At 39.6% G+C, this 144,179-nt stretch overlaps 1 protein-coding gene across 2 annotated transcripts; it reads left to right on the top strand.

Moving 5' to 3' along the window:
* Window positions 1-28,329: 28,329 nt before the first annotated feature.
* On the top strand, window positions 28,330-132,805 carry USP6NL (USP6 N-terminal like). 2 transcript variants are annotated; one of them, XM_065872250.1, is made up of 14 exons: window positions 28,330-28,402; window positions 72,376-72,443; window positions 75,088-75,170; window positions 83,590-83,629; window positions 93,773-93,853; window positions 101,791-101,898; window positions 110,862-110,971; window positions 113,114-113,162; window positions 114,783-114,903; window positions 118,044-118,138; window positions 118,795-118,860; window positions 118,953-119,052; window positions 121,541-121,693; window positions 131,388-132,805. In XM_065872250.1, exons 1-14 carry the CDS (start codon window positions 28,330-28,332, stop codon window positions 132,803-132,805), a joined length of 2,565 nt encoding a protein of 854 aa, XP_065728322.1. The 2 variants fall into 2 exon arrangements, with proteins under 2 accessions (XP_065728322.1, XP_065728323.1); XM_065872251.1 differs by lacking the exon at window positions 28,330-28,402 and adding an exon at window positions 67,486-67,540.
* Window positions 132,806-144,179: the final 11,374 nt, after the last annotated feature.

The following is a 144,179-nucleotide window of genomic DNA, read 5'->3' as shown; positions in this document are numbered from 1 at the left end:
AAATTCTACCTGTAGAGGGGGAAATCAGACCTGGTTCTTATCTGATGCTTCATTAACATACACGTGTAAACAAGCCTAGGAAACCGAAGGATTTCTCATTTTGCCCATCTCCTTCTCTGATCTTATTAGCAGGAAGTACTTTGTTGATTGAGTGAATGGGGTAAATAAACCTTCTACTCTAGCTGTGATAGAAGATTTGCTTTACTTCTCTTGAGCAGGGAAAATGCTGAAAGCCGTGGGAATTCAGCACTGTGTTTCAGGGGGTGTAAACTGCAGAAAGAACATTCTTTATAGAAAGCTCAAGAATTGTGAAAGTACAGTGGTGAGACCATCCATGTCAATGAATAATGACTTTAAATATTAACTAAAGTTTTCTTTATCTGGCATGAGAAGACATTACCCTGGAATCTGCCCTGACATATTTATTTGAACTAATGAACTGTGCATCTGAATTAAGAAGGGAAGGTACTAGAATTGCTAGGATGTGAGTTCCACGAGGATGGGGTATTTGTTTTGTTCGTGGCTGTGTATGCAGAGCCTAGAACACTGTCTGGCTCGTAATAGCTGCTCAGTAAATATTTATTGAATGAATAGTAAATTTTTATATTATCTGTTCATTTTAAATTTAAAAATTGAACATTAATCACTTTAAGTATTGGTTTATAAGCCTTTGGGGAAATACATTTAAGTTGGTTGAGGCATCATTTCTGATACTTCTTGCTGATTGTGAGAAAGTGGCACAAAGCACATTGGGGAGCATTCATTCACTCACTGTCATTAAATTTCTTTGCGATGTTTTTTAAATGGATGCATGAGACTCCATTACATATAAATTAACAATTCATTTAGTCAGTCCCTTATTATTGCACATTTAAGTTGTTTATACTTTTTTTTTCTGTTACAAATAATGCTTCAATTAAGACAATTTTCTTAAGCTTTTTCTTGGGATGGTAGTTCAATGCATGGCAATTCAGCAAAACAGGATCTAGGAATTTCTACTAGAAAATGAACTTGTATTATACAGCTGTGAAGGTGAGATCAGAATCTTCATTGATCAGATAGCTGAGAGCAGATGCACAAATGACACAGCTCTTTGGGAAGGCTAGCTGCTTCTACGTTTGGATAATGTATAATCATCAGTCTTTTCATGTAAATTCCCTCTTGCATTTTATAGTGGACCTGGCTATCACTTGTATTTGTCTCTTTCTCTTAAAGAATAAGTGAGTCAGGGCTTCCCTGGTGACACAGTGTTAAGAATCCGCCTGCCAAGGCAGGGGACACGGATTTGAGCCCTGGTCCGGGAAGTTCCCACATGGCCGCGGAGCAACTAAGCCCGTGTGCTGTAACTACTGAGCCTGCGCTCTAGAGCCTGCGAGCCACAACTACCGAAGCCCACGTGCCACAACTACTGAAGCCCACGCACCTAGATCCCGTGCTCCGCAACAAGAGAAGCCACTGCAATGAGAAGCCCACACACCGCAACGAAGAGTAGCGCCCACTCGCCATAACTAGAGAAAGGCCATGCGCAGCAATGAAGACCCAATGTAGCCAAAAATAAATAAAATAAAAAATAAATTAATTAATTAAAAAAAACGAATGTGAGTCACTACAACTCTTTCCGCCTCTTAATTATGGCTTAAAGATTATAAATGCATTTAACTCTTTTATACATGTGATTACTTAACATATGTTGTCATTTTTATTTATAATCATTTCATTTCTGAATTTTGTTGGAAAAGTTTTGCTTTTTCATATTAAAATATATATTCATACAAAGGACTATATGTAATGTTATGTAAGGTCTAATAGAATGATATTTGTACTGTCCCCTCCCTCAGGTTAAGTGGTAGAATGCTAGCACTACCCTCTTGGCTCACACCTCCCTACAACTCCTCTTCTATCTTACTCCTGTCCCCAGAAACTCTGGGATCCAGCATTCTCTTGCTTTTCTTCTTCTTTTTTTTTTTTTTTTTTTTTTTTTTGCGGTACGTGGGCCTCTCACTGCTGTGGCCTCTCCCGTTGCGGAGCACAGGCTCCGGATGCGCAGGCTCAGCGGCCATGGCTCACGAGCAGCCCAGCTGCTCTGCGGCATGTGGGATCTTCCCGGACCGGGGCATGAACCCGTGTCCCCTGCATCGGCAGGCAGACTCTCAACCACTGCGCCACCAGGGAAGCCCCACCCTCTTTTTTTAAAAAATCGTGAATTATATACTTATTTCTGTTGTAGCTTGCTTATTATCCTTAGTTTTACAATTTGAACTTGTTTTTATGGTAACTTTATCTGTGGAAATTCTTACGAGACCTGGGTTAAGAGTGCTTTCTCCCAGAGAAGAATCGCAACTGAGGACACTGTCAACCCAGGGCCACTTAATTTCTAGGCTTGAGATTTTCACAATGTACAAATAGTATGGATTTGAACTTGATACCCGTGTGAAGGTTGGTTTTGGTTGCAAACTTCCAGGGAATATTCCCCTTCTCCCAAAACACCAGTAAGCCTAGACGCAGGGGAGAATTTTTCTCTAGTCTCCGTTTGCGGTAGATTGTTTTTTCATAGTTTATTCTTTTTTATTGAAGATTTAGTTCTTCAGGGACCAGGCTTTAAGTGCTTATCTTTAGTCTGACTTCCCATATTGTGTAGTATGAAGCTTTTGCTTTGTCCCATGCATGACTGTTAACACTGAAAGCTCTTCAGCATTATCCAATAGAATTTTCCATGATAATGGAAATATTATATATCTGTGCTAATATGATAGCCAGTAGTCACCTTTGAAATGTGGCTAGTGTGACAAAGGAACTGAATTTTAAATTTTAGATGCTTTAAATTAATTTAAAATTAAAAAGCTACATGTGGCTAGTGGCTCAGTATTGGACAGTATAGCTTGGTTATGGGGGATTGTCAGTGCCTCTAGAGCAGTTGCTGGCATCATTGCCCACCTTCCACTCTCTATTTGTGCTCCTGTTTACTTTTTTGGTCTCTGAGGACATCCCTTGTGAGCTTTGCTATGCATTCAAAAGGATAATTCTTACATTTTTATCAAGCATTTTTAGGTGTCATGTAGCAAAAGGGTTCTCAAGCCGTTTGGACACAAGAATTGCAGAAAGGGAAGTCTCTTACAGCTTTATTTTATTAGTTAGTGAAGTACTTACCTTTTTTTTTTTTTTAAAGAAGATGTTGGGGGTAGGAGTTAATTAATTAATTTATTTTTTCTGTGTTGGGTCTTCATTTCTGTGCGAGGGCTTTCTCTAGTTGTGGCAAGCGGGGACCACTCTTCATCGCGGTGTGCCGGCCTCTCACTATTGCGGCCTCTCCTGCTGCGGAGCAGAGGCTCCAGACGCGCAGGCTCAGTAGTTGTGGCTCACGAGCCTAGCCGCTCCGCGGCACGCAGAATCCTCCCAGACCAGGACTCGAACCCATGTCCCCTGCATTAGCAGGCAGACTCTGAACCACTGCGCCACCAGGGAAGCCCTGAAGTACTTATCTTGAATGATAAACATTGGAAAGTTCATAGCAGAGTGGTGGGAATTCTTTAAATAGAAACTGACCATGAAATTAAAAATTATGAGAAAGAATTAATTAAATAATTACTTTGTCCTTATTCTACAAAATTTTTAAAGATGCTAAAAGATAAAAATAGAACTGTGGGTAAAGTTTTTAAAGTCTTACACATAATCTTCAGCTTCTTGGTGTCAGTAAGTGTTTTATGTATACAAGAGTGCATGAATGAAAAAGTATACACGTATTTAGAAGGAAAAATATTTTGAAAATGGATGGAAATACACCAAATGAGTTTAAGAGATCATAGTGAATGGCGGTATTGGGGGAACAGCTAAATCCTCCTGGATTTAGCAGGAGTGTGTGTTAGTAATTTAGTTGTAGGGATTTAAAAAAAAATCTAAATAATGAGTCCTAGCTATTTCTCACGTAGACACTTCTTTTTCTCTTATAGCCAATTAGAAACATGCAGTTGGTTTTTAATATTTATGAATTAAAAAGTCTAAATTCTTTGTAATTTCTGTTACTTCAGGATTTGCTTACCCTTTCGAAACCATAGGTAACTGATTCTTTTTTTCCGTTTGTATTTCTTATTGTAGTAAAATACACATAAGATTTACCATTTTAACTATTTTAAAGTGTACAGTTCAGGTACATTAAGTACATTCACATTAATGTACAGCCATCACCATTCATCTCCAGAACTTTTTTCATCTTCCCAAAATGAAACTCTTCACCCATTAAACAGTAACTCCCCATTTTCCATTCCTCCAGCCCCTGGCAACCACCATTCTACTTTCTGTCTGTGTGAATTTGACTTCTCTAGGTCCCTCATACATGTGAAATCATAGAGTACTTGTCCTATTATGACTGGCTTATTTCACTTAGCATAATATCTTCAAGATTAAATTTGATTTTTTAAAATTATATTTTGTGATGAGATTAAAAATGGAGATTACATTAGCTTTTAGTAGAGATTGGGAATCTTTGTGTATTTTCTTTGTAGAAGTTATTGTACAATGAAATAAATTAATGTTAATTTGATCTCCAGACAGAATATTATTAGAAACAATAGAATGTGCTACTGTATGTTGTGGTTTATAATTCTATTAAATTTAAGTTTTAAAATAATTTAAAAGTGGGACTGTTGAGCTAGTTTTAGAATAGATGATCTGGTGTTATAAAACCAGAAATCCTTTTAAATACTTCCATAGTTTTTAACTGACTAAAAGTGACAGGAGGGACTTCTCTGGTGGCACAGTGGATAAGACTCTGCACTCCCAATGCAGGGGGCCCGGGTTTGATTCCTGGTCGGGGAACTAGATCCCACATGCGTGGCCACGTGCTGCAACTAAGGAGCCGGCAAGCTGCAACTAAGGAGCCTGTGAGTCACAACTAAGGAGCATGCCTGCTGCAATCAAGACCCAGCGCAACCAAATAAATAAAATAAACTAAATAAAAATAAATATTAAAAAAGTGGGCTTCCCTGGTGGCGCAGTGGTTGAGAGTCTGCCTGCCGATGCAGGGAACGAGGGTTCATGCCCTGGTCCGGGAGGATCCCACATGCCACGGAGTGGCTGGGCCCGTGGGCCATGGCCGCTGAGCCTGCGCGTCTGGGGCCTGTGTGCTCCGCAGTGGGAGAGGCCACAGCAGTGAGAGGCCCGCGTACTGCAAAAAAAAGAAACCCAAAAAACAAAAACAAAACAAAACAAAAAGTGACAGGAATTATTTTTAGGTCATGTTTAGTGCCTGCAGTAAAGAAAAGGATATGGTGGAGTTTCTTTCCTTTAGCTGGTCCTTGAGTTCCCTGCCAGGATGGGTGTCAGCAGGCCTAAGGAGGCCTGCTGTAGCCTTACCACTTGTGCATATCAAGTGTTATCACAAAAGTTGGAGGAGCCACTTGAAAGAACCCATAGTAGGTTAGCATGAGGATAAATTCTTTGCTGAAAATAAACAGCAGTGGCTCAAGTTCCTGGAAAGTGCGTTGAAAGGCCAGATTTTGCAGAAATATCCCAATAATGCCTTTTATGTGAAACTCTGGATTTAAGACAGACTCTTTCCCTCTTAGACGGTGTGAAAAACAACAAGTAAGATTTTTCTTCTTTCTTCTTCGTATGTCCAGGTTGGTAGCATTTTGAGGAGGAGAAAGGGAATCTGAAAGTTTTATCATTTGTGCTTCTGAACTGCCTCATTGCTGAAAAGAATTGGTAACCACCTACTTGGGGATGGAGGGTCTGCATTTCAAAGCTGTGATTAGCATAAAGAATCTTGAACATAGGACTTCAGTTATAAGTAATTTAAAAATACGTTTTCTAAGAACTACTCCATGACATTAATTCCAACTCATGCATTGTTGCATATTTGTCAAGTACATTTACCACCTCAGATAGTAAGTAAGGTTATAAATCCAGTGTTTATAAGTTTTATTATCCTGGTTTTTTGAGGTTACCATTTTTGGTGCTGAGAAAACTAATATCTGAGGAACTTCAATCCTTGAATAAGTTTTTATTTGGCAGTTTATAACTGTGGGTAGGAGGGGTGCATGACTTAGTACAAAGTGCTTTGATGTTGCCATGTAGGAATTTTAAATTAAGATTAAAAACTTGATATAAGCATGAACAAAGAGAGAAGTCCCTGGGCAGAGAGAGAACCTGTGAGCGAGCTGTGCGTGAGCTCCCGGGGCCCCTGTGAGCGGGTAGTCTCCTCTGTGTCTCTGTGACACAGGGCCCTCGTCCTCGGCCACCTGTCAGTTCGCTCCGTGGGGCAGCGTGCGCCAGCCACCTCCTAGTCTCCTGGCCGGGAAACAAGTCTAATAGACTCGGCGAAGCACCAGGAAGAAAGTGTATTCATTGTGAGGACCTTTCGTCACATGGATTACGTGTTGTTTTAGAATTTTCCCTACAGCTTCTCATTTTCTTTGGGATAATTGGGTTATCTGGAAATGGAAATCATTTAATAGTAGCCACTGCAAGACGAAGAGGAGGGCGTGTGGGGTGGGGGCCAGGTGATTATGGGTAACCCATCGGAGATAGGCCACTACTAATTACAGCGTGTGGACCCTGCTGGGCGTCCAGAATTTCCATTCGGTGAATTTATCCTTCTTTTGTATATTACACAGTATGAGTAGAGATGTTTTATACATGGGGCAAGCATTATTTCTTCAAAAAATGGTTCCTGAACTGAAATCTGTTTCAGAAGCAGAGGTCCTTAGTATTATGCTGTTTTCTTAATTGATCTAGAAAGTAATCACCGCTTCTGGTGATTACGAGAAGTAGCTTATCAGTTTATGAAGGCAGCTACACATGACTTAGCACAAATGTAAATTTTGTATCAAATCTGATGTTACCTTGTTTGTGGAATGTCATGTATTAGGTTTGGGGAGGCATTTGTGCATCCGTGGTTATGTTTAAATGTAGCATTAGTATTACTTTATGCCTCATTTTCTTTAATATATTATCAAGAGAAGAAGATTTATAATGGAAATCTTCGCAAAGCGTTAAGTTTGTATTTATAATAATGCAGGGTGATGCTTTACGTTATACTCAAAAGAACCAAATACAAAATTTTGTATGTAGTATTTATAAAGTGTATTTTTAAAATATGTACAGAAAGTTTCTGGAAAGGAGATATGCCCCACGTGATTGGGTAGATGTAGTGGCATTGTACTGTGAGAGAATTTTTTTCTTTCTACTTTGCTGCTGTTTCCAGCTTTTTAAACCAATGAAACCATATTACTTTTATAGTGAGGAAACTGCCCATTATAAGGGAAAGTCCATAGCAATCACTTTGGTAATCTTTATTTGATGGTGTATATAAATCACCTGTGTGCAGTCAGAGTACATTTAGCTGGTGTGATATGCTTAATTTACCCCCAATGGAGTGCTTTCTTCCTGTGACTTATTTATGTGGGGGTGGGATGGGGAGGGACTGAAGACAAAGGGCACCTGTTAATAAGTTTCTGTGTGGTAACTCCTTTAGACATACTGTTTGCTTTTGAGGTAATGGCTTTACTGAAAAAGGAAAATAGGAGCAGAATCATGATATTCCAAAGATTGGTAATTTTTTATATTTAGATGACGTCATGGGGTTCTTTTAGAAATAGAAAAGTTTTATAAGTAAATTATTTTTATTTCCTTTTAGAAAACTTTAAACACTGACCTTTAGAAAATATGATTTCTTTCTCTTTGTTTTCTGACCAGGACATGTATTCCTCTGAGAAACGTTGGACAGCAGATTTGGGTGTAGTGCCTGATCGGGACCACGTACAAAGACATCTCCAGTCATGGGTAAGTGCCCTTCCTCCTGTGTATCATTTCAGTCCTCTCAGGAGCATCTGCGGTGTTGTACTTAAAGAAAAAAATTGTTACTGAGCAGATTGGAATTATGTCACTTCATCAGAGATTGGATAATCTGGTTCAGCCCAATACTGTGCACTTGCCTGTATTTAAACGATGAGATTGATGTTTGATTTATTCTAAGAAGTTAGGTGTGGTGAGGATATCTGCGTCATTAGCTGCTTGGCTGGTTTAGTTCTACTATCTAAACTTTTCTGTTGACTAGCCATTGGAAAATGACTTTTTGGAAATATGAAGAGGGAAATATTGCAGTTGATCATAATTAGCAGAGGTTTTATTGTGTGAAATTTAATCATTGAGTAACATAGGTTAATATTATATTTAAGCAAAAAAAAGAAAGAAATCTCTTTATCAATGTCTTTGATGGATCAAGGAACCAAGTCTATCCTATAGACCTATGTTGATATAGATTTTATCTTCTCAGTTGTGAGGGGATGGTATAGTAATATTTTCTGTCATTCCTTTCCACTTCTGTTTGTGAACAGAACTGGATTTTACTATTTTGTGTTGTTTACTTTTAGAGAGTGAGGAAAGAATTAAGATTTAATCCTGACTGGGATCCTATGACAGTTCTGATATACTTTTAGAGTACAGTTTTTTGATTATGGAAACTTTGGGATGAAGTGAGCATTTTCTTATTGGAATATAATATTAGAGAGTATAAAATTTTTCACATGTTATTTATATTGATTGTATTTACCTTAATAGGAATAGAGTCGCTTTTCTCATCAGTTTGAATAATCAGGCAGTTGATAAGTGAAAATGAAGCTGTTATTGTGAAATCTTTGAGCGCTTTCTACTAGAAGTAATATTGCAAGTAGTGGTCTTTGGTTTTGAAGACTTTACAGTGGGTTACTTTTTCGGTGGTGTGCTTTGAATAAACAAGGAATAGTTGCCAGATGAGTTCAAATACAGATTCGGAAAGAAGCATCTTTGGTTATGTCAGCTCCATTCATATGAAGTTTTGTGAGAATGTTTACCTATCATAGAATGCCAACTCTAGTAAAGATGGTAATATGACTTCATGAACACTAAGAGCATTTTAGTTTAAAAAATGCTTACCTTTTTTGGAAATTTAACTAAATTTTGTTCTGCGTTGTAACCTTAGTGGTCTGGTAGATCACTGTTACAGCTGGCAAGTTCTTTGAGGACAAATACAGGGTGTCTTTGATTTTTGAATCTTGGTGTCTAACACGACTGCCCCCTAAAACTCAGAGCCCTGTGAGCGTGAAAGCAGAGGGAGGGATGGCTTACTAGGCAGCCAAGATACGTATCGGAACCACCACCAATTTATCTATAAATTACAGTGGTTATACTTCATTTGCAAGATTTTTAATTTTTTTATATCTACTAGTTCATTTCTCATCTCTGCTCGTTTGTATTTAACATTTTTTTGGTTCTTTTGTTATTTATCTCTTCGAAGATCTCTTACATGCTTATTTTAAAGTCCTTTTCAGATCATTTGATGATTTTTGTCTTGTCTGCAGTGAGTTTATGTGTGGTTGTTGATATTGTTCGTGTTTTCATCATGTTCTGTAATTCTGCAGGCAAGTTCTGATGGGAGTTTCTTTTTTCTTTTTCCTGTGTGTGTGTGTGCGCGCGTGTGTGTGTCTCTCTGTCTCTTTGTGATTTCCCCTGCTGGTCTAGCATATTTGCCGTTGTCTCTGCCTGGCTTTGGAGTTCCCAGATCAGAATCAGGTCTGTGTTAGTGGACCAGAGCCCCGGTCCCATGGTGACGTTGGGGATATCACAGATTCAGTCACTGAGGCAGCTGGCATTAGGTCAGCCGCTTCCTAAGCTGTAGCCTGAGTGCAGTTAGCAGAAGTCTTTTTCAGTCTAGTTTCCTATCAAGGAAGAGTGCCAGCCAGTCCCTGGTTTTGAGCAAAGAGCCTGGCTACTGACCCTCGTAGCCCTTGTGGAGCCCTTGTTACACCACACGATCAACCCATAGTTAATCCCCGAGGATCAGCTGCCTGCTGCCTTTTCCTGCTTTGGGGCCCAGAGCTCAGCAGACCTCCTGGCTTCAGTGAGGCTCACACTTTGTGTTTCTGTTAGATTTCTGATCTGTGGAGATGTTTAACATGTTTGGGGGCATAGGTATGTCCTTTTGGTCATTTGTCTTCATATTTTATCTGTAATTTCTCTGTGTTTGTTGTGAAGAGAGGGAGCTGCAAAGCGTGAACAATGCCATTGGGCGTTTAACCACTGGGATTACAGTGAAGTCCCAAATCCTTACTTCACATTTAAGATTTAAAAATAAATCAGTTTCTGCTTAGTTCCCTGGTTCCTAGAGTTCCTCCCCGTCGTCCATCACCACTTCACTCGCTAGGTGAGCCCTGTGGTGCTGTGCCTCCAGAGCATGCTTGCTTGCCTCGCTCTAGGAGCTGTCGTCCTCCAGTAAAATCAGCGGCCTGTTTACTCTGATCTTCGTCTATTCTGTAAACTCTTTGAGGGCAAAGACTTATTCCTAGTGGTAAGTTCCTGGCACTCAGTAGATGCTCAGTAAGTAGTGCATGGATTTGACGGTTCCTAAGTGACATCCTTACTATGTGGTAACTGTAGCTGTTCCATGTGTTATTATTCTTAGGTTGAAATTCGAGCTGCTCCCATGAAAAGAGTGTGTGTGTAGGATAAAGCGTTCCAAGTAGGGGAGCACTGTGAGAAAGGCATGAAGGTTTGACCATACAAGGATGTTACTGAGTAGTTGAACATTCTGGAATATAGGGCTGGGGAGGAGATGAAATCAGGGTCCGGGGTCGTGTACATTTCTGGAGGTTTGGACTTCGTATCTCAGGGCTTAGGAACTATTGAGGGACTTCAGTTAGGGGAACAACTTAAGATTTTATTCTGGAAAAATTACTCTGACAAAGAGACATTTGTTAGACGTAAATTAAAAAGATGGGTTACAGGCAGTATTTGCTTTGCCTAGTTTTGTTCTTAGTTTTCAGCCCTTTCCTTGCTCCCTTTGAAATAAACTTGGAGTTTCTTTCTTGCCAACTTGATTTTCTGTAGTGATGGAAATCATTCTCGAGCAGAGAACTGGAACCATAGATTAGGGAGTATTGTCATGGTCTGTGCCGTGTTGCAGTTTCTATGGGGTTGTAAGTTTTCATAAAGGTGGGAGGGAACTGAGTATATCAGAGTTCCTGTTTTTGTAAAAATTACTGGAGAAGCACGGTACAGGTTAAAAAATAGGAAGACATGTCATTAAAGATAGAATTTCCAAACCTAGATTTGGGTGAGATTGATAACTAAAATTTTTTTCAGTATTTCTCTAGAGATTACAAGAAAGGTTGGATACTTGTATGTCTGGATGCGTTTAGCTCTGCAGGATTTCCTAACCCTTCCCATGTCATGAACCATGCAGGACATGGTAGTAGTTGTACAGCATGTGAGATAAACTAATGGAGATGTTTGGGGCTTGGAGGCTACCAGCTCTGACACCTCAGGCCGGGCTGAGGGATCAGTTTCTCTGCACATCCTGACACACGAATTGGGATGCTCCAACTGTAAGACCTAGAGAATTTGTTAGGTGCTTTAAGATGTTTTTCAGCTTTTAGTCTCAATTTTTATGTATTCTATTAAGTTCTGAGGCCGAATATTGGTCTTGTGGAATATGTGTTATATGATGCTGCTATGCTGTGCATTTCATTGTGAATTGTTCACTTTATTACAATTTGCAAAAAGCCTTTTTCAGTACTTAAATTGGTCTTAATTTTCTATAATGCATACTTAGCAATGTTTAGCATTTATCAGATTTGTTAAAGATTTTGTTTTATCAGATGCCAAAGATGCAATAAGGTTATATTTAAAGTCTGGCTGTCATTTAAAATGGATTTTTTAGATCTTTAATGGAGATTATAAAAGCAAGAGTAGTTTGTGTAAAGAGCAGTGCTTGGGACTTCCCTGGTGGCGCAGTGGTTGAGAATCTGCCTGCTAATGCAGGGGACACAGGTTCGAGCCCTGGTCTGGGAGGATCCCACATGCCACGGAGCAACTAGGCCTGTGAGCCACAACTACTGAGCCTGCGCCTCTGGAGCCTGTGCTCCGCAACAAGAGAGGCCGCAATAGTGAGAGGCCTGCGCACCGCGATGAAGAGTGGCCCTCGCTTGCCACAACTAGAGAAAGCCCTCGCACAGAAACGAAGACTCAACACAGCAAAAATAAATAAATAAATTACTAAACTCCTACCCCCAACATCTTCTTAAAAAAAAAAGACTCCACCTGCCAATGCAGGGGACACGGGTTCCAGCCTTCGTCCAGGAAGATCCCACATGCCGCGGACCAACTAAGGCTGTGCGCCACAACTACTGAAGCCCACGTGCCTAGAGCCTGTGCTCCGCAACAAGAGAAGCCACCTCAGTGAGAAGCCCGCATACCACAAGGAAGAGTAGCCCCCTCTCGCCGCAACCGCGTGCAGCAACAAAGACCCAACACAGCCAAAAATAAATAAATAAACAAATTTATTAAAAAAAGAAGAGCAGTGCTTAACAATTTCTAGATGATTATTTTGATGGAATATGTTTTTAAAAAAAAAAGCCAAAACACCAAAAACCAAAAGTGATAATTTAGGGTACTAATTATTTTTCTTTTCCCAAGTTTTAAGTTAAAAAAAATAAAGCTTATCTAATCTATTAAAATTTTTAATCTTTACTTCTGTATTTATTTCACTTTCTTTGGAAAAGTTTTGCTCTGTAAGTAATTATATGAAATGTTTCCTAAGAGAGTCTTTTTGGATGTTGACTGGGCAATCCAGGAGTGAATCTGTTGTGTGGGAGAGTTTGATCCTGCCCTTTGGCCTAAATAGTGGAGTGAGTTTTTTGAGGTTACTTCAGGATATGAAATATTTCTCTTTTATCTGAGGAAAAAGTAATGGCAGCGAATAATTTGGGATGTGGTGTATTTGTGACTTTCTAATAAGAGTAGGAGTAAATATCATCATTCGTTGGAGCGGTAGACTAAGAGATGATGCTGGAGTGAAGAACACTTTAACATTTGTTAGAGCAGATAATGTTACAAATAATTGAGGCGATTACTGAATCCCTGAGTGGTGGGATAAGGATTCTTCTGAGTCTTAAATAGAAAAAATCATGCAACAAGTAAGATAGGACTTTCCCTAAGTACTGGCTACATCTTCTCTCTATAACAATAGCCTATCTAGATGTATATCCTGTTTTGTGGAATAGCTGTGTACCTCAGAAGTTGGGCAGAAGTTAAAGAAAATTTAAGTTGAATTGCATTTTAAATACTGGCATGTCTGCATTTAATGAAATCGAGAGAAATCCCCTTGAAAAGGACATTAATTTCAGAAATTTGAGTTTTACAATTTTTTCTTGAATTCATTTTATTATAACTGATGTACTGGTTTGAAAATTTTCCTATCTCTTTAACAAAAACTTCTCTAAAAACAAAAACTTCTCTAATATATTCTATATGAAAATATTATAGGTATGACTTTTAGTATTTCTCATTCATCAAAAGACATATAATGGAAAACAACTTGTAAGTGATATTTGTTATATGGTCTACAACTAGTTTATCTACATATAATTAACATCAGTTTGTTTTTTTAAAATAGTGTCTGGACAGCTGTATATTATCACTTTTTGCATTTAGTCAAATAGACATTTTCTATTAAGAAAATTTGAGCCTGTCGGATATCATTGTATAGTTGTCTTCTCATTTCCCAGATATGTGAAATTGATGTTAAAAATTTCCTAGCCTGGATATTTCTCCCTTAAAACTGATCTAAAATGATATTTTGGTGTTACTTTTTTTTTTCTTCTTTGGAGATAGACAAGTGATTATGTAATAATTCTTTCTAGCCTGTCTTTAAAGCCTTGGGCTGAAAGGATGAAGAATATAGCGAGAACGTCTTCCCAGTTTCCCTTACCCCAGTCTCCCACTCCCACTTCCAGCACTGAGCCATAGTTAGTTATTTTTTTTTTAAAAAGGAAATGTTGTATAGGTTTCTATCATGATTGTGGTCCAGAAGTTAGGAGGGCAAATGCAACTGAAAACTTTTTATGAGTTATCTCTTATTTAGCTTCAAAGATGGTGGTCATTGTATAGGCAGATGGTAGTGGAGTGCTATTTTCCCCCCTAAATTCAGAAGCTGACTTCTGCTGGCATTACCTAGGTACCCCTGGAATTGCAACAGTTTTCTTTCTGCTTACACATTTGGAGCATTCAGGTGTTAAACTTTAAACAGTGGGATGTAAAAAGATTATGGTCAGATACTAACATACACTCATATACATCTTATATTAAATTGTGGGGCATGTGGAATTGCAATGTCTTTTTAAAAGTACAGTTGCCTGTTTCAGATTCTAGAAGAATGGAACAGAACTGGAATTTATTGGATGCACTGATAAAAGCTTTCGACACTATATAGTAAAGTACTGTGATCTCCTCACTGGTTAAACCTTGTTATATTCTAATAAATGCAAAGTAAGGCAAAATATGTTTGCTTGACTATAACTTAAATGAAATTTGAAATTAAGTTTTTATGTAAACCTACAGTAGTTGGTCTTTTGTATTTTCCTTAGGTAATAACTTTCTGTTCTTCTGTGATACGTAGATATAGATCAAGTAAGTGTATGTACCAGGAAAGGAGGAACTAGGTATTACCAGTGTTGGAAGAATATTACAAACTTGTTTCCTTGTGACAATTATGGCACAGCAAAATTTGAATTTGATTTTTCAACCTGCTTGAATTTATTGTTTTAACTGCAGTAATACAAGGTTATATGCCAAATGATTGATTCAGACTGTTAGAATATGATTGCCAAGATATATCAATATTTCATTGGCATGCTTTATTATAAAAAATGTTGTTTCTGGTGGTAGAAGTAACCTAGAAGCTATATGAAACGGGGTTTCCTTACTGCTAACTAAAGAGAAAGCTTCTTTTTTGTACTCTCTTTTGGGTTAGGAAAGATCCTTCTCTGTTGCCATGAAGAATGCACATGGTCTTGACACATTACCACACATGGAGGCCATGGGGCCATTGTGATTAAAAAAAAAAAGTCAGCCGTAGACCTTTCATGGAACTTTGTACCTATATGTACCTATGGGTATATGTACCTATATGTACAGGGAACTTTGCCCAGGACCGGAGAAAAACCCCACCCCAACTTTTTAGGTACCCAAACTGACTTTGTTAAAAGGAACTTGGATCTCAAATGATTACTTAGTAGAAGTAACTCTCCACTTAAGAAAGGTATACTTAAAAATGTTGACTTGTGTTTTAAAAGTGGAGTCATTATTCTCTTTTCCCCTAAAATGTGATGTAAAAAATTTTTAGCAAAAAAAAAAAAAAAAAAAATTTTTAGCTATCAGGTTTTAGTCTAACCTTAAAGCTATGCTTTCCTAGCTCAGCGCTGAGCTGCATTCTGATGGACAATAATAACTTCTAGGTCTGCAGAATTTTCCTTCTTATTTTTTTCTGTTTAGTGCATATCTGTTCTCAGCAGGTGAAATTCTACCTCTGATATCGTGAAATTCTATCCTTCCTTCCCACCCAGTCCAACTTTATTTTTTCCATGGGATCAATTCTTTATTTTATTTTTAAATATCTGAATGTGTATTTAAAAAATACACATTACTTATTTTTGGAACCATTTGAGAATAGGTTGCATATATCGTGTATTTCGGTGTGTAGTTCTGAAGAATAAGGATACTCTCTTACATGACTGCAGTAAAACTATCAAAAAGATAAATTATGTTTATCTGGCAGTAAAACTATCAAAAAGATAAATTATGTTTATCTGGTCTACAATCCTTATTTCATTGCTGACAGTTTCCCCAATGATGTCCTTTATGACAATTCTGTCCTTCCAGTGCCGGGTCCAGCTGAGTATCATTCACGCCTTGCGTTTAGTGTGAAGTCTCTTTAGCCTCCTCTAATCTGGAAGGTTCCTCAGATGTTCTTTTTTTTTTTTTTCTTTTGCGGTCCGTGGGCCTCTCACTGTTGTGGCCTCTCCCGTTGCGGAGCACAGGCTCCGGACGCGCAGGCTCAGCGGCCATGGCTCACGGGCCCAGCCGCTCCACCGCATGTGGGATCCTCCTGGACCAGGGCACAAACCCGTGTCCCCTGCATCGGCAGGCGGACTCTCAACCACTGTGCCACCAGGGAAGCCCTCTCCAAAGATGTTCTTTATCTCACATGATGTGGTGTTGTAGAAGAATACAGACCAATTCTTTCATGAGTGTCCCTGAGGTTAGGAACTGTCTGAGGCTCCTCTCCCGGGATCCGTCCTGGCATGTGTGACTGGTCTGGGGGCATTCCTTCAGGAATGTCTGGAAGGGACAGGAGGACTGCGTGGTGATTTCTCCATTTCCTTCCGATTTGATTCTTTCACAGAAAAATTTCCCATTTCTTCTTTAATTGAAATAGGATTCAAATCTCTTATATAAGGACAGGATTTATTATTCTACTTTACTGGTTTCTGTTTTGCTTTTATTGCAAAGGCTTGAGAAAAATGGTAATGAAATATTTTCTAGAATGTGAGATGACCTTGAAAGGAGACATTTGGCTTTTATCAAGAGAAATTCCTTTCCGTATGATTCCTGTTTTGAATTACATTGACGAAAATCTCAAGATGCTCTTGAATAAGTACTATGAAGGTGTAAGGTATAGCACTATTGAATTTAGTTTTTTTTTTTAATAACAATAAAGCAGCTGCAGCTCTTCATATATAAATTGAATTTGCTTCACTAAAGATTAGCCCTTCCCATAACCCGGTGCTTCTTTGTCTTTGTCCTAATAAATTTTCTTTAGCTAAAAATAGAATAGATGAGCGTATCAAGACTTTGATTCTCATTGGGTTTTTAGGGGTTATATTAAATTTAATGTGAAATGTCAGGATACTTACTATCTATAGTTATAACTCTTAAAAGTTTAATAATTGAAAGGTATATTGGAAGCTAGAAAATTGACAGAATATTGCAAAGTATGAGAGATTCAAAACTTGTTTTTAGACAACATTGATACAGGTGATGCTATAAATTAATTTCTTAAAATGTTGTAAGAGTTGTGTATGAGTCTGATTTTAAAACAAATTTTAAGGAAGAGAATGTATGATTTAGAATAAATATTAATAATGTTTTCTTTTTAGTACTAATATATTTAGTGAGCACCTCCCCGTGCACTGCTGCTATGTTGGTCTTTGGGGATATAGACAAGGGCAAGACTAACATGGCCCTGGGCCTCATGGAGCACAGAACTAGTGGGGAGGACAGATACCGCAGCGCTTTTAATGCAAAAAGGGAAGCTGGTGTCTGCAGGAGCCAGGGAACCTCCTTCTGGGAGGGCAGGAAGACTACCCTTAGGAAATCATATTCCAGATGAGGCCTGGCTAAGTGAAGAGGAAGGGGGAGAGGGTTCTAAACAGAAGGAACATGTGTGAAGATCTGGAGTTAAGAGGTTGAGATTAAGATTAAGAAATTAAGGAAAATTTAACATTGGTAGAAGTAGGTGTTTGGAGGGGATTAAGTTGGTAACTTCAGTTTAGATAAACACCCTACTGTTGCCTCCATTTTATACTTAATTTTACCTAATCTCATCTAAACTAATCTGCTCTCTTCATTTTCTCTAATCCCCTTTTGTTGTTTTAAAGTATAACTGTAACATTAAAATAAATACATTTGGAAATGGGGGGAAGTCATTGGTAACCCCACTTGTTTGCTTTTTTGCATATGGTCCTCTGGTATTGTCCAGATAGTATATATTTTGATATAATTGGGCTCTTGGTGTATATGCAATTTTATATTTGGATTTCTAACATTGAATTGTGTTTAGATAGTTATCCTATTTCCATAATGGTTTTTATACTTAGAATTCATAATTATATTCCTTAAAGGTAATGATGCATAGTAACTTATTTAACTACGTTCCTATTATTTTTTTTATTTATGATGGTTCATTTTTTTAAAATGTTTGTAAAATGAATATCATTGATGACTTTGCCCTATTTCTTAAAAAAAATTCTTTAGGCTAGATTTATAGTTTTGAAATGTTTTCGTAGATTTGTAGTATTGAAATGTTCTTCCTGTCTTTCTTAAAAGACTACATCAATTTACAGTGACTCTGGTAATTGGTGTACAAGGATACCAGTTTCACCATGACTAGCTCAGTAGGCTCAAAATGACATTATACTGTTGCTTTCAGTTGCATATTTGATTTTTAGACAGGATAACTTTCCAAAAAATTTGTGGTAAATGTCCATAAAGTAAAATTTACCATCTTAACCACTTTTAAGTGTACAGTTCAGTAGTGTTAAGTATATTCACATTGCTGTGCAGCCAGTCTGCGGAACTCTTTTTACCCTGCAAAACCGAAACAACGCATTCATTAAACAGCTTCATGTTCCCCTCCCCACATCCTTTGGCAACCACCACTCTACTTTCTGTCTCTGTGAATGTGACTACTCTGGGTACCTCATGTAAGGGGGAGCATACAGTATTTGTCTTTTTGTGACTGGCTTATTTCATTTAGCATAATGTCCTCAAAGTTCAGACATGTTGTAGCATATATCAGAATTCCCTTACCTTTTAAGGCTGAATGATATTCTACTATATGGATTACATTTTGTTTATTCATCTGTTGACGGACACTTGGTTTGCATCCACCTTTTTTGGCTATTGTGAATAATGCTGCTATGAACCTAGGTGTACAAATATCTCTTTGAGATTCTGCTTTCTGTTCTTTTGAGTATATACTCAGAAATGGAACTGCTGGATCATATGGCAATTCTATGTTTAATTTTTTGAGGAACTGCCATACTGCTTTTCACAGTGGCCATGCCATTTTGCATTGTACTAGAGTTCCAATTTCTCCACATCCTTGTCAACACTTGTTATTTTCTATTTTTGGATACCAGCCATCCTAATGGGTGTTCAGGAGGTATAGCATTGTTAGGATATCTTTTTCATGTGCTCACTATTTACATTTTCTGTTGCATCATATCCTTCTAAAATAGTCTTTTCTTCCAAAATGCTTATTGAAAAATCACAGATTTTTAACCTTGGATGATGCTTTTCTGTCTCTCCAAAAATTTATTATGAGACAATATAGTTGTTTTTTTTTGTTTTTTTTTTTTTTTTGCAGTACACGGTCCTCTCACTGTTGTGGCCTCTCCCGTTGCGGAGCACAGGCTCCGGACGCGCAGGCTCAGCGGCCATGGCTCACAGGCCCAGCCGCTCCGTGGCATGTGGGATCTTCCCGGACCCGGGCACGAACCCGTGTCCCCTGCATTGGCAGGCGGACTCTCAACCGCTGCGCCACTAGGGAAGCCCAACAATATAGTTTTTATATGTTTTTTGGAACATAGGTAATTTTGTGATGGTCAGAGGAGAGAGAATGCGCAGTATACAGAAAAGGCAGAGATGGAAAAAGGTTTCAGAAAGGGAGGAAGAGCAGAGAATGATAGGTACCATGGATCAGTTTTGCTCAATGTATTGTTCTGTCAAGGACTCTCTTAATGGTCTTCCTTCCGTATTGTGGTTAATGTGTTATGGTGATTACAGATTTTATATTGAGGAAACGTTGGAAAGATCTTTCTGAATGTTGAAGAGACTGCTGTGTTTATGTACACAAGTACTTCTATGAACTCTATAGAAATCCCTATGTCTTTATGTTTGTATGTTATGTGTGTGTGTATATATATCTCCCCACATAGGACTCTTTGATCTTAAATGTGATGTTATAATGAATTATGATTTATTCCAAATTGAGTTATGATTTATTTTGAGATAAACATATACTTAAATGATTTTTAATATGTGTGTTTTTTTTTAATAGAGCATTAAATTTCAGTTGTATCCTGATGTTTTTTCTTTTTTTTAAAACATCTTTATTGGAGTATAATTGCTTTATAATGGTGTGTTGGTTTCTCCTTTATAACAAAGTGAATCAGTTATACATATGTTCCCATATCTCTTCCCTCTTGTGTCTCCCTCCCTCCCACCCTCCCTATCCCACCCCTCCAGGCAGTCACAAAGCAATGAGCTGATCTCCCTGTGCTATGCAGCTGCTTCCCACTAGCTATCTACCTTACGTTTGGTAGTGTATATATGACCATGCCACCCTCTTGCTTTGTCACAGTTTACCCTTCCCCCTCCCCATATCCTCAAGTCCATTCTCTAGTAGGTCTGTGTCTTTATTCCCGTCTTGCCCCTAGGTTCTTCATGACCACATATTTTTAATATGTGTTTTTTAATAGTAATGAATTTTTTAAAACTAATTATGTTATTTCATAGCTTTGTTAAAATCTGGAGTAGGTCAGATTGCCTGGATACTGTGTTTTCTTTGAATTCTTGATTTTGAAAATAGTCATATTTAAATTTCCTTATTATGACTAGAAAGTCTCTTTTCCTTCCATATCTGTGCATTCATCTGCATGTAGCTTGGGAAAGTCAAAAGAGAGGTCATTTCTGCACAAAGGAAAGCTTACTTTAAAAATTAAAAATGTGGTAATTCAGAAATTGGAATATGTTCAGTTATAATGTACTATGTATGGCCTTTAATTCACACTGTTTTTCCACTTAAGGGCACATGCTCCAGTCATCCAGTGCTTACTCGCAGTAGTCATCCCAGTTGTAATTCAGTAATGAATTGTTGTAATTATGTGTTTAATGCCAGTTTCTCTTGGAAGAATGAAAGGAGGTTGATCACACACCTGTAATAACCAGCAACTGGCATTGTATCTACTAGGTACCTGCTAGGTATTGTACATACATATTAGATGCGTAATATATTTTGTATGGATGAACAAGATTTTATTGCCTTTAACATGCACTTCGGTGTACAATCAGTACATTAAGAATTTGTGAAGATGTATTGGGATAACATGTTTGTATTTCCCTTGCTTGTAAAGCACATTTTGTACACATTTATGACAGTTTCCACTGAGCTACACAGTTAAGCAGTTTCTTGGTTGCTTTTTATAAGTAAAATGAATTGCCCTTTGGTAAAATATTTTTAAAAACTGGTTTTAGGGCTTCCCTGGTGACACAGTGGTTGAGAGTCCGCCTGCCGATGCAGGGGACACGGGTTCGTGCCCTGGTCCGGGAAGATCCCACATGCCGGGAAGATCCCACATGCCGCGGAGAGGCTAGGCCCGTGAGCCATGGCCGCTGAGCCTGCGCGTCCAGAGCCTGTGCTCCGCAATGGGAGAGGCCGCAGCAGTGAGAGGCCCGCGTACCGCAAAAAAAACAAAAAACAAAAAACAAAACTGGTTTTGAAAGAATTGCTAACTTAATTACATTAATACAGATACTTTGTTCATAAACAGTTACTGTATCTAATACACTTGGAGATTATGTAAAAGAAGGATAATATTAACATCCATAAACATATTCTGTGGCTCTTTCCACATCCTACAATTTCAGGACATTTACCTTCATATCTTCTTTGTTTTGTTTTACTTTTTTTCTATGAAAATCTCTGAAGATAGTTGATGAGCTTTTGATAATGTTAATTTTTAAATACCCAGTGTGAATTATTAGGAACACTATTTGGACAGAAAACAGTATAGATTTTTAGGTATAGAAAAAATGTAAAACTTTTATTTTTTATAAACAGTATATGTTGTATTTTCTATTGATGAGTTTGAGTTTGTAGAGATTGATTTTCAGAATTCTAGAACAAAGTGACTATGTTTCAGCCTTACAATTAAAGTAGAATGACAAAGAAGTGAAGTGTATTAACTGGTTTATTAAACCAAGAGGAAACCAGTTGGAAGTGGTTTATAGCTTAATATTCAATAGTGCTTTTCTGTCTGCAGGCCGACTGAATATTTACAGATTATTTTTGTCACAAGAAGTGTGACCTCTCACATTTTTTCTTCTCATTTATCTACATGTTCTGAAAAAAGAATGACAGTAGTTTAATTCTGAAATATATTTCCAGGAAAACCAAAGAAGTTTTCTGAAAATTGGGTAGAAAAAAATCTAAATCATTGCCAAGAATGAAAAGATGCTGGGTGGTTATTCATTTGATCAAAAAATTTTGTGGACAGAGCACAGTGCAAATATCCTGGTCTGTGTTTATTTTATGAAAGAAATGATGAAATATTCAGAAGTGTGAAAACACATATCAATTCTAAAAGAGTATGTGTACTGTTGTCTCATTTTTGTAAAATCAGCAAGCAAAAAGTACATGAAAAGTCTGAAAGGTTGTTGGTAGTGCTTATCTCTGTATAATGGGCCTAAGAGAGATTTTTATTTTCTTTTGGCTTATTTTTGGATATTTTTTTCATACAGTGAACATGCATTCTTTTTGTAAAGAGAAAAACTATTAAAGATATAAATTGAAAAAAAGAAGCAAGCAGAAACCTTGTTAAATTAATTTGCAGTTCTTTAAGATTCTAAGGAGTTGGTTTGAAGTATCTATAACACTATTTTTATGGATAGTAATATAATTCTGCTTTAGAATATATGGATTCTCTTGTACTTGTTTTCACTTAGGGCCAAGAAAGATGCTCCAGTGAACTTGTTCATGGTTTTATTAAATGAATGAGGGAAAGAATACAAATGAGATCAAATTCAATCTTGTTCTTTCTCTCTTCCTGTTTCTTTTCTTTCTTTCTTTCTTTTTTTCGGTGAGCGAGGAATGGTGGGAAAAGATTTCTTTCCTCTGCTGAGCTGTTTTATCTTTATATCATTTGTCATACAGTTCCTGTTCTTGATCCCTTTTCATCTGAAAGAAGTTGATTTTTGCCTTGTATTCTCCTCTGGAGAAAGGAAAATGGCACAAATTGAAATATCCAAATAGGAGTAGAAAGTGCTGTATTTCTCTCTTTGTCATGTCTTTCTTGTTCTCTCACGGGTTTTCTCCCTTGTGTCTGCTCTGGGAATGCTGGATTTGGAAGTGATGGGAAGGAAAAGTAAATCAGTGGTTTTGGGGCTTAGCCAAAAGTTAGTGGTTTTGGGGGTGGCTATGTATAACAAAAATACAAATGTAGGAAACAAGATTGAGGTAAGAATTTTTCTGTTAAAAAAAGAAGTAGCTCACAACTGTTTGCAGGCAGCCCATTGCAAGGGCAACTATAATAATATTCCTTGTCCTCCAGGCCACATGGATCTCTCATGTATGTAGGCAATTAGGATTTTTGTTTTAAGCACGCTCTCTCTTGTTAAACTCTGTACTTTTTGGATTTATCTTTGTATTAAAGTCTGAAGAGTGGGATGTAGATTATATATATATATTAAATATAGATTTCCTTTGTAATTTTTTATAAAGACTGTTATTTTCAGAACAGTTTTAGGTTTACAGAAAAATTGAGTGGAAAGTACCAAGAGTTCCCTCATACCCCTGTTATTAACATCTTACACCAGTGTGGTACATTTACTGCAATTGATGAGCCAATATTGAAGCATTATTGTTAACTAAAGTCCATATTTTACATTAGGGTTCATTCATTGAGTCATATGTTATATGAGTTTTGCCAAATGTATAATGACATGTATCTGTCATTACGATACCATACAGAGTAGTTTTCAATGTCCTAAAAAATCCACATATTCATTCTTCTCTCCTTCTTCCCAAATTCCTGACAACTACTGATCATTTTATTGTCTCCATAGTTTTGCCTTTTCCAGAATGTCATGTGGTTGGAATCATATACTATGCAGCTTATTTCAGATTGACTTCTTTCACTTAGCAATATGCATTTAAGATTCCTCCATGTATTTTTGTGTTTGATAGCTCATTTCCTTTTATTGCTGAATAGTATTCCATTGCCTGGATGTAGCACAGTTTGTTTATCAAGAATTCACCTACTGAAGAACGTCTTGGTTGCTTCCAAGTTTTGGCAATTATAAAGGTTTTTGTGTGGACATAAGTTTTCAGCTCATTTGGGTAAATACCAGGGAGCACAATTGGTAGATCATGTTAGTATATTATATTAGTATATTTAGTTTTGTAAGAAACCAGCAAATTGTATTCCAAAGTGGCTGCACCATTTTGCATTCCCGTCAGCAATAGATGAGAGTTCCTGTTGCTGCACATCCTTGCCAGCATTTGATGTTGTCAGTGTATTGGATTTTAGCCATGCAGAGAGATGTGCAGTGGTATCTGATTGTCTTAGTTTGAAATTCCCTAATGACATAGGATATTGAGCCTCTGTTTGTATACTTATTTGTTTTCTATATATATCTTTTTTGGTGACGTGATATAGATTTTTAAAAAAACCAAAATGTAATTCCCTTTAAAAAAAAAAGTACTGATAGTATAATGTGTTCTCTGTAGAAAAGTATAGCAAAAGGAGACAGTAAATATTTATAATGCCACCATTCAGAGGAAAAATCATTGGTAACATTTTGATAGTTTCCTTCATACACCCATCTCTCTCTTTCCCCTCATGTATGTATAAATAAATGGCAATAAGGCATTCATTAACATTTTGTACTTTTCATGTTTACTTATCCACATAAAGTTAGCTTTTCCTGTGTCATTCTTCTAGAATAGTGGTTCTTAACCTTGGCTGAATATCAGGATCATTTGGGGGAGCTTTTAAAATTTATGGTGTTCAGGCTGCACTGTAGGACAGGGAAGTCAAAATCTCTGTGGATGGACCCAGGCATCATACTTTAAAATATTTCCCAGGTAATTTCAGTGTGTGTTGAAGATTGAGAACCACTGGTCTAGAATGTAATAGAATTACTTTTAAGAAAAAATATAATTCCCCAAACATCACATAAAATATGATGCCCTTTTTATAAAGTTCAGAACAACCAAACAGCAACACAAGGATTGTGTGTGTGTGTTTAATAAAATATAGATAGACATAAAGGAAATCAATGGAATGATAACTACTGGATTCAGGATGATTCTTACTTTGGGGTGAAAGCAGGGAGCTGAGTTGGTGTTTGGGGGCACCATAGGTTAAATGTAGATTATTGTTAACGTCCTAGTTTTTGTCTGGGTGGTTGCTTTGTGGCATTTATTAAATTATTGAAAATGATTAAATAATTAAGTGGATAAGTAAAACTGGGCCATGCATGGACCAATGATAAGAGCTAAGGGCTATGATTAAACCAATTCTTTGTGCCAGAGGCCCAATGAAGAAAAGTATTAAGTAGATGAAAACTTACATCCCTCTTGTAAGCGTATACAGTAGGGTTTAAATATCTCAGTGGTTTGATACCCAGTGTCATCCATCTAAAAAAAGGAACAGGCTATTCCTTAGTAGCTAGAGATTTTACATACTTTCCTTTTTTTCTGAAAGTATACATTAATTCCACTTTCCTCCCAGAGTTTCATCCTAATGCAGTTGGTCAAAAACAACAAACGTGATAAATTTTGATATTCACTATAAACAAATACTTTATTAGAAACTCATGTATCTTAATCAGTTGCATGGGCTGATGTTACTTCTTGTGCCTTGATCAAAGGAGCTGCTGAATTTTCTGTGTCCCCCACCTGCCATGTTTTTACCCTTTGGAGCTCTGCACCATAGTAAGATGGGTGAGGGTTGGCCTTTTTCTCGTAAAATGGGAGAAGGGAGATTGTGTAAAGGGGTAGGAGTGGAGGACCACTGCTTCAGGCATCTCCTCCAGCAGATCAGTTTTAGTGGCAAAATTAATTCTTTTAAGTCTAACCATGCCAGAGTAAGCCCGAACTTGCCTTACAGGAGGGTTCAGAATGGTCTCTGGGGTGAAGGAAGCAAGTATGAGAATGCACGTGCAAGTTAGGTCAATGTGTACATACATACATAGAGTTAACTGAAACACAGCCTATATACAAATGTGTAATTCTTCTTATATTGTTTATCTCCTCATCATTTTAAATTACTGTTTTGTATGATTTAAACATATATAAATATAAACACACACATATCTTTTTAGACAATAAAATAATGCATATATTGGGATATGTAGTCAGAATTTAACTTATTTTAAAATAGTTTCAGACTTAGGAAAATGTTGCAAGAGTAACATAAACAATTCTCATCTTCTCTTACCTGGATTTCCCAAATGTTAACATTTTACCACAATTGCTTTCTCATTCTAATAAATATTATTTTTGCCCCATCAGAGAGTAAATTAATGTATTGATATTTACCCTTAAGTACTTCAGGGTGTATTTCCTAACATCCAGGATATTCTGTTACATAACTGCCATGGAATGGTCATAGTCAGGAAATTAATATTGATGATCTATAGATTGTATTCAAATTTTGCCAGTTGTCTCAAAATGTCATATATTTTCCTTTATCCCTTTCTGGTCCAGTATCTAATCCGGAATTGTGTGTTCCATTTAGTTATCCCGACTCTTTACTCTCCTCTAGTCTGTAACTGTTCCTCAGTCTGTCTTTGTATTTTGTGATCTTGACATTTTAGAGTACAGCTCAGTTCCATATATTAGAATATATGCTCAGATATTTTTACCGATGTAATGTGTGATAAAAACATGAGAAGCGAATGAGAGAAACAAGAAAAAACTATTGGTAGGTTAGCAGAAGTTAAGGAGTAAAAGTGGTGAACCAGTGTGTTCAAACTGATCATTATATGATTTTCATTTTCAAAACCAATACTGGTATCAGTGAGAATAGGGAGTTATGATACTTGAAATTTATGGAAACATGAATACAGATATTCTTCTCTTCACTGATCAGATATGGAAGATACAGTTGACTGAGAGGATGGTGTCCTGTATATCCCCTTCCTTGCATGGAAAGAGAAAAATTATGAGAGAAAGCAAAGCTACCAGAAAGTACTTTTCACAAACATCATTTCTTTCCCAGAAAAGTGGAAGTAATTTCTCAGGAGCTAGACATGCAAAGAACTGGAAAATAAAGCCAGTAGATACTTAATACCTGTTTCATGTTCAGAACTGCCCTAGGAAATGGGGCAAGGGCTAGAAAGAATTAGGGGAACTTGATTTGAAGGGTTTGACTTAAATGTTGATTTGTCTATTTCAGGTCTTCAAAGGGATTCATTGAAAAACAGTTTTGATTTGAGGTTTAAAACTTGGTCTTTGACCCATCTGAACTCTTGATTTGGTTTGCAAGTACAAACTCTTTAAAGATAATAGGTAGTTAGGATAATTGCTGTGTTTTGTCTTCCATTTGCAAATATTTTCTCACCATCATGGATTTGTAGCACTTATGTCTTCAGTTAACACCCATATGGAGAATACATTATGGGCAGATATATATGCGCATGTTATAGCACCTCTTCTTTGAAGAGCTGACAACTTTACCCTGAATTTCAAAACTGTACATTTTTACAGAAGAGACTTGGTGTCATAGAAGGCAGAAGCCTTTGGGTTTTGGATCCTGTGTTTTACTTCCAACCATAGTTGATTCACCATGTACCTCAGTTGTCCAACTGAAAAATGGGAAAATAACAAGCAAGCCTTTAACTGTGTGGAGGCAAAGGAACTGCCTTTAATTTGCTCTGGGATCTATTATTTTATGATACATTAAGAATATCAGTAAATGGGAAGGAAAGAAAACTAGGAAAGTCAGCAGTACAGTAAGAGGAACAATTTGCTGGTGAAGAATCACTTTAGTAAATGTAACATTTGACAATGTGAACCTGAAGCTCATTTTTCTTTTAATTAACTCTGTAGGTTTACTTTGAAAAGGGCTGCTATGTGCTAACTAGAACACATGACAAAAGTATTAAATATTAATTGAGCATGGTTGCAGCTTGGCTGTTAAAAATCATATGGTTATACTTGACTTGAAAGTCTCTGGCCCACGCCTCTGATGGTGAGACCAATGCACTTACCAATGCACTTACAGCCCTTCTGGGGATTTCCAGTGTGCGGCAGGACCGAGACCTCTCTTCAGGGGCTAGAACCTCAGGGGCATGTGTGAGGAGGAGGGCAGGGAATCCTTAGGATAATTTTTGAGGTACCATTTCTTCTGTGCAGATCTGGGAGCTTGGAGTTAGCAAGATAAAGTTGTATTTTTATCCACATTTTATTTTCTGTATTTCAAATATGAGATTTTTGGGAAATTGGAAAAAAGTATCAGGGCTTTGACAGTGCAGGGTATTTTGGTTGACTGCTTCCGAGCGTGTTTTTAAAAACTTGCACACAGCATCTGCAACCCACTATATGAGAATTTATAGCGTAGCACTTTATTTTTCCTGTCGTGACTTTGTCAGAAAATGTTTTCGCTGTGCTTAGTGCTTTAACAGATGATTACTCGTGTTTTGTTTTGCTTTGTTTATAACTTGTTAATGCTCTGCAAAGTCATACATTTTGGACTTTGAGGATGGTGGTTTTCACATGTGCAAAAATCACTTTGAATCCATCATTTCAAGAAGATGCAGCCCATCCTTTTGTTGTTTCTTATTAACTGCTTCAGAGCCTTCAGGGAGAGCTAAGCAGAGCATGTACTTCTCTGGAGTTGAACCGTGCTTGTGCCTGAGCTTCCTGAAAGCAGAGATGCAGTGAGCTCGCGGTGATGAAACCTGTTGGATTCCTGGAGGAAGCAGCTGGAGCCTTTGGCTTGTTAACTAGCAATGATTCACGTCTTGCAGATTGTAAAGGAGCTGGTGACACCATCCAGGCAAAAAGCAGCCAGAGTGAAGGAAGGTAGGAACAGCATCAGGATGAACAATCAGAGCACTTTAAGGCACTTAGAGGTTTTTACGAGTATCGACCTAAAGAGCAGCTATAAAAAAGGAGTTTGAGTTATCCTGTGTGCTTTTGCTCTTCTGATATATTACGGTATCAGAGGAGGATCAGGTAATGACATAATTGTGAACATGCCTCATTATTACTGTTTTTAAACCACAAATTAGAAGCATTTCATTTTATTACAAGGTACGAAGAGTGAGGAGAGGTTATGACATATCTGCTGCGGCAGTACTTTTCATGCTGTAAGGATCCTCTCGCATTATTTATTTTGGCGGTAGAAGAATAATCTGTATAATCCTATTCTCTTTTAACTTTAAAATATACATTTTCATGGCAGAAATCAGAAGAGAACAAGCTAGGATTCTGCCTATAGCAGAGCAAAAGAATTAGATGGTTCTTATTTATGTGCGTAAGTGATAAATAATAGTAATAAATATGAATTTAGTCAAAGAAGGTAGACTCTATTGCCTTCTTCAGTGAATAATTGCTTTTATCTGTCCATGATATATGCTTAATCAGCACTGTTTATATTTAAAATAGTCCTATATTTGTAGCCTGTGACAGTTTGGGATATGCTGGAATACATTTTCAAAATCTTTTTAATTGCATGCCTGACTTACAGATCTTAAAACGAACTAATGCAGATACATCTTTGAAGAAATACTTGTATATTTTCTTTTTAAGCATTTGAAATAGTAAATCTCCAAAATAACAGGAATTAATTTAAGAAATGTAGGCCATCAGCTAAGTTTATAATACTGACAATTTCACTAATTTAATCTAGGGTTTAAAATCAGTCAGTTGATAAATTTATATACCAGCCTTTTCATATGAAAGATATAGCATTCTGTCTTTATATGATTAACGTAAGCATACCTCAGATGATATAAAATATAGAGTACTTTGGATTTTTTAAAAAACTTGATATGGTCTGTGTTTAAGGTGAAGCTTATGAGATTCCTCAAGTCCTATGTAAAATGATTTAGGGTAATGGTATTAGATAATATTGTAACATGTATACGGAATATTACAGCTGAAAGAAACCTTAGAAATCTTGTCTGTTCTGATTTTATGGAAGAACATGGTATTTAAATGGACAAAAATGCATCTCACAAAGCAAAGAAACTATTGTCATTTACCTTTGAAAATGTGTTAGTCTTATTTAGGATATTTTACAATTATTTACCTCCTGTTTTCTCCTTCACTTTCTTCTGAAGCAAAAGATTGTTTCTATCTCTGAATAGCAGGATTCTAACAATTAGGCATTTTTTAAAAAGCTTTTTGCTTTTACTATTTCAAGAGAATATAAATCAGTTAATTTAATCCCAATCTGTTTGAAAATGTCAGATTCATACAGTTTGACCTTTACAGACAGTCAGAATTTTTTTTTTTATTGGAATGTTTCTTCTAGTTTATATGTTTTCAGTCATAATCATAGTTACTTGGAATATACCTGGGGAAAGAATAATAATATTCTTCTTGCCTTTCATAATGCTTGCACACACACACGTAAATAATGTAATCATATTGACAGGAAATGCCATATGAATATAGGAAAAATAGTACTAAAAGATACTAACTAACGTAGTAGAATGGTTTTTGCTCTTAGATTTTTTTCCCCTATATTTCAGGCAGAATTTTCCATGACCAGGGAAAACAGAGGCAGCTTATGCACAGACATTTTTCTTAGAAGCTTGTTTTTCTCAAACCCATTCTCATGGTGTTTTTAATCATTTAGCAAACATATTTACTATTAGTTTTGTCTTCTTGCAAAATAATGTTATATTTTACCAATTTTTAACATTGATAAACTGCTTGGGAAAGGTAAAGTCCTATAGACAAGTATAAAACAATGGCCCATAGGAAGAGAGTTTTTAACTCAATTATTTAAAATATAGTATGAATTTGGATGGCTGCAGAGAGAGCAACATTTCAAAGTATTGTATTCACATTAGTATTAGTAAATAGTATGGAAAAATTGATTTGTGAGGGGAAGTATCAAAATTGAGGATGAAATAATTACGATAAATGGTTTGAGAAGTTTTCATCAGTTTTCCTTGGTATGAGATAGTAAACAAACTTAATATATTTTAAGTAAGATCCAAGGGTATGACTAAGAATTATTTTGGAGAAAGAGAGAAATTATGGAATACTCATGAATATTTTCTCCAAAATTTTCAAAATATTTGCCAAATCATTGCTTTCTCACTTAGTAGAAACATTAATCAAGTATCCCAACCTTCCAGAACTTAGTGAAATACAGTGCTAAGAGTTCATGCTAATGCTCTTTAAAGAACTTAGAATTTTGCAGCAGTTAGCACTATAAGAAAGGGAGAGAACTAGTAACACTATTTGAAGGATAATTTTTGTGGATCCACACTCTATTCTGCTGATGTTGTGGTAACTGCTGGAAGTGATTGATGTTTGTGAGTAGTTGAAGTGGATAGGAAGAGATATTTTGTAGTACAGCCTTGGAAGACTAGGCAAAGGATAACTGGTCTTTGGAAAAGTTATGGGATGGAGGGTCAAATATGCATGTATATGTATTCATTCATTTGTTCATTCATCATTCTCATTTGTTCACCTTTATCAGGTGTCCACTATTTGGAAGACACTTTGCTAATCACTGGGGATACAAAATAAAATATGATCTCTGCCCATACCTGGGATATAGTAGATCCCAGCTATTTACTGAGTGAAGGAATGAATGGAAGAATATACATTTGTTAATACAGTCTAGTCTAAGAGGTGTTTGTATAGTCAGGGCAGTATAGTGAGTTGTTTGTTTTGCCATGAGGTCATCATGTGCAGAGTTAAAGCAACTTAGTCTTGTGGACTAGGGAAAGGAATGGGATAAGTGATTCTGTGCTAAATGGAAAAATAAACTGTAACAGTTTTCGTCTTGAATGACCTGGTTAGCCTGCATCTCCAGGGCCAAGTTTGACTAGATTGGGAAGGAACCACCTCACTGAGTAGACCAGAGGTAAAACCCTACCATCTATTCAGATGTACATAAGGCACAAATGTAATCATCATAACTTTGTATTAGTAAGAAGCCTGGTTTTCTCCTTTAAAGGCCTCGTGTTTATTTGGACAAAAATGTTTTGAAAATACGACATGTTTTCTATCTGGCTAAGTAGAAGTATGCTAAATATAAATTAATCATTTCTTAATGATTCAGGTTCTTTATTGAAACAATTTTTTTGTAGGTTACAAAACCTGATGACCATGTTTATCAAAATTATTTTAAAAATAAGAGTAGATTTAGAATGAAGCCCTGAAAGTCTGTCCTGTTAGTAAAACATATGAGCTTTGGCATCTGTCCTAATCTTTTCATTCCCACTTTCATGCCTTAGCACCTCTCCTCTAGATTATTAAAATAGCCTCCTCATTTATTTTATTTGATAAACATGCATTGAACACTTACTGCATCTTAGGTGAAAGGGTACAGAGATGTATCCTCAAGGAACTCATATGGGGGTGGTAAGAGACAAAAGTCAATGATTACAATAGTATGAGAGGTGTTGTAGTAGACGAGGTGTCGTGGGAACCCAAAGGGGGAACTGGCCCTGATTTGGTAATTAGGAGAGTGAAGGGATTAAACTCTTTGGTGAAGTGACAGATGCCCTCATTTGAGCTAAGTATCAAAGGGTGCATAAAAGCTAGGGGGAAAAGAAGAGAGTGTATAAGCATCTCAAGCAAAATAAATAGTGGAGGAGAGCTCAGGTGCCAAACATGTGAAGAAGTTTGGAAATATTCTTAAGGTGATAGTGGGAGAAGATGAGAAGACTGGTCAGTGGTATGTGGTCATTTAACTCTCTATTCCATCCTTCCATTGCTGTCTGAGATCATTTTGTGAAATAATTTGCCATAAAACCTGGAATTGGGACTTCGCCTATATTTCTAGCTGTGATGATCACTAACTAGATCTCCCCATGCACCCTCTTTGCCAGCGACACCAGAATGCTTGCTGTTTCCCAGATGTGCTGCTCCATCAGGACGGCAAGTCCTTCCCTTCCTTCTCCAGTGACTATAGTCCTTACAGATCAGCCTCCAAGGCTCAAATGCCACCCCCACCAAAAAACATTCCCTGATCTTTTTCTCCTCTTGCCCTTTTAGGTCAGAATTAATCATTCCTTTCTTTTTATTCTCTTAGTATTTTGCTTTTGCCTCTATTACTACACGTTTAAAATTCTACTGTACCTTATGATTATATTTATTAAATTAACCAGTAAATGTTAATTGAAATAATGTTTTGGCTTACTGAACATTTTTGTTTCCATTCTATTTTTTAGCTGTGTTTTAGATAGTTGAGATTGTCATAAACTGATCGTTAGATAAGTGAAATAGTATAGCTGATAACCTAACAATGGACAGAGAAATGTGTGATTCCCCTTTAAGATATTTTGTAATGGTTTGATAGAAAATGGCATTCAGCTTATGTTTAAACTATACCCATATTTTGCTTCATGTTGACTGTTTAAGCTTGAGAAACTGAAGTTGTAGCATCTAGTGTCCTTTATTTAGTTGTTTGACTTACTGCTAGACTTCTTGGTTTATTACTCACGGTCAAAGCAATCCTCAGTAGTATGGTATCCAATGTGGTTAAAAAAAAAAGTGTCTTTTAAATGTACCTCAAACACCATTACAGTGTACTTTGTTCGGTGCTGGGGTTGGGCAGTCTTAATGAGGAGTAGCCTATATCCCAAGTTAAAACAGACATGTGGCCATTACAATAATATGGTGGGCAGGACATTGATGATTTGGGAGCCAGAAAACCTGTGATCTGGTCATACCACCGTGCGACTTTGGGCAGGTCAGTGAGTGTCTTTGTGTCACAGGGTTTTCCATCTATTATATGATGAGTTGTTCCCTAAGACTTCATATAGCCCTGACATTCATATTCTACTGGTTTTCTTAAAGCCATTTTTGTTTTTCCGTGGTAGCCTGTTAGATTAAAGTATCAAATTCATAAAGCCTGCCTGCCTACGTCTACTCTTTCTGAACAAACACATACACAGAGTAAATTGGGTTGTGTAATTGGCTTAATTATGAAGAGCTTTTAGAGATTTCCCACAATTTACTGCTCTGTGAGTAACTGCAGCACGGGGAGCCTGATTGAGAACATGGATACCCAGTCAGGCTAATTGGGTCTCAGCCCTGGATTTGCTACTCACTTACTTATTAGCTGTGTGACCTTTGGCAAGTTGCTTAACCTCCCTGTGCAACAGATTCTTTATCTGAAAAGTAGGGATAATAATAGTATGTACTTCACAGGAGTGTTGTGAGGATTGAGATAAGGCATAGAAAGGACCTGCACAGTGGCTGGCACCTAGCAAGGGCTAAATGTAAGCTGCTGTTAATATTTTTGTTGGTTTTGTTATCTTTATTATTGTTATTATTGTTGATGCTGCAGTCCTGATCACTTAGATGGCTGATAGCTTGTTTGTAGGTGTTTATGTCTGAGACAGTGTACAGGGTTCTGTGGACAATGGTCAGATTCAATATACTGATGTTTATTAATATTTATTGTAGTGTTGGTTCATTTGTGCTTGGAAAACTTTAAGCAGTGAATTTATTCTTTAAATTTAGCTCTGTAATATTGGACGTCAAAGTTGTATGTGTCTTGTGGGCAAAGTTAATTGAGAAAAGTTTTATCAAAACTTTATTTTAGGGAAATATACTTGTATGTACAGATCTTAATAACCTTGTTTTAAATATTATTTTAAAGAAAAATGGGTCCATTTTATTTAGCTCATAGACCCAGTGTATCTTTGTCTTAACTTTGGTGAAGAATTTAAAAAGTAAAGAGTGAATTTTTGCAATCACTTGTTGCTTGAAACTAAATTATTGGAAAGGTTTTCTTTGAATTGTTTAAACTTCAAAAATTGAATGCAGTGGACTCCCTGACTAGCATTCCTCTCTTGCTTGTCAGTAATGCAGTGCTCTGCTGTAATGAAGCGCAGAGTCTGAACTCCATCCAATGTGCTACGCTAGCCACTAATATGTGGTTCTTTAAACTTAAATAATTAAAATTAAGTAAAATAAGACATTCGGTACCTCAGTCACGCTAGCCGCATCCTAAGTGCTCAACAGCCACATCACAGACAGTTCTGTTAGACAGCGCTGGAGAGATTGTAGAGCCAGGCTGCTGGGATCATTTCCTCAATAGTCATGTGACCTTGGGCAAGTCAGTTCATTTTCCTGTGCCTCAGTCTCCTCATATGTAGGCTTGGACAAAAGTTCTCCTGTGGTTGTTAATGTGGATTAAGAGAGTCAACATTTGTAAAGTGCTTGGAACAGCACCAGGCACGTAGTATGTGTTTGTCAAATAAACAAATGTTCATCGTGTTCAGATTTATTACGTTTCATAACTTATTAATGTGTAGTGATTATCTTTTTGTCTTTTATGTATGTTTTATTGCCCTTTTGAGAAAAAATTTATATATACCAACCTGCTTGGATAAGTTTTTGTATTTGAGTTTTTATATTTAGCCGCAATTTAGAGTAATGTCTCTGTCATGCACTCTGGCTTAAACATTCATTGGGAGTGCTCACTGCTTTCAGGGTGAAGCACGGTTTCCTTTGTCAGGCATTTTGGGAATTCCAGCCTGCCCTTCCCAACTCATTTTCACTGCCATCCAATTCTAGCCCTTTGTTCCATTTTTCAGTTAATCACTGCCTTTGTTGTTAAAAATATTTAATGGTGGTGGTTTCATCTCTTCAAATGGTATATAAGCTCTCCCAGAACGTGTAGCAGTATTATCCGTGCATTTAGTAAACGCTCAGGGTTTGTTCAGGTTGAGTAAAAGAATCTTCTGTTTTTGAAATGCAATCAGTATTTCTTTTAATATCAAAACACAGTTATTCAAGTCATCTCTGAAGTGAAGGGAATTCAAAACCCATTCCACCATCTGTGATGTCAGCATCAGAAATGTGCTCCATCTCTTAAGACTCTGCTACTGGGCTGTACTTGTCTCAGTGGGGAGGGGTCTGGACAGTGGTTCTCACCATGGTAGTCACTACCCTGCAGCATGGTGGTGCCGTGTAAAGCACCATTTGGTGAGGAATTTGGTGATTTTCTGGATGACGCTTTCTAAAAGGATGCTGATTTTATCTTGGTTTACTCATTTCTTTAGGTTATCTCCCATATTCTTTGGTCTGCTGTTTGTTGCTTCTTTCTGTGTTTTTCCTGATTATACGCAAATGCTTATCACATGAATGTAACAATGGGAAAAAAAGTCACTCAAGAGGAAAAAAAGTACCATGTATTATAAAAAGCAAAACTTAGTTTTTATGTTTCTATAATAATGACATTTAGGTACAATTAGGTATTTTTTCACTTTAAACAGGTTATTTTCTCCATATGAGGAAAAAAGTGTAAAAACTCTAAACCTCTTACCATAGAAATGGTGTGTGCTTGTGGTCTAAGGTCATACAGAATTCCCATTTGTTACTACAGGTTGCTTAATATATAACATCAGTGGCAAATCCATATGGCTGCATTTTGGATTGCATTTATGTTGTGCAAGTTGCCTTGTATTATGTTGATGGAGAAAAGAGTGGATATTACAAAACCAGTAATGTGAATAAAATTCATACATAAATGGTCTTGCATTATAACTGGAGATACTCAGACATCTTTGAGACTTTGATTTATTATCCTGTGTTGTGGTCTTGGGTTTTTTGGAGGTGGCCTGGGGGATAGTTGGGAACTGTAGGACAGAGGCCCCAGGTTCTACTTGGGAATGATTTAGAGTCTCCCTCTGCATATATCACTACTTGTTACCCTATAACATGGTACTTCTGGTTACTTTTCAAAGTGCTGTGGCTTCATTACACTGTGAGCTTCTTGAGGACAAGGACCACAGTTCATTTATCATTTTGGAGAAAAGTGAATTCTGAAGAATGCAGTGGTTTGTGAGCTTGTCTGGTATTTGTTTCTCTGTAGCTTACCATCAAAGTGATGAATACACCTATGGGTAATAGGTAATTGGTATACTTAATCAGTTACCTAATTATTGAGAGGACTCAATTCTCACTTTATATTATTTTATTACTGAAACAGACTGCCCGGTAGATTTTTTAAAAAATAAATTTATGTGTTTATTATTTTTGGCTGTGTTGGGTCCTCATTGCTGCGCGCAGGCTTTCTTTAGTTGCAGCCAGCGGGGACCACTCTTCGTTGCAGTGCGCGGGCTTCTCACTGCGGTGGCTTCTCTTGTTGCAGAGCACGGGCTCCAGGCATGCGGGCTTCAGCAGTTGTGGCACATGGGCTTAGTTGCTCCGTGGCTTGTGAGATCTTCCCGTACCAGGGCTTGAACCCATGTCTCCTGTGTTGGCAGGCGGATTCCCAACCACTGCGCCACCAGGGAAGCCCCCAGTAAATATTATAAACATTCTCTAGAGAACAATTAGGTTTACAGTGACTTACTATGCTTAGAATGCTACTTGGAATTAACTGTTTGTACCACTGTCTTGATATAATTTAAATGTAATTTAGAAGTGCTGCAATATCTTCATTGAGATAACTTGTTACCCTTTAAAAATTGGCTGCGTAAGTATTGTTTCTCTCCCATTTGGCAGACACCAGATGCAGTGATTAATAAAGGTCATTATGTTGCTTAGTTATGGAGAGCTTTTAATGACTGTTACCTGAACATCTGCTGTTTTCATCACTGCAGTTACCCAGAAAACATCTGATACAATATAGAAGCTGTACTTTGAAAATATGACTTAGGCTAATCTAATAAATTACTACTTTAGAACATTTAAATATTCCTTTACATTTTAAATAATTGTGAGAAAGCCCTTATCTTTCTGTAAAGTGAGCAATAAAAAGTATCAAGGACAGACTTTCGGAATGGTTGTACTGGATAGTCCTGGAGTCCCATGGGCTAAATTCTCAGCATCTAGGAGTTGTCTGTGTACAGAATTGGGTGGGAGAAGCGGTGACTTTCTCATGCATTCTGACTGTCATGTGAAACCTTGACTGAAAATGAGGGGCTTGGAGTGGAACTGAAAGGAAGGAAAAAGGTTACCCAGACTCTGCTGGGAGAACATTGAAAAGTGAGAAAGGGTTTATTGATTATGGGGTTTTCAAAAATAGGACCAAATACTTTTAAAGTTTTGAAACAATTACAGTGCTTGCTTCAGCAGCATGTATACTAAAATTGAAATAACTACAGATTCCCAGGAAGCTGCAAAACATAGTACTGAGAGGTCCCGTGTACCTTTCACCCAGTTTCCTCCAATGGTAAAATGTTACAGAATGATAGTCGAATATCAAAACCAAAATACTGACATTGATGCAACCCACAGACTTTATTCCGGTTTCACCAATTTTATATGCACTTGTGTGTGTGTGTGTGTGTGTGTGTCTGTGGTGTATAGTTTATGCAGTTTTACCACATATATAGGATCCTTGTAACCACCATCACCATTAAGGTACAGAATTGTTCTGTCACTTACAAAGCTACCCCTTTATAGTCAGTCCTACTCCCTTAACCTTCCCTGCCCTTCTCTAACCTCTTGCAACCACTAATTTGTTTCTTGTCTCTATAATTTGGTCATTTTGAGAATATTATATAAATGTAATAATATATTATGTTACTTTTGGGGATTGGCTCCCCACCACCTCCCAGTATCCATGCAAACTGTTTCATATCAGTCATTTGTTTCTTTTTATTGCTGAGTAGTATCCCATAGTATGGATGTACCAGAGTTTGTTTAACCATTTACCCATTGAAGGATATTTGGATTTTTTCAAGATTTTGACCAACACAAATAAAGCTGCTATGGGCATTCATATACAGTTTTTTTTGTGTGGACATAAGTTTTCATTTCTCTGAGGTAAATATCCAGAATATGATTGGTAGATTGAATGATAACTAGATGTCTAGTTTTTCAGGAAACTACCAAAAGACCAATACTTTTATTTCTCCAAACCTTACTTACTAATGCCTAATAAAACTGAGACACTGAGAAATTAGTTCCCATATGGTTGTGTTCTATAAAATTCTGTGTCTACAGATCAAGAGACAACCAAATGGACATTTAGTAGATATAACAGACAAGTTACGGAAGAAGAAGTACAAATGGCTATTAACATATGAAAGGATTTTGAATGTCACTGATAATCAGACAACTATTGTTAGAATTATGTTTAGATGCAAGTAATTTAAAAGCAGGCAGAATGGCTGGGACAGTCCAGGGTGGCTAGTATGGCAGGTACAGTGGGCAAGAAATGCCTTGAGCAACCCAAATCTTTTCATTTTTCTCCTCAGTCACACACAATCTTTGTCCTCATATTGGCAAGATAACTGCTGCTTCTCCATATTTGGGTGCAAGAGCCAGGCCAGAAGAAAAAGGAAAGGGGGAAATCCAGAATGAGTGTCACCTGCAGAAGGGAAGCAAAAACTTTTCCTTAAACCGTCAGCTAGAATTATGTCACGTGCTACCAGCAGCTGCAAAGGGGCCTGGGAAGCAAGTAGTTTTTTACTTGAAACATTCTTGCTGAAAAGATATGGGGTTCTCTTAGTAAGGAAGATGTGGAAATATTGCATAGGCAACTAGCAAAGTTTGTTGGAGAGTGCAGACATGAAGTGTCATGTGTGCCTAAGACCCTGCAATTAAAAAATATGAATAATGCCCTGTGTTATGTAAAAGGTACTAACACATTGTTTGTAAGAGAACAAATTGGTATACTTTTTTTGATGGGCAATGTGATATTCTTTATCAAAATTAAAGGTTGTGTTTTATCTGGCCCATCAGTACAAATCTATGACTCTATTCTGTAGAAATGCTGTCCCTGCATATGTACAGAAAGATCTTCGCTGTAGCGTTGTTTACATAATATCAAACCACTAGAAATTATCTGTCTGTCAGTGGGAGAAAGGCTCATACATCATGGCATATCCATACAGTGGAGTACAGTACAGGCAGCCAGTAAAAATAATAAGCTCGATTTATGTAAATAGACCTGGAAAACAGCCATGAAATATAAAACTGCAGGACATTATGCATAATATGGTTCTACTGCCCACCCTCCAGTACATATGTATGTGTTTTTGTATGTGTTCTTGTGTATGTGTGTGGTATGATTGTATCTGTTTTGGCCCTATGCAGAAGAGAAAGACTTTATTGAAAAACACTGAAAACAGTTAACAGTGGGAAGTGGGTTTGGGGAGGGAGAATGTAGGAGGAGATTTCACTTTTCTTTATATACATCTGTATTGCTTGAATAGTTTACAAGCCTGTAATAACTGTTCAATTAGGAAATGAAGTATTGTATAATGTGATTTTTTTTGGATGCTTGAAGCACATACTTTTATATTTTAACCATTCTGGATGAAACTGCATAACATCTTGTTTTGCCATTTTATGCATATAGTATGCTAAATATTTTTTCTTAGTCACTCAAGGCCTGATGAGATAGTCAGGGCTGCTTAAATATACTCAAAATAGATTTAGATTCAATGAGTTTTAATGCTTCCTTATAAATGTTTAAACTTTGACTTCTTAGGCAGGCCGTACTTTTTGTGTATTATCAGTGTATCTGCCTCTAACAGTTCTTCGTATTTCTAATTTCTGCTGTAATCTTCTTTGACTTGGGAATGAAGCAACCAGCAACCTGGTTTAATTGTGTCTAAAAATAGTTCTGAATAAAAACAAGGTAAATTCGTTCTGAATGAAGGTTTTGAGAGACTTTGTGGGTAAAGTACATGAACTTTAGCTTACTGCTATTTGAACATCTTTTTTTTACTGTTTAGAGCTCTTTTCTTCTTTTTTGTTTACCTTTGTTTTCAGCTGTGTTTTAGTTGTTTGAGATGGCTTGATACATGAAGTTTGCCAAACCTAGGGATGTTTAAAAAGCAGATAACCTGTCAGTGTCGCTCTTTTAGAGAAACTTATTACAGCAGTAAGGAAAGGAGATAGGGTGTTTTAGGACAGGGTTATATAGGAAAAAAGCCCCTGAGCATCTGCATTTTCTTTCTGTTCCTTACTGGTAAGATGATTCTTGTCTTTGTTGACAAGTTAATAATTAACCCCATGTAACATAGTGTGCAGTGCATACACATCAGGCTGGGGTTTGAATCCTGGCTCTGTCATGTACTTAGCTAAGTGACCTTCCTGATCCTCAGTTTTCTTACATTTAAAGGCTTATTTTGCTTAATATTAGTACATATTTTATATAAATGCCTAGTTGACACATTCATAGATTAAGTGGAGAAAATTTGTGTAATGTATCTGGCCCAGAGTATTCAAATAGTGTCTTATTATGGAGGATAATGTGAAATTTGAGATTTGTATAATGTATTACACTTTTTTATAACAAAACATTTTATTTTTTCCTTTTATTTTTATAGAATTATTATCCTTAGTGCGGAAAACTTGAACAACACAGAACACACAAGGGGAAAAATTTTTTTAAAAATCCTCTATAATTTCCTTACTCAGGAAAGGTCTCTATTAATATTTTATAGGTCTGTCATTCAGTCTTTTTGCCATGTTCAAATACTACTTGCTTTATATCAATAGACTCAGTGTTAAATCCTTCAAACAACCTTACAGGCGTGGTGATGTCTCAGTCTTCCCTTACTGGAAATGAGGCTGAGAGAGGTTAAGATCGAATTGCTGGTCAGTGGTGGAGCTGGTGTTCATGATCGGGAGTGAGAAGGGGCTCCCCTCCCCACCCAGTTGGAAGCAGTCATCTCTCCTCATAATCAGTTTGCAATAATCTGTGATTATAAGATGTTTGATTAAGATTGCAAAGTAGATTTGGGCTTAATGCATGGTATTTCCGTGTATTATTGTAGTATAATGTTACTTAGGTGATATGCATGTTTGTAGCTCCATAAACATTAAACTCTAATACTTGAGGTCAAAATGAGACTTTGTATTTCTCCAGCGTGATCCTAACTCTTCTAAGCTGTAGAAAATCTGACTGTGGTGCTTGGAATACACTATGTGTTCACTTTGGATGTTGGATTCCTGAGTGGTGTGGAAAATGATCTTAACGTTGCTGTTTTATTGTACTCAGAAAAGGACTAAATCAGCCATATCCTTATTTTTATGATATTTTTGAAATTGTAATTTCCATGATCATGTGTCTTTAAGATAAGAAGTTATTTGGGTCAGTAAATGTTGCCTTTAATTTAAACATCCTGGAGCTTCCCTGATGGCGCAATGGTTAAGAATCCGCCTGCTAATGCAGGGGACATGGGTTCGAGCCCTGGTCCGGGAAGATCCCACATGCCGTGGAGCAACTAAGCCTATGCGCCACAACTACTGAGCCTACACTCTGGAGCCCGCGAGCTACAGCTACTGAGCCCACGCGCTGCAACTACTGAAGCCCGTGTGCCTAGAACCTGCGCTTCGCAACAAGAGAAGCCACCGCAATGAGAAGCCCGCGCACTGCAACAAAGAGTAGCCCCTGCTCACCGCAAGTAGAGAAAGCCCATGTGCAGCAACGAAGACCCAACATGGCCCCCCAAAAATATTAATTAAAAAAAATCCTAAAGCATTTACAGATTTATTTATAATCTTTAGAAACTCCCTGAAAAACTAGTTTGTATATTGTACTATATATACTGCCTATACAGTACCTGTAGGTACACACACACATAAATCTATTTCTTCGGGGGACTTTATCCTTTGTTACACTGTCATACTTGGACCTTTAGCTTAGGGGATTTGGCAGCCTGTTATTTCAGATATTTTGAAAATTGTACTGTCATGATTATAAGTATGTAATGAAGCTTGACTTCATGTTTTTTTGTATTGCTTTTTCATGATTTTTTTCAGAAGTAGGTTAAAAAAAATGTTAGTAGTTGACCTGAATATATCATCTAGACAGTTACAAAACATGTACCAATATTAAGCAAAATATTGTTTGAATTTAGACATTGTTAAAAAAGAATTTGAATTTAGACATTGTTTGAATTTAGACATTGTTAAAAAAGAATTCCAGAAGAAATTCACTGTATTTGCTCTATATTTGTAGCTGAGGGGGGTAGATCTTTTTGAGTTCTTTAGGTATTTATATATGACTTCAGTATGCTGTAACTTTCAACTTGTTTAGGATTAAGTGGCTATAGTTTATATAAAGTTAATGAGGTGAATTAGATGTGATAATCTTAGAGGTGTGGAGTTGTTAAAGAGCTGGGTGTGTTTGGGGAAGAAATACAGTGTGCCTTGATTATGGAGTCCGTGGATGGGCAGTGGTTTAAGGAGATGTGTTTGGAATTCCACAATCACAGATGAGGACCAGACTGTCAAGGGTTGTTTTAGATACATTGGGATTTATCCTGTAGCTATCCAGTGTAGACATCCGGAAAGCATCAGGATAGGAGTTTAGCATCTAGGTGGTACCGGGTAGAGCGACATAGACAGAGGATTCATCATTTTGGGAAAGGATGTGATCACTCATGGGAGAACTTGATGACAGAGGGAGTGAAGACAAGGGAGAGAGGCCCAAGGGAACCCTGTTGGTAAAGGAGACCCTGAGATGGTGGTGTTCCTCTGTACAGGGGCTCTAGTGCTTATCCCTGTAGAAGAGGAATTTAGGCAGGGGCGGGGGGTGGGTGAGGGGGTGGCAGGGGAAGAGGGGAAGAAGAGTCCAGGGCTTCAGAGTGTTTTTGGTGGCTGATCTGACCTCTTCCCAATAGGCTCTAGCCAGCTTTACACCCACTTTGCTTATACCCGTGCAGCTGGATGTGGCTGGAGAATACACCACCTCTGAATAGTTGTACTTTAAATTCCTGATCATGAACTTTAGGTGGGCTTTTAATGCTGCCTGGCAGTCATACGATATTATTCCTACTTCATTCATATCGGTGACTCTCTCAGTTCCCCTGCCTTTCTCAAACCTTCAGCATCTGTTTACCATATCAATTCTCAACTGGTTATCATCTCCTTTTTTAACTGAGAAACTTGAAGCATATTGCTTCCACGGACTAACAGACTCACTGTCAGTTCCTCCATCACATCAGCTGAACGCATGGCCTCTGCCTGTTCCTGCCACACGTGAGCTATCTGCTCCCATGTAAAGCTAGCCCCCTCCTTGTGCACTAAGCTCTCTCTCCTCATACGCTCATAAACATTGCTCACTCAGCTCTCCGTTCTTTCTCTTGTCCTCAGTTTTCTTCCTCTAATGCATCATTCCCATCGTTATACCATGTGCTGTTATTTCTCTCATCAGATGAAACAATACTTCATTTGACTCTGCTCCTCTTGTCGGCAGCTGTTCCATTTCTCTCTTCCCTTTTGCAGTAAATCTCCTACAAGGAGTTGTCTGTACTCACTGTCTTCAATTTCTCCTCTTCCACTTTTCTTTTAAATTCACTGTAGTCAGACTTTCAGCCCCATGACTTCAATTTAACATTGGCAGAAAGTCAATTTAAAATTTGCTTTTAAAATCATAAGTTTTATTTGAAGCGGAGTGTTATTCACAGCACTTTAATTTCCTTTGCTAAGTATAATATATTTAGAGAAATGTGTAGATTTACCATCCATCCATAGTTGCTATGGTTATATCATAAAGAGGTATTAAAAATGGTAACAAATTTTAATTGCTGTTGTATCATATTGGGTATCATACTTGCTGGCTTTGTACTATTGGGCTCCATATGTCTTTTTGGGTGACTGTTCCTTAATCTTTCCTACTACTAAGAAGTTGTCTAGTTTGGACCAAGCAGATGGTTTCAAGTTTCTCTCTAATATGTTGAATGAAGTTGTGAATGAGTAACTGAGCTGAGTGAGCATGAAGACGGTTAGCATGCAGGAAGTTTAGTGTAGCAGGACAGTAAACTGTTCAGCAAAGTTAATGTGATGTCTAATTAATGATATCCATAATTGATAATGAGTTATATGCTGTAGCTTTAGTTGTCTGTTAAAAGTTCTTCTGAGGACATGGAGTTGCACTAGAATTCTTTTAAAATTCTCTAGTTATGATCCCCCAAGGCCGCCTTCTTTCATGCAAGGATTATAAAAATTCTAGGCCTTCAGGGCTTCCCTGGTGGCGCAGTGGTTGAGAGTCTGCCTGCCGATGCAGGGGACATGGGTTCGTGCCCCGGTCCGGGAAGATCCCACATGCCGCAGAGCGGCTGGGCCCGTGAGCCGTGGCCGCTGAGCCTGCGCGTCCGGAGCCTGTGCTCCGCAACGGGAGAGGCCACAACAGTGAGGGGCCCGCGTACCGCAAAAAAAAAAAAAAAAAAAATTCTAGGTCTTCAGTTGGTTATACCTATGAAACTGAGAGCCAGATTAGTTTGCTCAAAAATATTGAATATGATCAATTTGTTGTTGTTTTTCAGTCTTTTATATAATTGTAACATATATAATAAGAGACATTCACCTGAGTGAGTAGTCTTGTGGACAGGCTATCGGTTATATCTGGCATAGTTGCCCAAATGCCATCACTTTATTTCCTGCACAAGGAAACATGGAAATCCAAGTTAGCCAGAGGAATGTTACTACAGGGAGAGATTTGAATTCAGGTGTTGTTATGCTTGGCAAGTTACTTATGACATACCTACCAAATGATCCCAATAGACCATACTTGGGAATTACTGGACATTGTCTTGTAACAGCATATTCTTTCTATTCAACAAATATAATTCCACGAACAAAATATGGTTGTAGACTAATGTGGTAGCGGGGGAAATGAAAAAAGCAAGGAATGATTGAAAAACAATATTCAGAAATTAGTGAGAAATTACATGTAGAGTGGTGAAAGAAAAAGAAATGTGAAAAATGACTCTAAGCTTTTGAACTTAGGGTCTGGCATGGTGATGCTATTGGTGGAAATAGGTAAATTAGGAAGCGTTTCTTGAAAGAAAAAACATGTTTCATTACTTTAAAGTTAAGAATATGTTTAATCGGCCTGCTTCCTCTTGGTGTGAATGAATTCTCTGCATAATGTGAATTGTATTACACCAACATAAAAGAATTTCTTTATCGTATTCCCACCCTAAAGGATATTACCGAACTTTACCAAACCTATGGTTGCTATTGTATCCTCATATATTCCATTTTATACTCCCTGCCTGCCCCTCTCCATAGATGGTATTTCAGGAACTAGTCTTAAAACCATGTACAATTCTAATGTAGGTGGCAAAACTCTAACCCCATTGAAAACAGGAATTCAACATAAAGTAGCATTATTTCCTTATTTTGACAGAGATTATAATTAGCATTTTAGGACTTACGGTAGTATCTGTTCACAGTTCTGAGGTATACACTTAAGAATGACTCACTATCCTGACTCACTTGTTCAAGTTCACTGTCATTCAGAAGCCCTTTTATTCTGCTGTTCTTTTTCTGGCTTTTATTTTTTTCCTGAATGAATAGAATTATTGTAGTAAGTCTCACATTGCTGAATATAACCTTTGTTTTTCCTTAATTGGTGTGTATATGCCTCGCCTCTAGGCATATTCAAGCCTTTTGCTTACGATGGCTGGCATTTTGTTGTTTAGCCTCGGCAGGAAGTACAGTAGGGTGAGAGTCGGTAGTGTGTAAGAGCCGTGAGACAGGGGCTTCCCTGGTGGCGCAGTGGTTGAGAGTCCGCCTGCCGATGCAGGGGACGCGGGTTCGTGCCCCGGTCCGGGAAGATCCCGCATGCCGCGGAGCGGCTGGTCCCCTGAGCCACAGCCACTGAGCCTGTGCGTCTGGAGCCTGTGCTCCGCAACGGGAGAGGCCACAACAGTGAGAGGCCCGCGTACCGCAAAAAAAAAAAAAAGAGCCGTGAGACAGCCAGCTCTGTGGTTAATAGGGTGAATGTGTAAATACGGTATCATTTACTTCAGTGAAAATACGCACCTATTGTTTGGGAATGTACTATAAATTTAGTTGTACCCAATTAAAGCCTGTTCCAGGAAGTACCATCAGGTCTCATAAATATTTCTGCTCAACAATTGAGCTGGCCCATTTATTTCAAAGAATATTTGATCAAACAAAATTCCAGGGAAGTAAATAGTCCTTGAGTTTGTGATAGGAGCTGACCAGTAGCTTAAGACTAGATGAATAGACCTAAACAATCCATTATAGAACTACTTACAGATGTTAACATACAGTTAGATGCCCAAGATTTGGAGACTGAGAGGCCTGGGTGTGATTTGTGGCACCACCACCTTATGGCTGTGTAATGGCCAGTGTCACCCTCGCTAAGTCTGTAGTGGTTCCTATGTCACTAGGGTTTTGATTAGGATTAAATTAGGAAGTTCTCGTTCGTTCATTTAGTCATCCAGTAAGTTTAGTGAGCATCAGTTTGGTGTCAGGCACTGTATCACCACTGGTTTACAGTGGAAAATAAAATGACATGGACTGACCTCTGGGTCCAGTGGACAAGACAAAGCAAACAAACAAACAGATAATTTACAGTTGCGGTATTTCTGTCAGGAAGATATCAAGGCACCGTAAGAGGACCACTGAAGGGGCAGCTCCTAGGTTGACAAGGGAAGAGTGGCAGGAGTCAGCCAGTCAGCATAGAGGGGAGAGCTCCGGCTGGAGAGAATAGAATAGTCCATGGTCCAGATGCAAAAAACAGAGGTGGGGTGGTGGCGGTGTTACTAGGAACTGAAAGAAGGCCTGAGTGGGTTGGAGTATTGCTTGCAAATGGTGAAGAGTGGGATAGATAGCTGTGGCTGATCTGTGTGGTGCCTGGCCCAGCGGGCAGGATTAGTGTCAGCTGCTATCATTGTTCTTATTATAATGATCCTTTCCTTTATGTAGAGGTTACTTTATGGGCTGTCAGTTAAAGCCTTGAAGGAAGCTAATAACTTCCCAAGTAGATGCCATGAAGTCAGTGCATTAAACTCGTGTATGCTGTTTAGAGAGGGCTCGGGCCCTCACTCAGAGCTTGTTGGTGATTATTTTTCATACTCTTCACATAAATTTAGTTACTTGAGTTTTATAACAGCCTAGAAGTAACAAATTGGGGCATGAATTCAGAGGTTCTCCAAAAGACAGAAAGCAGTTACAGTGTAATAAAAATAAAATTTAAAGTGATTAGTGATGGTTAAAAATGTGAGATGATGAAATCTTTTTTTCAGATTTATTGAGGTATTGTTTCCATACAGTGTAATGAATCCACTTGCAGCATAGCTCGATGAATTTTCATAATTATATATAGTCACACAGCCAACCATATCCTGCTATAGAAAAGTTCCATCAAGAATCCTAAGAATTCTTATTTTCTTGTGTTTCTCTGCCTTGGCCACCAGCCTCAAGCAGCCACTAATCTGCTTTCTGTCACTATAGTTTTGTGTTTTCTAGAATTTCATGTAAATGGAGTTGTCCACTATGAAGTCTTTTGGTTTGACTTCCTTTTGTTCATGTTATTGCATGTATTAGTAATGTGTTCCTTTGTATCATTTTGTCGACTGAAAAAAAATTGCACAACCTAAAAGTGGAGAACTATGTTTTATTCAGTGGACATACTGAGGACTTCAGCCTGGAAGACAGGCTCTCAGGTCGCTCTGAGGGACTCTTCCGAAGAGGTAAGTGAGGAGCCAGGATATGTAGGAGTTTTGAAGCAAACCAGATAGTTGGACATCAAAAGCTTTCAGCTAATTAAAGAAAAAACGAGCACCTCAGTTAATGAATTTAGCCAGTCTGGGCTTCTTGAAGCCATGCTGATATGCACCTTAACTAGCTAGGGCCAGCGTCGTGGTTTTCTCCATCCTGAATTCCCTCAGGGTGCACAGTTGGGGGCTGCTGCAGTGGCTGATGGCTTGATGGCCGCAACATCCTTCATTTACTGATAAATCAGGATATTCTTTGCCGACAGTTTAGTAGTATTCCAAAGTAGAGATTAACCACAATTGGTTTATCCATTCACCAACTATGGACCTTTGGGTTGTTTCTCATCATTGGCTATTATGAATAACACTTGTATGAACATTCACATAAAAGTTTTTATGACTGTATGCTTTCGTTTTGGGTAAATACCTTTTGGGTAAGTAAGTAGGAATTGGATTACTGGGTCATATGGTAAAGTTAATGTTTAACTTTTAGAAGCTGCCTCTACTCTTTCGTAATGGGGCTGTACCATTCTGTATTCTCACAGCCCTGTGTGAGGGTTCTAGGACACCCTCTGCGAGCTTGGTATTGTTTTAGCTTTAGCTGTGGTGGATCTCAGTGTGATTTTAATTTGCATTTCTCTGATAACTAGTGATGTTGAGCATCTTTTTATATGCTTATTGGCCCTTCGAATATCTTCTTTGTTAAGATATCTGCTTGGTATTTTAAGTGTCTGTTAAATCTTTTGCCCATTTAAAAAACGTGCTGTTTATCTTCTTATTTAGTTGTAAGAATTCTTTTTATATTCTGGGCACAAGCTCTTTGGCAGATATTTTACAAGTATTTTCGCTATCTGTGGCTTGCATTTCGTTTTCTTAACTATATTTTTTGAAGTTGAGATTTTAGCTTTGATGCTCTATTTTAATTTTAATAAGATCTATTTTATAAATATTTCTTTTATAGTTTGTGCTTATTTTAGTTAAAAGAAATCTTTGTCTAACCCAGAGTCACAAAGATTTTCTCCTGTGTTTTCTTCTAGAAGTCCCATAGTTTTTGCTGTATGTATAGATCTGTGGTTTATTTCAAGTTAATTTTTGTGTACTGTTCAAGGTAAGGGCCAACGTTTATTAATTTCTCCCCATATAGATACCTAGTTATTCCAGCACCATTTATTGAAAAGACTGTCTTTTCCCCATTGAATCATTTAGACTATGAGACTTTGCTATCATTTGTAACCATCTTCTTTCACCAAGAATTTAAGCTTGACAGCAGTGCTTATTCAAATATAAATAAATCCATCTTGTATTCTTACTGGTAAGTATATATTTTAGGATGTTATAAGAACAATGAAGGGAACTGCTTTTCAGGGCTAATTCAAACTAATGAGGGGGTGTTTGTTGGTAATGTAGAAGTGATGGTAACTTTTTAGAATCTGTCAAGTTCTAAGGAAGAAAGTTCAGTAACCAGTTATGATATATGATTATCTTTAGGAAAGTGATTTAGAAAAATATTAGTGTGAAGGTGGGCTTGCTTATATTCACAGACTCTAAAAGGAGACCTGAATCAATAAAAGAAAAATCTACAATGGCTACTGATTTTAATGAGAAAGAAAAGATGAAGGAATTTACACAAAATGCAGTAGCTGCTTAAAGGTGCTCTTTGAGTTCAAGGGCTTGAATGAAAGGTAGAAGAAAAGATTTGTAACCAATAATGAATGAAAAGAGCAGTAGGTACTTAGAAAACCAGTGTCAGGAAGGATCAAGCGCAGATGAATTGACATCTGTGATTAGTGTGGAGCATGTCAAAAACATCTTAAGAAGCATAATTTGGTACCGGAAGGTCACTAAGGACCAGATAGGCCTGCTGTTCAGGGCAGGTAATGTGTAAACGTGAGAGTGAGAGAGAGAGAGAGAGAGAGAGAGAGAGAGAGCATCTGAGTCCCAGACTCTTTTGCATCCAACTGCCTTTCTGTTTTGTCAAAGCAAAATTATCTTCAAACGGATAAGGGAATGGACAGAAATGAGCCGTAGTTGAAGCCCAATGTAGGTTAGAAGGTGGTAACACCCTTTAAGTCAGGACTTTAGGATAAGTGGAGTAATATAGTCTTGGACGGTTTTGTAGTAATTGTGAATAGTCTTGTAAGGGTAATAAAACATGGAGAAAGTACCTGAAGAATGGACTCAGAGAGGAGCAAGGGGAGACTCTGGTAATTAGAAATGATTGAGTTTCATGATAATTTGAATCAGAATTCTAGCTTGATTTTATTAAATAATGGCTTATGAATGCATTTAAAAGGAAGCGATCTTTAGGAGCTTTTCTGGGTATAATAAGAATAAACTAATGCAACCTCCTTCTTTGTTGTTGTCACTGAATAGACCACCTAAGGAAATGTTAGAGATAGGTTTTATTTGGGTGTTAGAAAGGTATGTGATAAAGTCTTCTATGATGCCACCATAGACTAGAAGTAATTGGTCATGTAAGGATTTTATAATGATTGATGGATCATGTTTAAAGTAATTCATTTATATCAGAGTGAAGGTCTTTGCCAGTGTGTCCTAGGGTCTTAGCTTATTCAACAGCTTTTCGGTGGCTAGAATAAAAATTCAGTTATAATCATTGGATTTATGATGGAAGGAGGAGGGTACAGAGTTGACGAAGCTTATAAGATTATGAAATGGAGATTTACGAAGATCTTACAGGCTAGAATAGTGGACCAAAATGAAAAAAAGCTTGACTAAAAAAGATAAAATGTCAACCTCTACATAGCAATTGAGACAGCTCCTAAGAGGAGGTTGAGAGATGTTACATATATGCTAAATTGGAGCGCATTACGTTGACTTGCCAGCCTGGTTTGGTTGCAGATCAAGGGCGGTAATAGAGCTGTTGTTCTCCTCACCTCAGACTTTTTCTGGGCTGTCATGTTGGATTTAGGTGTCACATTTCAAAGGGAACTTTAATAAAATGTCATGTGTGCAGTGTGAATATATCAGTGATTTGTATTTATGGGTTGTCATGTGCAAAAGCCCAATTTTGTTTAGAACTAAAAGGAAAACATTTCTAATAATAATTAGAATGTTTTAAGATGGAAGGGGATGACTTGTGAGAGTTCATCTCTGGAAGCATTGAAGGTCACTGCATTTAGAGTGACCACTTATTAAGAATGTTATGGAGGGAAGGTCATCATTTGGGGGAGGTTGAGCTGGATACATTTTGAGGTTCCCTTTAATCCCTTTAACTTTTCTTTTTAATTTTGATTTTTACTTAGGTACCTACACAATCAATTTTATCAATCTTAAAGACTTTATTCATAATTAGTGTCTTATGTTTATATGGCACTTAAAAGTTCTGGAATGCTTTTATGAGCCTGATTAAATGGGATGTTTGCAAGAATTCTACAGGTTGGACAGGAGATTTTTACAATTTTTAGGCAGCTGTATCTTAATTTAGAATATGGCTTCTGGGTTCTCGATAGTCTGGGCTCTGGCACCTGGCACCTGGCTGCGAGACCTTTGGAAATTTCTGAATGCCTTTGTTTTCCTCATCTGTAATTTGGTGATAATAATAGTGACTACACCGTAGGGTTGTTTGAGTTTACATATGATCATTGCTTGAGAATATACGCCTAGAACATTATGCTTAGCTTAGAGCCAGTACCTGACACGTTGTAGACGTTTAGTAAATGTTAGCTACGCGCTTGTTCTTATCACCGTGTATCTCTTGTACAGGTAAGGAGACTGAAGCTCACACAGGTTGTGGCCCAAGTTTACATCAATAATAAGTGGTAGAGAAGTTATTAAGAATTCTGTTGAATTGGATTTTAAAAATGGGGTAAAATTACTGGTATATGGACAAATTTGTGAAACAATATTGATTTCACTTTAATAAGACTTTTTTGAAATTATTGACTGTAGATTTTAGGAAAGCTAGGGTTTTTGTGGGTGTTTACGTATATACACACATTCCAGACATAATTCAGTAGGAAGGCCTTTACTAAAGCATATTATAAACAAAGATAACCACATTTCCCACAAGATTTATGGTGCTTGATAGGGTTTGAAGGGAAGTAGGCAATTAACTTTGGTTTCTGTTGGCTTTCCTAGTGCCAAGCAGTTTGAGCTTCTGATTTCTAGATATGCTTAGATTTCTCGAGGAACATAAGTCAAACTGAAGGCATCTCCTAGAAGAAAAATCCACATCGGCTCTCATTTATAATATTGAAGTAAACAGAAGAATGATCTCACCAAAACTCTGTTCTATCTTTAGATAATCACCTCTTAGAGTTAGTTCATTAAATGCTATGTAGTTTTCTGGTCTAGTTAAAAACAGTTTAAGTTGTGTAGTAACGCTGTTGTTCCCCATAGAGGGTGTGATGCGCTTTAAGGATTGTTACTTTTGCCTTGCTTCCTTGCTGGGGAACACATCTCTTAGGGTAAGGATACTTTTATTCATTTACAGGGTTGTAAACATCTTGAGGGTAGATACTGTGTTTCAGTATTCTATGTTTCTCAGTACTTGCAAAGAGCTTTGCGCGTAGTGAGTGTGTGAAGTTGTCAAAGCATTGATGGCTTTATTGGAAACCAAAGAACCCATTAAATTGGTTGTATTAAAAATGGTCAGTTAGGGCTTCCCTGGTGGCGCAGTGGTTGAGAGTCCGCCTGCCGATGCAGGGGACACAGGTTCGTGCCCCGGTCCGGGAAGATCCCACATGCGGCGGAGCAGCTGGGCCCGTGAGCCATGGCCGCTGAGCCTGCGCGTCCGGAGCCTGTGCTCCGCAACGGGAGAGGCCACAACAGTGAGAGGCCCACGTAACGCAAAACAAAAAAAAAAAAAAATGGTCAGTTAAAGTAACTTGCCATTCACAGTGATCTGTTGCCATTCACAACAGATTATAAATGTAATCTGTTTGTCAGCAAGTTTATTAAAGTTATGTTCTTGAAAAGGACTGCAGTTGGCAAAAAAAGCAGTTGGCAAGATCAGTGTCATAAGGAAGATATGAGTTTAAATGAAAAAAATACCCTCTAAAGGGCTTTAAAGCCATTTCAAAAACATTATAAACGCAAGTTTATAATGTTTTGTGGAAGAGAATTTTTCCCCGGCCGGGTGGGGGGGTAGGGGGGATGGTTCAGGCAGTAATGCGAGCCACGGGGGCAGCAGGTGAAGCTTCCCTTGCTTGCCGGCCGCTCACCTCCTGCTGTGCCCGGTTCCTAACTGGCCGCAGACGGTCCACGGGGGCGGGGGTTGGGGGGGCGCGGGTTGGGGACCCCCTGGTGTAAGACATCCATTACAAAACCACCCAGATTTGTCAGCAATAAAAATCCCCTCTGGTAAGTAAACTGATAGGAAAGTTGTGTGTGAGTTGCTGAGGCAGATTCTCCTGTCAGTTTTGCCATTTGGCTTGTGCTTATTTTTTTTTAAAGTATGTGAACCAGCCCTAAATAGCATAAAATATAATGTATTAGCCTTTGTTTAATTTTTGCAGTTCTCAGTAAAGCGCTGATCCTTTTACAGATTATTGTGGTAGAGGGCCTAGTTTTCTAGCCATATACCAAGAAAATAGAATATAGACCCTTAATCTCCTCTTCCTGCGCTGACACAGGCCCCCTGCCTGCATGGGCTGCTGGAGGTGAAAGTATTCATTGGTTTTCGTTTGGTCACCGGAAAGAATAAGTTTTGCATCTGACAATAGTTTCTATCTTTGAATTTCTGTTCTTCCTTTCCTTCCTTTAGAGCAGTAAAGACAACTGGAAGGTGAATCCATTCCATCAGGAAAAGCTGAGGTGGCCTTGCACTTGAGAGGTCTCTGGAGACTAAAATAAGGGACCATCTGCTTGTGCAGAAGCAGCTATGCTGGAGCAGTAGTAAATCTTCACCCTTTTCCTGAGGAAGGATTTTTCTCCTATTAATTATCTTTACAGTTGTTAAAACTTTTATGTGTTATGTTTTGGTAAGGTGGCACATGTACATGGTAAACAATTCAAAGTGTACTGAAGGTTATCCAGTGAGAGATAAGTGTCCTTTCCATTCATCTCCCCCAGGACAACCGCCGTTAACTTTGTGTATTTATGTACATCCCTGACCCCAGTAGTGTGTTATACACACTGTTCTGAACCTTGCCTTTTTCCCCCCTCTAGTATATCTTGGAGATGAATCCAAATCAAATCAGTACAGAATATTGCTTCATGATTTTTAACAGCTGAATTGATGAACATTTATGTCGTTTCCAGTCTTTTTTGCTGCATTGTGAAGTTGGTCATGCTTATTTACTCATAAAAGAGGAATTTGGTTTACTGTTCTAAATGCATTCTGTAATTTCAGATAGTTTACTCAATGAGTAGGTAATAGTGCTTTCTAAGAAATACTTTCCACAATGAGAAGGATTGCAAGTCTTTTATGTAAAATGTATTTTTATAGTCAGTCTCCTGGAGTATGTGGAAATTGGCATAACTCATCAAGTACAGTATTCTGGAAGAGGCTTTGTCCCATTTAATGACTTCTTAAAAGAGTTTTATTCTTCGGCTGCTGTGTAAAATAATGACTTAGAACCTGATTGAACCTGTGTATAAGTTTTTGAGGTAAATTGAGGGTGAGGCGTTGGAGTGGGAATGGGATTTATAGGTTACTGTCAAGAAACCTTAAATGTAAATTTTCAGGATCTCCAGACAAGGTGTTACCTGGAGCCTGATGGCAGCCCTTTCCCCTTTTCTCTCATCAGTCAGTTGCATTTAAGACTTGTTTTGTTTTTGTCTTTAAATCTTGAATGTAATGGTGCAAGTTTCTTTTGGAAATCTGTACGCTACTACTGCTGTTTTTCTCAAATATGTTATATTCATTATTAGGAAATTAATGAATACATTATATAGGCACTTCATAATATTAAAGGAAAATATATTTGGATGTGATTAGACTTGTTTTTAAAATTTGTGTTTTGAGCAGAATTTTACATCATTAATAAAAGACTTACGATTACCATTCTCTTAGTCATTCAATTCTGAATGACCCAGGTAGTAATGAATGAATACCTCTGTAATAATGATATGTTAATGTATCAAAAGATGAGTTGTTGGTAAGTTTATTTCATTTTATTTATGGCCTCAAACTAATTTTTAATCCCCAAATCTTTTCCTTTGCTTATTTTCCTGTGTACACTTAACTTTTGCACCAAGAGATTACCTTCTGTTCCAGTGGATGGGTGGGATATCATGAAAAGAGAAGGGGAAGGAAAAATGATAAAAGTTTAAAGACCTGTCTTTCCTGCCCAACATGACTGTTGCCATAGGTGCTATTGAAATAGCTGTACTGTCACCATGGACTCCAGCTTTTTATTAGAACGTCACGGCTTTCTCCACTTGTCCAAATGGTGAGTTTCCACCATTCTTGTAAGACCTGGGTCAGATGCTGCCTTGTAGGTAAAGTCTTTTTCTGACTTTGCTTTTTTCCTATTGGCTTCTCTGTAGCATTTAAAAAAGATATCTGTTGAGGGGCATTTATCACATTATTTACAGTTGATTATTTTTCTGACTCAGAAAACTGTGATTTTTTAAAATAAATTTATTTATTTATTTATTTATTTATGGCTGCGTTGGGTCTTCGTTGCTGCGCATGGGCTTTCTCTAGTTGCGGTGAGCGGGGGCTACTCTTTGTTGTGGTGCGCGGGCTTCTCATTGCGGTGGCTTCTTTTGTTGCAGAGCACGGGCTCTAGGTGCACGGGCTTCAGTAGTTGTGGCACATGGGCTCAGTAGCTGTGGCTCGTGGGCTCTAGAACGCAGGCTCAGTAGTTCTGGCACACGGGCTTAGTTGCTCCGTGGCATGTGGGATCTTCCCCGACCAGGGCTCGAACCTGTGTCCCCTGCATTGGCAGGTGGATTCTTAATCACTGTGCCACCAGCAAAGTCCTGAAAACTGTGATCTTTTTGAAGAATTATGTTTTATCCATATGTATTCACAGTGCAATGGCAATAAATTATGCTCAGTAATTTTTGAATTAATACATATTGGAAGACTTAATCCACCTCATTTTTCCAAGGGAAAGCTGGTATTTATATTCTTAATCTCACCTTCATTCACTTACATGATTGATTATTAGATATTTCAAATGGAATTTTTAGGTATCCATAGAGATAGAGCAGAGTCATTTTGATGACTGTAGATGACTTTCCTCAAAAATTGTTTCATAGCTTTTCATCTAAAACCTCATAAAAAAGACTGAGGAGCAAGTCTGTTTTCTAGTCAGCATGCTCTTTTATTAAAAAGCTTAAAATGTGTTGGAAAATTTTAAAAAATTTTTTCTAACATATATCAATATTACATCTTTATATTTTTTATAAAAGCATATTTTTTAATAAAAGTAGTATATGCCTATTATTGATCATTCAAAAAATACAAAACTGCAAAGAAAAAAATAAAATTATTCATATTTCTTCCTTTCAGAGGTTAAAATGTTACCATTTTGGTGCATTTCATTTCAGTCTTTTTTTCTCTTCATGGTGTTTTTGTTTGTTTGTTTGTTGATGATTTGGTGCTTGGTGTTGGGATAACTGTAGGCTTCCGCTGGCACACTTCTGGTGAGATCCATCAGTTAAGACCTCTGTGGGTCACCTCTAGAGGGGCTCATGCTGTGTTACTATAGCAGGCCCCTCAATTTAGAAGTACTTCCAAAATATTGCCAGGTTGTTTTCTTTTTGAAGCCATTCAATTTTTTGTTTTGCTCAGTTTTTCTTTACCCTCCCCTCCCCCTGCCCCATTAGATTTGGTGTGTTGGTGACAGTGCATAGGGACAGGCGCCGGCCAGGCAGTGGGGCTCCCTCTGCGGCAGGTGACCAGCTCTCTCACTCACACACTGGCTGGTTCACACTCACACCTCAGGGACCTGCTGGTGGTTATACGCCGTGGCTTTTAGGATAACTTGCTCCAGTATTGAAACTGAAATGTTAAAAACTGACGAATGCCAAGGATGAGCTGGGGCAAATCCTAGACAGCAAATCCTGGGGAGCCTTGTCTTCGAAAGGTAGACAGAAGGGAAGGAATTAACACAAAATATTGAGAAAAAGTAGCAAGGGAGGAAGGAGAAGAACGGAGGGCAAGGTGTACAATGTAGGCAGAGTTTCAAGACCAGGGAAATATTTTGCATTGTTCAGTCCAGCTGAGCTGTCACAGGAACGATCCCCTCCTCTTTCAGGCCTTCCCCGACTCACTCAGCCAGCCTCGATTGCTCTCTCTGTTTTGCTCTCACAACGCATGGCGTGTCCTTCTCCTGCAGTCTTTGGCGCCATGTGGCATGAGTCCCCCGCTGCTTGCCAGGCTCCCCGACCTGCTCACTCTGTGCCATGGTCCTGGGCACCTGGCTGGCCCTCCATCAATGCTGCTGAATAAATACATGGCTACATACACTGTGCCTACTTTCCCAATTTTTCAAATTTTGTCCAAGGGTAAAGCTAAGGAAACTTTATTACCTACTCTGCTGGTAACCAACAAAATGCCAAAAATGAAGAAGATTTGTTTCTTGGTCCTAGATGGTTATTTATTGAAGATAGGGTAATATTAGTGTACTGCTGTGCTGATTTTTCTCTAACTCAGCTTGAAAATGCTTTTACTTATATTTTGGTATTTGTATAAGTCAAGAGTTAAGAATTTGTGAAGGTGTTTGATCTTTCTTTAAATTATGCACATTTATGTTCCAAGATGATATTCAGATTGGATTGATAGAATGCTTTTAGTAAGTGGATGTTTTGTGAAGCATCTGTGCCACCATTGAAACAATGATGTGAGAACTTCACTGCCCATTCCTTTAACTTTGGTGAACAATGTCTATTTTGTTTTATTAAGGTGTCTTTGTCAGGGAAATACTGAAATCTTTGTACAATGTTTATATACTACCAATTGCCAGTAGGAGATGTGTTGGGAATATTATTTTTTAAAGTTTGGTATACTTTAGAGCTAATGAATCTTTACTCTGAAGAACATCATGTATTGTATATAGAAGAAAATAAAGACGTGGTTGAAAGGGTTTGTAAAAAAAGAAGAAAAGTGTAGGACTGGATTATAGTGAATAGACGGTATGAATGAAAAACCATGTAAGATGCGACTGGTGCGGAGCCCCTGCCTTCTTGTTTCCTGCCCAGGGTCTGGCAGTTGGTAACTAGTAAAGCATTAATTTAAAAAAAAAAAAAAAAAAAAAAAGCTTAATTGTATAATTGTATCTAGTTGTATATGAAAACAATAGTTAGCTGCCTCAATTTAAACTTTAGAAAAATCTGCTTCCTTGTTTATAATAATCAGATACTGTGAAAATGCATTTTATATCCTTTAAACTCTGACAGCTTTATGGAATCAGTGGAGTGAAACCTTGGAAGCTTGGGTATCTGAAAGTGTACAGGAATAAGTAACTTTGGAAAGTAATCATTTTCAGATCTAGGAAGACTTTTCTTTTTATTGGAGTAGGATATATTCACTGTGGAAACAAAAGAACAGTAGTTTCGAGCACACTGGAGTCAACTAACCCACTTCCTGGTGACTGTGCACCAGTTTCTAGGTAGTATAGACCTTATTAGTTTAGACACACCACACACACACACACATTCTCTCTCTCTCTCTCTCTCTTTCTCTCTCTCTCTCTCTCTCTCTCTCTCTCTCTCTCTCTCTCTCTCTCGCATAATGGGCAGGTGGACACAGACTTTGGAGCCTTTCAGATGTGGGTTTGAGTTGAGCTCTGATGATAATTTAGCCTTGGACAAGTTGCTTGACCTCTACGTTTCATTTTTGTCATCTGCAAAATGTAAATGATAATAGGGTTGTTTGAATATTAAATGAGGTTTTCCGTACACCTAGCACAGTGCCTAATAGGTATTAAAAGCTCAGCAAACAAGTGTTCATTGTTAACAGGCAGGATAAACTGTTCTTCCTTCCTGAGTGATCTTCATTTTCTCCACAGCTTTTCTGGCCTCTTTTCTCTTCAGAAACACATTGGCTTCCTATTGACTGGAGGGTATTTCCTTGGCCTCTTGCCCTTGTTTAATGCTATTTTGATGATTCCTGTTGACAGATCCTCTTGATAAACCTTTGTTCATTTGCATGCTATTTTATTTATTCAAAGACCGTGTGGAGTGATTAAGAGCGCTCTGAAGCCTTATTGTCTTGGTCTGAACGCCAATTCTCCAACTTCAAAGCTGTGTGATCCTTGCAAGTTCATTAACCTAACAATTTTCTTGTCTCTTAAATGAATGATAATGATACCTACCTCGTAGTTTAGATGTGAAGACATTAAATGAAATAATACACATAAGACTTTAGATTGTGCAGAATAAGTGCTAGCTATTACTTATGAGCCTGGCTCTTTGTTGGTACTTAATGCATCTAGACTCCTGATCAATGACTACCCCTGTATGTATAGCAGTTTTGATGTTTGTTGTGTAATATGTATAGATCATGTTGTTAGGATTTGTTAGGTGAGGTGTGTTGTATGTTGTGAGAGTTAAGTGGTGTTGTGTCAGAGTTTAGAGCTCTGTCTCTTTTTTTAAAAAAAATAGATTTATTTATTTATTGGCTGTGTTGGGTCTTCGTTGCTGTGTGCGGCTTTCTCTGGTTGCGGCGAGCAGGGGCTGCTCTTTGTTGCAGTGCGAGAGCTTCTCATTGCGGTGGCTTCTCTTGTGGAACACAGGCTCTAGGCGTGTGGGCTTCAGTAGTTGTGGTATGCGGGCTTCAGTAGCTGTGGCTCGCGGGCTCTAGAGCACAGGCTCAATAGTTGTGGCACACGGGCTTAGTTGCTCCGAGGCATGTGGGATCTTCCTGGATCAAGGCTCGAACCCGTGTCCCCTGTGTTGGCACGTGGATTCTTAACCACTGCGCCACCAGGGAAGCCCTGTCTCTCTTTTTAATGATTGTATGAATGACAGCTTCAGTGTGATATGAACACTTACATTTATTGTATCCCACATTGCTGGCTTTTGATGGCCTTATGTTCCAATTTGAACCTAAGGGCCATTTGGGGACCAAATACTTGCATAGCTTATACTTTTGTTTATGTATTAATGCATTTCTTCCTGTTTACTACTCAGTTGTTGTAGGTAATACTTAGTTCTTGTTTTCATGTCTCATTTTGGGCACAATTTGGTTTTTGCATATTTGCATTTTTGATTTAAAGAGTAGAAAAGTTACCTTTGGGTTTACAATAAGGCTTGCCAAGCTATCTGTGGAATTAGTTATTTGCTATTAGGGTGAGCAGTCTGTGAATTCTCTTTGTCTTATATCTGGTCTACAAGAATTTGCTGTAATTGCATCATTTGTTATTAATACCCATTGGGCTGAATTCAACACAAAGGTTTTTGTAATTAATAAAACTATACATGCTTACAATTCCGAATGAGCTGAAAGAGTTGTGAAAGTTAAGGGAATGAAGTGGATTCAACAGAATTCTTTCTGTAATCATAGAAATTAATCGTGAAGACATTTGATTTAGTATCTACTAAAAGCATAAAGTATTTTAGTAAAGTTAACTTCAGTAATTTGGTGATTATCCTGTCAATTTTTTTTGCCTGTTTCTTGGTCATTTCCTGTTACTATCCTAAAGTATTGATACACCACTTAAAATGTAATAGAGGAGGTTATGATCACAAAGAATATTTTATATAAATGGTTCTTGGATTCTACACAACACCATTGGTCTCCATTTTGCACAAATAATTGACAATTTAGTGTGATAAGATTGGAAGGCTACTGGAACCCAGAAAACAACTGTCAAAATTCATAGGAATCACAAATAGATTTGTTTCTAAGAAAAGAAATGTAAGCACTAGCAGAAGTGAGAAGAAATAGAAAAAGATCACTCACTTATACTTTAACAAATAGTGTGGCGGTTAGAAACAGGGCTTTGAAGTCAGACAGCCAGACTCTGCTCTGCCACTTACTTCCTGTAGGACCTGAATCACTTCGCCTCTTCGAACATCACGCTCCCTGTGTGTAAACTAGGGAGGGTCATAAAACTGACAGAGTAGGTTGCTGTGAGGATTATGTGAGTTTATGCATAGTAAATGCATGGTAAATGTCTGGTACGCATTAAACCTGCACTAAGCAGGTTATAAAGTATCCACAAGCAAGGAGTTGTTACACACCAGTCTTGTGTCATCTGTTACTACAATCATGCTCTCATGCTGCTAGAAAAACTGCTAAGGTGTAGTCTTGAGTCTGCCAGCAATTGTAGGCAGGTTGAAGTGAGTAAAATGACTCATACGCTTGTCTTGGTTCTAGGTATCTGTTGTTGGCAATTTTGTCATTCAACCCTGCTGCCAAATGTGGAAATCAAACTCACATTCAACAAGTAATAATTATGTTTCTCATCAGTAGTAATGGTATTTAAACATTGTTACATCACTTCCTATCCTTTTTCTCTGTGAATCATCTTACACATAAACGTTGGAGTTACTAGTCTGATTTTGGGAGTTCTAGGGAACCAGTAGTAATGCTCTTTCTTTTTGAGAAGTAACACAGGAGACATTGACAGATGGAGAGCAAAATCTTTTGGCTGATTGGAGGGCACGTTAGATCTGAAGTGGAAAGGGCTTATTAGCCTCTCTTGACTTAGATTTACCCACCGGGTGACTAGCACAGCCAAGCAACCCCAGGCCTCCCATCAGGGCAGGTGCTTTCCTGCATAGAGAGGGTATCAGAAGGGATGTGCCCTTCTGATGGGATGGCTGGGTGAGAAAGCGAGGAGCTCGGCCAAGCCCATCCCCAACTCCCCTGCTCCCGAGAGAGGAGTGAAGGAAGAGTGGGAGGGAGTTGGGAGTGTTTCTCTAGCTGAAGGCCCTTCACTTGAGCTTGAAGCATGATGGGGGCACACGGAGCTGAGTGAGCTGGAGCTTCCAGTAAAGGAAGTGAGACAGTGATGGTCTGTGAGTAGGTTGGGGAGCTGGAAAAAGAGGAAGTGTGAGGTTGGAACACAGACGTAACAAACAAATCTCTGGTTTCTTTCATCTTCCAGTAGCCACATAGTACATACATACACTTATTGATGCATGTATTCATTCATTCCTTAATGGATATGAAGGTCTTGCAAATAATCAGAAGTGCTCATCAGAAATAGATTGTGACTTCTCATGTCTGAGTCCTAATAATATTTCAAATGCTACCTTGAAATAGACTTAAAAAAAAAACAGAATAAAATGTATAAGAAAGGTAAGAATCTTTAGCAGAAGCATATATTTTCTTTTTTCTTTTGCAGTAAAGCTATATCTGGAAAATAGCTTATAAATCTAATTTTTAAAATAAGTTGATATATTGTGTTTACCTGGTTGAATAATTCACATTAGTAACTAATTTTGAGTAATTTTTCAAAAGAAATACTTAGTGAGCAACTACTGTGTGCCGGGCACTGTGATGGATATGAGAGATACCAAGATGAATGAGATACTGTCTTTTGTTTGTGGAGATTACAGTTTAATAGAAGTGACATGGAAGTAAGTATATTCAGTAAATTGTTGTGGGTAACAGATGGTAAATACAGTAGATCTAAAGGCCAGTTCTACCAGTAACCAATTCTACCTTTATGGCAATGGGCATTGGTAAGGTGGATCCTCTAGTAGGTCTGTAGTCATGATTAAATTTTAGGGAAAAAAATTATCCTGTTATAATGAGTCCTTGTCAGTAATTGTAGGACTTTAAATTTATTTTGTTTCTCATCTTTCTAGAATTCAGGAAGCAAGTAATAGAAGCCTTCCCTGGAATTGTTGTTAAAATTATGATTTAAAATATTTTATTAGTTTTAGAAATATTAAATATCTACCTGATGCTGGGTGCTCCATGTTTAAAATATTGGAGATGTGTCCTATTCTTACAGGTCTTAAAATATATATGCCTACAAACAAAACAACGTACAGACAACCTACCAATTATAAAATGTTAATCTTTTTATTTGTAGAAGCAAGAGAAGGGCCTAGAGAATTGAGAGGACTCTATGAAAGGGAGGTGGCGATGGCAGTTGGGAAACTGTTGGAAGAGAACTCATTTGAGCAGTAGATGACAAACGTGCTAACACGAGGACTTTGCTTTATCTCTCGTCAACCCCATCACTCTCCTTGCTTGAAAGTTGGGCTTCTATATAAGAATTTGTTTGAAGAAATGTGTTCTGCAAACTGAATGAAAAATTTACAAATGAAAACATGATATAATAGAAAATGCTGATATCATGCTACTAGTGAGATAATAGAAATATTTTGAATGGAAAGGTATAAATCATATTTACACTGACAGTTAAAAGCTAAAATTGAAGAGCACTTAGGCTTATTGTTTGAACACTTTTGTTGTATCAGACAGTGCTTATTACCAGAGGAGTATGAAGATGTATGTGGAAGCTTGTGTGGCTCTTTCGAAGTGGAAAGTGGGGCATTTCTGAGGACTTTTGGGTTTATGGCATTGGTTCTTTCCTGTATTTAACTTTCAGCCTTTGGCTGTCCCTTCCTTGATCATGATTAGTTGCACTATTTTTATAATCGCAGCTGTGATCAGAATCTTGTTGTTATGTTGTTTCCAAGTTAACATGGAAAGAGGGGAGGAAGCCAAATGATTTTTCTGAGATTACTACTCTAGTGGGGGAAGGAAGAAGGAGAGAAATGGGTTTTTGAGGTTGTACATTTTTGATACGACACTTGTTTAAGGTGGAGTTAACTGAGCTGTGAGAGGTGGAGGTGGGACTGTGCTGGAGGGCGCAGGAGCATGGATTAGGGTAAAAGGGACCGGAGATTTGGGATCAGTGCTCACAGGACCACCAGGTGGAGCTTTTGGCTAAGGATGTGAAGCTCTCCCGGGATGCTACCCAGTAATAAACTTTGTTGCGGGGAGAGTAGGTATACGTCACTTTTAAGTGTCCGTATTGAATTTTATCTCTCACAGAATAACTAGTTAAAATAAGTGGTATTTCAGGTTCTCTTGTGACTGGTGTGCCTTCCTTTATTTTGTTTTTAGTTGTGTTTTGATGTTGATCTGTTTAACTCGGCTCATTTCTCCTCTGAGCATTCCCTTCAGCCTTGGATCTAGAGCATGGCAAAATAAATGCTGACGTTTTTAGCAATGGTGCCTTTTAAGATTTTATCATTAGAAGAATCTTTATAATTGGTGTATCTTAGTCCATAGTATTCTACGAAAGCGCTCACAAATAACTGAAACATTGTTTAGGCACCATCGTTACTTAGGGCCTCTTGGTTGAAAGCTGAGATGGAATTAAAGAACTCAGATTATAGACATGGGTAATTCACTCAGATCATTTCAGGAGAAAGAAGGCATTTGCTTTGTGTACATGCATTGAGCAGGAGAGGAGAGCCAGCAACTGCAGCAGCAGCTCAGAGGCGGGCTAGACTCTCTTTTTTTTTTTTTAGGCTAAAAGGTCTCTCTGATGGTGACTCTGCTTTGCTCTGCGTATTGGGTACCGTTTTCCTCTCTGAAGCATCTTTTTCTCAGCTTACTGGTAGTTTCTGCTTCCTCTTTTTTTTCCGCTTGCCTTTGGTTACAGTAACCTGTTAAGCTCTTTACCTCATAATGTTTCACCTTTAACTCTCATTACAAATTGACTCTCTAGTTTATCCTAGTTCGAATTCCTAAGAGAGGACTAGTTGAATAAATTATGTTCGTGCATTGGGAAATTTTACAGCTGTAAAAAAGGTTGAGGTAGATCCACTGATATATTGGACCCAGCCTGAACTATGCGTCTGGTGACATCACACTGGTACCTTGGTAAGTGGCTGCCACAGTAGGAATATTCGCAGCATAGAAATTGGCAGGTGCCACAAACCAGGGCTCACAGCCTAAACTTCTTCCCTGCAGGAACTGGTTGCTAAGCCTTTATTGGTGTTGATATGCATAAGCTCGAAGATGTACTGTTAAGCAAAAAAGAGTAAGATCTAGAATTATTTATAGAATGGTTCTAGTTTTTAAATAGAAAAGGGACATTTAAGTATATGTGTATGTGCATACATACATGCAGATTCTTGTATAGTGTGGAGAATAGTTTTGGGAGATAACGGTGGCTGCTTCTAGGAAGGGGGGACTTAGGTTTGGAGTGGGGTGTGTGGAAGTGTGCAGATCAGAGTTCCATTTTAGACGCTTTGTATATAGTTGATTATGAACATTAAAAGCCAATAAAATCCTTATATAATCACAGTGTCAGTAGTCAATATAATTTACTTCAATCTCAAACATTATGATGAAGTATGTAGGAAGGAAATATAATCCTAATGTTGAAAGTGTCAAGGTCAGATGAATTCACTTTTCCCACATGTATCAAATTCATAGCCATGCCCCTTAGTACATTGCTTCATATTTGACCATGACTTTTATCACTCTCTGCTTTGTTTGTTCTGAATTTTCTAATAGTCTTCTTATCCTCTTTTTGGTGTCTTTCATATGTAAGCTTTCACTGTATCGCTAATAATATCTGTGATCTACATGTTGCCTAGAATCCACTTTCTTCTTGAAGACACCTTGTATTCCCTATTCTAATGCAGGGTGGTCACTCTCTAGGCAACTACACAGTTAGCTTCCTGAGATTGCATGGATCCTGTGTCTACCCCTTTTTTTGATTCTGTTAAAAATTATTCTGACACTTATTAAAACAGTAAAGAAATCCCTATAAATAAGAGATTTATAGTCAGTCAGTCAAGCGAGGGCCTTGGTGGATAGAAAATTACTCAGAGGAGACTTCAAGGATGGAATTCTTGCTAAACCAACTTAACAGGATTTTTGGTAGAGGCAGGCCAGTGTTACCAGATATCAAGGGTGGGGGATGAGGAATCTGACCAGATATCAAGAGCAAAGAGATGTCAAGGGTTGGGGGACTCTCACTGAACTGACTTAGCAGGATTTTTGCTACAGCTGGGCTAGGCAGGCTAAAACAGGACTCAAGGCCTAGTAAAGAAGATGGTTAAAAGTTTGGACAAGGAGAGAGTCTTTGTCAAAGAAACATTGTTTAGGCAGTAAACTCTGAATCATTGTATTAGTTTCCTCTTGCTGCTGTAACGAACTATGACAGACTTGGTGGCTTAAAACAACAAGATTGATTCTCTTACTGTGCTGGAGGCCAGAAGTCTGAAATCAGTTCCACTGGGCTGAAGTCAGCAGTGCTGATTCCTTCTGGAGCCACTAGGGGAGAATGGGCATCCTTGCCTTTCTGAGCTTCTGGAGGCCACCTCCTTTCCTTGGCTCATGGCCCCTTCTTTCCTCACATCACTCCAGCCTCTTGCCTTCATCCTCACACCTACTTCCTCCTCTGACCTTCTTGGCTGCCTTTCATAAGATTCCTGTGATTGCGTTGTGCCCACCTTCACCATCCAGGGTCACCTTCCCACCTCAAGATCCTTACTTAATTACATCCGCAAATTCCTTTTGCCATATTAGGTACATCCACAAGTTCCAGAGATTAGGATGTGGACATATTTTGGGGAGTCATTCTTCAGCTCACCCCACCTTGTAATATCTGTAAACGTTTTTACTTTTTCCTCATACCGAATCAGTTGTTTAGCTTGGTATAGAATTCCAAGCTCATGATCATTTTTTTTTTCCTCAGAACTTTGAAAATAAGTGCTTCATTACCTTCTAGTTGATAAGAAATTTGATGCCAGTCTGATTCTTATTCCTTGTTTATGATTTGAACTTTTTCCCTCTCTCTAAGCTTCTGACATCTTTAACTGTATTGAATGTTACACCTGGCTTAAGCTGAGTGTAAACGTAATTCACTAGTGTCCAGTTAAGTGTAATTAATGTTCATAATCATGCCTCTAAGGTGGCTGTCACTTTTGCAAAGTACTTTCCATATTGTAGGTCCCAACCCTTTAAAAAAAAAAAAAAAAACAGTGAAGGGAAGAAGGAAAGAATAAATAGGACATTTCACAGTGCCACCCTGCAAGTAAGCTATGCGTTTTGTTTCATGAAACATTTATTTCACTTGTATATGTGTGGTGTGTTAAATATTTCCAAAACCCTCCAGAATTTAGTATGCATTTGCTTAGTGTCTGAAACAGGGGCTGAAGCTTTCACATTAAAAAGTATCATTAAAATTAAGTTATAAAATGTACTCGAGAAGAGTATTCCTACTTAGCTTTAGTTTAATGTTTTAAATACAACTTTTCTTTATTGCTCCAAGACAAGTTTTATTAAAAGTAATAAGAATGTGGCTAATTTTGAAGTGCAAGATTAAGGCATATTCAAAGCCCCTGTTTGTTACTAGATGGAATGCTGGGTGTAGGCTGGTGTGGTTCATACTTGGGATCTAGCCTGAAAGGCATGTTTTTACCCTCAACAAACATCATCTTTGTTTGAATATCTGTAGTGTGTGTAACCACAGCAAGGTCTTTTTTTCCCCCTTAGAATATATCTCAGACCTTTTCTTTCTTGTGCCTGTTTCACAAATAGTTTAAAGTAGAGCTGCCTTCCGCTTTTCTGTTTCAGTTTGTTGCAGAATGTGTGAGGGACCACCTAACACTCTTGGTGTGCTTGCAAACTATAAAGCAGTAATGGAATCTTGGAAGAGATAAGTTTACTCTATGAGGACTGAAGCTGTTGTTAATTCCCAAAGCCAGACTGGTTATCTAACAAAGGGTAAAGTACTTTTTAAATTGAAATATATATTTATTTACATTCATCTGTTAAAATGTATACTAGGAAAAATGGTCTGTCAATTTTGTTTCATTGAATTTAAAATTTAGTAACTTTGAATGAATTGTTCATTACAATTTGGGGCTAACTTAGTGATACTAAGTTACAATCCAGGTGGATGCTTGATTCTTTAAAGTTTTTATGTTTAAATGGAATTAGAGGTCTTCTTAAAATGCTCTAGTTGTCGTTTTCTTCCGTTCGTTTGTGCCCAGAGATGTTTTCTGTATACTTGAGTATTTAATCCAAATGCCTTTCTATCCTTATTGCTTAAAATGTGCCTCTTGTACTTTGAAACATTGTTACATTAGATGTAAAGTCAGTTAAGATAATTTGATTTAATTTGGCTTGAATACTGTGATATTTGAATACTGTGTTTGATAATGACAAGTGCCCAGGAACACAGCCTGGAAGTCAGTGCACACTTGCATAGACACAGACAGCTGCCGATACCTTCTGTGGTCAGTGTTTATAGGGCAAACTCTTTGTTCTGCAGTGGAATTTCTAAATAAGCAATCAGAACAAAACCAAAGGGAGTATTCTACTATAATTCTTAATAAACTTCTCAACTGTAGATCAGACAGTATGAAATATAATTTAACTATAGTGAATTCTGCATAAGGACACTACTTCTTACTGGAAAGATGCTTGCTTCACAATGCAGATTATTAAATAATGTCTCTAAACTTGGTGTTGGGAAAGATTGGCATTTCTATTTAGTCTCTTCAAAGAAGCAGGTTTGGCTATATTTTATAAAATTAGTTTGACTTTAACTCTGTTCTCTTTTACATTCATTAACATTACAAAATTTTCTCCGCATCAGGAAATACAAGGATAAGAACTTTCTAAAGGAATTTAAAGATTAGTACTGACTTGATTTGGAGTCAACTATTCTAATCATGTTAATCATTTTATTCCCATAAAATTAGGTACAGTTTCATCCAATTCCAGTACAACCCGTATTACTTGGCTAGGTCTCCTTTCTGGAAATCTCTAGATTGGAGACGACCCATGTAAAGCGTTGTAGCTTACAGTTTGCCACAATGATGTTTTCTTGGGATACTTTGCATCTTCACTTCCGAACTCTATACTTTTTCCAGTTCTTGCCTTTACACTTTTAAACTTCTCATTGTTAAGTTGGAAATATAGTTGAGACTCCTAGGACTAGTAGCAGGAATAAAGGACTAGTATAAAATACTTCAAAGAAAGCACTCATTTATTGGATTTGGCCTAATCACCATAGAAATTCATGCTTAGCTGTTCTGGTAATGGAATAGAATTTACTAAGGAGCCAAGTTTCCTAGTTTGAGTTTAATTTCTGTTAATTTGCTTTCCCTACCCTTTTGTAGAAGTGTAATGTGTTAAAGCTGGGTAACAGGAGAGGGAAAAAGGAATTGATGAAGGTTCGTACGTCTAAAATAGGATAATAAATATGTGTATAATTGAGTTGAGTATCCCAGACTTCTGATTGTATAAGTTAACTGTGAAAATCTGAACAACTAACCTGTATTTTTGTTATTTTATTGAACCATTTGTTATTTATTCACATTTCCCTCAAAGGATAGTATATTGACACTTCGTAGTCTGAGAAAAGCAGTGGCATAAACATTTTTTTCCCAAATGAGCTTTAAGAAATTCACAAATTCCATTCTGCTATTTTTACTATTATAAACAACCTTGTGCTTGTTTGATTATCTCATTATCATAAATTCCTAGAGGTGGAATTATTGGGTAAAGGAGATACCTGTTTTTAAGATTTTTAAAAACTTTTATTTTTTTCTTTACTTTAGAAAACTTTTCTTGTCTTTTGTCCTTAATACTATTTAACATATGGACAGTACTTTGCTATTATGTGGGTATTTATTGGACTATAGTCTCTTCCTATTAAGGTTTTTTTCTTTTTCATATTTATTTATTTATTTGGTTGTGCCGGGTCTTAAGTTGCGGCAGGCAGGCTCCTTAGTTGCAGCTCGTGGGCTCTTTAGTCGCAGCTCGCTGGCTCCTTAGTTGCGGCAGGCAGCCTCCTTAGTTGTGGCGTGCAAACTCCTAGTTGCAGCATGCATGTGGGATCTAGTTCCCTGACCAGAGATTGAACCTGGGCCCCCTACATTGGGAGTGCAGAGACTTAACCACTGTGCCAACCAGGGAAGGCCCTGTTTTTAAGATTTTTGATACATATTATCAAGTTGCTTTCCAGAAAGATTTTATACATTTGTAAGTCTACCCACAGCATAAGTAATGGCAGATTTCCCCACACTATATCAAGATTGAGTAATATCAATGCATTTCTTGGTCAGTGTGAGATAGGTGCAAAGTGGTATTTTATTTATTTATTTATTTTTATTTTTAGCTGTGTTGGGTCTTCGTTGCTGCGTGCGGGCTTTTTCTAGTTGCGGCGAGGGGGCTACTCTTCGTTGTGGTGGCTACTCTTGTTGTGGAGCACGGGCTTTAGGTGCACGGGCTTTAGGTACACGGGGTTTATTAGTTGTGGCACACGGGCTCAGTAGTTGTGGTGCATGGGCTTAGTTGCTCCACAGCATGTGGGATCTTCCTGGACCAGGGATCAAACCCATGTCCCCTGCACTGGCAGGTGGATTCTTAACCACTGTGCCACCAGGGAAGTCCCTTTATTTTATTTTATTTTATTTATTTTTTACATCTTTATTGGAGTATAATTGCTTTACAATGTTCTGTTAGTTTCTGCTGTATAACAAAGTGAATCAGCTATATGCATACATATATCCCCATATCCCCTCCCTCTTGCGTCTCCCTCCCACCCTCCCTATCCCACCTGTCTAGGTGATCACAGAGCACCTAGCTGATCTCCCTGTGCTATGCAGCTGCTTCCCACTAGCTATCTGTTTTACATTTGGTAGTGTATCTATGTCCATGCCACTCTCTCACTTCGTCCCAGCTTACCCTTCCTCCTCCCCATGTCCTCAAGTCCATTCTCTACGTCTGCGTCTTTATTCCTGTCCTGCCTCTAGGTTCATGAGAAACTTTTTTTTTTTTAGATTCCATAGTTAGCGTATGGTATTTGTTTTTCTCTTTCTGACTTACTTCACTCTGTATGACAGACTCTAGGTCCATCCCCCTCCAAAGTGGTATTTTAAAATTTGTATTTCCTTAGTTTCTGATGACTTGAGGTTTTTCCCCCATGTCTTGGCTTTTAAAATTAGCTTTTATTTTTATCAGAGCTGTACTTGGTGTAAAGATTCAGCAGCCTGTAAAACTTATTTTGAAAAATAAGCTGACTTCCACACCCCTCCCTCCAGGCTGCCCACCCCAAAGAAGTAATCACTCTCCACTCCCAGCTGGTTCATTATCCGTTTACTTGCAAAGCGCTAGATACCATGCCTATATTGCCGCTTCCTGTTCTGCAGATTTAGTCATTATCTCATGGTTTCCTGCTTTGGAGGGTGAGGATTTGGTTTTCTTCCCTGCACTCACTCAACCTCTTACATACACACACGCATCCCTTCAACTCTCGGGACTTGACTTCTTTAATCAACTCCCTGTTTTTAACCCCACCGTCACCTCTTCTCTGGAACCTCCATTTGCTGGGCCACTGAGGGCAAGGATTTAAAGAATCCCTATATTGTCGTTTTAGTGGGGTTTTAGGAGGAATGGATATAAAAGTGTGTGTTCCATCTGCCATCTTTAACTGGACATCCTTTTTCGTGTCTTTAGTGATCTTTTTAATAAAGTAGTGGTTAAAATTATGGACTGTGGAGTCAATACTGTCTGGATTTGAATCTATCTTTGCTGTTTACTAGCTTTGTGACCTTAGACAAGTTGGTTAAAATCTCTAAACCTCATTTTTTTTCCATCTGTGTAATAGAATTAATACAGTGAAGTGCCGTTGTGAGAATTAAGTGTGATAAGGCATGTAAAGTGCTTTCCCGCAGTATCGGATGCTGGCAGTATCTTATTATCTGCCGGGCACTCTGTGCGGAACACAGAGTTGTCACTGCTGTTGTTACTCCTGTGAATTTCTTGCATATGACCTTTGCCCAGTTTCCACTGGAATGCTTGTCTTTCTTTTTGACCAGAGGTGCCTTTTATACAGTCTGTCATTGATCTTTTATTTTTATTTATGGTAGTTGGGGTGTGTAATCATATCCACACTATTTCATGTTTTGACCTTTACTTGTTACCAGACTTAATGATTTTGAAAGATAACCTGGTGGTAATAAGAAAGAAAACTTTATTTGTGGTTGTATTGTGGTAAAAAACTGGAGATTATAATAGTAGTTGGGGCAGTTGATAAGGGAGACCTGAGAGGCTAAATGAAGAAATGATTGTATTCATCACGTCAGAGGAATATTTTTTTTAACTCCTGAAGTCTATCTTGCACTGATTTATTTTGCGAGCAAATTACCTAAAAATTTAAAAGCCTTCTTGAATGCCCTTCTCATCATCTACCCAAGTGGATTTCATCTGAAAACTTAGAGCTGTCAGTTCCAGTTTCTACTTTAATATTTATTTCTATGAAACTAGATCCAAAATTAACTCTTGAGGGATAAGATTTACCATATCCCCTAAGTTAATGCTGTGTTAACCAATTTGCTTTCTTTGAGTATGGTATTGTAATATTGAAATGGTAGATGCGTTGATATTTCAAAGTTATAATTACAGATACCTTATTCGATTTTGCTGGTTTGTCATTTTAGGCAGCATTGATTTACTGTTTTATTTTCATTTGTTTTATCTTAGTTTTATAATTAATTAACTTTATAAATCTTTAAATAACAGTTCATTGAAATTTGATCTCTCCACAGATTCAAACCAGGATGTAGCAATCAAACTTGCCCAGGAGCGAGCTGAAATAGTTGCTAAATATGACAGAGTAAGTATTCATATTTACTCTTTGAGTAATTTTTATTTACAGAAGTATAAACAGAAATGGAGTTCCTTTTTGGAGAGCTTAAATTACAGCAGCAGTTTGTTTACTTCCCGTGACTGTTGAAGTCATCTTATTTCTCTAACTTCATCTCCGTATTTTTTCTTCCTCCTTCCCTGTGCTTTAGCCACTCTGGTCACTTGTTATTCTTCCAACACTTCTTCCAGGCTTGCTCCTGCCTCAGGGCCTTTGCACTGGCTATTTCTTCTTCCTGGAACACTTGTATCCTGGATACCTTCATGCCCTATTGCCTCCTCTTTTTCTTTGCCCAGATGCTACCTCTTAGTGAAATCTTCTCTGACCACACTGTTTAAAAAATACACCCCTCCACCCCCTGGCTCTCTCTATCCCCTTTCTCTTCTTTACTTTTCACCATAGCATTTAAAGTATCAGCATACTTTATATTATACTTTGTTGTCTGCTCTCCCTCCTAGAATGTAAACTCTCCGAGGGTAAGAATTTCTTTTGTTTGATTTGCTCTTGTATCCTAAATACCTACAATAGTTCTGGCTCATACTAGGTATTCAATAAATATTTTAATATAGTAGTATATGGAATTGGATACCCATTTTATTTATAATGGATACGTGATGTTAAAAATTGAACATGGATCTGAAAATTTGAATTTATACATGATGTATAATCTCCATTAGCATTTTATCCTTAAGTTAATTATGGAATCTCTTTTTTTTTTTTTTTTTTTTTTGCGGTATGCGGGCCTCTCACTGTTGTGGCCTCTCCCGCTGCGGAGCACAGGCTCCGGACGCGCAGACTCAGTGGCCATGGCTCACGGGCCCAGCCGCTCCGTGGCATGTGGGATCTTCCCGGACCAGGGCACGAACCCGTGTCCCCTGCATCGGCAGGCAGACTCTCAACCACTGTGCCACCAGGGAAGCCCTGGAATCTCATTTTTGATGCCCTAGAAAATCACAGTTGTTGACGATTTACATATATCCTTATTATTACCTTAGCTCTTGAGATCTACAATGAGTTGTAGCCATGATTTATAAATGTCATGTTTTATATTTATATCACTTGGATGTAATTTCGTATCTGTTATTTTTGATTACTTATGAGAATAACAGGAACATGAAATTATAGAAGGCCATCTGGACTGTGCCCTGCTTCCAGGGAGGCATACAGGCAGAGCTCATCTGAACAATCATGTTCCCAGAGTTTCTTTTTAAGTTGGTTGTTTGGAACATCAGACACCGTTTCCCATTATTACGATTAGGTTTTAATGTAGTCCGTGAAAAACCCAATTAATTTATTTAACTGCTTAACTAATTTAAAACCAACAGAACCATCGTTTGTTCATGCTCACATGCATTTTTTTTTTCATGCCGTTAACACTTAGTGACCAGGCCAAGTCTCATGCTAGGCCTTGGGGTTTCACTGTACAAACGTGAGTTACAAGGGGTCCCTGCCTGCAGGATGCTCACGGCCTACTCAGAAAACACATGAACAGGCAGTTACCAAACATCCACGAGACAGTCGGGTACTAAGTGTGAAACGTGAGGGATTAGTGTCGACTCTTGCCCTGGGGCTCCTGCTCTAATCAGTGCTGCTTCGCAGCTCAGGAGGGGAGTGTGACGGGCAGTGGGCTGAGGATGGAGCTCTGGGCACACGGACACTTGGTGGGGGCAGCCCATGAGGAAGCTGTCACAGAAGAGTAGGGGAGGGACAGGAGAACCAAGAGACGATGGTGTCATGAGGCTGGGCAGCACTGACAAGCACAGTGGAAAAGTCCACTCGGTGAGGAAACCAGAGTAGTGTCCACGGGATCTGACGGTGGGAGGCCGGTTTTGACCTTGGCAAGGATAGTATCAGGGCCAGTAGAGCTGGGAGTGAAGAGGAAGAGAGGCAAAGTAGGTAGCCCACTCTTCTGAGAAGTTAGGATGAAAAAGCAAGACATACTTTCTTCTAAGATGTTTTCACTCTAAAACCTTCAAGTTTGGCTATTCATTCTTTTTTTAAAAAATAAATTTATTTATTTATTTTTGGCTACGTTGGGGCTTCATTGCTGCGTGCGGGCTTTCTCTAGTTGCGGCGAGCGGGGGCTACTCTTCGTTGCGGTGCGTGGGCTTCTCATTGTGGTGGCTTTTCTTGCTGTGGAGCACGGGCTCTAGGAGAGTGGGCTTAAGTAGTAGTGGCATGCGGGCTTAGCAGTTGTGTCTCGCGGGCTCTAGAGCACAGGCTCAGTAGTTGTGGCGCATGCAGCATGTGGGATCTTCCCGGACCAGGGCCCGAACCCATGTCTCCTGCATTGGCAGGCGGATTCTTAACCACTGCACCACCAGGGAAGCCCTGACGGTTCATTCTTGAGTGGCTTCTTGTCCTCCGTTGCTCCCTCTTTCCCAGTCTGTTTCTCACAGGAACCCAGCTCTGATCACGGCTTAATGTCTTCCAAAGTTTGTATCAAAGAAATAGTGATTATTGCCCAAAATTTTTTTTAAGTTAATTAGGGTCGATAATGCCTCAGTTCCAGCTCTTATTTTTAGCAAAAAATAAGTCTTATTTTTTGTTCTTTTTAAGAAATTATTCAGTTTTATATATTCCTAATAACACCCTTCTTTGTCCCCTATTATAGGGACGAGAAGGTGCAGAGATTGAACCTTGGGAAGATGCTGATTACCTTGTTTACAAAGTCACGGATAGATTTGGCTTCTTACAGTAAGTTGCATAGTTTGAAAGCTAACTTTTAAAATTATGTTTCTGTGGTCTCCTATTTCGTTGATTTTCTTTATTTTTAATAGCATTGCTCTGAATAAGATTCCAGGATTGATCCTGCAACATACTTTTTTTATTAAATTCCTGGCATTTTTAACCTCTGTGATTGAAATTGAACTATAGTTAAAAATACAGTCTTTAATATTCATTGTGTTTTAGGAAGAACATTAAGTGCAGTGAATGAGTTATATTAATAATTTAGCAGAATTAAGTGGAAATCAATAACAACTTGTATTTCAAAAATAATGATAAAACATTTTATTTTATATAAATGCATTTTAAAAATAATTAGCAGTTAGAACTTTAGTATCGTGCAGCCTGAAAATGAGCAATGAAAAGAAATGCCACTGATCTTCCTTATGGTGGGAAATGTATTTGTGTTATTGCTTCTGAAAATTAATTCCATTTTTCCTGAGTATGTTACGTAAGGAGTCGAGAGAGGCCTAGAGCACTATAAAGTAAAGTAGTTAAAGTGGTTTTGACTCTTAAAAACATCCTGAAATGATGTGAATTTGCCTGTTTGGTTCTGGCTTTGTTTAGTAAGATTCCCATGGGCTGGAGACTTTTCTGCATCTTCGTAGTTTGTATGGTTCCATACAATTTAGTGATTAACCTACTACTTATTCACATTTATCCTTTCCCAGTCTCATTTATTATAAAGAGGAAGAAGCCAGGGATTTTTATTTTATGATACATGATTAAATTTTGAAGGAGGAATACAATTTCTTAGGGAGTTCATAGCAGTAACTTTATAGTACTCAGACCTTCTTTTTCCTTTCTGTTCAGTTTTCTTGCATTTAGAAAGTATTTTGTTGTATCTTGTTTTTCTCAGGGTGACGCAAGTGAACAGAAACAGTTCTGAGAGTTAGAATGTATGCTCTTCTTCTGGCTTTGCTGGTTTCAGTTAACTATTTCACGCCTTATCTGTGAAACAAATCATTAATTGCTCTACATACTTAGGGGTACTTGAAGCTTTGAAGAAATAAAATGATAGAATATATATACTACATACAGGTCTAGACAAACGTAAGGTGTCATTATGCTACCTAATGATATCAGCATATCCGAAATGTTCTCCTGCCTAGTTCTAATTAGAGGACTTTGAATTTCAGCAGACCAACAGAGCAGTGTGTAACTGTGATGAAAATACTGTCCCTAAGGGAAATCCCCACTTTGGCTTTTTTTTTTTTTTTTTTAAGTAAATCAAACTTGGCCACAAATGTGACAGGAAATGATTTTACATTTGTGTGGGTTAATGTGCAGATCTGAGGTATGTGAATGCTGTTTGGAAGGACACTTTGAGCATTTAGCACTGTCAAGATCAGTGGGTCCCAAAATCTCCTGCACATTAGAATTAGTTGGAAAATGTTTGTTTGTTTGTTTAAACAGATAGCTGGGTTGTATCCCAGATTCTGATTCAGAAGGTAGGATACAACTCAGCTGATTTTGACCTCCCCAAGTGTTTGTGATGGGCATGAACCACTACAAAGGATGTTATCATAAAATGGTCTAATATAGGACAAAATATGTATGAAAAATCCGTGCATTCCGGAAGGGTCTAGGAATTAGCTAAATTCTCTTTTCTCATTGCTTGAAACAACTAGCTTCTGGCCCAAGAGCCTAGCCTGTGTCTACAATCTAAAAATCACACTCAGTTACTCCATGTGTCTTTTTACCTCTGTGCTGAGGTCCATTTGGCTCTGGTGGGAAAAAAAGCCAGTCAGTGATTTACCTTAATAATATTAGCTAATATTTATTGAGCGCTTACTGTGTGCCAGGCACTGTTCTAAGCTCTTAACGTGGATTATTCCTCTCAAAACTTCTTTGGGATAGGTACTCTTTTTGTCTTTTTTTAGATGAAACTGAAGCACAAAGAGATCAAGCAACTTGCCCAGGTTGCGCTCGCAGTAAGATTGGGGAACTGACCGTGGCAGCCTCAGGGCAGAGCCTGAGTTCTGACCTTCTGCATTCTATTGCCTCTGTGGTTTTAATAAGAGAAACATCGAAGATGCCTAGAAAGAAAATCAAAGGGGGAAAGAAGAGTGCCTAAGGAGAGGGATCTGTTTGAAATGATCCCACTGGTGAGCTCACCGTCTTTGAAAACGAAGCCCAACCAGTCCTCCTACTGCCCCCCTCAATTTTGTATTAACTCCATGGTGCAATCCTAAAGCAGGCAGCACGAACAAAAGTAATGAGGCATAGAAATGGGCTTTAGTGTGGCGTTAGGCTTTACCGAATTTCACCAAACGCATTGATTTTTGTTACAGTGCTTCATTCCAGGGAGACACTTTCTTCCAAGGTTGCTGCTGGGTGTTTTTGCGCTATTGAATAAAGTCACCTGGCCTAGGCATTTAGACGTCGCTCCCTGTCTAAATGCACCTTGATCAAGAGCGTTTCTTTCTGCTGTCTTAGTTCTTTGTAATTTCTGATTGGTTCTGTGATAAACATGCGTTTTAAGTGTCAAGGTCAATAAAATGGTACAAAGTAACTGTGCAGCCTTCTCTGAGGGCTGCTGACTTCATATCTAATTGCAGTTTTTGTAACTTAAATTACTTGTTATGATATGTGGAGAAGGATGACAGTAATTAACAAATACAGTATAGGACTAACTTGGTTTTATAATAGATTTCACAATAAATATAAAAACTGTTGCCAAACCAGCCTGGCGTGATGCTGGAACAGGGTCGTCTTTGTTTAGTACGCAGAAATGGGGAGCTGTCCCTAGCTGCATGCCTGTGATGGACTTGTATCTGGAGAATGGAGAAATCGAGCTTATTTAAGAACTTAGAGAACTTTCAGTATTTGAACTTTCAACACATTTTTCAAAAATAGTCACTGTCAGTCTGCTCGACAAAGAATGCTTGGTATTTGGATAATCATAGATAATGCTTTTAGGCCACAAGTTATTAATAGAAGAATTAGAAGGAAATTGTTTCAAAAATAAAGATAAAATTAATACCAAGCTTCAGATTTTCAACTACTTATCACAATGTGTATATTTATAAAATTTAGCACATTGTCTGTAGTTTAATGTGACTATATAAATATTTGTAAGCCAGAATAATGGTGTTTTTGTTTTTAAAGAATATCTGTTTTAATGACGAGGCCTTGAGAACTCTTTCTACCCATCCAATAATTTTGACTAGAGTAAATCTAAACTTAGGCAAAATCTGCTACAAAATCAGAAATAAAATTTAGTCAGTATATTGAATAACTGATTTTCACAAGTTAACTTTTATGTTTCCAAATGAAAGTTTATCTCATAGTTACAGAAATACTCCATTTGAGCTATTGAGAAATTACAAGCACATACACTCTAATTAGTAATTCTTTTAAGCTTAATAGCAGATAAAAGAAAATAGATCCAGGTAAGGTCCCTGTGTTTCCAGTGATGACTATGTTGTTGTTTTTACTTCGTGTATTTCTACAAGGTGTAGCTTCTTGCTATCAGCTTGGTGTTTTCTTTAAGCAGTCTCTAGGTGCCTCTTTCCATTAGACGACAAACCTTCGTTTTCTAAAGCAGGGGTAGGAAAACATTTTCTGTAAAGAGGCAGATACTAAATACTTTTTGGCTTTGTGGACCATATGGTTTTTCTTACAGCTATTCAACTCTACCATGGTAGCCTGAAAACAACCATAGACAATATATAAATGAGCATGGTGGTGTTCCAGTAAAACTTCATTTACAGAAACAGGCCGATGGCCAGATTTCATTCAGGGGCTGTAGTTTGCTGATCTAAAGGAACACTGCAGTCACCCAGATTTTGGTCTTCCCTTTCTTCTACTTGGAGGATATTTAGGTGTCACGGTAAGAATGCGTACATGAATGCAGGCATGCATTCATCCTTCCCTCCATACATTCATTCAGCAACATTAGTACACTCCTGCAGCATGCCAGCCATGGTGCCTGAGGCTGCCACAGTGTTTTACGTGTGTATGTATACATTGTGTATAACTCTTGATAAGGCATGTTCCCTGTTTTCTCTTTGGAAGGCTGTGAAAGAGTGTATGCCAACACAGAGACTAGAAGAGGAAAAGTTCTTTGGAGATCAGTGTTGAGCACATAGCAGATTTTGTATGAAAGATTTTAGAAATGGAGCAATAATGCAAGAAAATTCATGAATGGATCACATTCTATCTATGAGGTCTTAAGACTTTATAAAATTCAACATCCATTCAGGATAAAAACTCATAACAAAATGAGTATGGAGTGAATGTACCTCAACATAATACAGGCTACATGACAAGCTTGCAGCTAACATCATATTCAATGATGAAAAACTGAAAGCTTTTCCTCTAAGATGAGGAACAAGACAAGGGTCCCCACTCTCACCACTTTTATTGAACATAATATTGCAAGTCCTGGCCAGAGCAATTAGGCAAGAAAAAGAAATAAAACACATCTAAATTGGAAGGAAAGAAGTAAAACCAGCTCCATTTGCAGATGATATGTCTGTCTATATAGTCTCTGAAGACTCCACTAAATGTTGGAACTAATAAACAGATGCAGTAAAGTTGTAGGATATACAATCGGCATACAAAAACCAGTTGTATGTCTATACCCTGGTAACAAACTATCAGAAAGAAATTAAGAAAAGTCTCATTTACAGTTGTATCCAAAAGAGTAAAATACCTAGGAATCTCAAGTTAACCAAGGAGATGAAAGACCTGTACACTGAAAACTGTAAGACATTGATGAAATATAAGTAGACACAAATAAATGAAAGGATATTCCATGCTCATGGATTGGAAGAATTAATATTGTTAAAATGGCCATACTGCCCAAAGCAATCTACAGATTTAATTCAGTTTTCATCAAAATTCCAGTGGCATGTTTCCCAGAAATAGAACAGTCAATTATAAAATTTGTGTGGAACCACAGAAGCCCCAGAATAGCCACAGCAATCTGGAGAAAGAAGAACAAAGCTGGAGACATCATGCTTCCTGATTTCAAACTCTATTACAAGTTACAGTAATCAAAACAGTATGGTACTGACATGAAAACAGACACGTAGATCTGTTAGAGTCCATGCATATGTGGTCAGTTAATTTATAACAAAGGAACCAAGAATATACAAAGGGGAAAGGACAGTCTCTTCAGTAAATGGTGTTGGGAAGACTGGACAGCTACATGCAAAAGAATGAAATTGGACCACTATGTTATACAATACCCAAAAATCAACTCAAAATGGATTAAAGACTTGAACATAAGACCTGAAACCATGAAACTCCTAGAGGAAAAAGTAGGTGGTAACCTCCTTGTCATTGGTCTTGGTGATGATTTTTTGGATTTGACACCAAAAGCAAAGCCAACAAAAGTAAAAACAAACACAAACAAACAACAAGTGGGACTACATCAAGCTAAAAAGTTTCTGCATAGCAAAGGAAACCATGAAGAAAATGAAAAGGCAGCCTACTGAATGGGAGAAAAGATTTGCAAATCATATATCTGATAAGGCAGGGGTCCCCAGCCCCCAGTCTGTGGACCGGTACCAGTCTGTGGCCTGTTAGTAACTGGGCCACACAGCAGGAGGTGAGTGGCAGGCGAGTGAGCAAAGCTTCATCTGCTGCTCCCCGTCGCTCGCATTACCACCTGAACCAATCCCCCCACCACCGTCCGTGAAAAATTGTCTTTGACGAAACCAGTACCTGGTGCCAAAAAGGTTGGGGACCACTGTGATAAGGGATTAATATCCAAAATATACAAAGAACTTATACAACTCTAGCCAAACAAACCCTCCAAACAATCCAATAAAAAAATGGGCAGAGGATCTGAATAGGTATTTTTCTAAAGAAGATGGCCAACAGGTACATGAAAATGTGTTCAACATCACTAATCATCAGGCAAATGCAAATCAAAAGCACAGTGAGATATCACCTTGTTCCCGTTAGAATGAATATCATGAAAAAGACAAGAAATAACACGTTTTGCAAGGATGTGGAGAAAAGGGGACCCTTGTACACTGTTGGTGGGAGCATAAATTGGTATAGCCACTATGGAAAATAGTATGGAGGTTCCTCAAAAAATCAAAAATAGAGCTACTGTCTGATCTAGCGGTTTCACTTGTGGGTATGTATCTGAAGGAAATGAAAGCACTAACTCAAAAAGGTATCTGTACCCACCATGTTCATCGCAGCATTATTCTCAATAGCCAAGACATGAAACAGCCTGAGCATCCATCAGCGGATGAACGGATATGTGGTGAATATATTCAGGGGAATATTATTCAGCCATACAAAAGAAGGAAATGCTGCCATCAGTAACAACATGGGTGGACCTTAAAGGCATTATACTAAGTGAAATAAGTCAGGGAAAGACAGATGCTGTGTGATGTCACTTATGTGTGAAATGTAAAAAAAGGAAAACCCAAGCTCATACGTACAGAGAACACACTGGTGGTCGCCAGAGGCGGGGGTAGGACCTGCCTGGCGCAGACCATGTAGCCTGAGCAGATGATTCGCACCATTCCACAGACGTGTGCAGAACTTGGTTCTGATTCAGTGTTGAGAACAGGCACAGTTAGGTCTGTTAGTCTTGTTTAGTGAATAGGAGGACACTGAAGAGCTTGTCCTCTGGTGGCAGCCAGCGTTGGCACTTCATTTGCAGTTCGGAATGTTCAGTGTTCAGTGTTAGGTCAGGATCTGCTCAAATCAGCTGCAGAGAAGGCTGTTCTTGCCCAGGGCAGCCCAGCCCACTCACCCCAGAAATGCCATTGTTGGTGCACACAGAGGTTGCCAGATGTTCTTATGCTTCCAAAATGTCCTTGCTGACCTCATCACCTAGCAAGTACATTCCAGTAGTGTTGACAGGCCTTCTTCTGCCAGTAAATGAAGAATGGATGGGTGCCGTTCATGCATCACTGGTAATTCATGCATTACTAGTAATCAGGATTACAAATCAGCAGGGAAAGTTAGACTAGGAGCCTAACAAAAGCTATTAAAAAAAAAAAAGGTGAATAGGCACTTCAAAAAAAAAAACTTATATTTAATCCTTAGATATTCTTTTTCTTGAGAATTGGTTTCTTAGCCTGTTTTTCATATACTCTTGCACAATCTGAAGATAGATACTTATCTAAGTTTGAGCCCACTGGGTTAGATAGTGCTGTACATCTCTGTATTAGGATAAGTGATGGTGTCTGAGTGAAAATGTTAGTTTTCTTATCTGTGAAATGAGGGGGTTGGACTATCTCTCTGAGATCTCTTTTGGCTCTTACACCTTTTGGTCAGTTTCATTGCTGTAGCTTCACGCTTCACCTAAGGACTCTCCAGAGCAGCAGAAGAGTGCTTTTGAAAACGTTGGACTCTTGAATACTAACATATTGTACTCTTAAAAGTGTTATTATCTGGTGTCAATAGAAACTAAGGGAAGAATATGGATAGTTCTTGTCAAAACATCAGTACTACTGATAGAGCAACTCAAAGTACATAGCACTGTTTACAGATAGTACATGGTTTTCATATTACTGACAATTAATTCAAGAGTCTCAGAATGTTTTATATTGCAGGTGGTATCACAAAATTACTGTATCAGAGAAATTGATTTGATCTTTTATTATATTTACACTTTTAAAAATTATTCCCATTGAAGTTTTGACAAATGAAGCTTTCCTTATTTACAGAATAAAAATTGAAGTTTTCTTTTTAATTCATAAATCCATGGGAGGCAGTTTTATTTCCTTATACTAATTTTTTTGAACAATCATTTGTTACAGGCTGTAGTTGAAGACAGAAAGTGGAGGTGATGGTCTAGGGTAGAGGTTGGCAAACTATGGCCTATTGGCCAAATCCAGCTCACCACCTATTTTTGTAAACGTTTCATGGGAACAAAACCACACTCTATTTACATGCTGTCAGTATCTGCTTTCACAGTACGACATCAAAGTTGAGTATTATGAAAAACACTGTGGGGCCCACAAAGCCTAAAATATTTACAATTCAATATTTACCTTTGCAGGAAAAGGTTGTTGACTCCTGGACTAGAGCAGTGTTGTCCAGTAGAACTTTGTGCAGTGTGCAGGTGTTCTCACTGTATCTGCACTGTTCAGTATGGTAGCTGAACCACGGCTAATGAGGCTCATAACTGAAATTCTAATTTTATTTCATTTTAGTTTACATTTAAAATTAAACAGTCACCTGTGACAGGAGAGGACTGGATTGGACAGAGTGTGTCTAGAGATTTGAAGACAGGGGACGTGGTTACAGAATAGCTCCGTTTTATGTTAAATTCGGTGGAATGGAAGCTTACGTAGCTCTTTGAGATGATAAATACATGGTTGTACATCATGTTTACCTACAGGTTTATAATTTTTTTAAAGTTTGCTCTGGTTTCAGCTATTTCACATCCACTGTTTTTCCTCTGCAGCGAAGAGGAGCTCCCATATCATAATGCAGCTATGGAACGGGTAAGTCCAGCTCTGCGTTTGTTTACAGTTACCGGGGGATTACATTCATCAGAGGAATAAAACCTGCCACCTTTGTGATTGTGAGTGCCGTGTTATATGTCAGTGCTGTAGTCATCGTTAGAATTTGACCCTCATGTTTCTTACTGTAAGAAAGTAATTAAATTAATGGTGAAATAATTTTAGATTTTATGGAACTTCTGATCGGTACTTGGAAAAAAGGAGAGGTAGGCGTTAGCAGAGAGTGCATTGTGCACGGGTAGTTCTCCATCGAGGATGCCTCAGGACTCGGGCCTGGTGAGAGCACAGAGCTTGGGAGCAGTGAGAGCCTGGGCCCCTAAGGTGTACAAGTTTCACAGGTGCCTCTAAAGCACCGTGTGGCTCCTAAAGCCGTGGTCCAGACCAGCAGCTCTTTGGAACATAACTGTGCCGTGAGCTTTTAATCACATTTTCCACAGACAACAACAAAAAGAGTTTGCTGTAGTCAAATAAGGACATGTGCATTTTAAAGACTTAGAAGTCTTACGTATAGTAAACTCATCAGTTTTTTTGTAACTCAGTGGTTCCCCTTTCTTCTTTGCACTTGGCTGGGGAGCTGACTCCATAGCTGGGTGTGCATGAGAACCAGCGACTGAATGTTTAAGGTTGCTCAGAGCCTCCCTCCCCCTCTCCATTGTTTTATGTACCTAAAAATGAATTGTAGAATTTATGATTTGAGAGGGAGGCTATTGATCGGGGGGATTATTCTCAGTTTGTTTATGTTTGATGGGGGAAGGAGGCTGGGTTTCAGACAATGGAGGTAAAATTGGAATTGGAATTTGAAAAATATTTTATAAAATCTTTCTAAAATAAAAAATTTCCTGAAAATTAGAACTGTAGCATAACTCTGGATAAAAAGTGCCATTTTACATATACCGTGTAGAGAGCCCTATAGGTACTTCCTGCGGTTAAATTCTCTTGTGACTGCCTGATTCTGTGTCATAACCTTGATGTTTGGGCAAAGAAATTTCTTTCTCTTAATAAAGCTCTATTACTGCTTAGCAACTATATATCAAGCACGGGTCTAGAATCGAGGCCATAGCCTGGAACATCAGGATCAAATACGGCATAGTTTCTGCTCTGAGAGGCTGGCTGTTCATCCAGTGACTAGAGGCAGGTCAGGTGAGACAGTAGTGGGAAATGATAGTGGCTTTCAGGGGCATGGTGTGTGCAGCGTGCCCTGGCAGTGGTGCTGGTGGAGAAGGCGGGCCCCTGCAGCCCAGGGATGCAGGAGAAGGAAGTGACGGCGCTTTCTACCAGTTCTGCCCCTGGTGAACTTCTACCAGACCACTTGGAAGTGGGCACACAGGGATTTGCTTGTGTCCACGTTCTGGCCATTCTCTCTCTGTTAGTGCCCTGACTTGGATAATCCGTGGACCCTCTGGATCCCACAACTGTTATGTCTTCATTCCCTCTCTTCCCAGCTCAGCTCTGCCACAGGCTGGGACCGCCCCCTCCCCTCTCCTGCCCACTTCTCCTGGACTGAACTTTGTGCCTCTGCAGCACCTGCACCTGAGCGGCTCAGTGCAACTGGGAAAAGACTCCCAACTGGGATGACTGGTTTTACTTTACATCCATGATCACAAAGCTCAGCTGGATGTTTATGCTGCCTGGACATCATACCGCTTCCTCCTAGTGAATTTCTGCTCCCATTTTAACTAGTGCAGCTTCCTATTCCCTCTCAAACCTCCAGTACCTCTTTCTCTGGCCTTGCCCAGCCGATGTGCTTGCTTCGTGTTTCTTATTTCTTATCTCTGCACTGTCACACCACGTAGTCAGTTCCCAGTGACCCACCCGCGCGTGTGATTGGTTGCTTAGCCTCACTCTCACACGTTCCCACTTCTTGGCCTTCAGATCCCCCTACTCTCCCCATATTCTTCTTTCCTCACTGGCTGCTCTTTCTCCATTTCCTCCACTTGTTCCTTCTCGTCTCATGACTTTATCCTGAGCCCATGGCTCAGGCCTGGAACTTCTCTTTCCTGTCTGGATCTCCTCCTCGGTCATCTCATCTAGTCTCTTGGCTGTAAACGCCAGCCCCCAGACTGTGTGTGCATTTCAGTGTCCAGACTTAGTGTCTGGCTTACTCCATACACTCAGATGTCTTAAAAACGTCCAAACTGGGGTTTCTGTTATTCTCTTCAAATCCATCTGTGAACAAGTTTCCCATCTCAACCAGTGGGAGCGCCACCCTTCCAGGTTTCAGTCTAAAAACTTCTGAGTTGTGTTTGACCATCCCCACACCTCATGTGTCAGCTCGGCCTTCTGCTGCCTGGTCTGCTGGAACCTCTCTTCTGGGGCTTCCAATTCCTTTCTTCTGCTAGTGTCCGCTGTCTGTTCACCACAAGAGCCGGAATGATCCTGTTAAAATAAGAGAGAGCGTGTCACTCTTGATGGGAACATCCTGCCTGCTCTCCAGCTTATCCACAGTAAAAGGGAAGGTCCTTAGAATGATCTCAGAACCCCGTGTGACTGGTTTCCGTGAGTCTCTCCTCTCCTGCTCCCATCTCTTGCTCACCCACCGGCCTCCTCAGTGTTCCCTGACCAGCCCGCCATGTTCCCTCTTTCAGGCTTTTGCCTGGCTGCCTCCTCTCCTGGGGAGCCCCTCCTCCTACCCCCAAGAGCTACAGGGCGCGGTCCCTCATCTCCTCCAGGTATTTACTGTATGACGCCACCTTCGGAATAAGACCCTCCCTGGCATCTCAGATCTTACGTTGGGAACTCCCTCCCCGCTGCATGTCAACTATCCCCCTCCGTCCTTTGTTTCTCTCTTTAGTACTCACACTGTTTCACTTACTCAGTATTTTACTTATATCTTTATTTTGTCTGTTTCCTCACTAGGATGTAATCTCTGGGGGGGGGGGGTTTCATCTGCTTTGTTCACTGTTGTATCCCCAGAACCTAGAGCAGGGCACATAGTACGTGCTTAATAAATGGTGGCTGAGTGAACGACCAGGTGAACATAAAGACTGTGTTATGTCATTAAACAGGTGAATTTAAAGGTTGGCGGAGCTTGTCCTTTCAAATGTTGACAGTGTGCTTTATTTGAGAAATGAGGGAGAGAAGAGTTGGAAGGTACCTTATCCATATTTGGCAGAATAAAAATCTGGCAACCCACTGTTGACTTTTCTCTCCAATGCCACCTCTCTTCCCCTTTCAAAACGAATTCCTGGTCCAGAAAATTCAGACATGTGGGAACCAGTAGCGTAGATGATTCAAGAAATGTGACAGTGAAGGAAAGAAGAAATATGAGACAAAACCTAGCTGGAGAATGCATGCTTGAGGGAGGTTGTTTGTTTTTAATTTTTTTTAAAAGAGATTTGCCTGTACAGTAAAAGACCTCTTATCCAATGCAGTTAAAGTTATAATTAATGGATTGTTTGCTCTAAACAGTTTAATATAACAGGGAATCACTATGAAATGATACGCACACCTTAATAATTTAACATAAGACATAGTTTTATATTCCCTTGTCAGGCTTTTACTGGGAGCAGGGGTTCTGAGGCTGCCGACTGAGACTCCGTCCTCCCCTTGTCTATAAACTGCACTCATATCGTGTGGCCCAGTTGGTTTCTTTAAAGTGGAATGAGAACTTTAGACACATGCAGAGCAGTCTGAGGCTGGATAAATTAAACTTTTTAGTTTATCAGGATTTCCCCCAATTTTTCTAGTTTCAGTTTAGTTCATATGTTCTTCAGTGATTGCCTAGTCCTAATGGCCAAGGTCTGCCATTTCTAGGAAGCTAATAAAAAATTCTGCATATTCATATGCGGCATTGAATAAAATCAGTGGAAAGGATAGCCTTGTGGAAGCGTACAAGTGTTCATCAGTCTTCACGGAGCATCCACTTGCAACGTGTACTTCCTGCCTGCCGTTCGGGAAGACTTGTACACTGATGCACAGTCAGGTCATCGGGGCTTTTGTTCCAGCTTTGCCAGTGTATTCCTTTTACATAAGGTAATTCTCTGTTTAAAATAGGGTGTGGAAGGCAGGCAGTCCCTCGTAAGAGGATGGGTGTTGGTGTTTGCAGCCTGCTTTGGATTCCCCCTGACAGTCACTGAAGCAAATAAACACACATACTTATTATATTTACTCTGCAGAGAACGCTATTAATAATGGATTGTATTGTTTCTTTGAGCTTATTGATGTTTTTAATAAGGAGGAAAGGATATGTAAAGCTATGAATTTTCATGGATTCAGCTACTCCTTTTTGCAGTGCAGTATTTTGCATGGCTTAACAGAATATTGGAGCCTTTTCAGATCTTTAAAAATTATATTTTAATTTTATGAGGTGTGAAATCTTGCTCAAAATACATGACTTTTCAATATCATTATTCTATCAAAACACGACTCTTTGCTTCTTACACTCCTTATCCTCTCCTGACCTCTGCTGGTGAGGTCTAGTTGTGCGTGACTTGGGTCAGCTTTATCCTCAGTCACACATCCTAATATTCAAAAAAACATCTGACGATTTGAACTTCAGTAAAGTTCTAAGACTTCTTATTCTAGAAGAGAAGGCTATTTAATATCCATCCATGCATTGTGTATATGGGTAGCCTTTACTATCTAGCTTATAAATCACGTTACTAGTGGGGGGAGCATTGGACCCAATGCAAGGCAGCTTCATACTATGTGGGTGATGCAGCAGTTGTTAAATACTTCCTATTCAACTGGTCCTGTATAGGATGAAGGTATAGTCTCAGATCACTAGAGGTTGAGTGATCTCAACAAAGAAGATATTGGTCCCATTTTTAATCGTTATACCCTCCTTACCCCAATAGGAGGGGCCAGTCCTGATTCAGAGGGGATGTGAATTTAAGACGATCAGGTATCAGATTGCAAACTTCAAATGGAAGTTTAGTCCTTTCCTGAAAACAGCTCCTGGGGAAGAGTGTACAACACCGTACCATTTCCTAATCAGTGGAGGTAATGGAGAGATAACAAAGGGAATATAGGATGGAGATTAAGACCTCTGCATCATTTTCCTTTTGATATATGTTGTTCTGACATTCTCAGGGGAGTAGAATTTTCTTATACTAGGGTCTCCTATATGATTTTTAAAATTTCAGTGATGAGCACATCTAGTACCCAGATCTTAGTTTTGGAATACCATTCCCCATTAAAAAGAACCACTGTTTCTTTAAAGAAATGGGTGATCTAGGTCTAGGATAGAAAAAAGTATAAAGTGAGCCTGAACTATATTGTGCCAGATCAGTCATGTCTAAAGGATCTGCCTGAAGAGGGGAAATCTCCAAGCAGATAAGAGGCAGTCCAGCCAAATTGGGGGCAATTTGAGCTTCAAAAAGAATAATGATGATAATAATAATGGATTTTAACACATTGAATAAAATAGTCCTTTATACCTTAGTGATATTAAAAATGGGGAGGGACTTGAAAGGAAAAACTTTTTAATAGAAAAATATCAGTTAATAATATAGACAGAATCATAAGGAAAGAAAAATCCACCATACCATTTTACAACCATCAGATTCAGAATTGACTCAGACAGAGATTATAGTGGATGAGAAGACCACTGAGTAGAGCTGTTAAGGAACAGGATGTCCAAACTATCTCAGAGTGCACCACCCACATTACTTATCAGTTACACAAAGGAATTTCTCTATTAGTTAGTGGAGAAATTGGGCAAATACCACTTAACCAAGGGATCAAAAGTTGTATCATTGATAATGGTACAAATCAGCATGATCTGTCACTGGATGTGATGCCATAAGAAGGACACAAAAATCACCTGTGTGATAGTCCCACCAAAATCTAGGGGAAACAGTTAGCAAAGCCAGATAGTGTGGACTAGACTCTTCAAAAGTCAACATCATGAAAGACAAACAAAGGCCAGGGGACTGTTCTAGAGCAAAAGGAACTTAAGAGATGTGCCAGTAAAGGGCAGTGTATGTTCCAGGGTTGTATTCTGAATTCCCCTCCCCAACCCACCTAAAGGAAAACAGCTTTAAAGAACGATTTTGGGGCAAGTGGGGAGTTTGGTATATGGACCGTTTATTACCAAATAACGGACCAATTTTAAATTTCTTGAAAGGGTGTTATAGTTGTACTGTGATTATGTAGGATAATATGTCTTGTTTTTAGGTGTTACATACTTGAAATATTTGGAGTGTTCACGACGTCTGAGATTTTCTAATAGATCAGCGCCCCCCACCCCCCTGCAAAAAAAACTCCTAATATAAATAGATTAAATCTGGCAAAATGTTAATAATCGATGGATTTTGGTGAAGCATATATAAGTATATGGTGTATTGGTCTTCCACTTTTCTGTAGGCTTGAAATATTTCAATAAAAATTGGGAGAAGTAAGATGTCAGTGTATAAAGGCAACAGAGTTATTTAATATCAGCATTGTATAGATTCCTAACATCAGTAGTTTCACATTTTAGCAGCACTTTGAAAAGCATTGCCAACATGATGGAATGATCCGTATCTTTATTATGCTACATTAGAGATACTATTGTACTTATGTTTACTTCTGTATTATAGTGATCGAACTGCTATCAAAAGTACTTAGGATTTTGGTCGGTCTAGTCATATTCATTCTCCTTCCCACCGCTCTGCTTCCAAGACCACAAAATGCTATTACATAATTGCTTCATAGTATTGTTTGCTTGTCTCTCTTGATGTAAATTATGTTTAAAAATGTTTATTTAACTTTTCTTATACACCAGTCACAGTTTTAGGTGATGAAATTAAAACAAGAGTATATGATATGGTTCCTGTACTCAAGGAGTTCATCCTTTAATAATAATAATAATAAATATTTGGGCATTTAGACCAACTAGAACACAAGTGGTGTTAGGTGCTATAACAATAATCATAATAATTCTCATTTTATAGATAAGGAAACTAAGATACAGAAAGATTACGTAACTTGTCCCAAATGAAACAGATAAGAAGGGGCAGAACTCAGGCCAGCTGAGTCCTTAGTCCATGCCATGAAATGCTGAAGAAACAGTTTATTTTGCCTGGAGGATGGAGGAATTTGGAAAAGGTTTTGAACCTTTGACATTTGACTGGATCTTGAGAGGATGCATAGGGTTTTGCCAGATGATGGTGAGGAAGAGCCTCACAGGCAGATGAAAAGCAAACACTGGTCAGAGAGGCATGAAAATACATTGTGTGTTGGGAATGACAAATAGTTCAAGGTGGCCAGATCATAAAAGTAGCAGGAAAAAAAAAAAAAAAGTAGCAGGAAGTGAAACTAGAAGGTGAGTTTGGGCCATATTGTGAAGGGCCAACCGTGTAGAGATTTGAACTTTATTTGTAGCTATTGAAAGATTTTAAGCTGGGACTCACTTTTAAAAGGTCATAGCAGCGTGGAGGCTGGCTTGAAGCCACCCAGGGCTACCTGTGAGGAGTTACTGCCCTTATCTAGGGATGAGGATTGACAGAAAAAGGGCAGAGGATGTGATGGAAGCAGAAGTGGATGGGACCAGCGGAGTGTAGGTTGGGTGTGGAAAGAAGATACAAGGAAGACTGAAGACAACCTAAGCTCCTGGGTTGATTGACTTAGTGGGTGGTGATGCTCTTAATTCGTAGTAGGAAAGGGAGGGGTAATTAGCAGCATGTTTAGGGAAATCGTTTTGGGTGTGCGGAGTTTGAAGTATCTGCTGAACTTCTGTGTGAGATTCTAACTTGCTGTTATATTCTAGTCTGTTTTGGTGTTACTGAGTCCATGGCAAGATGATGTTCCTTAGCCTGTTTTTCTAGAGCATTTAAGTTTACATTTGTCACATGTGCTTTCAGTTACTCCTTACCTCAGAATAAATTCTGGAGTTGTTAAGCTATATAGCTAGCATGTTTGCTGATAAAGTATATTGTATCCATTTATTACAGATTCATGAGTGCATGCAAGTCTGGTGTAGTTGATCGGGCAGAGTTATGGAGTTAACACTTAAACCTGATTGAACTACTGATGTATAATTTTAAAATCCTACAGCCTGGGAGCTTTACCAAAGTGTATTTTTTTCCTTTTTTTTTTTTTTTTTTTTTGCTGTAGGGGAAAGAAATGTATACTTAATGGTTCTGAAAATTGTGTGCGTCTGTTTTATCCTTGCATGTGAGAATGTGCAGCATTTAAAATAATCTCTCTCTATATATGATGAGCATTAGAATACAAAAATGTGCCTTTAAAGAAAAGAATAGCTATTTCTTAAAGTGATTTATTGACAATTTAATAGTCATAAGAATGAAAGATAGCAAAAGACCTGCTAGATCTCAGCAGGGTTTTTCCTGGCAAAGTGTATGTTATTGTACTCTTGGATGGGCTTGAATTATTTGGTGTTTTCCTGTTGGTGGAGAAAGGGATTATGCTTTGAAGAAGTCGGGGGTGGGGGGGGGGGAAGTGCAGAAGAACAAGAAAGTACCAAATGGCATCTTAGATCAATCTTAATTTTTCACAGCTTGGCTTTCTGTAAAGTAACATTTAGCAGAAACATTAATTAGATTTCAGAGCCCCACTGAGTTTTAAAATTAAACGTATTTCTGGAACCATCTGTAAGATTTTATTACTAATAATATAATGAAGAATATGCTTAATCTTTTGAGAAATGAGAATCATAACAGTATCTTTTGCTCACAAGTGATCATCTTTGGTTATGAAAAAACCATCAAAATTTTTAAGAGTAAAGAAGTAATTAGAGAGTTTTAAGGATATGCCTAAAAATAAAATTTCATAAAAGTATTCTGATTGGTGAGAATCTTTTCCTAAATTCAGGACTTTCTTTGGGATTTTATGCTTCTTTTGAATCTAAAAATATTGATGGTGGGCCTATGCCATCTGCCTGTTTGAGGCTGGATTGAAGACCGTCAATGAGGAGCTATTGCTTCCATCCAGGAACTGTGATCCCCAACGAGAGCAGGGACATGATGGAGGCAAGAGCGTAGGATATGGCGGCCTGGAGCGCAGGTCCTGGGGCCACGCTGCCTGGCCTTGAACTCACCAGATGCGGGAACTTGGAGAAGTTGATTAGACCCTTTGTGCCTCTGTTTCCATATTTGTAAAATGGGGGTGATTGGGCTTCCCTGGTGGCGCAGTGGTTAAGAGTCCGCCTGCCGATGCAGGGGACACGGGCTCGTGCCCCGGTCCGGGAAGATCCCACATGCCGCGGAGCGGCTGGGCCCGTGAGCCATGGCCGCTGAGCCTGCGCGTCCGGAGCCTGTGCTCCGCAATGGGAGAGGCCACAGCGGTGAGAGGCCCGCATACCGCAAAAAAAAAAAAAAAAAAGTATGCTCGTTACACCCTTATGTGGTAGGTATAATCACACAGCCTGTGTGTTCAGCCTCAGCTCCGGATGGTTCCTTTTTTACCCCCTACACTGCCGCATTGTCGAAGAAATACATCTGTCCATGCTTCTCGGAATGTTCTTTCCCATGTTGCACTTGATAAAAACCCTAACCCTCTTCCAGTCCTTCATTTATACTCGCCTCCTCTGACGCCCCTGGGTGGGTTCGACTGCTCCTTCCACAGGACTTGAGTCACCATCTCTGCCTCTAGGTCACAACACTGCGTATTCCATGTCGAGTGCCCTTAGCAGACGGTGAACTTGCCTTGGGGCAGCAACTATTACTTATTTTTGTACAGTTTTTCACTAACGTAGTGCTAGTTATATGATGATCTCCCCCCAGTAATACCCAATTCTCCTTTACAAAACCACCTTTGTCACCGAAAACATTAAGATGCCAGAAATCGGTAAAATGTGAAAGAAGAGAATGGAATTTTGAAGTTGTGTTTTTGATGCTTCATAAAAATATTTCAGACTGTTTTAAAATTTCCTTTTGGCTTAAATTTGTACAGTACCCAGCGTTTTCAGTGATTAAAATGTTAGAAAATTTAAGTGATCCCTTTCTCTTTACCTGTCCCAATGGAGCATCTCCTTCGTGTCTTAACGTCAGCGAGGGGACACTGTTGACACAAATGTCATCAATTATACAACTTTAAAAAAAAGTTAGGATATTTGCTGTCCAATATAGCATGACTTTTTTAGTAGTCCTTTTTCAGCAGCATTTTCCTTGACTTTTTTTTGTAATTTGTAAGTAAAAGAAGCCTGAAACAAACAGTAACAATGAATTTCAATTTTATTTTTAGCAAAAGCACCTGGAAATTGAAAGAACTACTAAATGGTTGAAAATGTTAAAAGGATGGGAAAAATACAAGAACACTGAAAAGGTAATTAAAAATGTTACTTCCTTATGAAACTATACAAATTCAATGTGGATTTTCCCAGTAAAAGTTCCTCTTTAATTATAAGAGTATTACGTTCATATTCTTAAAAATTTTTTAAGTGTAATTTAATTGAGTGGAATGCCTCAAATTAGGAGTCTCTGTGCTGTCACAGAATAGCCAGTTCAGATGGGTTGCAGGAATTGAGAGGATGTGGCGGACAGTCCAGAGGTCAGCTGGCCTTTGGGGATGATTGAATTCCGCCGCTTGGTTACGTTGCCTGTGATTTCGTTTCTTTCCGTCTTGCTTCTCTGCCTACTTCAGTGTCGGCTTCCTGCTGAGCTTGGCTTCCCTTTGGGATCAGGATTATTGCCGTCGTTCGTATCCCCCTGTCTCCCTGCTCAGAAGGAGAGAGGCCTGGCCTCTGAAAGCTTTCCGTGAGGCAGGAGCGTCTCCTTGTCCTAAAGCTTCTAGCAGACCACCCTCGCACCCCGCCCCAGATCTTTTTACCCCGCATTGACTCTGTGCTGTTTTGAATCAATTTGTAAAAATGCATACATCTATTAATATTCCTACTAATCTAATCAGTAGGAATTCCTACTAATTCCTACTATTCTTCCTTAAATATTGGGAAGCTGTGAAGTTCCTAGTGGTGTAAGTTTTCCAAAATTCTAACTTTTGCTTGAAAGGGCAGATGTTATCGGGGCAAAAATACTGCCAGGTATTTTCCTTAAAGTGGCTTACTTCATTTATTTTTGAGAAAAATGTCTGCTGAGTACCCAGTGTCAACAACCACGATTGGCTGGTCAGTCGTTCTTTCAAGTAATGATGGTGTCCGTGACCAAAGCTGTTGGTTCAGATCGCGATTCATACAATTCATAAATGCTCTTTCTTGAGGCCGACACTCTGCTCTGTGTGCGTTCCACCTCATCGCTAAGAATTTTAATAAGATGTGTGTGTATTCAGGATTGAGATTGAATGAAATTAATGGTTTCTACTGCTTCGTCCAGGGCATTCCTAAGCGAACTGACCTCTTTTTTAAACTGTGAGGAAAGAATGCAGTGACTGCCAGCACAGTGCTTCCTCTGCCTCAGTTTGTGCTGAGGTACCAGGGGCTTCACCACCATGGCTTTTGGGCTCCCAGTGCCAAAGTCAACATAGGGAAAGAGGCAAACAATGGTTTAGTATCATTACAAAAATAGTCTTGACCTCATGGCCCATGCCTTGGGAACTGCTGACATCTAAGCCTCAGTTTCCTCATCTATAAAGTGGAGATAACAATACCCATTTCAAAGAGATGAAGATTTAATGATTTCATGCATATAAAGCACTTGGCATTGCACCTTGCATATAGTAAGCATTCAATAGGGTTGACTACTGCTATCAGTTTTTTGAAAGAAGGTTGGGCAGTAAAAAATATTTAAAGGGAAAAAAGAAATCTTCCATAATCCTACAGCAAAACACTGAGCTGTTAGGATTTTTGTCTGTTTCCTCACACTTCTTTTCCATGCATTATATATTTTTTCCTTTTTACATAGATATAAATTGTTGTGTGTCAGCCGTTACCAACAAGAATTCCAGGGAGCAGCAGTTCCTTGGGGTCGGATATTACACAAAAGCATTGTTGCCCAATGGTTAAGCAGTAGACTCTCGTAGGTTCAGTCCCTAGCTCTGCCACATTACTAGTAGTACGACCTGGAGGAAGGTATTTAACCTTTTTCTGCCTTAGTTTACTTGTCTGTAAAATGGGGGTAATCACAATACCTCCTTCACAGAGTCGTTTTGAGGATTAAATAAGTTAATTCATGTAAAACACAAAGAATAGTGTCTGATACTTAATATGCAGTCAGTAAGTGTTGTTTATTATTACATGAGAAAGGGGCTCTCTGGTTAAATAAAGTTGGGATAAAGCTGAACCGAGGTAAGCAGGTTTCTTTACTACAGGGTGCCTCATCATCTTTAATATTATAACGTGGTTGAAATTTTCAAGAGGGACCTTAAATTGCATGACACTTATTCAGCCATGAAAATCTTTTTGTCATGGGGTATCTCACAGGAATAACGTCACTCTTCTTTTTGAGCATCCTAAATATCCCTATTTAAATTCCATTAGACTCTTACTATTTTATTTCATCAGGAGTAAGTTCATTTCTGGGTTGCTGATTTCATTAAGGTGCTTCAAGAAGAATCCGTTCAGAGTAGGATGTTGGTCATGACCCCTGTGCTCTTGTTTAACATTCTGCTTCTCAGACTGGCCTAAAACTGACAACTACTTCACCTGACACCTTTGTGGAAAGGTCTCTCAAGCGCTAATTACAGGATCAGTTTTGATGTGTTGCACCTACACTTTCGTCTCAGCTTCAGTTCAATAAAATATTTGTAGGGTTGTGTGGCTTTATACATATGTCTGAAAGTATATAAGCCTCTGTAAAAATGAGCATTCTACTAGGCTGTTACGCTCACAGCAACTCTGGCTAACGTACTTCCCAGCAAGAGGGATTTTAGTAGAGCTCTTCCTTTCATGAATAATTTTAAAGTATTTTCCCACAGCTATAATGCTAGAATTATTTGATGATATATATGGTCCAGTCTGGTATGAGGTAGAATGTACCTTCCAAAAGAATGCTGCTCTCAGTTCATACCCAGTTTTAAGTTGCATTGAAGTTAAAAAGTAGTATATATTTTTCTTCTCTTCCAAAGGGAGGTATAAGTTTTCTCTCAACAGACTCCTTACTTATGCAGTAGTGGTACAAAGAAGTATCTAAAAATATCTTGAAATAAAAATATATAGCTCTGATAAGAATATTTGGATTTTTAGAATATAAGATTTAATGAAAAATAGTTGCCATTACGGTTGCCTGTGTTTTCACAGTGACTGCCCCCCGTGTACAGTCATAGTGTATTTTTAAAATACAGTCTATTAAATGAAGAGATGAAGTTATCTCTGCTAAGTAGAGGCCATTCTGATTTAACGAGCCATTATATAATTGTGTCTAAGCTCTGTCACAGCAGAGTTCCTACTACAGATACACATTTTTTTTTCTGGTTAAATAACTGAGTGGACCTTTGTTCGTCAGGTAACTAACAGACTCATATTAGCCAACATTTGATTGTACTGATGTGAAAATGGAGGCACGATGTTTAGAAATAAATTTCTCAAGGCCATTATTAGTGACAAGCAAGAGATGCTACGTTCAGATACCATCTGTTTGCTAGCTCTCCCTTTCGGTGTTTGTCAGTAAAAGGCCGGAAGGAAATAGAAAGTGGTTGTAAGAGGCATTAGGGCCTTGTAGATTCTAAAGCTTTCAGATCCAGACTCAGGAGACGTGGGCCTATTTGGAGACAGAGACAAAGGGACCAACGGAGCAGGGACGACTGAAGGAAATGAAGGCAATGAAGAGCACAGGCAGCTCAGAGAGTAAACTTTTGTCTCCTGGAGTTCACTTGCAGTTTTGATAGTCCCACCAAACTGAGCCAAACTTGCTGGGCTGAAAAGTTTACTCACTCGCAGCCATGCTGACGCACACTGCACATTTATCACTATCTTGAAACCAGTAAGGTTAGAAAGACGTGTTGAAAACATTAGGTCAGTTGATGGAAAAAAAAAAATTTTTTTTTTTTTTTAGTTGATGGATTTTTAAATGTATCTGTGTGACTGAAATAGACCGCTTGATTTTATTGGCAAGTGAACAGAGATCATACCCATAAAATAAAATTGTAACAGAATTTTAAAGGTAGTACTTTTCAAATTGGAATATTAAAATATTAAAATCCAACATATAAAAGTTCTCTATATATCATGATTGTTCAGACTATGATCTATGAAATCTGACTACTTGAATTTCAGTTCTTCTTCCACAGTGTATTAGTTGTGTGACTTTGAGCTTATTACTAAACCTTTCTACACCTGATTTTCTCATCTGTAAAATGGACACGATAAGCGCTGTACCTACCTCTTTAGGAATGTAAAAATACTACGAGGAATACTTTGATCTAGAAACGTATCTTGGCTCCTAATAAATAATCATAAAATGTTAGTGTAACTGGCGTTACTAACGTTGCTGTTACTGTTTGATTTATCACTGTCTTTACCCTCGTCCCCACCCTCATTTCTCCTTCCTGGAAAATTCCTGCGTATCCTTTATGTTGAGTTTGTTGTCATCCTCTCTAAAGGAAATCTTTCCTTACTCTCTCCCGCAGAACTCACCCCCCCTTCCTCCATTATAGTATCTCTGGTATAGTCTCGGGATGAGAGCCCCGGTGTTGGGCCAATAAAGAAGTGACCACCACAGCAGATTCACTGCCCCTGCCCCCAACACCTTTATCCCTAAACTGTTTCTGGTTCCCCTTAGAATCTCGTGTCTGTTCCGTAAGGGCCAGCTGCCCCCTGAAAGCACTCCCCCAGATTAGACAGCGTGGCGCCTGCCATTCTCCCATTACCACCCGGGCCCACCTCTGGTGGGGGTGATGTCTCTATCACGACTTGCCCCTCAGGGTGTGATACTCAGCTCTGATAGGAATTAACATATGTGGCCTTATTACAAAGGATTATGTTTATAATTATATGATTCTATGATTATCTTCCCCACTACACTGTGAACTCCACAGAACTTTTTCAAGTTTGTATCCATAGTACCTAGTAAGCATTGGCCACAAAGCAGAAAGTCATTACAGTTTCTGTTTACAATGAATGGACGAATGTTGTTCGCTTTCAAGTTGGGATGACTAGCTGTCCCCTTCTACTGATAAATTCTACTACTTTAATAAAGCTGTGATCTCTAAGGGGCAGTGTGATTTGGCAGAAATATCCTGAAGCAGGAGCAGGAAGATGGAATTCTTGGCCTAGGCAGGCCACTTCTTTGTCCCTTGATTCCCTTCCTTTTAAACTGGAGTAGCACCTGCCCTGCCGACATTACAGAGCTGTCCTAGAAGGTGTGAGATACTGCTTTGTCAATTGAAAGATTCTCAACAAGTGAAAACTGTGCTACTGTTCTGGAGAATAAGCAGATTTTATTATAATTGTTGTGCTTTGATACGATTCCTACTTTGTTTTACAAAATTTCCAGAATTTCTACAATAGTTGAAAATTTGTGAGGAAAGATCTGTAACCGCAGTGTCAGTCTGTCATGTAACAGTAGAAGTATTTGAAAAATAGTAACTACAATTTAAAATGCTTATTTTAAGATCTCATAATTTGATTCTTTTTCTACTGTATCTTACTTTGTAAACATGTTTCATCTCATTACCTTGCACAGCTTGAATCCAGATACATCCCTTTTTATATTCCTTTTGGGTTTTGATTATAATTTTATTTTACAATTTTATAATTTTATTTTTAATGCTTTCTGCTCTTCAATTTCATTAATATTTTCCATTCCATGTATTTTAGTAAGTCCGGTTAAGCAGGACAGTAGATATACTACATAACACATGGTTTTAGAAAGATGGTCTTTGCTTTTCATAAAATATAAAATCAGTATCTTTTATTACTAACTGGTAACATCTTCTGTGTGTCTTTGGGCAAGTTACTGAATCTTTTTGTGATTCACTGTCAGCATTTGTAAAATTGGGGTAATAATATCTCATAGAATTATTAATATCATTGAATGAGACAACATATGTAAACAGTTTTAAATAGTTTCCTGTACATAGTAAATGCTCAGTAAAAGTTGGTTTTAACTGTTACTGTTGATGATGATAATGACAGTGCATCAGAGTTTCTTTTTGAGCCTTTTCTAGACATGCCTCATTTTTCGTTTTATCCCTGGAATAACACTAGGACCATTAATTTTTTATTTCTACCTGAAATCTTTCTATTATTTCTTCTTCATTGAATCATGGCAATTTAATGTTTTGTTTTTCTAAATCTAGATTTAACTTTAGGATAAACAGTGAACGGTAATTTATGTACAGTTGGTGAATACAGAATTGAGTGAAAGCAGTAAATACTGTCCAAAACCTTTGTAAGTGATACAGTATAAGAAATGCATGTGGTTCCTATCTTACTCATTGAAAAACATCCATCTAATGGACATTCAGGTCCATCAAAGTTTATCTGTTTACCTGCCGTCATGTTTTACTTGACTATCAAAATTTCACTTTTCACATTTGCAATAATTCCCACATCCTGGTATTCATATTAATTGCTTTCAGTTTAACATCCTTACTCTAGAAATTCAGGACATAATTTGAAGTTACTTTAGTGGATGATATTCCTTTAAAAAGTTAAGTTTAGGGGCTTCCCTGGTGGCGCAGTGGTTGAGAGTCCGCCTGCCGATGCAGGGGACACAGGTTCGTGCCCCGGTCCGGGAGGATCCCACATGCCGCGGAGCGGCTGGGCCCGTGAGCCATGGATGCTGAGCCTGCACGTCCGGAGCCTGTGCTCCACAATGGGAGAGGCCACAACAGTGAGAGGCCCACGTACCGCCAAAAAAAAAAAAAAGTTTATCATAATTTTGAAATGAATATAGATGATAAACTTTCTTTGGAAAGTAAATCTTAAATTCACTTTTTTTTAAACCACACTGTTTGCAATTAATGGTGGTAAATGTTTAGTACATGGGAAATGTTGAAGAAGCAGAATCTAGTTTATACGAAGCCTTTCTGTACATACTCTTCCAGTTACATCTACCGCATAAGTTAAAACTTCAGTGTTTCTAGTCACTGTCTGCTGGAATTTCAAATTTGAGACTTACTGTGTTTATACCAAGAGAACAAAACTGAGATTATGTATGTAATTATCTAATTGAATCAACTTCACAGTGTTCAGTGTTTCACAGGAAAAGTTATTCTATAGTGTCACTGATTTAAAATCACAGTTTCTTAAAGCTACATCATAATTTAGTTACTAAAGGTTTCATTTTTAAAAATCTAGTATAATTGTAGAAGTTGAAGCTCTGCTTATTAGTTCATAGCTCGTCAACATCTCAATTATTAGAACTTGCATCTTATTTTCTTGGCCGTACTACTTCAATATATTATTTTGATCATAAAGGTAACTACGTACTTATTCTTACCTCGCTCCTGAAGTTTCTGCCGTAACATTTCCTTTTAAGTTTCATCTACTTTTAAGTTTCAAAGTTTCCTTATGCACGACTCTGTAATGAGCATAATAGGTTTATATGTTATTTTGAATACGTAATTAGCCTTGAGAAAAAAGATATAATTACAAGAAGATGGAGAGGTATGGTGAGTCTTAAGATTCTTAGAGTGATGGCAGTGTACTTTCAAGGACCCAGAGTGTTAATGATGCTGATGATTTATTCCTAATTTCCCTCAAAGGTGATGATGCTCCTTCTTGATGGAAATTTATCACTATTTTTGTCTGGTCAGATAGGATCAATGTCATTAAGAAGAGGACAGAGGTTTTCCTGAAGAAACGCTCCAGAATTGGGAAGAGGAGAGGGAAGAGGGAGAGAGTGTGTGTTTGGGGGGTGGAGGTGGACTTGAATGAAGACTGTAGGTCACATTGAGTTATGAGATAGAAGGTTCTAGAGAGACTCTACCCTCCTTGAAGGCACTTTGACACAAGAGAACCCTTTTGCTATTTGGAACCTTTTAGATGTAGGAGGGAAAAAGAAGAAAATGTGTACCTAGTTAGTTATATCAATGGGGAGTGTGTAAGTCAGATGTTCACAACTTAAAGAACAGCACTGATTGTGCTCTCGTGCCACTGAAGGAACACCTTTGCAGTGTATGAAAATAACTAATGTACTGGGCATACTTACACATTTTCTTGTTTATTCTATGCTTTCTGTGTATATGCCTCCCTGTTTGGATCTGAAAAGTAGAGATGAGAGGATCCAAATGTGCCATGTTAAATTGTATCAATTATGAGGAATCCTTTGAAAAGAAAAGACTAACAAATATTCATTAGTTTGATTTAAGGGACTAGTCTAAGCTTTGTCAGTTTGTAACTTTCAATTTATGTTTCTTTTAATAAGTTTCATAGGAGAATTTACAAAGGAATCCCACTCCAGCTCAGAGGGGAAGTCTGGGCCCTCCTCCTGGAGATCCCGAAAATGAAGGAAGAAACCAGAGACCTATATAGTGTGAGTACCGAGAGCCAGCCTGTTATTTTGAAACGATCATTCAATGTTGGGGCATATTTGTAAGGAAAATTGACTAACACCTGGTTGTAGCTACTCATTTGCACTGCAGTATTAATAATAAAGAGATTTACAATGTCACTTTTAGAGTTTTTGGGAAAATAACAGCAGAATTCAGTTTATCCAACGGCTGCCTGTGTATGATTGACTGTTTTCTTCTTTCCCCTAAGATTGTTACAGTATTTCTAGGTTTTATTTTTTATTTATAAAAAGTTAAACGTTTCACTCAGTGATCAGTAATGCTTTCTGTATATTAGTCAGGGCATTAAATTTACCTCCTTGTCCTCTCAGCTATACCCTTTCTAAACCTAAATTTTATATTAACCTTTGAAAGGAATAAGAAACATATATCTAAAAATAACTTTGTGCCTTGGAAAAAGTGTTCAATGTCACTAATAAAAACGAAAAATTAAAAATAAAAATAACTTTGAAATCTCAGAAAATGTATATAAATAGAATAAATTAAGATAGAATAGCTGAAATAAAGACAAATTATAATAAAAATAACTTTGAAATCTGTTCCTCAGAAAATGTATATAAATAGAATAAGACCGAATAACTGAAATAAAGACAAATTATTTGTCATTTAAACCCAACACCAATTATAAAAGGGGCTTTGGAATGCTCTTTTGATATTTTCATATTTATGTATTAATAAGCAAAATTTCATCAAGATGTAAGGTAATAGGGCTTCCCTGGTGGCACAGTGGTTAAGAATCCACCTGCCCATACAGTGGACACAGGTTCGAGCCCTGGTCTGAGAAGATCCCACGTGCCACGGAGCAACTAAGCCCGTGCACCACAACTACTGAGCCTGTGCTCTAGAACCCATGAGCCACAACTACTGAGCCCGCCTGCTGCAACTACTGAAGCCCGTGCACCTAGAGCCCGTGCTCTGCAACAAGAGAAGCCACTGCAGTGAGAAGCCCATGCACCGCAACAAAGAGTAGCCCCCGCTCACCGCAACTGGAGAAAGCCCGCGTGCAGCAACAAAGACCCAATGCAGCCAAAAATAAATAAATTAAATAAATAAATTTTTTAAAAGATGTAATAAATATTGGTTAATTTAAACAGTTACTTGTTTTTTATGATGTAAAGAGTTTTTAAATTAGTTGTTTGGACGCTGCACAGAATATAAGTTTTGTCTCAGGATTTTAGAGTTTCAAATTATTTTAGATGGTTGATTAGACATTTGCCTTTAATGTCATAGTTTTAGAACCAGTATTGAAAAATGATATCTGAGAGAAATATTTAAAATCTAACCCCAGCCGCTAGTATAGTGTGCCTCTCATAGGGTGGGTGCTCAGTAAATAATTTATTTAATTAATAAAGAAGAAAATTTTACTTAGCATGCTGTTTTGGTTTCCTGGGGCTGCCATGACAAAGTCCCACAAACGGAGTGGCTGAAAACAACAGACATTTATTCTCCTGCAGTTCCGGAGGATAGAAGTCTGAGATCAGGGTGTCAGCAGGGCCATGCTCCATCCCAAGGCTTTAGGGAAGAACCTTTCCTTGACTCTTCCTAGATCCTGGAGTTGCCGGCATCCCGGGTGTTCTTTGGCTTGAGGCTGCGTCACTCCAGTCTCTCCCTCTGTCCTCAGGTGGCCTTTCCTTGTGTGTGTCTGTCTCACCTTCTAAGGACTCTAGTCATTGTATTTAGGGTCGACCCTAATCTAGTATGACCTCCTCTTAACTTGACTACATCTGTAAAGACACCGTTTCCAAGTCAGGTCATAGGCCCAGGTTCTAGGAAGACAGGAATTTGGGGTGGATGCTGTTCAACCCAGTACATATGCTAATATTAGAACTGTGGTTCAGGCTTTTTCTACATAGAATAAAATTATCCAATTACTGTATATCCAGTATACAGTAACAAGAAAAGAAATGACTTGCCCACCAATCATTTCAAGCTTGTAATTTTCAGTGCTATCGTAAGCATTATTTTTACTACTTGAGATTCCTCTAGCATTTAACCAAGTCTTCCTTTCCCAGTTACTTTCTTTTACTCTCTCTTTGCAAAAGTAGTATAAATTGCTGTCCTGAAATGGGAAATTCAATGGGAATAAAACTACTTTTTCTTAATCTATTGATACTAAGATTTTTCTCGAATGGTGGCATTGTCCTGATTCCTGAGCCAGTGCTCTTATCTGCTATTTCTCCTGTTCTTTTAATTGTGTCTCATTGTTATCTGTCTCTCTGGGGTATAGTGCTCTGTCTCACAGGTGGCAGAGGTCCAGTGACAGTGGATAACAACCTCACCTGCAGCCTTAGCAAGGCTTAGTAATCTTGTTGGCCAAACCCACAGTGAAATTGCTAGTTTTTCATCCAGATACTTTCCACTGTACTTCTGCTCTCAGGTTTATAGGTTCATTACATTCCTATTTCTTTTAAGTAAAATGTTTATTCTTTATTATTGTGACACTCATGGATCTTAACCCCCCTAATCTCAGAGTAACCTTAGAAGTTGCTTACACCTCCTTTCATTAAGGTAAGAAATATGCTTGATTTCCTATATTCTGCACATTGGCTTGTAACCATTCTAGGACATAAATAATCTTTCTGCTCTATTATTTTTTACCTGCTTAACTGGGCTTTGTTTCTGTCATGAGGTCTTTTCTTACGTTGAATTTTCTTGTCCTCTAGAGTAATTTTTTTTTTTTTTTTTAAATTAATTCATTTATTTATTTATATTTTTGGCTGTGTAGGGTCTTCGTTTCTGTGCGAGGGCTTTCTCTAGTTGCGGCGAGCGGGGGCCACTCTTCATCGCCGTGCACGGGCCTCTCACTGTCGTGGCCTCTCTTGTTGCGGAGCACAGGCTCCAGACACACAGGCTCAGTAGTTGTGGCTCACGGGCCCAGTCGCTCCGTGGCATGTGGGATCTTCCCAGACCAGGGCTCGAACCCGTGTCCCCTGCATTGGCAGGCAGACTCTCAACCACTGCGCCACCAGGGAAGCCCTAGAGTAATTTTTTTTAATAGATCTTTATTGGAGTATAACTGCTTCACAGTACTGTGTTAGTTTCTGTTGTACAACAAAATGAATCAGCCATATGCATACATATACCCCCATATCTCCTCCCTCTCGAGCCTCCCTCCCACCCTCCCTATCCCACGTCTCTAGGTCATTGCAAAGCACTGAGCTGATCTCCCTGTGCTAGGCTGCTGCTTTCCACTAGCTAGCTATTTTACATTCGGTAGTGTATATATGTCGATGCTACTCTCACTTCGTCCCAGCTTCGCCCTCCCACCCGTGTTCTCAAGTCCATTCTCTATGTCCACCTCTTTATTCCTGCCCTGCAACTAGGTTCATCAGTACCATTTTTTTTCTTTAGGTTCCATATATATGCATTAGCATATGGTATTAATTTTCTCATTCTGACTTACTTCACTCTGTATGACAGACTCTAGGTCCATCCATCTCACTACAAGTAACTAAGTTTTGTTTCTTTTTATGGCTGAGTAATATTCCATTGTATATATGTGCCACATCTTCTTTATCCATTCATCTGTCAGTGGACATTTAGGTTGGTTCCATGTCTTGGCTGCTGTAAATAGTGCTGCAGTGAACATTGTGGTACATGTCTCTTTTTGAATTATTGTTTTCTCAGGGTATATGCCCAGTAGTGGGATTGCTGGGTCATATGGTAGTTCTGTTTTTAGTTTAAGGAGCCTCCATACTGTTTTCCATAGTGGTTTTATCAATTTACATTCCCATGAACAGTGCAGGAGGGTTGCCTTTTCACCACACCCTTTCCAGCATTTATAGTTTCTAGATTTTTTGATAATGGCCATTCTGACCAGTGTGAAGTGATACCTCATTGTAGGTTTGATTTGCATTTCTCTAATAATTAGTGATGTTGAGCATCTTTTCATGTGCCTCTTGGCTATCTGTATGTCTTCCTTGGTGAAATGTCTATTTAGGTCTTCCACCAATTTTTTAACTGGATTTTTCATTTTTTGATATTGAGCTTCATGAGCAGTTTATATATTTTGGAGATTAATCCTTTGTTGTTGCATTTGCAAATATTTTCTCCCATTCTGAGGGTTGTCTTTTTGTCTTGTTTATGGTTTCCTTTTCTGTGTAAAAGCTTTTAAGTTTAATTAAGTGCCATTTGTTTATTTTTGTTTTTATTTCCGTTACTCTAGGAGGTGGGTCAAAAAAGATCCTGCTGTGGTTTATGTCAAAGAGCATTTTTCCTATGTTTTCCTCTAAGAGTTTTATAGTGTCTGGTCTTACATGTAAGTCTTTAATCCATTTGGAGTTTATTTTTGTGTATGGTATTAGGTAGTGTTCTTATTTCATTCTTTTATATGTAGCTATCCAGTTTTCCCAGCACCAGTTACTGAAGAGGCTGTCTTTTCTCCACTGTATGCTCTTGCCTCCTTTGTCGTAAATTAGGTGCCCATATGTGCGTAGGTTTATCTCTGGGCATTCTGTCCTGTACCATTGATCCATATTTCTGTTTTTGTGCCAGTACCATACTGTCTTGATTATGGTAGCTTTGTGGTATAGTTTGAAGTCAGGGAGCCTGATTCCTCCAACTCCGTTTTTCTTTCTCAAGATTGCTTTGTCTATTTGGGGTCTTTTATGTTTCCATACGAATTGTAAACTTTTTTGTTCTAATTCTGTGAAGACTGCCATTGATAGTTTGATAGAGATTGCATTGAATCTGTAGATTGCTTTGGGTAGTATAGTCATTTTCACAGTATTGATTCTTCCAATCCAAGACCATGGTATATTTCTCCATCTGTTTGTCATCTTTGATTTCTCTCATCAGTGTTTTATAGTTTTCTGAGTACAAGTCTTTTGCCTCCTTAGGCAGGTTTATTCCTAGGTGTTTTATTCTTTTTGTTGCAGTGGTAAATGGGAGTGTTTCTTTAATTTCTCTTTCTGGTTTTTCGCTGTTGGTGTGTAGGGATGCCAGAGATTTCTGTGCATTAATTTTGTATCCTGCAACCTTACCAGATTCATTGATTAGTTCTAGTAGTTTTCTGGTGGCATCTTTAGGATTTTCTATGTATAGTATTATGTCATCAGCAAACAGTAACAGTTTTACTTCTTCTTTTCCAATTTTTATGCCTTTTATTTCTTTTTCTTCTCTGATTACTGTGTCCAGGACTTCTAAAACTATGTTGAATAAGAGTGGTGAGAGTGGACATCCTTGTCTTGTTTCTGATCTTAGTGGAAATGCTTTCAGTTTTTCACCATTGAGTATGATGCTTGCTGTGGGTTTGTCATTTATGGCCTTTATTATGTTGAGGTAGGTTCCCTCTATGCCCTTTTTCTGGAGAGTTTTTATCATAAATGGGTGTTGAATTTTGTCAAAAGCTTTTTCTGCATCTATTGAGATGATCACATGGTTTTTATTACTTAATTTGTTAATATGGTGTATCACCCTGATTGATTTGTATATATTGAAGAATCCTTGCAAAAAAAAAAAAAAGAACAGTAACAAAGTAAAAAAATAAAATTAGTCTAGGAAACTAACAGATATGTTAGAAGGAATATAAAAATAAAAGTATAGATAAATCAACAACCAGAAGGGAAAAGAAAAAAACAACAGAAGAGGGGGTTGGGAAGGCCTTGGCTGTGGAGGGCGGGGCCTAAGCAAGGGTGAGGTTTGGGCAGTGGGCGGGGCCAATGCTCAGGACCCACAGGGCTGGAAAAGGCTGTGAGGGGTGAGGCTTAGGCTCAAAGAACAGAAGGGGCCCAGGCGTGCCCCCCGCCCCTGGTCTCAGCTGGCAGGGGACCTCACCTGGGAGCCCAGCAGGCTCCCCGTGCCTGAGTGGGTGGGGCAATCGCCCTCTGCTCCTCTCCTGCTCCTCCCGGAGGGCCCCTCCCGCCTGCCTCTCCTGATCTCCCCGGCCTCCCTCCTATACCCCCAGCACCCACGCGGCCTGGAGGGGGCTTTGGAGCGGGGGATACCGGCTTGGGAGCTCAGCAGGCTCCCCGGCCCGTGTGGGCCAGGCGATTGCCCTCCGCTTCTCTCCCCTCCCGCTCTTCCTGGAGAGTCCCTCCCGCCTGCCTCTCCTGATCTCCCCGGCCTCGGGGTTGCCGATCCTGTCTGGCCTCCACTTCTCCTCCCGACTCAGTCCCCCTACGTCCTACTGGTTCACTTTGGGGTTCCTCCCGTCTCCTTGGGTGTCAGCACCCCCACCAGCGGCCGGCAGGTGGCTTAGTGGGGAGGTGCTAACTCTGCGTCTTCCCACACCGCCATCTTCAGGAAAAGTTTTCTAGAGTAATTGACATTATAGATGTCTTTGGGTGTTTTTCTCCCTTTCAGCTAAATTTTATTTTAAAGCATATTTTATCATGTCTTGTCAAACATTTTCTTTCTGTGTTTTGATACCTCATCTTTTACCAGGGGGCCTGCGGAACAATAATTGAAACCTCTTTGCTTGCCGACTACCTTATTTTTTTTAAAAGATATTTAAAGAACAAATATGTAAAGATTATTATTTTTAAAGCTAAATTTTTGTAATGTCTCTTGGACCAACTTTTATCAGAAATAGCATACAATACTATTTTAGTGGTTGTACGGTTCTCTAGTGCAATAGTATAAATATCTTCCTTGGTCTTCAGAACTCTGAAGTGTTTTAAAACACTGTGGAAGTGCTCATGTTTTTAAAAGCTGCAGAAGCTGCCCTTCTCTGAGCTCCTACCTCAAGACACAAAACCCACATACTCACAAAACATTTAACATACAAACATATATTCCAGGAAGCCTTGTTTTTTCCACTTTTAGCTTAAGTCAGGAATTAACAGTTATATATATTTACTGGAATAGGTTTTAACAGAAATATATATTTCCAGTACATGGTAAATAGGTCAATATAACACATGTATATAGATGTTTAATTACAATTAAGTCTGGTTAAGTATAAATTAATATAAATTTTAATCTCCCACCTGGTTAAACATACTCATTTTGTTCTTTTCCCCCTGAAATGCTGCTTAATTGACAGCAGAGAGGGTTTTTTAGAAAGACAAAAACTGCAAGGAATAAGAAAATGGGAGAAGAGATAACCCTTGCCAATGTTTGGAGACCAGAATTCAGACAAACATTTAGTAATTTTAGCAACCCTGAGAAAACCGGAGGAGGACCTGATTTATATCTCAGAATCCCCAGTGGGCTTCATAATTGCCAGCTCCAGGTACCTCTGGAAGTGGAAGTGAAACTAAAAACAGTAGAAGTGCTTGAAAGTCTGTTGCAGAAGCAGTTAGAGTCCCTGAGTTCCCCCACCTGCTCCCCACCCCTGCACGAGACGGGGGCAGGGTGTGGGTTACTGTTTGGAGAGGATGAAACAGAAGGCCGGTGGGCTGGAGTGGACACAGACCTGCGGAGGAAAGCACAGCGGGAGTGAATGTCCTGAATTTGGGGCAGCCCCGCCTTTCCCTCCGCTCGGCTCCCAGAACAAAACACCGGCATCCGGACGCTTGTCCTCCTGACAGGAACTCAGAAGAGTCTTCTCTAGGAATCTGACCAGCCCAAGAAAATACCCCCAAACTCCTGACTTCAAGGGAAGCGCAGTGAAACCAGCCAGATCACTCTACAGTGAAGACAGAGCTTGAAGCCCCACGTCTGCACGTAGCGCTTTCCATCAGCTTTCTCATGTCTTCTTTCAAATATGAGTGAGGAGAGGAGCTAGGAGATAACATGGAAAATAAGAACAAGTAGAAAAAGCAATTTGTGAGAAACAAGACTATACAGCAAGAAGAAAACGGAAGAGCTATTGCTGGTGTCTTCAGAGGGATAAAAAGAGATATTGTGTCCATAAAACAAGTATAGGATGCTATAAAGGGAACATTAGAGAACAATAGAGCTTATGAATATAAAAAATGATAATAGAAATGAAAAATTCTAGAGGAGGGTTTGAAAATAACAAGTGAAGAAATTTCCCAGAAAATAGATTGTGAAGTCAAAACTCAAATCAATGAGTTTTTCTGATTGAAAATATCCATCAAGTGCCCAAACCTGTGGCTAAAAGTAGATCCAAGCCAAGCACAGAAATTACAAGTTTCAAAACTTGAAGATAGAAGCTCCTATAAGCTTCTAGAGAGGAAAAAATAGATTTTATGTAAAGAAGAAAGAATTAGAATGGCAACACTGGAAGCTAGAAGACAGTGAAGGTGGCGCCTTTTGAGCAAAAATATTTTCTGACTTGGAATTCTAAAATAGCCAAATAGCTAAGAAAGAAGATAGATTTATCAGACATTCAGAGTGTCACAAAATTTATCTCCCACATGCCCTTTCACAGGAGCTACTGGAGGACAAGCTCCTCCAGAACAAGGGAATAAACCAAGATGTGAGATGTAGGAGACAAGGGACCCAAGCAAAGGAAGGCCTAGCAGATGGTGAAGGGAGACCCCCGAGACCCCCGCTGAGTAGCGGGTCCAAAAGCTCTGGAAGCCAGGTCTGCAGGGAGGGTGCCTGTTCTGTTAGAATAGCACCAGGAGAGGTTGATGCAACTTAAAGTGAGTTTGGATTGAATTAGTGACACATATGTAGAAAATGAAGCAAATCAAGAAACAAGGCAATGATAAGCCCCAAGGAAAACAAGAACATTGTGCTAGAAAGAAGAAAGGGAGCATAGTGAACTGCATGGCTCAGCTGTGAAGAGTCTTAGGAACACAAACTCCAAAACGCTCTCCATCCAAAATGAAAGTCTAACTGTACTGGCAGGATGGGAGGGAGAGGAGGGGGTGGGAGGAGGGAGAGGAGGGGGTGTGGATGGAGAGAAACCTTTCATTGCGCACCTTTTCATATTGTTTTCATTTTTGAACCATGGAAATGGCTTTCCTAAGTCAAAAGTTTTTTAAAGAGAATGATTTTACCATTTGTCATAGGCTTTTTGACAACCGATTTCCATAAAAATGTGCTTTCTTCCCCTCTTTTTCCTCTTCAGAAATTAAAACACAGAGCACGGGGTTGTTCACCTGATATCAGACAAATAGACCTTGATGTCAACCGCACATTTAGGGACCATATCATGTTTAGAGACAGATATGGGGTGAAGTAAGTAAAGTTTAGTATTATGAACTATGAATAGCATGTACAAATAGTCTTTATCAATTTGAAATGTCAATGTTTGGAATGTCTTGTATAGATGATAATTTTGGTTCCAATTCTAAGGGCTTAAATTTTGGTGGATCATTTGTTCCATATTGTGTACAATTCAGGAGCTAATTTAACTTAAAATTTTAACCTTTGACATAGTAGGTGCTATAAAATTGCTATAAATCATTTTATGATCTGGGAATTCTTAAATATATGTAGATACTTTTATTAAAAGTATTATCAAAGAAATGAGAGATTGTGTTACTTTTTGAGAGCCGTGTCAGCAATAAATATATTCTTAGATCCTTGACTCCATGCAAAGGTGAAACTAAAAAAATGGGAAATACGCAAATGAAATGACTGTGACAGTTTAGGAATGAAAGGTACAGTTTTGCTGACCTCCTATCAGTTAAGGTTCAACCAGAGAAAAAGAAACCAGTAAGAGATGTAAACTAAGGGATTTATCGTGGGGAATTGGCTTACACAGTTGCAGGGACTGACTAGGCAAGTTCAAGATCTGTAGGGCGGGCCGTCAGGAAGGGCAGCTGGAGCTCTCGGGTGGGCGCGAGTGAAGCCACGGTCCACAGGAGGAGTCCCTCCTTTCAGGGAAGCCTCGGATCTGCTCTTCCAGCCTTTTGACTGCTTGACCCAGGGCTTCCCAGATTATCTAGGGCACTCTCCCCTACTTCAAGTCAATTGACTGTGTACTTTAATGACATTTACAAAGCACCTACATTAGGGTTTGAATAACTGGGGGTTGTAGCCCGGCCAAGTGGACACATAAAGCTAACCATCACAGTCCACCCTTGTCAACCTAATTTCCGCATAAAGACGATAAAGACATGCTTTGCCTGACATGGTACAGCTATTCTACTTACGACTGAAAATATGCTAACCCCCTCCGCAGGAAAAGATGCAGCGCCCTTGGGCAGTGTTTACTCTTTTTGCATTGATATGTGTAACCTAAATTCTGTGATGTAAAGTCAACTATTATTAAACATCTTATGTTAGATGATAAGGAAAAGAGAAGGAAGAAGACACATTAAAATATATACATAAACATTGATATCAAAATAAGGAAATGCTCAAAACAGATACAGTCAGCAGTTCTGCGACTGGGCATGTGGTCACTGCTGGTTGGTTTCTTACCTTCCCACTACCCACCCCATATTCCCTTTCCCCTCAGCAAGTGCCTCGGCTGGCTGTGGTTCTTTGCCTGGTGGGGGGACCTAAACCTTTATTCCTGAAGAGTCTGGACCATTAGCAGTCCTGACTGAATTTGCTTGTGGAGGTTATCCGTTGACTTTAATCACAGGGTTTGGTTATACTCAGAGGCACCTTAAGTGTCTTCTGTGTTCTAGACGTGCTCCTGCTTACGTCCACTGTGTCCTAGCACCCCCTTCCCCTTAGTGGTCGGGATCAGTCCCTCCAGCCGGTACAGTCACCTCCTTCTTTGCCTGTTGTTTCGGAGGCATGAGGAGCCCAGAGTGGCCGGGTGGCCGTCTCGGCTTCCAGTTCAGGGGAATCATTGTGTCTCCTGGTGGGGACATTCCTCTCTTTGGAGCCAGGACCTCTAGAGCAGCAGAGCCAAGCATGTTGTTAGTGGACCCGAGAGGTAACGGTGTGTGGAGCCACTCCCGTTCCCACCCCTGGATCCTGGGAGAGGCAGCGCTGGTGCTGGAGGCTGATTTCGGGTGTATACCGCCTCCTGGGGGACATGCCCCCCGCCCCCCGCAAGGTACTTCTCGGAGCTGGCAGTGTGAGTGAGTCTTCAGAAGGCCGGTCTGCAGCTCCGTCCAGCCGGCTCCTTCTATGGGGATGATTCTATAGTGAGAGTAGTTCAGTGAAAGAGGGGAACAAATTGAAGAAACTGTGAAGCCCTTCGTGCTTTTTGCTATAAATCCTTTCTGTCAAATTTAGCCTCAAGTTTAGACTGTATTGTTTAAATTTGAGCTCGGGGATCATTTCCTTATTATAGTAGTAGTTTTATCTGGATTATCTGTTTATCTTCAGTCAAACTGTTGTTTATTTTTTAAGTTTATAATTTTAAAAATATGTGAAAAAAACTAAATTGTGTTCAATGTAAATTTCTTTTTCTAGGCAGCAATCCCTGTTCCACGTTCTTGCTGCATATTCTATCTACAATACAGTAAGTTGGAGCACGCCTGCCCACAGCTTTTTGAGTTGTGCTCTGAACACCTGGAGGAGATCTTTGGGCCTCCCTCCTGACAAGGCCCTTTTGGCCTGCATTGCTTCATCTCAGGACTGGATGGTCTCCAGGTCTCTGTGGATCTTCCTGAGGCTCCCGTGGCCCCCCTGGCGTCTTAGAGCAGAGCTGGTTGGGAAGTGGAAAAACCACAGTATGACAGCGAAGCTCACTTTCCCCCTCTTTCTCCAGACTGTTTTGTTACGTTTTGTGTTGTTGTTTGTCTTGTTTTTATTTTAAGCAGGTAGGACTGGAATGAGCAGGCTAGGAGGACAGGAAGTGGTAGCTAGGTTAATTTCTGCCTGATTCCTGGTGACTCCTCATTGCCCCGGGAGGTTGCCTTTCAGGATCACATTCCATTTATTCAGTGAGGTCCAGGTGGGAGACCATATGTACCTACTTGCTGTCTCCTGGAGTGGGCCAAAACTAAGCTTTTAGGTATTAGAACATGTTATTCTTAAGGCATTGATTACTCTGGGGGGAGAAAGATTTGGGGGGAAAGATCAACTAGTGTCGAAACCAGCGTAGATGCCAAATAAATGCTTGTTGACTAGATTCCAGGAAGGACACCTTGAACCTTGGGGTATATCATTTCTGTTACAGTCAAAACCTTTAAGTTACAAGGGACAGAAATTCACTCAAACAAGGGCAAGTTAAAAAGGGATTGATTAAAGGGACTTCTCACAGAAATGAAGCTCAGGGGAGTTGGAGCTGGAGAGTAAGAAGCCTCCAGTGAGAAGAGCTTCCCTTTCTCTCTCTTCCACTCTGTGGCCATGTGGTAACTCTGATTGTCTCTGGGAACTGTTCATTCCACTGGTTCTCTCTCCAGATTGCTTTCTTTGTCTGCTTATCTGTTTTTCCAAGGCTAGTGTTGCACCCATGGACTCACCATGACCATTCTGTTCAAGTACATACCACCATCGGATTGCAGTCTCTGTGGCTTTGTTCAGTTTTCTTAGAGAAATTAGTAAATCAGTCTTGCAGCCAGTTAATGGTTCCCTGGGGCCAGGTGTCCTCTGCTCCATCAGCTTTGGTTCACATGGCACAGACATGAATCTCTAAGGCCATGTCATAAGCAGGGATTATGGGGAGAGTGGGCAGTTCTCAGGGAAGGAGCATAGGCTGGATAGGTACCCCGCAATGTGTCTGTATAAGGGTCTGGAAGTGTAGAGGAGAAAAGACAGCAAATTTGGGAGCTATATGAGGAGAGAAATTTGCCAGCATCTGAGCAAAGAAGAGGATGGTTGAGCTGAGAATCACACACAAAACAGAAAAATAAACAGCCTCTGCAGAAGGTGTAATGGTACTTACTGAACAGGGCTCAGGAAAATCCGCATAGGTTAGACTTGCCTGTACTTCCTCGTGTATTCTCCGATTCCAGGTGCATTCTTTGATAGTATGTGGCTCAGTGCTGTTGAGATTGTAATATCTCTCTATAGAATTGCCATTAAATAATGTGTTTAGGCCTTTTCTGATTATTTTCTACATCAGTTTTTTATATGTGCATGTACATGTAATTCGATCTGAAAACCCCCAGTTTCTCTGCTCTCGTTTTCTCTTTAGGAAGTTGGATACTGTCAGGGGATGAGCCAGATCACAGCCTTACTCCTCATGTATATGAATGAAGAAGACGCCTTCTGGGCCCTGGTCAAACTGTTCTCGGGCCCCAAACATGCCATGCATGGTAAGAAAACCCCATAGTTGATCATCAGCAACAAACAAGGGAGGGAGAAAAAGGCAAATTCAAACAAAGTCAGACTTTGGAAGATGATCGGTAGGGTTAAGTACAAAAAAATGTTTAGGGGCTTCTTTAATTCATTAGTGTTTGTTACTAGTTTCTCATTTAATTCTTCTCTATTTCTAAACTTTTCTGTTCACGTTTATATTCCTTCGTGTTTACTACAAAGTATACTGTTGACATTTTAAAACTCTTTCCTTACTTGGCCCAGTCAGGAGAAACTAATTTAGGTTTAGAAGAATTTAGGAAAAACTGAATTATTGAGAGCTTTTGTTCAGAACTTTTGGACAGTGAGATGTCATTCAGTGAGATGTCTCCTATTGACTGGATGTTGTGATGTCTGCTTCTTTGTCAAAGAGTATTAATTGAGAAATGACACTTAGGTGTTTAAAGGAAAGGTACACCGTAATTGAGTAGTTTTGTATTTCATGTGTGTGTTTCAGTTGTTTCAGCCGTAAAATTGACTCCGTTTTACAGTAAAAAGGCTGATAACATATTCTGGCCACTTTATTATTTAATATTTCAAAACTTGCATAATTTTTTGGTTTTCAAGTTAGAAGGAGGTTTTTAATAACGTTTTCGTTATATTTGCCAAGCATATGCAGTAAACTTTACTTGCGAGAGTTTGGATTGCAGCTTCTCTTGGAAATAAAAGTGGCATTTGTCCGTATAATGCAAAATTATTTTCCCAGTGCCACTGCGTGTGATAATACCAAATTAAAAACAATTTTAACACTAATCACTCTGAGAATGGACCATCTTAGTTCTGTTTGTGAATGTTAAAGCTTTATGTGGTAGGAAACCTGCCACATATTAAAGTAGTATTTTAAATTTTCAAAAGTATGACCTTCCGGGGCTTCCCTGGTGGCGCAACGGTTGAGAGTCCGCCTGCCAATGCAGGGGACGCGGGTTCGTTCCCCGTCCGGGAGGATCCCACATGCCGCGGAGCGGCTGGGCCTGTGAGCCATGGCCGCTGGGCCTGCGCGTCCGGACCCTGTGCTCTGCAACGGGAGAGGCCGCAACAGTGAGAGGCCCGCGTACCGCAAAAAAAAAAAAAAAAGTATGACCTTCCATAGACCATAGTTTATTAAATCTCACATTCTTACCATGTGGTTATGGTGGGGGCATTGTGTGTGTCTGTGTGTGTGTGTGTGTGTCTGTCTGTTCTCCCTCAGTGTTCCCTGTGAATCTTTTAAAAAATAAATACTATCTGCATGATAACTGTTTCTGGTCACTTTGCATCCCATAAAGAGACTCCAGTAGTAAGACACATTATATTGAGCTGCCATCCAATAAACGGTATCATTTCAAAAGACATCTTGAAGAAGAATAACTCTTCTTTATCAGTCTTCATTTTGCTTTACCCTGAGATGGTGTTGCTGATATATCTTGAAGTACAGTGGAATGTTACGGTTTAAGTAGTATGTAATTATGTGGAATACCGCCCAATTTTAGAAAATTCATTCTTTTAAACAAACCTGATAGCTTTGCTTTCAGTAATTATTGTCACCAGTCTAATCTATAAAGCAGTATTAATTTTACTATCCTAACATTTACATTACCAAAGCAGTTTAGGTCATTATTATGGGTAAGTTTGTACTTAGAGATATTTGTTTCAAGGTCTGCCTGTGAAATTATATAACTGAAGGTTACCTCAGTTCTTTGCATTTCCTATATGAAAGTGGTATCACTTACAAATGTGTAGAATAAAGTGAGGGCTGAAGAAAATGAGATTTAAAATATCAAGTCTGGGACACCACTGAAAAGTGAAGCAGAGTTGGGTATCTTAGCACCCTTGGGCACTTGTGTATTACTGAAGGGATTGCCTTTTTCAAAATCAGACTTTTTATTGAAATTCTTCCAACTCCCATTCCTATCGAATTGACCATGAAAGTGGCACAGAAAGAGAGACATGGATTTTTTATGGACTCACTTCACTGGACAGTGTTACGAAGGGAGGAAGTTGCTGTCTGGGAAGTTCTACACGCACCTTAGAAAGCGGAGAATTAGCTAAGAAGTAGCCCTTCCCTGAAGATTATAAAGCTGTGTTTCCCAGCAGTGTGTTCTTTGGGTTCTTGGAGGGACGTAGTTTCACTTTTTGGAAACAGGTGTGCTGTGCGGAAAAATGGACTCCAAGAGCCAGTAAGGCTGGGAGATGAGCTAAACGAAGAAAACCAGGTTTCTTTAGTCCATAAAGCAACTTAGAAACATTCAGAAGTTCCTATGCCTCATGAACATAGGCAAGAAGGGTATATATAACACACAGTATTTCTCCTGGATTCTTTTAAAAACAGAACATTTAGTAACATCTTTCGAAGTTAAGTAGAACCCAGGTTGGAAAACACTAATGTGGATAAATGATAAATTCACTGTGTATGCATCCTTTTTAACAGATTATATAGAATATCTGAAAGGAAATTTTTGAATGAAAATAGATGTAAAGTTCCATGACTTAAATACACAAAATGAATACTAACTTCCCATTTACAGTTACTTCCTAGAAATCTTATAGATTGTATTGTATAATCAGTTGGGATAGAATATATTAACATCGATCATATAGTGCCTGTATGTTTTAGCTGATGTTAAGTATCACTTATAGAAAGGATTAAAAAGTGATAATAACCTTGGCATGGTATTGGAGTAAGCCTGAAAAGGGTAATAAAATGTTTGTTATGTAATGTATTAATGGTAAAACAAAGTAAGTAATCAAGATTAGAATAACTTATAAAAATGTGTACATATAAGACATGACCCAGTACTTCAAGAGAACAGATAATTTTGATAAATGGCCTCAGTTTCCATTTTTTCTTAGTTTCCCTTTTAATTCAGAAATATTCTGTCCTCTTTTATACTTTTACAAGGATATAGAAGATCCTGAGCAAACACATACTAGACTGTAAGTTTCATTAACCAATGCTTATACACAATTGTTTCCTTGGAGGGGAGGAAAAGTATTTGGGTGATTACTGGATTCATTGTTCTTGTTGTTGACAGTTAAAAGATGAAAGAAGTATGTTGCACTTTAAAATAGAGATTTCTGTTGGTGTTGTTTATGAAGTATTGTTTTTATGTTTATATTCTAGGATTTTTTGTCCATGGTTTTCCCAAACTCTTGAGGTTTCAAGAACATCATGAAAAAATACTGAATAAATTTTTGTCCAAGCTTAAGCAGCACTTGGTAGGTAGATGTGACATTGACTTACACCCACCTACACCAAGAATAAAGCTAGAAGACTTGAGTGCAGCCATTGGTCCCAATTACCCTATTGATTTATAGTCTTGTCCATGTCATTTACTGAGCAGTTGTAATTCCCAGTTTTTCAAAGGACGTTAGATTTGTGAAATTGAGTACGGATGAACTATCACAGCACTAACTCATAGAATCAAACTTTGAAGCTGATATATACAAACAATATAGTTTTTAAGGATGTGTGATTTCTCAGTGATTTGGGAGGTTTTTAATCACACTAAAATATTTTAGGAGTCATACAAACTCATCCTCAGTGAACCATATACATGCTGTCCTGTAAAACACAGTAATTTAGTAAAGCAAGGATACGTCCCTTTAGAATATATTAAAGAGAAGCAAAGTGTTGTATTACAGTCCTATCTTATGAAGGATTTATTCTCAGGGTGATTTTCAAAAGTAAAATTGAGGGAGAAGAGGGAGTCAGGAGAGAAGAAGTGGAACTACTCCAGCACGAAAGAGATTTGTAATGAATGGTTTTGTTTAGCTGTGACAGCTACCTCCAAAAACCTGCCTAACTTTTAGTATTATATTGTCATATTTTGTGTGCTGCAATCCAGAAGTTGTGAAGTCTTTGTTTTTTCCAGGATTCTCAAGAAATCTACACAAGTTTTTACACAATGAAATGGTTTTTTCAATGTTTCCTTGATCGGGTGAGTATTTATTTACAAAGCCCAATCATAAAATTACAAATTCCAGCCAAGGGCAAACTGTTAATCTTATTTCTGTTTTGTTTTAATTGTAGACTCCCTTTACACTAAACCTCAGAATATGGGACATCTATATCTTTGAAGGAGAACGAATTCTTACTGCTATGTCTTACACAATCTTAAAATTACACAGAAGTAAGAAAATGTTTTAATTATAAAGATTTCACAAAAACCTAGCCTTGTTTTAACTTTGATTTCTCATTACCCACCCAAATTCAAATTCCTTTTCTTTCAGTAATGAGTTTTAAAAATTCTTGGGAATCAGTGAAATTATCTTCAGTTGGCACTTTACTTTCATTGGTTCTTCCTCATGACCAGAAGCTTACTACATTGGAAAACGTCTTTGATTTTTTTCTCTATGTCATTTTCATCTTCACACTTCAATAGAATGCAGTGTATATGTTTCACTAATAATAATATTCCTGTTAGTTATTTGTTTCCAGGGGGGATCCCTTATGTCTTTTCATTGGTCTGAATCTCAGGTTTGTAGTAGGAAAAGGGAGAGACTAAAGAAGCCAGGCCCCTTAGCTAAAAGGGCTAGTGAGGACGTTTTCCTTTACTGTGTCCTTCACCCAGGAAAAAAGCATCCAGCCCCACGCCGTAGACCAGAGTTGGGGAACCTCCAGCTCATCTCCCTGTTTGGCTGCTTTGCGGCCTCTGAAGCAAGTACAGTCCATGTCCACAGTTGCCCAAATGTAAGGCAAGGCTTTTAAAAGCCTTCAGTTGCAATATTTCAAGGGCTCTGTATATTTGATATGCTGTGCCTTAAGTCAAGGAATGAGAGTTTCTCTTTATGAATATGAAGAACGTTTTTCGTCTTAAAGTCTCAACCCGACCTTAAAACTTTGGTGACTCATCTTGTAACAGTGCGGAGAAGAGAGTTGCTGGAAGCTTTGGAACCTCACACAACACTTCCAGCGTAGGGCACAGCCTAGGTTCACGTTCATTGTATACTCTGCATCCTATCTTGTTCTTGAATGATCATCTCTTCAGTTGCCCCCATAACTTATAAGCTAATTGAGTGCTTGGGGTCATGTTTTATAGTTTTTCTCCCTGCTGTGCTTGGCTTTGTTCTAAGAATGTGTTAGGTACTTTGATATGAGATTGCTTGATTGCTTACTTGAAAAGCGTGGCCTTCAGGAGCACCAGATTATCCGAATTCTAGGTTGGAATGAAACTTTGAAATCACGACTGTATAGTTTACTCTGAAAGAAGAGGATTCAGAAGTGTTGTGGTCCATTTCCCTCCCTCCCCCAACACGCAAACCACAACACCAAGATGAAACAATTGGCAATGAATTATCTCCCAAGACTCAGGGTCTGTCATAACCACAGGAAATCAATCAATCAGTCTCTCCTCTCACCCCCTTTACTTCTTTTCTCTCTTTCTGGATTATGAACTGACAAAAATGTAGAGCAAAAGTATACTCTTAGTATACTAAACATCATTAGTTTACATTAGTTAGTTTAAACATTATTAGTTTAATGTTCCCTAAGCAGTGAGAAAGTAAAAACATGATGTTATATTTCCCTGTAGCTCTCTTCCTCCTCTTAAATTATGTTTTACTTCAGACTCTTACTTAACTTTGACAAGTAAAAAGTTTCTCTACCTTTTGTAAATAAACTTTAAGCATAACAGTTAGTTTTTTTCCTACCATGTCATTAGATTAAATAAGCTGTGGAAAACCTTTGTCTGCTGCTGTGTATTTTTTCTTGTTAGGAAAACACAGCTCAAGGACTTACATGAAGTTCCTTCACCATATAAACCTTCAAAAACTGGACCAATAGTTAGCTGAAGCTCGTAAGATTTTTTTCTTGTTTTTTTCCCTGATGGCCTTAACAATATTTAGAGACATTGTTACTAAAAAAAAAAAAAACACACAGTGATTTTAAACAGTAAAAATAAAAATTAGAAACAACCTAAATGCCCAATATTAGAAGACCAATTAAGTAAAGTATAGAGCGTACAATACAATGGGCTCTTATATAGTTAATGATGGTGGTATAAAATCATGTTTGTTGAAGTGAGAGGTATCAGTGATGTATGCCATCGAGTGGGGGAGAAACAAGGAGGTGAATGACATGGAGAGTATCATTTATTTTTGTAAATTGATACACATGTACATACATCTGCTTGTAGGTCATTGGCTAGTGGATCTTAGCTGATTTTTACTTTCTGCTTTGTATCTGTAATTTGAATTTTTTCATAAGTAGAAATACAAATAAAATTAATAATCCAGATTTTTGAGAAATTCTGAGACAGTTAAAATACATACCTACAAGTGGATGTGCCTATAACAGTTGGAGCTCCGTATCAGTGAAACAGAAAGCACACATGTCATCCTGGGTGGCTCTGGGGGAATATTAATACCCAGGTCCGGTTATTCTTACACCAACGAGAATGTATTTAGCAGCATTCGCCTCTCCCCAAGCCCCCAGGGGTACCTGCTTTTCTCTGTGACTGTTTTAATATCAGAAAAGCTGTTGGTCTTACTCAGTTTCGGTGAAATTCACAAGGCCATGTATAAATTGTATGCTGTGCCCTTTTAAAAACATACATCACAATAGAATAATTATATTCTCAACCTAAAGTAGCTGTTGTTTACCTTTTCCTCCTTTCTCAGAACATCTTATGAAATTGTCTATGGAAGAACTTGTGGAATTTCTTCAGGAGACCTTGGCAAAGGATTTTTTCTTCGAAGACGACTTTGTAATAGAGCAGCTCCAGATTTCTATGGTAGAACTAAAGCGGGCAAAGTTAGACCTTCCAGAACCTGGTAAGGAAATAGCCAGACTCTTTATGTGTAACTTACAATTAAGATTGGAAGACACGGTGCAGTTAACATGGGCCATTTCTGTTTGAAAACAGCAGCATACTTGTGATGACATCATGTAAATCAGATTTCTTAAAATCTTCGATTTTAAGAAAAATTGAATAAACATATTAATTAAATCTGCCTCTCCTAATAGAGTCCCTACTTAAATTTAGGAAGTTTGATATACAAATAATGTTATTTCAACAGAAGTGACCATGGTGCTTTAAGCTACCGTAACAATAAGCGCTTTTTACTTTCATCTCGTTTTGTGGAACCATACGCAGTAACAGAGCAAGTAAAAGTCCCATTTTCTAGAAGAGGAAACTGATACTAAAATGCTAACTCTGAAGCTGCAGAACCTGCAGACACACCATTATTGCTGCCACTAGAGTCAGAGTTTCCTGACTGCTGATCCAGGGCTCTTGGCAGTATGTTGCAGTATATATATATATATATATATATATATATTTTTTTTTTTTTTTTTTTTTTTTTGCGGTACGCGGGCCTCTCACTGCCGTGGCCTCTCCCGTCGCGCTCCGGACGCGCAGGCCCAGCGGCCATGGCTCACGGGCCCAGCTGCTCCGCGGCACGCGGGATCCCCCCGGACCGGGGCACGAACCCGTGTCCCCTGCATCGGCAGGCGGAGTCCCAACCACTGCGCCACCAGGGGAGCCCTAAATAATATATTTTATTCATTTATTTCAAAACATCTTCCAGGACCACCTGTTAGGTTTTCTGCTAGGTGCTCTGTTGGGGATTTAACTGAAAAGAATGACGTGCTTCTTGCTCTCAGGGTGCACAGAGGAGAGACAGAATTTACACAATAATAGAGTGTGAATAGGGTCATAATAGAGCTAGAAACAGGATAAATGGGGGAAGATGGTTGGAGGGTGATACCGGGTGAGTGGAAGAGAAAAAAAGAAAATGTGGAGAGAGCACAGTAGAAAGAAGTTTTAAGAACACACCTTTGCTAAAAACCAAGATGCTCTGCTTTTAGTTATTTAATTGCAAGGGGTCTAATCCGTGTTCTCCGAGGTTTGTTCTGGGTCTTCAGGATTCACTAGAAAACAAGCCGTCACAGCAATAATGGAGTGTGGGCCTGGGCCCTGTGAGACCATCACCTGTGCTCTGGAAGGTCACCCCTCCCTGGTGCAGTGTGATGATGTCCCTTTTCTGCTAATTCTTTCCTGTAGCAGGGAATGCATTTGGAACGGCAGTTATTAACTATATTCTTGCTATTTCAACATTTATTTTTAAATGTCTTGCCTACTTTTAAAAAGAGTTTAAGACAAGTTTTAGTAAAAGACACATAAAGAAAAAAATACATGTATATAATAGAACTATTTGAACACGAGAATAAAAATCTCAAAACCTGTGTAATGGAATGGGATGATTTAGCATCTAACTAGCAGCTAGTATGTATTGAATGCTTGCTCTCTGCCACATACCACATGCACTGTCTCATTTAATCCTTAAAATAACTCTTAAGAAAAAGAATTCGTCATCATTTTACACATGAGGAAACCTGGTAGCAGTCGTTCGTAAGATCTTTTACTAGGAAATGGTAGAAAGGGGATGGAGAGTAGTGTGGGGATAAAAGGAGAGGGGTGGATAAACGGGAACACTGGTTGATGTTGCTCTGCTCATGCTGGCGGTTAAGGGGGAACGTGGTGAGGGGGCTCCGCACCACCCGGGCCTCTGACCCAGTCCACCCTGCTGGGTGCACACGGCTTGGCTTAAGCCTTGTCTCCTTCCTGAAGACTCGGCCAGTCCCCCACCTCCCCAAAGCCGCAGAGTTTGGTCACCGCTATTTTGTGCTGGAAACGTGCGTGCCCCGTGTGTGCATCTGTCCCCACACTCGCTGGGCGTCACCCCCGTGCCAGTTAGTTTGATGTCTGCACTAGACGGTAAGTTCCTGGAGGACCGTGACCGTGTCTTCGTGTCGCCAGCACCTAGGGCAGTGCCTGGCATAGAGTAGGCATTCAGTCGATATTTTTTAATGAACAAATGAAGCTATAATGAATTTTTTAGGATATAAAAACGTATCGTCTACAAAAGGTTAGCGGGAGGCAGTTTTTGGAGGTGATGGAATCTTTCTGCATCTCGATTGCACACACAGACAAGTCAGTTTAGTTATGTGTTCTGTCTCAATTTGTGAGGGTTTGAGTACGTTTTCACGTTTGTGTAGTGGAAACTGATGTTACACATGCACAGCAGTTTGTACTGTGTTTGTGACTTGAAACCCTAGGAAACACACAGTACAGGTTTTAAAAATTATTTCACAAAGATCTGTTTAATTTATGTGGCATTAAAATAGGTTTATAAAAATAAATGTGTTAAATGATTATGTCCTTTCAGCTTCCCTTATCTTTCAAGTTTAATCTGCTAGAAAGAAAGTCCAGCCTATGAGCCTAACTGCAATAAGGTTTTTGGATTTTTGGAAACTATCATAGCTATAATTTTGAAAGCATACTGTATTTCTTTTGATCACCTTGTTGAAAGCTGTAATAGTGTTTGAATTGTATATTCTTCTGGCTTATAGTACATTAAACAGAATGAAACTGCTCTGTTTTTCAGATATAAATTTGAAATCAGTACTTTTGTGACAATATTTGAAACCTCAAATGGACTTAATATTTAATCTGGAAAAAGGAATAAGATGATTCTGTCCCAGAAGAATTTTCCTGACAGTGCTCCCCACCATTTATCACTGAAAACCGTTAGAACAGTCAGAGTACATGTATTCTGTTGTTGAAATTTAAAAGTAGAAAGTTGCTCACAGGGAAGAGCATTGAGAGCACTTTCCTGTAATTACGTATCCTTGGGCGAAGAAAGCTGCTCATGTGTTCGGAGGCAGTCTGTGAGACTTGTAGTTGCGTGTGGTGTCCACTGGGTGGTGACAGAGACCTGAGTAAGATCAGAGATGGACCTGCCCAAAGGGGCTTGAGACCCTCCCGTATTTCTTTAGGGATGCTTAGGAGTATTCTTTTCGGTGGCTTTTCTTTTTTTTTTTTTTTTTTCAAGGAAAAAAGTTATTTAATAATAAGCATTTTTGCGTTTATCCTGAACTATATCAAGCTGTAGTTCCTTTTTTTTTTCTTTTTGAGCAGAGTAGTCTGATTGTTGGCACTGGCATAAAAATACTCACCATTCACATAATGGAACGCTAGTGAAAAATATCATTTAAACTCCTGGTTTTCAGGGGAAAGTGTGGATAATAAATATTAGTACCTATTGCCTGTTTATAGCTATCTCTTTTGACGTCAGTTATGCTTGAATCTTTTAGTTACACTCAGTTGCTTAGGGGTGAAAGGAGATACTTAAACCAAACAAAGGCCAAGTATAGCGGTGTGTGTTTTGGGGGACAGGTAGTTCGAGGAGGTTAAGGTGAATCTATGAAGAGATTGTACAAGAATCTTTAATGCTTATTTGGATCTACTTTTGTGGGAAAGGGCAGGGGATATTTATTAGCATATGAAAATATGACGATGGCATATGTACTTCTTGGAGGGTCTGCCTAGTACGGCTTCAGCTCAGGGAAAGTTGAATGACTAATCTTCATGGAAGAACCTCCTTGCAACGAGGTTGGGTAGATTTTTTTCTTGATTTTGTACTTACACACAGAGGTCAGCTCCCCCAGGCGCAGGGCCCTTGGGTTTTGGTGCTGTGGTTGCCGAGACTCGGCCTTGCTCAGTTTTTGAGAAACAGGAGCAGGTCCCTGCTCAGACACGCGGGCCCCAGCGGCCTCGGGGGTGGGGGAGCGATGCTCCACCGTGGGCCCCCCCAGCCCTGCTGCCCTCCACGCTCCTCCCTTCTGTCTCCAGTCCTCTCCCTCCCCTCCTCCTCTCCCCTCTTTCTCTCTTTTCCCCTCTGGTCCCTCCTTCCCACCCTCTTCTCACTCCTCTTGAGAGACAGCCCTTCCCATGGTCACGATGGCTCTGAGGACCCTTAGAGATGCCAACAGCAAGTGCACATTTGCTCGCTCTTGAATCACTGAGGAGCTGTGCTGTTCAGAGGGGTTGGGTCACTTACAGGAATAATCTGGATGTGGCAGAGTCCGTGTGTCATCAGTCAGCAACTGCTGGTGGCCCTACCCTGCTCCCCGGTCCCAGGTCACTATGGACAGTAGGTGTAGCCTGGCACTGTTCCCAGCACTGCGGCCCGGCCCTGGCACCGGGGAATAAGCTTACCCTTACCAAGCAAGGCCTCCTTGCCTAACTTGCATTACTGTCCTTAAAATTGGGAGGAATTAGGTTTCTTAAGCACTTGCATTATAGAAAGCTCCTTCTTATATCCTTGTCTACTGCCTTTTTCAAATTACTTTCCTTTCTTCCATGCTTATTGATAATCTTTATGGGGGCAAAGAGGCCATATCCTCTAAATGTCTTTGTACAGTCGAGGTATTCACCATGCACCTCTTACAGAATCCTAGCTCCTAGTGAGAGATTGACATTCAGAAATTAATTAGACGCAATGTCCTTTTGTCTGCAGTGGATTATTTTTTTTTCTCTCCAAACCCTGCTATATCTAGTTTCATAGCTACGTAGATCTTGGGTATTTATAACCGTTATGTTTTGGTACTATTTGAATGGTATATCGTTACTCTAATTCAGATTAATTACATTTGAATGAGCGGACATTTTGTCAAAACCTTACCGGTAATTCTGTTAATATTTTAGATGCTATAGGAAGGTCTGCAAAATAAGTAGGACTGCACTTTAAGTAGGTTATCTTCTGCTAAGGTGAAAGGGAAATGTATTATGGGCTACCATGAAAGAACTTTAAGAAGCTGCTTTTTTGATATTTTAGAACAGTCACAGATTTTTTTTTTCCCGGTGTGGATTTTGGCCTCTTGACCATTAAGTAAATGGAACATGCTAAAATTTTCTTTTAATTCTAATATAATGTGTAGATGCATAGAATATTAATGTCTCTTCCTTAGAGAAATTCGTGTATTGACTTGAATATAAAGTAGTGTTAAGTGTAAGGTGAGTACTTTTCTTACCCATTATATTGAAAAATTAAAACTCTCTTGTATGGATGACACGTACCTTTCCATTTTGTTTCAGGCATGAAATTACCACCTCAGTCCATTACTTCCTTCTCACTTTTTTATTCCTTCTCCTGAGAAATATGTGCCTTATTTTTGTAATCCTGCGTTTTACCCTGTGTCCTATGAGTCTTTACTGATACGGGCCTTTTATGTATCCAAAGGATTTCAGGATGGAAGTCTATGGACAGTAGAATACAGGAACAGGACGTGATGTTCAGTTTTCTCCCCTAGTACCTCTTCCCCCTCACGTTCTCCCTCCCACCACCACTGTAAAGTGTTCTTAAAAAATTTCTTCCATTGCATCAGCCCCTTATTAAACCCCACTGTACTGCATTTCAGTTACTCCAAACCTAGAATATTGCTTAAATTCTGGGTACCACACTTACAAAGATGCCCTTTATCTTTATCAGCATCAGTAAGTAGCTACAGCTGAATGTCTGCGTTTCCATAGGAAATCACAAGAATCTGTGAAGTAACGGAACTCGAGTTACCCCTGTGGGTCTGTTACTGCCTGTGTCCACCCTCCACACTTATGGTGTTCAGTTGTCTTTTTGACCTGGTTTTGTAAAATTTTTTTTTTTTTTTCGGTCCGTGGGCCTCTCACTGTTGTGGCCTCTCCCGTTGCGGAGCACAGGCTCCGGACGCACAGGCTCGGCGGCCATGGCTCATGGGCCCAGCCGCTCCGCGGCATGTGGGATCTTCCCGGACCGGGGCACGAACCCATGTCCCCTGCATCGGCAGGCGGACTCCCAACCACTGCGCCACCAGGGAAGCCCCTAAAATAAGTTTTAATTACTGTAGTTGGTTTCATTACATTGTCGACATTGAAAATCTCCTAGAACCATAAAAGCAGATGATCATAAATAATGAAATATGTGACTTTTCACTAACAGGAAAAGCAATCCATAAAATTTGTGTTTAGTAAAAGCAAATCAGTTTTGAGGTTTAGGATGTAGACCGAAGGGTAGTGTCTTAGTCCGTGCGCGCTGCTACAACAAAAGCGCCACAGACAGTGGCTCAAACAACAGAATTGATTTTCTCATGATTCTGGAGGCTGGAAGTCCAAGATCAAGGTGAGGGCAGGGTTGGTTTCTTCTCCGCTTGGCTTTAGGTGCTACCTTCTCACTGTGTCTTCACGTGGTCCTCCCTCTGTGTGTGTCTCTGTCCACATCGCCTCTTCTTATACGGTCACCTGTCATGTTGGATGAGAGGCCCACTCCGCTGACCTCATTTAACCTTAGTCCCCTCTGTAAAGGCCTTATCTCCAAACGCAGTCACCTTCTGAGGTTCGGGGGGTTAGGGCTTCAACATAGGAATTCTGAGGGGGCACAATTCAGCCCATTACAAGGAGGTGGTTTTTAGACACAGACCTTGCTGAGGGAGAGAAAAAGCAAACGTCTATTCTCTGGTGCCCCGTCCACCTCAGAGGACACAGGGCATGTGGCTCTGTCCCAGGGCTACACGTGCCAGGCCCTGCCCAGCACGTCACTCACATTAACCAGGTACCGGCCTTTCCTTCCCTCTTCAGTGTCACCCCCTCTGGTGCATCTGGGCAGGCGTGACAGCAGAAGGAGGTGGGTTGCCCGTGTGGGGTCCAGAGCCCCCTGTCTGACCACTGCCTCCCCAGCTGGGCATTCCTCCTGCTCTGCCAGGGCCACTCCTCACCCCACTGTCGACCACAACTCAGAGGGACCTGTGGCTGCAGTCCCCGAGGTTTGGGGGAGGAAAAACCCAGGAAACCCCACCTCTCTTGGTGGCCCCGTCCATTACTCCACTGTGGAAAGGGTGTGAGCACTAATCCCATCACGAGGCTGCACCCTGTGACCTGATTACCTCCCAAACCCCATCTCCAAACACCATTACATGGAGGTGACGCTGGGGAGTTTCAACATGGATTTTAGGAGGACACAGACATTCAAACCATAGCAGATAGCTAACCCTCGAAAAACCTAATTTCAAGCAACTGTTTTCATGACTTGTGAATTGATAAAGACTGAAACCCTAACGCAGGGTCTGGGCCGAGAGAAGCAGGTGAGGCTTCCGCTGATCGATGGTGTTCTAGGGAGAAGGCTTGCAACCTGCAGCAGCCAGGCAGCTTGAAATCTGTTCTTCTTTTTTTGTTTTTTTAATACCGCTGTGGAGAATTTTTAGAAAAATTTAGAATGATTTCATGGGAAGTAGAGTGTTGGCGGCTCTCTGCAGGCTGCCGGGAGCCATCAAGTGGTGGGGACGTGGGACGGCTTGGAGGGCTCAGCGTGAGGATCTCTACAGCTGATCCTGTCTGTCCCTGTAACGTGCATCTTGCAGGCATGGATTAGCACTCTCTCCAGGAGCCACTGTTTTCCTTTTCTTTTTAATGGTTATGTTTTCCATCAGGTTTTCTACACACCAACCTGAAAAGGCTGATGTTATTATCTGATGGAATATCAATCGGCCAGTCCAATTACTGTGTTGTGCGCTTAGAGAGTGGAGGCGAAAAGGAAACTCCTGCATTTGGTTTTTCTATCATATCTTCCAGATAATTTGTGTTTGTTGCGGTTATTTTCTTACAGGAAAGAAGGAATTCATATGTTTCCTTGGGACTAAATGGATAGCTACTTGTAGAGCTGATAAAAACTTGGGGGACACCAGATAGATTTTAATTTTATTTTTATTGTTTGTTTTTTTTGTTTTTTTGCGGTACGCGGGCCTCTCACTGCCGTGGCCTCCCCCGCCGTGGAGCACAGGCTCCGGACGCACAGGCCCAGCGGCCATGGCCCACGGGCCCAGCCGCTCCGTGGCATGTGGGATCCTCCCGGACCGGGGCACGAACCCGCATCCCCCGCACCAGCAGGTGGACTCTCAACCACTGCGCCACCAGGGAAGCCCCTTATTGTTCGTTTTTAACCTGATAGGCTGAATGACTACTTGTGAATATCCTGGACTAGGGCTGCATTTGAGTCAGCTTTCTCACCTCAATTCCAGATATTTCATATGAGGCTAGTCAGGCTGAACTGGAATGCTCCAGACTATTTTACATGCAACGTTCATAAACAAAGCTTTTCTCAATGACAAGCATTTTCAAGTTTGGGTTATCAGTTAAAATAGTCTGTCCGTATATCATAAAACGTCTTTATTACAGAAAGATGCAAGAACCATGTTGATTATGCCAAGACCACTGAATCAGAAAAGCATAAAGTATCTTTAGCTCAATAATTCTTATTCTGGTAGCTTAACTATTTAAAGGATATCGCATTGCCATCATTCTCTACTCCCTCCTCTCCCAAAGAAAAGCTCATTGAATTATTTTAACATCTTAAAGAACATTATGGTATGTGGGTAAATAATACAATTATCGTCACCTAGACCGTAAGCTACCTGAGAATGAGGCGGTGTCTGCCTGCTCACAGCTGGTGGACTCGTCGTGGCTTTCCTCAGGAAACGTTTGTTAGGTGGGTGGGTGGCAGGGCATTTGGAGAGTGCAGTGACTGATTTTTAAGTGAGAATATACGGTTCTGTAGTAATAGAAGACATTAAAAAAAAAACATACGTCTTAAGCTTTGGAATTTTTACAAGTGGAGTCTGTTGTTTTTTTCAGGATGGTATTTAGTGGAGTCCGTATTGTGGATCATTTTAAACACTTTACAAAATGCCCATCTTATTGCATGTTCCTTTAATTCCTCATTAATTTTCCCATGTTAGTTATTTAAAATTTAAAATCAGGGCTTCCCTGGTGGCGCAGTGGTTGAGAGTCCGCCCGCCGATGCAGAGGACACGGGTTCGTGCCCCGGTCCGGGAAGATCCCACATGCCGCGGAGCGGCTGGGCCCATGAGCCATGGCCGCCGAGCCTGCGCGTCCGGAGCCTGTGCTACGCAACGGGAGAGGCCACAACAGACAGAGGCCCGCGTACCGAAAAAAAAAAAAAAAAAATTTAAAATCAAATCATATTAGATCAAAAGTATCTAATATGATTTTCTTTTTTATTCTTTTTCCCTTTTTTTTGCATTTAAAGTAGGACCCTCTTAGAGTAGTAATTTGGAAATAGAGAATGCCATTTCTTTATATATGGTGGAAGGTACTGAGAGAATAATAATAAGCTATTTGGGGATAACTTGGAGACCACAGTTGGTCATCAGTTAACTTTTAAACTTGGCAGACCTGCTTGAGGTTGTTAGGAACCATTTTACTGAGATTCCAAAACTGTTTTAGTTGAGGTATGCTTAAGTGGAAGGAACGTAATGGTGAGACACTGAACTACTGACCTGCAGGATTGTTTTAGGAATAGAAATGAGAATATCAGCTTCTCATTCATGGTAAAGCAGGTAACTATCTTAACAAAATATAAGAATATGTTACACAATTGTATGATCCTTACTCATAAGGTTATAAAATTTTCCCATCTGCACATTGCATAATAAGGCTTTGAGTTTTGGTATGCCTTAGTATGAATCTCTCTAAAAAATGCTTCTCCTAAGCCACTAAAATTCTGTGTGTCTGTGTATGTTTATGCATGTGCTTGCGTGCACGCATGAAAAGTAAGCAGTTATTCATGATATAGTTCTTATATTTGATACCGTTTATGCATGCACTTATGTCACTTATGAATTGATCTTTCCCTTTAGGTAAAGAGGATGAATTTCCAAAGAAACCTTTGGGACAACTTCCCCCTGAATCTCAATCAGCTGGCGTCAGTCACCTGAGCAACGGACAGAGAAGTGTGGGCAGGTCAAGTCCGCATCTGGACGGCAGGAGAGAGAGCGGCTCGTCACCTTACAAAGCCCACGAGCATTCCCCTCCCCATCAAAGTAGAACAGGTACCCTCGAGAGGGCGCGGCAGCTGCGGCGGAAGTCGGTGGACGAGGAGAGTAAAAAGCTTAAAGATGAGGTGGATTTTCAAAGGAGACTTCCATCGGGTCCACAGGACAATTCCAGGCAGTATAACCACGCAGCCGCTAACCAGAATAGCAACGCCACTTCACACATCAGGAAGGAGTTTGTGCCCAAATGGAATAAGCCGTCAGATATCTCAGCTATTGAGAAAACCGCCAAGTATGCCATTGAAGGCCGAAGTCGGGCTGCACACCCCACGCCGAGAGTCACCGTCCCCGGTTCCGCTGATCCATGGGCCCCCAGCGTCAGGCAGAAGGTGAAGGTGCTGGATGCGGACGAAGGGAAGCGTGGCTCCACAGCCTCGCAGTATGACAATGTACCCGGGGATGGAGCCAGCGCGGCCCTGGAGCAGGCGCTGGAGAGGGCGCGCTCCCAGAGCCCCAGGGGCGCGGCCTACCATCACAGCCCAAGGAGGCACGCTGAGCCCAGCTCCAGTCCATCCAGAGCCCCGAACACGTTTACATTTAAATTACAGCCTCCGAGTTATGCAAAATATCCATCCCAGTTAGACGGGGAGGATCGAGGGGCAGCACACCCCCCATCTTACAGTGACCCCCCCACTTACCAGGGCAGTTCTCCAATGCGCATCCCTGCTGCTAACAGCAGCTTTGTGTCTCCACCGTTTCCCCACGGGACACCAGTGAATCCTTCCCGGAGACCTTACGGTTCTACTCTTTCGACTGATGTTTCTCCAGAGAAATCTTACAGCCGCCCAACTCCTCTGGTCCAGCCGTCCAGTCGAATAGAAGTTCTCCCTGTTGATATCGGTGCTGCGGGATATTCGGGCAATTCAGGGTCACCAAAGAATGGGAAATTCCTCCTTCCTCCAGTGGAATGTTTGCCAGATAATAACGGAAAATGGTCGGAAGTTGGTTACGCACTGAGACCGGAGATGCACGGACAGTCGTGGACTCGTGATGCCAGCCGTAGCCACTTAAGCAGTTTACCCAAATACCCCACCTTTCAACACGTCCCCTATCAGGACCACACCCTCCCTGCAGTTTCAGTAGATAGTCCGGTGCGGTATCGAACTTCCCCAGCTCTGGAAGATGCCAGTTCATCTGGGTATCAGTATTCAGGGCCCTCGCCTCCAGTATATCACTACAGGAATCGGGATGGACTCTCTATCCAGGAATCAGTATTGCTGTGAGAATTGATCTGTACTTGCTGCAGACGAGAGAATAGAAACCATATGAAACCTACATTGCTATGTTGATAATTGCCAAAGCAGTATTTTATACAGTTGTGAACAACTCGCACAATTCTCATGTATGTCAGTGATAAGAATACATGGGAGTGATTTCATCCCCACCTAGATGCTGCTTAAGATGAGCTTTTAACTTGCATCATCACTGAACCTGTTGAAAAGAATTTAACCTGGAAACATAGCAATAGTATTTAGGGATGCACGCACAGTTTCATTTATATCTTTCTCCAAAATCTGAATATTTTTACTCTGTTAGTCTATTCTATTTTGAGTAATGATACAAAGCACTGAAAAACTGTAGAATAGATATTTTTAAGGCTGTGTGTAATGTACGTGTCTTTTAATAGATACTATATGCATCTACGCATACACGTTTGAACACAGAACTAAAGAAATGTTAAAAAAAAAAACAACTACTTTTCATCTAGATCCATGGAATAATTTATTCTACTTCTTTTCCCTACCTTGTCTTTTGGTCATGTTTTTTTTCCCCCTTATATTTTTAACCCAGGTCCTAAACTGACTTGAGGGTTTGCCCTGGCTTAATTCAGCATCTCACGGAATGCTCAGCTTTCTCGTTCAATGGCTCATTCAGTTTTCAATCTGAAGATTAAAGACATTGGAGAGAAAGGCTAACCACTTAATGGTGCTTAAAATCGGGGCAGTTTAATTTTATGACCAAAGGTGCAGTGCGCAATGTATCCGTGTTCACCAAGAGATCAGCTTTCGTGCGTCTGTGCCCGTTTTTCTGTTCTGACCCTCACAAAGCTCAGAGCAGAGTGTTCCTTGCCAGATGCCCAGGAAGTGTACACACAGCCCTCCGGCGGATGCCAGCAGGAGAAGCTGCAAGTTACTGATCATCAAGCACTCACACGGGGTAGCAGAACAAATTCCTTTACATTCATTTGAAAGCAAGATTAACAATATGGTTACTTCTTACTTCTGCCCCTTACATTACTGTGGAGTCTCCCCGCAAAGGGCCCCGGGGTGGCATTTACATGATCTTTTCCTGGCCCTCTTCTTTAAAGAATGTAGTCAGTGAATATTGCTGCTCGTAGGCTGTTAAATTATCGCTGTGTAAAATTGTAAAAAATGATCCTAATTATTACTAGGAACCTCAGATTTTGGTGGGTTTTTTGTTGTTTTTTTTTAAATAGCGTGACTTTCATACTTCCAAAAATCTTTTTTTTTGTTGTTTGTTTCAGTGAAAAATTCAGGTTCATGGTAACAAATCAGCAATGTCTTTCAAAATCTTCTGTTACACTACAATGACCAAAACACTGACCAAGTTTTGGGCACTCTAAGAAAGTATGCCTTTGGGTTTCACTGGAGAGCTTGTTTTCAACATTACTTTGATCCTATTTGAACAATAGGGAATAGAAAACCTAACATTGATGGTTCTTCTTGTTGCAAGTTGGGGCTTTAAGCTTTCAAGGTACAGAAGTATGTCTTTTAAAATGAGAGTAACATTTGTTTAGCTAGTGAATGTGACAATATTTTTATGTATATAATGAGCCTAATATAATTTTAATCAACTTGGTAATGATGTTATTAAATGGCAAAACAAATGCAGTGTATTAGCAGTCAAACACTGCACGGAAACTCCGATCCACCAGGCTCCTGGTTCAGATCATGTGGAAGCTTAGAAATAAATGTATATAAAATTGTAGCTGGGGATGTGAATTCCAATTTTAAACCATGATTCTGTGACTTGTAATAAACCAAGCTGTACAATTTAGTTTATGATAGCAGCATCAGAGCTGTTCCAAAATATATATATATGTCAACAGTGGTAAATACTGTAGATTTATATATATATATATATATATATATATATATTTGCAAAAAATATATGCACACACACTATTTTCTTATGTCACCTATGACTTTTTTATCTGTACACTTCTTTTGATGTGATTGTTTTTAACATGCTAAATAAGTATATTTTGTTTTGTGTCTTTCATGTGCTTTTTTCAGATGGCATCTCTGATTTTTCTAAAGCTAGTTCCTTTCTAACTGAGCAGATACTGCGTAGCGTTTGCCTACGTGACTTTATCACAGTTGTATATGTTTTACTAATTTCCAGTAGTTCTGTATTTAGAACCACATCACCTGCCCTTTATTTGATTTAATCAGCCATTGTTAATAGTGATAAGGTGTTATTTTCAGTCTTCCCCCGTTAGAAAATGTAGATCTGTTAGTCTTTCAAGTAGGAAAATATAGTTCAGAGTCATTTTGCCACCGTACAATTTTACTCTTTCAAATTTATCTTTTAATAAAAGATAGTGAAATAAGGATAAAATATGAAATAACATTCATAAAATAGGCTAAGTATATTTATAAAAAACATTTGGTGAGGATCTTCATGGTGTGGAGACTGATTTTGCTTTAACTACATGTACATGAGTAACTGTTTTGCCACTATTAAGTCTTTTCTTCATAGCAGTTTTGCCTAACACAGTAAGCACTTTGATATAGTTTGTATATTTTAATATTTAGTTTGAAAAGTTAAAGAAACTTAGACCCAGTGTCTCAAAGGGTTTTAAAACTTCAAGTCTTTCAGGTGCTTATGTTGCTTACAGGATTTTTAAAATAGCTTTGAGAGCTGGGAGATAGCCATAGCTGTCAAATCAGACACCCTGGTATTGCAGGGGAGGAAAAAAAATTCTTCTTCCTTCTGCCCTCTAGGTTCTCCACCCAGGCCCTGTAGATTGGACTGACAAAGGACAGACCAACGGGAGAAAAGCAGCTGGAAGGTCATTAACACGTGCGTCCTGCATTCACGTGGTATCCGGTGATCAGTCACTCAAAGGGAGGGTTAGCTTGGGGTCTCTCCACCCAACCTAGTAAAGGCAGGGGTGAGGGTGTTAAGGGGGAGAAAGGGCACTTACGGAAAAGCAGGTGACTTTCTGGAAAATAAATGGGCCTTAAGAGAGCAGGTGGGAGACATGATCGTCTGTGACGGGGTCTGGTGGGGCGCCAGAAGAGGAGATTATAGAGTTGCCCCAGGAGGGGATTTAGGAGAGTTGCGTTCTTTGGGGGTGCGGGGGGGTGGCACTCTGCTTTTAGGCAGATAAGGGATTCCAGAAACTCAAATGCCTTCAGCTCAAAAATCGTTTTTATTGCCCAGTGGCATAGTTTGGGGTAACAGATCCCGATACCCTTCACTGTCAATGACAGAATGTTTCTCAAAAGAAGGAAGAGAGATTCAGGTAATGGGGCATTTCCGGAGAAGAAAAATGGTTATTTACAGGATGTGATGTGATTGTTTGAACTTTTTTTCATTTTAAGAAGATTCTTATACTAAATTTATGTCATACTCAGTGTCACTTTAACATGGAGTTTTATATTTGTTGTCATTTCAGATCTCTCCCTCAGGGCTCGTTATACTATAAGCACAAAAATGGCGCCTAGTCAATACTTTGCTAAGATCCCTTTTCTTTTCATTTTCATGATTAGAGAAAAGCATTCCATCTCCACAAATAGGGATTTATTCACAGAGGATCTACAGCTTAATCTTCTGGAAATGCTATTCTCAGTTATCTTTTATTTATTTATTTATTAGCATCTTTATTGGAGTATAATTGCTTTACAGTGGTGTGTTAGTTTCTGCTGTATAACAAAGTGAATCAGCTGTATGTATACATCCCCATATCCTCTCCCTCTTGCATCTCCCTCCCACCCTCCCTATCCCACCCCTCTAGGTGGTCACAAAGCACCGGGCTGATCTCCCGGTGCTATGTGGCTGTTTCCCACCAGCTATCCATTTTACATTTGGTAGTGTATATAAGTCCATGCCACTCTCTCTCACTTCGTCCCCGCTCAGTTATCTTTTAGATTCACACCTTTGTTTTAGTATGCACTTGATTGTGGGTTAATTGAGACTATGGTTTTTGCAGTCTGTTCTTTGTTTTAATTGTCCTTTAATGGATTTTAAATTTCATTTCTTTTTCTTCTTTTTTTTTTTTTGCGGTACGCGGGCCTCTCACTGTTGTGGCCTCTCCCATTGCGGGGCACAGGCTCCGTGGCCATGGCTCACGGGCCCAGCCGCTCCGCGGCATGTGGGATCTTCCCGGATCGGGGCACGAACCCGTGTCCCCTGCATCGGCAGGCGGACTCAACCACTGCACCACCAGGGAAGCCCTAAATTTCATTTCTAATATTGATATTAACACTTACTGACCAGATGGTTTTAATAAGTCAGACTTTACTTTTTTAATGACCTAAGGTATTGAGAATAGGAAGAAAGGATTCCATTTAACATTTATGTATGAATTGTACTTTCAGAAGGATTTTCAGTTTCCATAAATCTAAGCATAATTGCCACCATTTTATCAATAAGAACCCTGAAAAATAGAGGAACAAATGTTAGATTTCATAGGAGTGGATCTTGACCCCTGCTGCTCGTTAGAACTGGGGAAATTTTTTTAAAAAATTGATTGTATATTACCACTGTGAGCTGTCTCAAAAATTCTTAACAGGTCAGTTTCAGAGATTAGAAACTCTGATTTCAGGTAAGTTAAGAAAATTTCCACTGGAAAGACTAACATTACCAGCCATCTCTGTAAATGCTCATGAAGTACTAGCAGTTGTGGAAGGTAGCGGTGGCTTCAGCTGAAGGCGGCTGACCCGGCACTTTCTCTCATTACGTCTTACAGTAGTTCTTCCACATAGGTAGAGCCTTACGAGGATTTCCATTTTCCTGGACAACCTCTGTCACTTTCCGTAAGTGACAGGCTAAAAAGAGGCTTAAGCTGTCAGGAAACCCAAGTGCGTTTTCCCCCCGTGAGAAGCTGAGAAGATGCTGCATATCCTGGTCGTCCACTTGACCGGTCAGCATTTTATTGAGCACCTACAGTGTACTAGTTGCCTCGGGATTGTGCTGGGTTCACACTTCAAGATAAGAGGCACATTTTGTAATCTGTGTCTCAATTCAGTGTTGGGGGCGGGACGTGCACAGGTGACTATTATGGGCACAGAAAGGCCCAACTCAAGAGGGTGAGGGAGGGCCTGTGTGGAGGATTCTCAGAGTAGATGGACTAAAGGGAGGGGAAGGGGGCGTTTGTACAGAGGGGATGGAACGAGCAACTGCGTGGTGCGTGGGGGGAAGTTTCTCGCTTTGGTGTGCGTGTGGGATGGGGTGGGAGGGTCCGCAGAGACCGGGTCCTGGAGGGCCTTTTGTGGCCTGTGGAGGCGGATGCAGGGGCGCAGGCCTGGGGGAAGTTAGGACAATTGCAGCAGGTGTTCTGTCTACAAGGTAGGTGGTCCAGAGCTCAATGCCAGGGAACAAGTTACGAGGAAAAGGTGATGAACTTGAGAACTGTTTACTACGTAAAATTGGCAAAACTTGATAATTGGTTGAGTGTAACCACGATAATTAAGAAAAGTAGCTAACATTACTGAAGGCCTGCTGTGCATCTGGCACTGTACTGAGCATTTTACCTGTATTAACTCACTTAATTCTCAGAATAACTCTCTGAAGTGCGTACGACCCTAATTCCCAGTTTACAGATGAGAAAACTAAGGCACGAAGAGTTGAAGTAACTTACCCCAGGTGACACGGTAGGTAAGAGACCCTGGACTTGAATCTGAATCTAGGGCCTGTGCTTCCCTCCCCGCCACCGACAGTTTTAAGGAGGTATAACTTACCTACCATAAAATTCACCCATTTTAGTGTACACGTCAGTGATTTTTTGGTAAATTTACAGACTTGTGCAACCATCACAACAGACCAATTTTAGAACCTTTCCATCACCTCAAAAAGATCTCTTGTCCCCATTTGCAATATCCATTCCCACCCCCAGCCTCAGGCAACCACTAATCCACCTTATAACTCTTTGATTTCCCTTTTCTGGACATTTCGTATAAATGGAATCAGATAATATGTGGGATTTTTGCATCTGGTTTCTTTTGTACTTGGCCTAATGCTTTTGAGGTTCATCCATGTGTCGCACGTATTAGTAACTACTCTTTTATTGCTGAACAGTATTTTGTTGTATGGCTGTATCACATTTTGTTTATCCAGTCACCAGTTGATAGACATTTGGATTGTTTTCACATGGTGCTGTGACCATTTGTGTACAGGTATTTGTGTGGCCTTGTTTTCACTTCCCTTGCGTATGTATTTAGCAGTGCTATTGCTGGTTTTTATGATAAGCTTGTGTTTAACTTTTTAAGAAACTCCCACACTCTTCCAAAGTGTCTGTACCATTTACATTCCCACCAGCAATGTTTGAGGGTTCTGATTTCTCCACATCCTCACCAATACTTCTTGTTTTATATATTTTGGTTATAGCCGTGCTAGTGGGTGTGAAGCGATAGCTCATTGTGGCTTTGATTTGCATTTCTCGAATGGCTAAATGATGTTGAGCGTCTTTTCATCTTTTTATGAATCATTCATGTATGTTCTTTGGTGAATGTCTATTCAGATCTTTTGTTCACTTAATTGGGTTTTATTTTTGAAAAGTAAGTGTTCTTAAAATACTCTGGATACAAGTCCTTTATAAGACATATTTGCAAATATTTTCTCCCAGTCTGTGACATGTCTTTTCAGTGTCTTAATGGTGTCTTTTGAAGTGTGAGTGTTTTTAATTTTAATGAAGTTCAGTTTATTGGTTTTTTCTTTATGGATCATGCTTTTAGTATTGTATCTCTCTGCCTAACCCAAGGTCACAAATGATTTTCTCCTATGTTTGATTTCAGAAGTTTTATAGTTTTAGCTCTTACGCTTAGATCTGTGAGCTGTGTTGAATTATTACTGTGTAAGGTGTGAGGTAAGGATCTAAGTTTACGTGGGTATTCACTGGTCTTAGCACCATGTGTTTAAAAGACTGCTTTCCCCAACTGAATTGCCTTGGTACCTCTAACAGAAATCAGTTGACCATATATATAAATATTTATTTTAAGTTTTGAAATCAGGAAGTGTACACCCTCCAACTTTGTTCTTTTTCAAGTTATTTTGGCTATTTGGGGTCCTTTGCATTTCTATATAAATTTTAGGATCAGCTCGTTAGTTTCTTCAAAAACCAAACCAAAACAACAACCTGTTGAATCTGTAGATCAACTTGGGAATCTTAAAATGTTGGGTCTTTTGATCCATAAACAAAGACTATTTATTTTGATCTTTAATTTTGATTTTTTTTTTTTTTTTTTTTTTTTTTTTGCGGTACGCAGGCCTCTCACTGTTGTGGTCTCTCCCGTTGCGGAGCACAGGCTCCGGACGTGCAGGCTCAGCGGCCATGGCTCACGGGCCCAGCCGCTCCGCAGCGTGTGGGATCTTCCTGGGCCGGGGCACGAACCCGTGTCCCCTGCATCGGCAGGCGGACTCTAAACCACTCTGCCACCAGGGAAACCCTTTAATTTTGACTCTTAATTTATCTTTCATTTGGTTTTTAATTTATTTTTCATTCGTTTTGATCTTTAATTTCAGCAAGCTTTTGTAGATTTAGCCTTAACACTTCTTTTGTTAAAGGTATCCCTAAGTGTTTTATTTTCCTTGCTCTTGTGAATAGAATTGTGTTCTTGAGAGCCTGTGTGCTTACACATCATTCTGTACTGTTGAGGGGAGAGGAGGCTCAAGGTTGATTTCTTCAGTTCCCAGGTTGGGCGGTGGTGTGGATAGTGGGGTCACAATCTGATGAAAAGAATTCAGGAGACGGAGCAGGTGTAGGCTTGGTGAGGAAATGGCTTCTGTTTTGACGTGTAGAATCTGAGGAATAGGGGACGGACAGATTGTGCCGTCTGATGGGCAGCCGGGAATTCCAGAGAGATTTGGACTTGCTGGCATGTAAGGATCAGGTCATAGGAGAGCACCTGCCTCGGGAAAAGATGAGCTGAGGACGGGAGAGCCTGGGGGGGGGTCACTGACAGTTAAGAGGTGCCCCAGGGAAGAAGGTGTGAAGCACTCAGAGAGGCAGTCCTGGACTGGTTCCGCAGTACCCACATGCCCGGTGATTGAAGACGGAGCTTCGGAGTCAGACTGACTCGAGTTTGAAGTCGACATCCACGGAGGCCACTGTTGTCGATTCTGGGAAATCGTGAAGTAGCAGGACGACAGCATCCGTGTCCTCGGGGACCTGATGTGATCCATTTCCTCCTCTGTAGTATGGAGATTGTAGCGCTTATTTCATGGAGTTGTGAGGATTAAAGGAGTTGACTTGTGCAAAGTATCCAGCGTAGCGTCGTCACGCGGTAGTAAAGTGGAATGTTACCTGTTGTCACACGACCCCACGGAGCTGGGCGTTAGAGACCAGGAGGGTGTGGACCCTGACTTCATGGAGCTGAGAGTCTCGTGAGCAGCTCAGAGGCACACACGACACGACACAACACGACACGTGGGGGGAGGTACGGCACAGGGTGATGGGAGAGGAGGGGCCCTGGCTAGGGGGGCAGGGGTCCCAGGAAGGAGGAAATGGTCAGCGGCCTCAGTGCAGCAGAAAGGCCCATTGCCTTGACTGAAGAAACAATTGGGGTTTGACAGTTTGGGGGTCGGTGCCGTCATCTGCTGTCTCTCCTAGAGCCACGGCCAGGTTGGCACCCATGGGCGGCGATGCCGGTCTCTCCAGAGAAGGGTGGGTGGAGGGAGGGGCTGGGAGGGGTGGATTTACATGGGGAAATAATGCCAGTTAGAGGGTAGTTCTGACCATTCAACCACTCAAGGACCTCTACCAGCCAGCCTGTGGTTTTATTCCAGTTTGTTACATTCTGTATTCGTGGGGATTAAAACACCAATGATTAACCTTTCTGTAGCTGAGACTTTGCACTTGAATTTGGAGGAAAGTCATCATAATCTGAAGATGAAGCAGGCTGCATCAGGAAAGCTCTCATGCCCCGCCCAGGGGCGTCCTTGACTCCGGAGAGCAGGTCTTTGAGTTGTGCTGCCATGCGCAGCGATACTAAGGAGGTGTGATCTAGAAGTCGCCGTGCGCGGATGGTGGAGAGGCTCACCGCTCTGAGAGCTAAACACAAATCAGCGATACTAAGGAGGTGTGATCTAGAAGTCGCCGTGCGCGGATGGTGGAGAGGCTCACCGCTCTGAGAGCTAAACACAAATCAGCGATACTAAGGAGGTGTGATCTAGAAGTCCCCGTGCACGGATGGTGGAGAGGCTCACCGCTCTGAGAGCTAAACACAAATCAGCGATACTAAGGAGGTGTGATCTAGAAGTCGCCGTGCACGGATGGTGGAGAGGCTCACCGCTCTGAGAGCTAAACACAAATCAGCGATACTAAGGAGGTGTGATCTAGAAGTCGCCGTGCACGGATGGTGGAGAGGCTCACCGCTCTGAGAGCTAAACACAAATCAGCGATACTAAGGAGGTGTGATCTAGAAGTCGCCGTGCGCGGATGGTGGAGAGGCTCACCGCTCTGAGAGCTAAACACAAATCAGCGATACTAAGGAGGTGTGATCTAGAAGTCGCCGTGCGCGGATGGTGGAGAGGCTCACCGCTCTGAGAGCTAAACACAAATCAGCGATACTAAGGAGGTGTGATTTAGAAGTCGCCGTGCGCGGATGGTGGAGAGGCTCACCGCTCTGAGAGCTAAACACAAATCAGCGATACTAAGGAGGTGTGATCTAGAAGTCGCCGTGCGCGGATGGTGGAGAGGCTCACCGCTCTGAGAGCTAAACACAAATCAGCGATACTAAGGAGGTGTGATCTAGAAGTCGCCGTGCGCGGATGGTGGAGAGGCTCACCGCTCTGAGAGCTAAACACAAATCAGCGATACTAAGGAGGTGTGATCTAGAAGTCGCCGTGCACGGATGGTGGAGAGGCTCACTGCTCTGAAAGCTAAACACAAATCAGCGATGAACCGTGGCTCCCAGAAAGCCCAGGCTTGAATGCGGCTGTCAGCTCTGCCAAGATCCCTGGTGTGGCTCCAGGCAGGCCACTGGGCCTCCCCAGGCCTGGGTTCTCTGATCTGCAATCTCTGGGGGTCGGAAGGAGAGTTTGAAAAGGGCTCTGCCTCAGACTCTAAGGGGAGGGTGCCCCGACCCCAGGTCTCTTTGTCTGCTTTGTGCAGGTACCATGTCAGGTGCTAGGAAGACAGTGGTGAGCAAAGACCAGATGGTCCCTGGCATTACGGAGTGGACGGTCGTGTGGGCAAGGCTGGCATTCTTTGTTACCAGCATAAATGAAGACCCACATCTGTGGCAGGGACCAGGAGGGAGGAGGACCCAGTGCACTTGGGCCCCTGTGATAACGACAAGCACGAAGGTGATGCTCGTGAGAAATGATGCGGCTTGAATTGTACGGGCAGCGAAGTCGGTGCGGTAATGGGCCGAGGAAACCGGTTCACGGCCATGGGAGATGAGGGCCCCTCGCAGGACAGCCTGGGAGCAGAGGACGCAGAATAGCAAATATGGCACAGACAGTTCAAGTTGCTAACGTGAAGGCAGTCGTACACTATCAACCGTGTCTGTACCCACGAATAATACCATTCACAAGGCCACCTTTGGAAAGGCGGATGACGATGGCCCTGGCCGTCTGCAGTTTGCTGGAGTAGACTGGAGGCCGTCACACCTGCGCTGCAGTCTGAGCTTGCCACTTGTCGGCGGGTGAGCTTGGGCAAGTCACGTTCCCTTTCTCGGCTTCACTTTCTCAGCTCTAAAACGTGAGTGTTCGAGCTAGACAGGGTGGTGGAGATGACTTCGGACAGCGAGTCTCAACCAGCGCTGTGAACGAGAGTCACTCGAGAAGCTGCCAGAAATACTGATGCTCAGTCCCCCCACCCAGACCAATAAGTCAGAATCACCCTGGCTGGGGCCTAGGAATTAGGATTTTTTTTAAAAAATTAAACACACAGTCCAATATTTCATGATTCTATAACCTGTCCCTCAGAACTGAACCATGTGATGCAATTGTATGGGAATAAACTGCAAGAAGCCAGAGCCTTGGGCTTGAAATCTTGGTTGAGAAGCCATGAGTGACCTGCCTCTCTTAACAAGCAAAGTGTTTTGACCATGAAGAAAGGAGACGTCCTTCCCTTTCCACCTCTACGTCTTTATTGTTCTAGCTCCCATGTCATTCTTCTGTTACTATCCGGAGACACCTTAAAATCATGTGAGGGCATTTCTATCTAGAGGGTTTGAATGGAGTGTGGAAAGAATTCAGGCTTGCAGCAAACTTGGAGATGAGTCTTAGCTTTTCCACTAACCCTGCTGGACCTCAGCCTCTTGAGTAAAATAGAGAAAATGAGACCTTCCCTTCAGGGTCGCTCTGAAGATGTACTGAGGTAATGTACGTGTAATACAGTGCCTGGGACAGAGATGCTCCATAAATGTTAAATGATGAATAGAAATGTTTGTATAGGGAAAGGGC

The sequence above is a fragment of the Phocoena phocoena genome, chromosome 2 (genome assembly GCF_963924675.1).
Source record: "Phocoena phocoena chromosome 2, mPhoPho1.1, whole genome shotgun sequence".
Taxonomy (NCBI): domain Eukaryota; kingdom Metazoa; phylum Chordata; class Mammalia; order Artiodactyla; family Phocoenidae; genus Phocoena; species Phocoena phocoena.
The sequence above is the reverse complement of the archived record's forward strand: the minus strand, read 5'-3'. Positions and strand labels throughout refer to the sequence as shown.

Coding starts and splice junctions, on each gene's coding strand:
- USP6NL (XM_065872250.1), top strand. CDS start 28,330: ATGATTCACGTCTTGCAGATTGTAAAGGAGCTGGTGACACCATCCAGG. Junction 110,972..113,113: donor AGAGACAGATATGGGGTGAA/GTAAGTAAAGTT, acceptor TTCTTTTTCTAG/GCAGCAATCCCTGTTCCACG. Junction 118,139..118,794: donor CCAAGCTTAAGCAGCACTTG/GTAGGTAGATGT, acceptor TGTTTTTTCCAG/GATTCTCAAGAAATCTACAC.